Here is a 110806-nt window from a genome sequence, read left to right as displayed (position 1 = left end):
GAGTCAAAGTGAGTGGCTGAAGATTCTATTGAGCTTGGTGGAAAGAACATGGAATTTTTTGAAGAGAACAAATGTGTATATTTTAACAAATTGTCTCTGTTAGCTTGTAGTTTTGCTTCCATGGTACTGTAGTACAAGAAGGCCATGATAAATACACCCGGGGCTGGTGTGGTGTAGACCTGCAGCCCTCCCATATGTGTCTCTTGCATCTTTTTCTCTATCTTTCCTATAATCATCCTCACTGCCCCCTCAGAGGACTGTTTGACTTCGTGCTGGCCAGGCTGGAACATATAAGAAATCATTTTGAACAATCCATGGGAAGCAACTGAGTACAAAGCACTCCCCTGTGGTTCCTGCTTCAATTCCTGCCTCCAGGTTCCTGCCTTTGGCTCCTGCCTGGACCTCCCTCAATGAAGGACCATAACTTGTAAACTGAAATAAGCCCCTTCCTCTCCTGGCAGTTTCTGGTTTGTGTTTTATCCCTGTAACAGAAAGCAACCTAGAATAGAAGGCAAGCCACACATCTTGATCAGCGTGGGGTTCCATATTTAAACACACACACCCCTGTAGTGTGAGAACACATTTATAACCTCTTACTTTCCTCTGCCCCCATTTTTTTTGGGGGGGTGCTATTTACTTCTCGTTAGAGCATTATCTAAGATCTCCATTCCTAGTAAGCATCAACTGCCAGTAGCTTCTTAGCTTCTTGGTTGGGAACGGAGCTTCATGAGCCCCTCTTCCAGACACACCGGGATGTACAGGCGACAAGAGCTGCCGTGAGTTCGTGGGTACAGCAGCCTTGCCATGCCCAGAAGGCAGCGTTGCGCAGCACGTCCTCTGGCTCACACATTCTGGTCCCATCTTCCTGAGCTCGGAGAGGAGTGGGATGTTGGTGTAAATGTCCCATTGTGACAGGACACGCAACAGTCACTTATTCTCAGCCCTCTGCCTGTCCTGAGTCTGCATTGTTATCCACTGCAAAAAAAAAGGGGGGGGGGGCTTCTCCAATCACAGTTGAGAGCGGCACTAACCCAGGGGTATAGAGGTGAGTGTTGTGAAGGCCGTCTGACAGCTTGTCTGGTTAACAAAACATCATGAGTAGGTTCTGTTGCAGTAGGTGGTGGCCCACATTCCTCTCTACCTGCTCCAATGGTCTGGACTCCCGAATGAAAGACCCACACATGCAGCCCTTTATTTAATATGCCTTAATCAGCCCCTCCTAAACTTCCACGGTGCTAACGCCTCCCTTCCGGTCCTCCTGAGTTGTTACTTACTAAAATCTATATTTCATCTTTGCTACTCTAGACCCAGTTTGGGAGGACACTCTTCCCCGGCTATTACATGATTGGTTCCCCCTCTCTCTCCCTCCCTCCGTCCCTAACCCTCCCTCCCTCGCCCTCCTCTCCTGCAGCTCTCAAGCCTGAATTTGCTCTTTCGCAGGCTATCTTTTCTTCTCTCAGTCTCCTTGCCTGTGATCCTAAAGTCCCGCCTCTGTCTCCCTGCACAGCCATTGGCCGCCGGCAACTTTAGTTACTAGTCACAACTAACTGGGGGCAGGGACCTTCAGCATCTTACCTATGTGCAAGTTTGGGAACCCAAATAACATGATGTAAGTGTTAGATCACGTCCACATTTCCCCCTTTTTGGCCATTAAAAACGCCCCTTTTCTCAGACACAACGAGCTTAGTTGTAATGGTTATGTAACCTGTAAGGGATAATATGCACCGATAACGTCCAGTCTATCAATTTTGTCAATTCAGGTACATTATTCTAACACCCGTCCTAACTTAAGGAACTTACAATTCTATACCTGATTTATGTTTTGATTTTAACTTGTATTATCATCTGAAAACTATCCTTTTAAATCTACATCATCTTCTTCAGTGTTAAATAACTTAAGTTTGTTTATTAGATGAGAACTAGTCTTTAAACCCATCAGAGATATGAATTAAATATTCCTGAATATATAGAAAGCACAGAAACATAGCTTCCAAAACACTCCCTGCCCAGCCATTGGCCACTGGAAACTTTATTTACCAATCATAAGCAACTGGCAGCAGGGACCCTCTTCATCTTGCATATGGATTCTTGTGCAGTTTTGGGAACCCAAATAACATAATGCAAGCATTAGACCAAATCCACAGCAGGTCCCCTGGGGTCTATAACCTCCTGACTGTTTTTGTTTGTTAGAAACAAGGTCTCAGTGTGGACCAGGCTAGCCTTGACTTCTTGATTGGTCTGCCTCTACCTCTGCTGACATCACATGTATATACCATCCCATGTGTATACCATCCCATGTGTATACCATCCCATGTATATACCGTCCCATGTATATACCATCCCATGTATATACCATCCCATGTGTATACCATCCCATGTGTATACCATCCCATGTGTATACCATCCCATGTGTATACCATCCCATGTATATACCATCCCATGTATATACCATCCCATGTGTATACCATCCCATGTGTATACCATCCCATGTATATACTATCCCATGTATATACCATCCCATGTGTATAACATCCCATGTGTATACCATCCCATGTGTATACCATCTCATGTGTATACCATCCCATGTGTATACCATCCCATGTGTATAACATCCCATGTGTATACCATCCCATGTGTATACCATCCCATGTGTATACCATCCTATGTGTATACCATCCCATGTGTATAGCATCTCTGTGTATACCATCCTATGTGTATACCATCCCATGTGTATACCATCACATGTGTATAACATGCCATGTGTATACCATCCCATGTGTATACCATCCCATGTGTATACCGTCCCATGTGTATACCATCCCATGTGTATACCATCCCATGTGTATACCATCCCATGTGTATACCATCTCATGTGTATACCAACTCATGTGTATACCATCTCATGTGTATACCAACCCATGTGTATACCATCCCATGTGTATACCATCCCATGTGTATACCATCACATGTGTATAACATGCCATGTGTATACCATCTCATGTGTATACCATCCCATGTGTATACCATCCCATGTGTATACCATCACATGTGTATACCATCACATGTGTATAACAACACAGAGGTTCTGAGCTGAGGTCTGGCATACTCATGAGGCTAGAACTGTGAGTATGAAGCAAGGACAGCTTAACCAAGGACATTCCTCCCAGCTGTTCAGTCACTACGAAGGTGACTGATGAAGGATTCTCTGGTTCTGGTGATGTTAAAAACAAAACAAAACAAAACAAAACAAGGTTTTTGGGGGCTCTGAGACTTTTTAAAACATCCCATTCTTAGAATGTGAGATCCTAAAGATACAGAAATGGTTAAAGTCAGACTCAGAGACTTTCCAGTCATCCCAAGGCTATGAGATCCTGCCTGTGTCTGACAAATATAAACAATGGGCCAGAGCAAGTCTCAGAAAATACACAGAATATACTGACTGATAGCCACCTGGCCTCTAGAAAGCCCTAGATAGGGTCCTGGCACATGTCATAATTAGCTCATGCTCTAATCACCCAATTCTGAGAAACAAAACAAGGCAAAACCCTTCAAAGTTTTGAAGCATATGAACAAGGTTCTGAAAATGTAAAAACAAAGTTTTAGTGGACAGGTCAAGCTATACTGATCAAGCTGAGTTAAGACAAAACAAAAATGACTGCTTTAGGAACAGCTCCCCTACCCCTCCCTGTACTGAATTCCAAGGAGAATGCAAATTGTCAACAACCTCACTGCCAAAGTTTCTACCCCCTTCCCTACCCACTTCCTCTCCTCTGTCTGAAAATTATACTGCTGACCAATGGTAACTTCTCTTCCAGAGGTCCTGAGTTCAATTCCCAGCAACCACATTGTGGCTCACAGTCATCTATAGTGGGATTTGATGCCCTCTTCTGGTGCATCTGAAGACAGCTACAGTATATTCATATAAATAAAATAAACAAATCTTTCTTTACAAGCCAGATATATTGAGAGAAAATCATAGCTCAGAATCTGTACTGGTGTATGGCTTTAGTCCCAGGGTACTGACTGAGGCAGGAGGATCATGAGCTTGAGGTCAGTCTGGAGTACATAGCAAGTCTCTGTCTCAGAACCCCTGCCTCCCCCTAAAAATTCCCAAATGACAAATAACTCAATTAGACCAGGTATGCAGATGACTGATTTATTCAGCTCTATTGACCAAAACTTTTGTCTGGCTTCCTGAAATGAGTATTTCATGATTGTTTTTATTTGTTAGTTAGAATCTATAGATAAGGATTTCTTATGACTCAAACATTTCCTTCATTCTGATGTATTTGTTTTTCTCTTTTTTTCTTTCTTTTTAAATATTTATTTAAAGTTATATGAGTATACTGTCACTGTCTTCAGACACACCAGAAGAGGGCATCAGATCTCATTACAGATGGTTGTGAGACACCATGTGGTTGCTGGGAATTGAACTCAGGACTTCTAGAAGAGCAGTCAGTGCTCTTAACCGCTGAGCCATTTCTCCAGCTCCTCTTTCTTTCCTTCTTTCTCTCTCTCTCTCTCTCTCTCTCTCTCTCTCTCTCTCTCTCTCTCTCTCTCTCTCTCTCTCTCTCTCTCTTTTTCTTTCTTTCTTTCTTTTTGAACGGGGTCTTTCTGGCTTTTTCCAGAACTACATAGACCAGGCTGGCCCCAAACACACATAGAGACCTGCTGGCCTCTGCTTTCTGAGTGCTGAGATTGAGGTGTGCACTCCCTTCCTTTCTTTTTTCTTTTAAAAATATTCATGTATTTAACACTGTCCTTGTCTTCAGACACACCAGAAGAGGGCATCAGATCCCATTACAGATGGTTGTGAGTCACTATGTGGTTGCTGGGAATTGAACTCAGAACCTCTAGGAAGAGCAGCCAGTGCTCCTGATTGCTGAGACACTGCTCCAGTCCCTTTATTTCTTAAAACCTGATTGTAGGGATGAGAATAGTGCTTAGTAACTGCAAAGACTTGGGTCCAGTGCCCCACACCACATAAAACTAGTCCTGGCATTGCACACTTACAGTCTACACACTAAAGAGATGGAGGCAGGAGGATCAGGAATTTGAGGCAATTCTTGCTACATCTTGGGCTATGTGAGACCCTTCCTCAAAAATCCAAGGTAATCCTCAGCTACTTAGCAAGTTCCTGGTCAGCCTGGGCTACATAGTGTTGTAGCTGAGTGGTCAGCCTGGGCTACACAGTGCCGTATCTGAATGGTGTATAGCAATGAGCCTTCCTGGGCCCAGAGTGTGAATTCCAAATGATTTTTCCTACTCAAAAGGACTACTGGAGCCATGACTGATGGCAGGCCACAGGCTGGAAAATAAAATGTACAGTAGGAATTTTCTGAGCACTCTGCACAGAGAGGAACATGTATGAGAATATTGTCACAGATGTGATGCCTACATCCAGGGTTTGGCAGTCAGGAGACTTTATGACTTTATACATACCTGCTGTCCAGAGTCTGGGTTATGCTTGCTGCCCTGACCTTTACTCTATAAACTGTCATATTGTGTTGTGGGACAAAACTTTTCCTGGGGAGACACACATATTTCTTTACTCACCTCAGGCAGTCCATGGCAGGCCAAACTACAGATACCACCAAAGTTAAGTTTGGTGAACCAAGAGGTTTCTTGGGAATGTGGGCAAGGAATATGGAGCAGAAGTGATTCAAAGACAGCTGTATCACCAAAGGCCACCGCACCATGGGTGACAGCTCACAAATCTGGGAATCTGGAACACACTGCACAGCCTATGGTCAGCTCAACAGGTTGGAGAGTGTCCCTCCAAGGTGGCTCAGTTGGTCTAAACCTCTTCAAGGCAGCTCAGTTGCCTTCTGCTTCTTTGAGGTAGCTGATCTGGTCTCAGAGTCTTTTTCATTGCTTGGCTTTGGAGCTGGGCCTAATTGAATCTGATCAGTTTCAGGGACTTCCTGGGGCTTCTTTAGTTTACCTTCTTTCTTAAGAAGCTTCCCTGCAGGATAGAATGCTTCTACTCCAGAGGAAACTATTACACAACATGTGCTCACACTATTCAACAGAGACCCTCTCACCTACCAGGTGGAAAAGTGAAGTTTCATTCACTCTTTCTCTTTCACAGCCCCATCCTTCATTTCTCCCTCACCCCCACCTTCACTAAATACTTTCAGTAAAGAATATTTAACAGATGTTTTAGTTTTAAAAATTACATTAATTGGGTCTGGAGAGACGGCTTAGCAGTTAAGAGCACTTGTTGCTCTTGAAGAGGGTCTGGAGGTGTTCCGTGTGCCCATTTGGTGTTTCCTGGGAAGTGGGTGCTGGGAGGGTGCTTTCAACTGGCTTAATGGGCAGAAGGCTTTCCCAAAAGGCTGCCAGTAAAGGTGGTGACTGCAGCAAGATCCGCACAGGAAGCTGTTGACAGGGTTCACTTCTTTACAGTGTGTGGTCTCAGAAGCCTTTGATCCCAGCTGCTTGGGGCACTGAGGCAGAAGGATTGGAAACTCAAGGGCTTGGCTATACTAGAGAGGAAGTTCGAGATCAACCTGGGCAACTTCTTGAGCCTTGTCTGAAGACCAAAAGTGAGGGAAGGGCTGGGGACACCTCAATGGTAGAGCACTTGCAGGGCATGTGGCCAGCCCTGGACATGGAAAAACCAAAGGAAAAACGCTTTTGACACCGTGGCTCAAGCCTGGCCTAGTACTCCAGGAGGTTAAGGCAGGAGGGTGGGAAAGTGAGGCCATCTTAGACTACACACAGAGAGACCCTAGTCTTGAACAGACAAAACCAGAAAAGGTTCTGCTGCCATGTCCTTTGGGGTTCAGGCGAATCAGATGAAAGGCTTTGTGTGCACTCGTGTGGAAGTCTCCTGAGGGCCTGAAGGCCAAGACTAAATAAGTTCATGGCTTTTAAGGACCAGACTAGTTGGGACCGAGGTCCATCTCGGAGGGCACTCAGCCACGACCGGCCTGCACCTGCAGAGGGCGCCGCAGACACACTGAAGCAAGTGAGCTTCCAGCCGGGTGTGAGACCAAGGCCAGCAAAGCTTGGGGAAAGGTTTCTCCTCTAAAGAACTCCAGAGCTTCAGTCAGGAGGGGATGAAAGTTAATGGAGAGAACAGAAAAGAAAAAGCCAATTTAAAAGTGTGTGTGTGTGTGTGTGTGTGTGTGTGTGTGTGTGTGTGTGTGTGTGTGTGTGTGTATGTGTGTGTGTGAGAGAGAGAGAGAGAGAGAGAGGTGGAGTGGGGATGGGAGTGGGAGTGGGGGAGCGGGAGGAGGGGGCGGTCAGAAAGCGCTCTTACAGGATTCCAGGACAACTTAGATTCAAACTCCAATTGCCACCCGCCCTCTTTGCTCCTCCCCAGTCTGAGCATCTCCGCACAGAGCAGCCTCCTGCTCAGAGTAGCGGATGTGAGCAACGCAGCAGCCTTGCGTCCGGACTCCGCGAGGCACTGGCACGAGGGGGCTAACCTAGGACACTGGGCCAGAGCCCCATCGAACCCCATTCTCCTTTCCCCTACCAATCTCTGCCCCAAGCTCCGCGTCGCCGGCCGTCACCTGGGCGCTCTGGGGACGCGGGCCCAGCGGGCGGGGCGCGGGGCGGGGATGGGGGTGGGGGCCGGCGCCCCGTGGGAGGAGGCTGGGCACGTGACTCTCGAGGCTCGGCTGGGCTGCCTGGCGGGGAGCGCAGCTACTGCCCAGGAGGAGGCGGCGGGCGCGCAGCCCGAGCTGCGCGGGACTGGCCGTCGGGGTCCCGGGACGGCGGACCCCGGGGAGCGCCCATGCCATGGAGAAGCTGGCGGCCGGGCTGGCCGGGCTGCGCTGGAGCATGGGCGCTTTTCCGCTGGACCTCATCGTCAGCCGCTGTCGCTTGCCCACGCTCGCCTGTCTCGGGCCAGGTACCGGGGTGTCCAGAGGGGAGACGGGGGCGGAGGACGCGGACAGTCCGGGTCTCGCTCCGTTGGAGCTGGCGGAACTGCTCGGCGCATTCGGTCCCTACTCTCCCTGTCCCAGCGATAGGGGCCTTGCTTGTCTTCTGGAGCTGCTCCTGGGACAACCGGAGCCCCTAAGTCCCGGGACCGCTTCCTGGGCCCCACCGACCCCGCACAGGGTTAGAAACTGGCCGCAGGGTTATGATAAAGTTTTCAGTCCCCTCTGGAGCCAGTAGCGCTGCTGGGTCTGTGGGTCGCTCTGTCGGTGCACCCCGCTATCCCAGCGCCCATCGGTTCCTGCCCCGGCCGCACCCCCTTGATCCCTTTGTCTCCAGCCTCTCACCTTCATCCTACTGCATTCCTTGGACCACGATAGGTCTTTCCTTACCATTCCTACTAGTCCCTTTTTGGGACCTTTCCTAAACCGTCCTTTGACATCCTGAGGTCCTTTGGCAACGGGCAGACTACCCTCTGGAGAGGCCTGAGTGAGCGGGCCCGGCCACCAGGCACCCCCACCCCCATCTCAGCACAGGACCCCGGCCCTCCCCCACTTCTCGACCTATTTCTCCCTCAGGCCCCCTGTGTTCTGATGATGGGACCGTGTATGGGAGACCCTGAAGACTGCACAGAGCAAGAGGACTGTAGTGTTGGGGAAAGGGGAGCTGCTTGACTGGGGGAGGGGCGGGAGCTGGGGCTGGCAGCCAGGCTGGGGGTTTTGTGTGTGAGAAGAATAGGGGTTTGGCCCGCGTTGGCACACTCGCTTCCCTGAATGCTAATGGGACTCCTGTGCTGTCTTCTTGGACTGGCAGCCCCTCCTCAGACCTGCAACAGCAAGAACTGGGCACAGGGAGCACCAGGCGGGCTGAAGCAGGCTCTGTGGGACGTCGGTGTCCGGGTTCTTTAGGCGGAATACCTGGAGTCCAACTCTGGTGGGACCTCACCCACCGCTCAGCGTGCGATCCCAGGACTGCGCCTGCAGCTGGACGGTGTCTGCCTGTGAATAGGAAATTCTGCCCTAGGTTCTTCCTGCTCACTTCCCACGCATCTCTTTGACACCCCTTTCTTTGAGTTCTTTTCTGAGCGCTTTTGTATGGCTAGGCCTTCTCTGTGCTTCCCTGACACCTGTGCGTCCCATTCCACTGGGCTGCAGGCTTTTGGGGAGGGTCAGAGAGTATGGACATCCATTCATTAAGTGAATGAATGAATGAGCAATAGTGTAGGATGGCTAGTGTGGTTATGACAGTGGTCACCGTTAGATTATGAATGTATGCTTGAAATGGTGTGCCCTTAGAAGCCCCCCCCCCCCCGTGGCTGTGCATTGAAAGGGGGGATTACTTGGTAGGATCTTGAGCCTGAGTTGTGCTGTTTGGATGATGAGCATCTGTCTTGTTGGGCTCCATTGAATTATTGGTGAAAGTGAACTCTTGACTGTTGGTACATATACCTGTGTGTGGCTTTAGCCCGTGTTCCTATGGAATAGTGGTGGGTGGGGCTTATTAGGTTAGCCCTAGAAAGAGCTTGTGGAGCTGGAGAGAGCAGAGCTTCCTCTCCTCCAGGAGCTTGAAGGAGGAAGGCTCAGACAAACCTCCCCTGTGCATGCTTGCACTTTAGTGCACACACATCCTCACACCCAAAATGGGAGATCCTCCTCTGAAGAGCCCAAATACCCTACCCATTGTACACACAACATGGACATGCTTTATGAAGTCTCTGCTGTTAGAGTGAACCATTTCCCATTCATTGAGCTGGTAGAAAAATTGTAAGGGGTGTGAGTGTGTGTGTGTGTGTGTGTGTGTGTGTCTATGTGTGTCTATGTGTATGTGTGTGTGTGTGTGAGTGTGAGGGGGCTGGGAAGGAGACATCCCTACCCCCACTGTGCCCACCAGCTGCATCCAGGATACGCCCCATCAGTCTCCTGGAAGCTGGGCTGCCCCTTCTGCTCCCCTGGAAACCGTTGCTGGGGATGGAGCCTCCTGGGCCCAGACCCCTCCCAACTCCAGCACCTCTGCCCCTGGGCTGCTTTCCTTAGCTTAGGCTCCCTCCCCCTCCCCCACTCTGGTGTCCTAAATCCAATGCATGTGCAACCCCAACTTTAAGAAATAGCTTCTTTGGGGCAGGGCTCCAGTGTCAGGGTGGGGTTCCCTCCCTTATTTGAGGTCCTGTGAATGTGAGATTCTATGACCCTGCCATTGAACTGACAGTGACTTTGAGAGCCTCCAGGATGCCCAGGGACAGAGACCCCTTCTAGTCCTTTCCTTTGCCACAGCAGGGCCTTCCTTGCCTGGGCTTGACACTGACTTGGCAGAATCTCATTGGTGTGAATTTGATTGGTTCTCAAGCCTGACCCTGACCCCAGCCTGGTGTTCCACTCCTCCATGTCCCTACATGCCCTCAGCTCTGTGCCTTCAACGTGCTTCCTCCACGTTTCCTGAGGCCTGAGCAAGCCTGGAGGGCAGAAGCTGAGTGGCCCAGACTCAGCCAGGACACCAGGCTCTCCGGTGGCATGATGGATGGGAGGCTGTGGATGCTGTAGTTGCTGAGTCCCATAGGGAGTCAGAGCTTTGAGGCTCAGGCCAGACTCACAACACAGCTGACAGCCCACTGGCTCCCCTGTGTTGCTGACCAGTACTGGGATCACAGGACACAATCCCCAGGCTTGCTGAGGATGGGGGGGTATCACCCAGTCTTTTTTCTTTTTTTCTTCCTCTCTTGACTTTCTCTCTCTATTCCTTCCTCCCATGTGTTCCTTTCTCTCCCAGGGGAGTATGCTGAGGGTGTCAGTGAACGAGATATCCTGCTGATCCATTCCTGCCGCCAGTGGACTACAGTGACTGCCCACACCCTGGAGGAGGGCCACTATGTCATTGGACCCAAGATTGACATCCCCCTGCAGTACCCAGGTTTGCCCAGATAGGGCCAGATGGCTTAAGATCTCTGGGCATGGGGAAGCAGGAGCAACTGGGACCAAGGGTGCAGGGGGTTAGGAAGAGCCACTGATGACCACCTTTCCTAGGAGCCTCAGGGATGAACTCAGGCATGCTTGAGGGCAGGTGGCCAGAGGATGTGGTTAGAGTTAGGGCTTAGCGGTTTCTGAAGAGGTGGCACTCAGGTTTTTGATTCTTATTTTTTATTTTAGAGACAGGTTCTTGTCATACAGCAAGGCTGGCTTTGAACTTGGGTTTAGCCTTTTGTCTCAGCCTCCCGAATACTGTGGCTTTAAGCACGAGTCACTATGCTAGATACACTTTATTTTTAAATGTATTTTGAAGTGATGATGAAAAATACCCACTGTTTAGAAAAAGACTGGGGTCTCATTGTATAGCTCAGGCTGGGACCGAAATTCACCGAGCTCTGTCTGCCTCCCAAGCGTTAGAACTTGAGGTGAGTACCAGCACAGCTGGCAAAATATACCTATATCTTTAAGCAACCAGAAATCAGACTTTATCCCTCACTGGAGAGTTTTGGGGTCCTGGCCAAGGAATGCCAAGGCCAACCTGTGTTGCTGTCAGCACTCAGTACCCTCTTTCTCCAGGTTTGTGCTAAACTGTCTTCCTGGGTTGGCTTTACAAACAATGCCAAAGTGTTCAATTTCTAGAGTGCGCTAACTGCTTTTATGTGCTTTGTATTATTATTATTATTTTATTTACTTATAGTGTTGAGGTTAAGACTAAGGCCTCATTCCTGCTAGACAGGTGCTCTACCTCTAAAGTATGTCCCGGTTCCTTCTCTACCTTTTCATTTATTTTTTTTATTAGATTTTTATTCATTTTTGTGCACACATACATTCACACACACACACACACACACACACACACACACACACACACACACACATGTATGAAAGTCAGAGAACTTGCAGATTTTTGCTTTCTACCACGTGGACAAGGAACCAAACCCAGGTCTCCCGGCTTGGCGTACCTTCATGAGCCACCTCAGCCCCTTTATTTTGAGGCATGGTCTTGATAAGTTGTCTAGGTTTGCTCTGTAGCCCTAGCAGGTCTTGAACTTGTGTTCCTTCTGTCTCAGCCTCTTGGGTGGCTGCAGTTACAGATCTGCACCAAGCCACCAGGCTTGGCTCTTCATGTTTTCTGTAAGGCTTTGTTTGAAAAAAACAGTCTATGGCCCCCCTGAACCCCCACGCCACACCCCCCGAAAGAATGTATAGCACTTTCTCTGGTTAAAAAAAAAAAAAAACCAAGGGCCCCGAGAGGGTCTTGTGGGTCACACACAGGGTTGTGAAGCCTAGGCAAGGGCCAGAGCCCAGGTATCATAACCACTGGATTCTGTTCTTGCACTATGCCAGCACTACAGACAGTTGTCCCCAAGGTACAAGTCCAGTGCCATACCAGAAATGTCTTCATGCAAGCCCAGGGCAGCTACCATTCCAGACCCTGGGTTGGGGGCAGGCCGTTATCAATTTTTTTTTTCTTCAGTAATCAGCTCCCTTTAACTGGAGAGTGAGGCTCAAATCTGTGCTTTCCACTACTGTACAGCTCTCTGCCCGGTCTGCAACAAGGGCTGCAGCCCTTGGAGCCTGGAAGGCCACAGTCTTTCCCTGGCCTTACCACTGTTCTCTCTGGCCTGGGCCTCTTTTGAGTCAAGGCTTAAACCTTGACCCAGGTTTGAGCTCTTTATAACGCACTTGCACTTCGTAGGGCTGGCCTCTGAACTTCCAATACTCCAGGGAGGAGCCCCCACCATCTGGCTTACTTGAGACTTCTGTCCTAGCCTGCAAGCTAGAAATTCCACTACCTGAGGATCTAGCATTGGTTCAGGTAGAAATCTTTACCTTCTTACACTAAAACCCTCCAGCGGTTCCTGAAGGCCTTCCTAGTGACCAGTTTGGCTGTATCTTTACAACCAAAGTCATGGAGTTCCCAGAACACTATGAATGGAGGAGGGAGGTCCCCAATCCTTTACCCCCTCCGTTTGATGCCTCCTTAGTGAGCGTCAGAGGTGGGGACAGGACAGTGGGGTGGCAGCTGGCCGGCAGAGCCTACGGCCCCTGCTCCCTCTTCCGCTGGGGGCCTCACTTCGTGGGAGTAGAGAGGGGGGCTGGGCCTCCGAAGAGGCTCAGAGTGCAGGCTCCATGCTGAGCCCTCCCAATGAATTAATAATGGCACTGGCCCGGCCGGCTGTGGCCAGCGGGGGAGGGGCGGGACTGGGGGCGCTGCCACGGCTGCTGCCTGCGGTCTCCAGGCTGCGGGAGTCAGGGTGATTTGAGAAATCTGGGCCAGTGCTGCCTGAGCGTCCAAACACCTTCCCCAACCACCGGGTATTTCCAGAGCCTTGGCCTTGGGCCGTGCAGAGCCCTTGTCAGGTGCGCCCCTCTGCTCTGCTCCAATGTGAACCACTTAACATGGATCCATTTTACATATGGGAAACCAGGAAGTCCAGAGAGCAAAAGATTCCACGAGCTGCTTAGTGGCAGAACTGGTCTCAGCCACATCTATGCTCCTTCCCACCTAACTGCTGTGATACACAACCGAACGAGGTTTTGTGCAAACGAGACAGTAGCAACTGAGTCACTACGCTGTTGTTCACTGAGAGCTTGCCTGAGAGAGGCCAGGTTTTGAGAGGCAGCTGCAGGGTAGGGTGCTTCGGGCCGGAAAGGAAGATCCGCACAGTGCACGTGTGCGACAGTCCTTGGATCCTTTAGCACGCCGACGTTGGGGGAGGCAGGAGAGGAAGCTGCAGGGCAGAGAAGGCTTCTAAAGGCCAACGCACGACTCCCGGGAGGTCTCCCTTCCTTCCTCTCCGAAGAAATGACCCGGCTGGGCGGCTGAGGGGGACGGGGCTGGATACCATGGTTACATCGATCTTCCCTGCCACATCCTCCCAGGATCCAACCTTTACTGGACTCCAAATCTTGCCACAGGGGGCAGCAGGCATTTCTCCACGTCTGGCAGCTCGAGGTTGAGGGGTGGGGGTTCACATGCGGATATGGAGAAGGAGGAGACTGAAGCGGGTTAGAGTGTCTGCGTCCTCGGGACTCTGGCCTCCTCCCTTCCCCCTGATGCCTTGGGCTGTGGCCCTTCTTCTCTCTAGCGTCTGGGAGTTTGGGGGCTTGGGCTCTCTCACTCCGGATTGCTCCAGGGCACCTCCACTGTCCTCTCTTCTCTTAATTCCCATTCTGTCCTTGGTGCTGGATGCTGGTGGTTCAGGCCCTGCCCTTGGTCAGGGGTTCCTCAGATCAGGCACCAGGGGTTTCTTAGTCTCCACTGCCTCTGGTTGGATTTTGGGAGGGGCAGGAGCCCTCTTCACTGTGTGTTTATACTATGAGCAATGTGGGCTTTTGGGGGGGGGTCATGGGTTCCCAAAGGGTTAAGACCCTCTTTTCCAGTTCCTTAATGTACCTGCCTCACCGCTGCACTGGTGCTTCAGTCTGTTGCTCTTTCAAGTGCCACACTTACAAGTGGCACTACCCTATGCACCAACAATCGGCACTGCCCTGTGAGTCTTTGTTGGTCTTCTAAGACCGGCCTCCGCCATGTTCCTCTTGGTTCCCAGTGTGGAACAGTCGGCCAGCCTCTGTGTCCAGTAGGCTGTGTGTCACCTTCAGTCCTGTCCTTCTTGGCTTCCTTCCTTGTGTCACTAAGGTCTGAGGGGTCTTCCTTCTGAGTGTCCCGTGTCTGCGCACTGCCTGCTGTTCCCTGGCTCTTCTCCAGGATTTGTTACTGGATTGCTTGCCTGAGTCTTGCCAGAGCTCAGCTTCCATCACTGTGTTTTCTTGTTCAAACTCCTCCAGAGGGCTTCATCCACTTCCTCTCCTGGTTTTATTGTTTGTGTGTGCACACACGGCATGGGTATGTGATGTTCTTGCAAGTATGTGTGTCAAAATGTGTGTGGGCATGTGTGTGTGCATGCACACTTTGTGAAGAGCCCCAAGATTGATATCAGGTGCCTTCCTTGGTTGCACCCCACTTTGTATACTGAGGCAGAGTCTTCCAGAGCCTGCAGTTCCTTCCTTCTGTGGGTCTGGCTAGTCTGCTTGCTCTGAGGATTTTCTATATTTACTTCCTTTGAGCTGGATTATGGACATTTGCCCATGCCCACCTATCTTTCCATATGGGCACTGGAGAACTCTGGTCCTCATATTTGCACAAGAAATACTTTGCCCACTGAGCTATATCCTTAGCTCCCTCCCATTTCTCATAGAATAAAAAGCCCTGTAAAGTCCCTTTCATTTGCAAGGTGCAGCTTCACAACCCCCACACACTGCGCCAGGCAGCCTCTTCTTTTGGAGCTCTTTTCTCACAGGTGTGCCCTAGAATTTGTCACCTACTGTCTTCAGACACACCAGAAGAGGGCATCAGATCCCATTACAGATGGTTGTGAGCCACCATGTGGTTGCTGGGAATTGAACTCAGGACCTCTGGAAGAGCAGTCAGTGCTCCTAACCACTCAGCCATCTCTCCAGCTGGCCTGAATTTCTTGAGTGCAGACTGTTTACAGAATTGTCTGATCTGTAGTGACTGATCCAACGGTGGGTAGACCATGAGCGTGAGTGAACTAGGGAGGGGGAATGCAGGAGAACTAGGGAAACCATGTTTCTCCATCATCCTCTGCCAGTCCTCACACATTCTCAGCTTTCCCATCTATGTGAAGGCAGAGTGGTTCTTAGCCCATCTTTAAGCTCATCACAAAAGAGGACATGGTTGTCATGGTGAGACAGACACTCTACATGATGTTTACATTATACTTTAGTATACGTGCCTTGTGCCCATCTGAATTCCAGAGGGACTTGATGAGTTTGGGCTAGCAATTAGTCAGGGGCCTGCTGTTTCTAGAATTCAGACCTGGCCCCTAGCAGGCAGGGCCCTCCCCCAGCAGCCTGTATATTCCCTGTGCAGGCAAATTCAAGCTTCTGGAGCAGGCTCGGGATGTGCGGGAGCCGGTAAGATACTTCAGCAGTGTGGAGGAGGTGGCCAGTGTCTTCCCTGACCGAATCTTTGTGATGGAAGCCATCACCTTCAGTGTCAAGGTTAGTCCTTCTGGCACAGGGTACCTTCTCAAACTCCCCTTTCCCTAGGATAGAGTGTAGCTCATAGGATCCAGGAGGGAGAGTGGCTTCTGAGCACCCTTTGGTACAATCAGGTCATGCCAGAGAGCCAGCTCACTAGTGGACTAGAGCATTTCCTAGGAAATGTGGTGAAGTGGGAATGGAGGGGTGCTGTGGAGGGCTAGTCTTGGGTTAGCGAGGTATTGTTATCTCGAAAATGGCCAACAGGGCTTAATAAACTCTGCCGTGCTTGAGCACATTCAAAGTACATCTCTACTCCTAATATGAGGTAACTAAAGACCTAAGGAAAATGTTAAAGTCGCAGATTCCCTCCTGTCCCAGTCCAGTGCTCTTGCTTTGATGTCAGCTGAAGAGGAAGGGACTGAAGAGCTCGAGGAGCTTGGAGCTGGAGTGTGACTTTACTTGACCCTCTAGGGCTTCATCTTGTCTCTGGGATTCCCCAGGTGGTGTCAGGAGAGTTCAGCGAGGACAGCGAGGTGTACAACTTCACACTGCACGCAGGCGACGAGCTTACTCTCATGGGCCAGGCCGAGATTCTGTGCGCCAAGACTACCAAGGAGCGCTCGCGCTTTACCACGCTCCTGCGCAAGCTGGGCCGTGCAGGAGCCTTGGCGGGAATCGGCAGCCCTGGAAGCATGGGGGCCACAGGGGGTGGCGGCGGGGCCGCTAGGCCCGTCAAAGGCAAGATGCCCTGTCTCATCTGCATGAACCACCGTACCAACGAGAGCCTGAGCCTGCCCTTCCAGTGCCAGGGCCGCTTCAGCACGCGCAGCCCGTTGGAGCTGCAGATGCAGGAGGGCGAGCATACTGTGCGCGCTATCATCGAGCGCGTGCGGCTGCCGGTGAACGTGCTGGTGCCCAGCCGGCCGCCGCGCAACCCCTACGACCTACACCCAGTGCGGGAGGGCCACTGCTACAAGCTGGTCAGCATCATCTCCAAGACGGTGGTGCTGGGGCTGGCGCTGCGCCGTGAGGGCCCGGCGCCGCTGCACTTCCTGCTGCTTACCGACACTCCGCGCTTCACTCTGCCGCAGGGTCTGCTGGCCGGGGATCCGCGCGTCGAGCGCCTGGTGCGCGACAGCGCCTCCTACTGCCGCGAGCGCTTCGATCCGGACGAGTACTCCACTGCTGTTCGCGAGGCGCCCGCGGAGCTCGCGGACGATTGCGCCAGCCCACGTCGTGCGCGCCTCTGCCTGCCGGCGCCGCGCGCCCCCGGGCCTGTCCGCGCGCTTGGACCGTCCGGTCGGCTGGGTCCTGCCCTGCCCGCGCCGGGCGACAGCGACCAGGAGTACGTGAGCCCCGATTGGGCGGGTGCGCCCGAGCCCGCGGCCGCGTGCACCGAAATCCCCTACGAGGAGCTGTGGGTGCACCAAGGCCCCGAGAGCCTCGCCGATGCTCGTGCACGGTCGCTGGCGGGGCCAGATCTCATCTCTTTCGGGACCGTGGGGCCCCCACGGCATGAACCAGAGGCACCACCGCCTCCAGTCCCCCCCAAATCCGAGGCGGTGAGTGAGCTCTGCTCAGTGCTTGAAAGAACTTAGGCAGCTTTTAGAGGACATGGAGGCTTCAAGCTCCCGGGGAGTGACAGGATGGCCAGAGCCAAGGGGGAAGGAGAGGGGGAAAAGAACAGGGTATAAACGCAAGGCACAGAGAGTTGAGGGTAAGCTGGAAACAGGAATACCCACAAGCTCCACAAAGTCCTCTGTGATGGAAAAGTTCCGAGGTGCAGTAAATGAAGGAAATGCGAGTGATTTCCAGCAACCCCCGGAATCCTGGCGAGTTACAGGCTCTGATATGTTCTGTACTTATATTTAACAATTCCCCATTTATTTGTCCACAGGACATTTCCCCCACCAATCACACCTTTTAACAAACTCTTTGGGGGAACTTAATTTGTAAGGACGGGATCCAGATAGTAGATCCTGTCCCTCCTTTCGGTCCCTTTTGTCATACCCTTTCCTCCCCTGCCCCCCCAAAGAAGGAATATCTCTATTGCACCCCCATCCCGGTCTCCCCAATCTACTAACCTTCACAATGAATTTATGATGGATTAGGAGACTGTTGTGGACCGAGTCTGGCAGCCTCCATTCTGCGTGGGACAAGGTCTCAGGCCCAGGCCCACCAGCTTGAGAGGCGAGGTAAGGAAGGCCAGCTGCACAGTGAGGCAGTCATGGTCTTCTGTCCGCAGGTGAAGGAAGAGTGCCGCCTGCTTCACATCCCTCCTGTGCCTCCTAGGGGTGGCGGCAGCTGCAGCAGGCTCGCGGGCAGCCCTCCAGTGCCGCCCCGCTTTCCCAAGCTGCAGCCTGTCCATTCGCCCAGCTCCAGTCTCTCCTACTATTCCTCTGGCCTGCAGGAGGGGTGAGTAGCTACCTTGGTCCCTGGCACCATCCTGGGTTCATGGGATGGTGGCCGGTGGTCACCCCTGCACTGGGACTCTGCTGCAGGGAATATCTTTTCCTTTTTTAAGGTTTATTGATTTTATTTTATGTGTATGAATGATTTGTCTGCATGTATGTTTGGAGGTCCAAAGAGGTCTTCAGATCTCCTGGAACTGGAGTTATGAATGGTTATGGGCTACTATTTAGGTGTTGGGAACATAACCAAGGTCCCCAGGAAAAGCAGCAAGTGCACTTAACCACTGAGCCCTATCTTTAGTCTTGAGGTTCCCATTTTCCAATTTGTACTTTCTCAGTTTAAGTTCTCCTGCATGTTCTGACGTGACTTGTACACTTAGGGGAATCCACAAGGGTCTCAAGCAGCACACCAGAGGGGTGGCTCTGGGGTCCTGTGAGTATCACTTCCTGCTCTCTCTGCCTTATGTATACATCCTGTGTGTCTGTCTCTGCTTCTAGGGCAGGGTCCCGCAGTGGCAGCGGCTCCCCGTCACCGGATGCATACTCTCTCTATTGCTACCCTTGCACCTGGGGAGACTGTAAAGCCAGCGAGTCCTCTAGTCGCCCACCACCAGGACCCCTGCCTTCTACCACCACCCAGCCCAGCCAGGCCTCAAGAGCCCTCGCAGAGCCCCTGAGTGGTCGAACCACCTCCCTCTTGGGAGTTGACACCCCAGTGGTTAAGAACTACCAGAGCTGCCCACCTCTGTTCAAGCCCTCTCGTCCCCAGAAGTCCTTTGCTCCCTTTGGTGCACTCAACCCCTTCTCTGGGCCTGCCCACCCTTCAGGTGCTCCAGCGGCCTCCTCGTCTGGGTCCACATCCACCTCGGGTGCCCTGGCTACCTCCAGCCCCACACATTCCCCAGGCCCAGGTCCAGGTCCACAGGGCCAAGGTTACTCAGCTGCTCTCTCCTCCTTGTCTTCTGAGTGGCAGGAGCCAGCACTGCAGCCCCTGGACCCATTTGAGCTGGGGCAGGCCAGTCCTCCTGAGCTGGAGCTGCTGTGCTGTCAGGAGCCCAGAGCTTCGGGGGCTCCTGGGTCTGGACCTTGCCTTTCCCCACTTGGTCCACCCAAGACCTTTGAGCCCGAAGGTTTGGTGCTGAGGCAGGTCCCTGCCTCACTGTCACCAGCTGCCTTGCAGGGGCCCGAGGCAGGAGGAACCCTACTCTTTCTCACCCAGGGGTGCCTGGAAGGGTCTCCTGGCAGCCCCCGCGAGGGAGCCACGGGTGCTGGAGTCCGGGATCCTTCCTCCTGGCAGCCGCCAGCAGACTTGTCAGCACTCTCCCTGGAAGAGGTCTCACGTAGTCTGCGCTTCATTGGACTCTCAGAAGACGTGGTGAGCTTCTTTGCCCGAGAACGCATTGACGGAAGCATCTTTGTGCAGCTCAGTGAAGACATCTTGGCTGATGACTTTCATCTCACCAAGCTTCAGGTCAAGAAGATCATGCAGTTCATCAAAGGTTGGAGACCCAAGATCTGAACTGTCTGGCCAGCTGCTGCACAGCCTGAACTTTGGGGAGCAGAGGACCTAGGGGTTAACCTAGATCTGCCAGGAACAGCACTCCCAGAGGCAGGTCCTTCTTGCAGGGAAAATCTGGGCCAAGATGGAGGTTGCTCTGGAACGCTGAGTGTTCCAGGGGAGATACATTGGGAATGGTGGCCCTTTGGGGTCAGACCCTGCAGGAGCATGCCTTGCCATTGAGGAGGAGGCACTGCTCACTCCTGGTGAGGCTTTTAGAGCCATTCCCACCGCAGGGTCAAGGTGGTGTGTGTGTATGTCATTGTGTTGGTAGAATGCCTTTCTCTGCCCTGCTGCAGCCTTTCACAACCACACACTTCTCAGCCCTGTATGTTCAGATTAGAGACAAGGGAAAATGGCTCATTTTAAGCACAGTGTTCCCAAAGTGCCCTCTCTTTCACGCTCTGTGGGCTTTGGCCGGCAGCTGTTCCAGAGTTTAGGGATGTGATTTCTGTCTGTGATCTACCCCTTGCCCTGGTGAATCAGTTACAGGCCTATGTCCAGCACCAGAGTCCCTGTTCTGACGTCATCACAAGTAGCCTGTTGGTTTCCACAGGGCAGTTTGAGGACCTCGTTCTGAGTGAGAGGAGCCAGATGTAGGCCAGCTACCTCCACCCTACCTGCCATCAGCTTTGGCTTTGCTGGACTCTTGGTGTCCTCCTTCGTATGTCACTGGTACAGGACAGTGTGGCTGATAAAAGGGCTTGCTCCTGAGCCCAGCTATGGACTTACTCACATGGTTCCCTTCAGTCTCAAGGATGGTGACCTGTTTGACACATGGAGGCCTGGCTAACGTTCAGGCCTCACACTCCCTCTCCAGCACCTCTAACGAGAACCACGCTCGTCCTCTGGTGTCAGGGCCCTAGAGGTAGCAGTTTTCTTGTCTGCCCTCCCTGGCCTATTTAGATATTTATTTCTTGTGTTTTATGAATAGTTAAGCCCAGCCCACATCTGTGCCTTTCAGAAGGAAACACGGAACCTTATGCTGTGTTGTCTGTCTTCTCAGTTGTTTAACGAAACCTCAAGGAATAAGGAAATAAAGGCTAGATCCCAGAGTAGTCAAAAGAGTAGGACTGTGGGTGGTGGCTGATTCCTTCTGTGGAAGGCCATGGGGACCAAGGGCGTGTCTCTAAGCAGGGAAGACTGAAATGGTATGTGTCACCTACTTTTCACCCCTGGATACACATGGCAACAGTCCTCACGGTGGCCTGTAAAACCTCTCCTGCAAGAATTGTTTTCCTTTTTTTGAGACAGGGTTTGAACTCAAGATCCACCTGCCTCCATCTCTGCGCTGGGATTAAAGGTGTCCACCACCACTAGGCTGCTCAAGTAATTTTTATCAGAGCCCACACCCTCCTGCTTGCAGGGAAGACCCAGAAGTCAAAGCTCAATGCCACTGGGGTCTGGTGCCCTGAGACACCCTCAGTTGCACAGTGGACACTGGGGCTTGGCCTCTGTGCACGCAGTCAGTTCTTGGCCTTCTGGCGATATGAAAATGCACTTGTGGTGACCAACTTCAGAGTTGGTCTTCCTAACAAGGAACTGCAAGTGTTGCCAGAGGTGAGCTCCCTGTCTGCCAGCCCCAGTGGGACAAAGCAGGAGTCAGCACAGTGTTAGAAGGCAAAGTGGGATGGGACCTGAATTAGGTTCCAAACCCACTCAGTGGGACCCAATTAGGAGCTGTGCATGGTTTATATAGCTAGGCCCTGCTCCTCCCAGAGTGTTGAGAACTCTGCCACTGAGGGACAGGGGTGGGACAAACTGAGGCTACAGAAGTGAGGTGAGCTGATCTGTGGGCATCCATCTTCCTCAGTTTTGTAGGATTCCAAAACAGCAGGCCAGTGTTCCATCCTTTGCGTAACTCCCCCACAGGCATCCTCAGAAGCCAGGGCTGAGGCATGCCAAGAAGAATGTGTACAACGGCACAGTGAGGACATGGTCTGGGGAGAGAAGTGTCTTTCGCATCCTGGTACACCAAGCCCCTACTGTTCCCACTCTTGCTGCCCAGGGCTGCAACTGTGCCGTAGGCCGCCTAGCCAAGGCACTTAGCTGTCAAGTGCTAGGCATGGGCACAGAAAGTCTGTTTTCTGACATTACAATCCCTGTCTAAAGCAGCTGCCTCAACTTCTCCCAACACATTTATGCTCCACAGCACAGGGCTTTATTACTGATGGGGGTGCTCAAACACAAGGGCAGACAGAAGAAAACAGACCAGGCTGGCAGAGGCTGACAGTTCGGATTTTATTGTTATCCTGTTTGCCTTGGTGCAAAAATGCCCTCACCACCGCCAGGCCCCACTGGTCTCCCAGAAGGCACGGGCAGCAGGTGTTCTGGGTTACCCTTAGTTGCTGCTCTGAGTCTCAGGCAGGGCTTGCAAAAGAAGCACAGTGGGGCTCACCCTCCAACATGAAGTACAATCACTTAATTCAGTCAGACTTCACCAGGAGGAAGAGTGGGCCAGGGTTGAAGGCACTATGATGGAGGAGCAAAAATCAAGGCTAGCCTCGGTCTTTCTCCTGCTTCCTGATGATTTAGACAGCACGGCTGAGAAGCAGCACTGCCGGGGCTGGGTTAGTGCATGGAGGGGCAGGAGAGGGCCAGCTCACTGGTAGAACTTCTTGCTAGAGCTGTTAGCATGGTCGAGGAGCAGCTGGCATGGGGTAAACTGTGTTCCATAGGCAGACTCGTACTTCCGGAGCCGGTCCACGACCTTCTGAGCACCATACAGGTCCACAAAGCGGAAGGGCCCTGAGCAGAGACAAGACTTTAGTGAAAGATACAGTAGCATGCACAAGGATAAAAGAAGGCAACTTCCCAGCAGGCACACTAACCTCCGAGACAAGGGGGAAAGCCAAGCCCAAAGACTGCTCCGATGTCTCCCTCTGCAGGTGTGGCTAGGATCCCTTCCTGTAGGCACAGGACTGCCTCATTCACGAACCTTGTTATCACACGGTATTGGATGTCTTCATCAGAGGAGCTAAGGAAGAGAAGGGAGGAGGAAGGATAATTTAGCTAGAGAAAGGGAGAAGTTGGGGTACAGCATGTGGGGTGTGGGTAAGGCCAGTGGCCAGGGTAAACCATACCATCCTGAAAGATAAAGGTCCTTTCTCTTGATTACGGGGTGCTACTTTCCCTAACGGATGTGAACTGAGCATCCAAAATGGTGCCTGGCTCAGGGGAGAGGACTACCACTGCTGAAGGGTCAGTAAGAGCAGCACATCCTCAAAGGTGACAAACAGTAAAGAGGGTGCAGGCGCCTCCACAATCCACCTCTCACCTTCGCAGGGAAGGCTGGGGCAGGCAGGGTGTCCCCAGGCTTGGCCCACTGTCACCTGGATACTGACCCTGGGGTTATGTGCAGGGAGTTTAGCTGTACAGTGCTTTCCCAGCTTTGGGTCATAGAATAGAAAAGGGGCTGAGGAGCTCTGAGCAAAGAGAAACGTTTTTGGGCAAAGAGTCACTCAGATCAACTTACACCTCGGGCTTGGCAGGCAGCCTCAGGTTTGCCAAGATACTATCCATTTCAGAATTCAAACTCTTATTCTTTGAGCCCCCTTGATAGATGTAAAAGCCCTTTCCAGACTTGCGACCTGAGAGAATAAAGAGACTGCATTAGTCATTGCCCATCCCTGGCTGAGAACCCTGCCTCTGCTTCTAGCAGTCTGCTGCACTCCTAAGCTCCCAGCCAGTGGAGCCATTTCATCCTTGTTGATGACTGGCAGAGGAGTGAGGAAGCTGAGTCTGCACGAGAAAGGCTATCCCACGCGCACCCCTGAATTTTACTGTAGAAACAGAAGGTCTAGGTCCTAAAGGTGATTTCACTGCAGCCTCAATTTTATATCCTGAAAGGAAGGTCGAACTTCTCCCCACAGGCAACCAGACCTCAGGGCCAGGCCTGGATACAGAACTTGTTCCTGGTCTGAGACCTTGACAGGAGAAATATGCTGGTCTCTCTGGCTTCCATGGCAGTCCTAAAAGCCTTGACTCTGCCTTTCCCCAGCCCATGAGAGTCCCTATGTCCAGGAATCTGTGCTGGGAAGCTTTCTCCTCTACCCTCTGTATTCTCAGGCACCTGCTCAGAGCTCTGTACCCAGCAGCTAACTCCTGTGTCCTGGGGTCACTCACCCAGGAAGCCCTTGGAGACCATCTGTTTCAGCAGTTCCACGCTGCCACCTCCAAATCGCTCCCCAAAGGCTTTGCCTAGATCTTCTGCGACATGCTGTGCTACATCCACGCCCACTTCATCTGCCAGGGTGGCAGCGCCCACAGGGAAGCCGAAGCCTGTGGTCAAGGCATCCAGCTTCTTAGGGTCAACTCCTTCCTGAACAGGGGGTAAAGCAAGGGCCTCAGAGCACAGCCATCCCAGGTCCCCCACAGAAGGGCTGCCTGTCATAACATGCAGGCATAGCCTTGTGCAGAGCCCACTTCTTTTCTTGGACATCACTTGGCCAGGCCCAGAACCAGCACTCATCTAGGAAGCACAGTGGAATCCCTGCAGCTATCCCACGGGAATACAGATCACTCAGTTCCTTCCTTCTAGCTTGTGACCCTGAATCTCGGGACTAAGTAGATGCTCTGGCTACCAGGACTGAAAGGCCGAGTGTTGCCATTCTGAATTAGGAAGTACCCAGTGAAGAGGATCATCCTTGCCATGGAATGATCTGGGAGGATATTGTGTGTGTGTGTGTGTGTGTGTGTGTGTGTGTGTGTGTGTGTGTAGCAGATACAATGGTGGCTCTGGTCTGAAAGGTCCTCTCCCCAGGGATGCAGAGGCAGTGTGTCTGCCTGAGCATTCTGGGAGGCTTTCAGTGTGACAGGGAGATACAACAGGGCCTCTAGGGAAAAGCAGTAGTACATTCTGTGAGAGCTTATCCCTCATCTGGTCATCCTTAGCCTGGAGGGCAGAGAAAAAGATCTGACGAGGCCTCAGACATCCCACAGGCTAGTACCCACCTGGAGGATTCGAATGACTTCAGACATCATGGGAGCAAGACACCTGGTGGTGTAGAAGCCAGGTCCATCCTGTCAAGGGAAGGAAGGGAACTCACGGCTTTGCTTTGCTGCCCGCGACCACACCCAGTCTCCCTTTCCCAGACATCATTCACACTCAGCTGACTTAAGCTCTCATCAGAGAGCTCCATGTTACGCTGGAGGAAGCCAACTGGAACAGTCTAGGTTTCATGTCACCTCTGAGGTCTGGAGTCACCCGTGAGGACCTGCTAGAGTCGACATTGCTGCACCTACATCAGTGGCACAGTCAGTGCTACCGTCCACTTCCGAGACACCTAATGGACCGTGTTTTAGAGGCTGGTTTCCTCCCAACCCCGAAGAGTTATAACAAACCTGGAGGCTCAAGAAATCTTGTTAGACCTTCCATAACCTGCCACTGCTTCTGGCCTCACCTTGACCACAATGATGACCTTCCCCTGCCTGAGACCCACGGCTACGGCAGAGGCCGTAGTGTCCTTGGAGGTTTTGTCGGTTGTGATGATTTCTAGCAGCTGCATCTTGTCCACAGGAGAGAAGTAGTGCATGCCGATCACCTGGGGAGGAGCCAGAGCCAACAGATTACCAGTAGCCGGAGAACCTGACCTCTCCCTGGCTCTCTAGGGAAAGGCTGGAGAGAAAGGTCTGTGGGCAGAACATTGCTGATCTATCTAGCAGAGCTCTGGGTCAGTGCTCTCCTGCCATCCCTGGGCTGGCTTCCACACCTGGACTAGTGTGCTAGGAAGGGCAGACTGTTCTGCAGCCACACTGTGTGAAGGAGAGCAGACTCAGTGTCAGCAACTTTAGCTGTTTAGAAATTAATTTTTTTGTTATTTCCAGTTTCTCTGGCTACTCAGTTGAAGCAACTGATATTCTCCAGAGAAGTGAGGCTCCCCACCCCTTTGAGTGACTGCATTCTTCCTGAATCTGCTTAAGCAAAGATAACCTTCTAGGCAGTACCCCAAATACTGAGTTAAAGTACTTCTAAATTTAGTACTTTCATATCCTGGGTGGAAAGTTCACGGTGAGGCTGTGGGTCCCCAGACCTGATCCTCCATTCCTAGGTCTGGAGCTGGAGTCTTAGCCAGCCTCTGAAGCTACCTCACTGTGCTATAGCTGAACAGCACATTGCTTCTTGGCAAAGGGCCTAGCCTTTAATACCTGACTCTAAGGCAAGTAACTTTAATAGTCTACACTTGAAAAACAGCTGCCAGGAGGAATGCACACCAGCCACCAAAGTGTTTTTAGCTACAATCTACCCATTCGTACACCTGTAGAGCCAGGCATTCAGTCTTCTGTGACCATTTTGGGGGAAGCACCCCATCCATTTCATAATCTACACTGGTCTTTTCTCGGTTCAGATTCTAAAATTTCAGCCAGTGAGTCTGAAGCAATCCACCACTTGAGGGCTTTCAGTCTGGTTTACCTTCTCAGGCCTTTTGCTGACAGCAGCAATTTGATTGATTGGGAGAGCAGATGTGTTGCTGGCAAAGATACAATGTTCCGGAGTCACCTGCAGGGGGAAAAGCATGTAAGGATCCATCAGATGGTCCTAGAGATGACAGTCACAGCACAGCGGAGTGATGCTCTGGCCCCTCCACAGAGAGAACTCACCCAGACACTGTGAATCACCTAAAAGCTTAACTGAGTCGTCTCTCCTGATGGTCTGTCCTGCCCTGGAGACCACATCTCAGCCTTGGATAAACATGTCTTACATAAATGCCAGGAAGATGGGCTGAACTAGGTCTCAGTCTCGGTGGGGCATGGGTGGCGACCCCTCTTGGTATGTGGATGTGCTCTCAAGTCTGGAAGATTACACCATTTCCCCACTCACCTTTCCTAAGCCATACAGTGTATACGTCCTTCATCCTAACAGAGTCACCGATGGGCAGTGACCACAGTAATTATGCAGCACACAAATACTATCCAGGTTAGCCTTAGTCACCTGTCTCTGCATTGTCCCTAATGCAGGATGCAGCTCAGCTTTCTGGCTCTGATCTCAACTTATTCAAGTTTTCTGACGCCCAAGTTTTGACTTGGGTGAAACATATGGACTGTACCTCTGTTAAACTTACACAAATCGAACACAAACAGAATGCAAATACAAGATTAGAATCAAGGTCGAAGACAAACTTAACACACTGAAAAGTTGAGTACAAAATTATGACAGATAATTATATAATTAATTATGACAGATAAAGATGAGCTGTCTGGGCCTTTGATGGACAAGGCCTGGCTTGTGATGAGGACCCTATGATTTTAACCAACCAGAGTAGACTGAGCTGGCAGTGTGGCGTGACTGTGAGATTGAGCACACTCTCTTAGCTGTCCGTGTGGTATCAAGGGTCCTCTTGGGGCCTGAGATGTAGCTGAGTAGGTAGAGAGCTTGCCTCACTTGCCAAAGCCCTCGGCTGGATCCCCAGGACCACATACACTGGGTACAGTGCTGCATGCTAGTAAACCTAGCACTTGGAAGAGGATCTGAAATTCAAGGTCATCCTTGGCTACATAGGGAGTTCAAGGCCAGCCTAGGAGGTATATATTTATCTTCTACTCTAGGAAGAGCAAATCCTTATCTCCCAAGATGGCTGCCAACATTCTTGCTGCTCCTTGGCCATGAATGCTTTTCTTCCTATGATGGAGTCTATTTCCCATGCTATAAATCTGGACTGGCTATGACTTGGTTTTACCAACAGAAGTGTGGCTGGTGGTCTCGGGCCTTGTAGTTCTGTAGCTACCACTTTTGCTCTTGGAAGACCTTGCTATGGAGACGTTCTGGCCATGGGAGGAGGCCCTGAAAACACTGGTGTTTAGGGTACTGGCCGCAGAACCTGTCCTCACTGCAGAACTGTGAAAAGGGGAGGTATTCAAGAGATGCTTCTCAACAATGTGTACATGAGGTGGGAGAAAATGACCGAGACTGGAGGACAGGGTAGCATCTAGAAACTGTCTTGTGAAGAATGTCAGAATGGTTTGTTTAGTTCTGTAGTGGGTAAGAAGCGACTACTTTAAACTGACTCAGCTTGGAAATTTTCTTAAAACCAGCAACAGGCTTGGTGAGAGGATGGGCAGATGCTGTGCTGGAGGTCTTTCTCCTCGGGCTTTGGACTTCCCCTTCTCTTTCTTCTTTTTAAAGATGTATTTACGGATGTACGAGTGATCAGATTGCATGTACACTGGCTCACCAGAAGAGGGCATCAGATCCCACTATGGATGGTCGTGAGCCACCACTCAGGTGGCTTTAGTGATACTGCTTCACCGTAGCCTCAGCCACAGATCCTGCCAGCTCAGACCATGTCACTAGTCTGGTCTGGCCTGTGGTCTTTCTCATGTTTGGATTACAGCCACTTCTCCTTTTATAGACCTTTCTTTCTATCACCCACATGAGGTACACATTTTGTTCATATCATCCCATCTTAAGAATGGGCTTTTAGGACACTTGGGCAGGACCTAGGAGCGCCAGCCACCACAGACTAACATCCGAAACAGCCTGGAGAAAACGTTCTTGGTTCCCTTTGCTACCTAGCCATGAAGACGCCTGACTACAGCTCCCAGCCAACAATGACAACCCCAAGACACCTGTGTGTACTCCATGAGGCTATTTGGGTATCTGGTAACCACCCCATTTCCACGTTAATACCTGCGCTTAGGAGCATAAAGTACTTAATTGCCTTCCCTTAGGATTCAGACTTGAGCTTTCTGACATACACAGCATGTGTGGACTCACACACAAACTTACCTCTGAGCCACAGACTACTCAGTGGGTAAAGGTACTTGCTGCCAAGCCTGACAACCTGAATTTGATCCCTGGGACCCACATGGTAGGAGAGAAATGAGTCCTGCAAGTTACCCTCTGGCCGCTACACATGTTCTATGGCAACGTGTCTACCTCCCAATAAGAGCCCTCAGCTCAGTGTCCTCTGGGATTCAAGTACAACAAGCCCTTACTTACTCCTTCCACTTCCTTTAACACTTTGTGCTTAACACCGAGGTCCTCAAAAACAGCTTCGATCACCATGTCGGCCTTCTCAAAACCCTTGTAATCGAGCTGCCCAATCAAGTTGCTGAAGATGGAATCCCTTTCGAACGACGTGAGAGCTTTCTTCTTCACTTTGTCGTTCAGTCTAGAAAGAACACACTCTTAGAGCAGAATAGCAGGGGACTAGAGGCCAGGACACTGCTGTGTGGCTTCAGCCACCCTGTGAGGGTGTGCCATTAATCCCATTTTGAAGAGGTCGACAATGAGTTCAGGGGAATTGGGGTTACGTGGCTAGTCGGGGAAAGGATTAGCACTTGAAGTCAAGTTGGACCCCAGGCACATGGGCTTTCTACCACAAAATGACTCTACACAGCCTTATTCCTCATCAATTGGGACTGCCAGCAAGAGGAGGGTGAGTAAATCAATCTTGATGAGACTGGCAAGAAGAAGGGTGGCTCTTGTCCCCATGCCCAGACCAGCGGTGTTAACACCTCTGTACCCTTTGCACTGTTCTCTAATAGTCTAGAGGATCTATGGTCCCCCTCTTCCCACCGCTCCACAACCCCAGCACAGGGGATTGAATCCAGGGCCTTCGAGTGCACTCTCACACTGAGCTACAGCTCCAGACCAGGGCTGTTTTTCAGGCTGCCAGCCCACTTTCTCTCAGCATACAAGTTGCAAACCAAACTTGTCTTTTCCCAGGGAGAACCACAAAGGATTCTTGTTACTCAGTTACTGAATCTTTTTATTGCCAAGGAATAAGAGAGTTGTTTTAGGTTCCTCTTAACCATACTTTTCAGAATAAATAAGAGAATTTTCCTCTGAATGAACTGAAAACCCATTCACTAACTCCCTTAAGTAAAAGAAAAACTAAGTCAAAGCTAAGTTCACAGACGTGTCCAATAAGGGGTTGGGGAGATGGCTGAGAAACTGAGAGAACTGGTTGCTCTCCCAAAGAACTTCAACTCCCAGCACCCACTTGGAAGCTCACAACTGTCTGTAACTCCAGTTCCAGAGAATCTAACACTCACACATACACACAGGGAAAATACTAATGCATACAACATTTCTCTTTTTGTCCAATAAAGGCCTTAAAAGCATGGGCTGGCTTCTTAGAGTCAGCCACAGCAGGCTGTCTTAAGTGCTAACAGCCGTGACCGACTCAAATGCTGAGTGAAACTGTTTCTGGGAAGGGAAAGAAAACATGTCCCAAGTCAGCAGTATGGCGAGTGACACGCACTAGGACTAAAACGCAAAAGGAAGTAAGTAGAGGACGAGGCCTAGGTGAGTGTTGCTGTATACACTGCCCCTCCTTTTTAGTTTACATTGTAATCTGGCAGCATCTCTGGCCTGCCAGGTCCTGGCCAGCACTGTGGTAGCAGCGCACAGGCTCCTCCACAGATGAGGGAGGACAGTATGCTTAAGCTACAAATCCACTTAGGAAACATGCCGTCACAGCAAAAAGTCCCAAGCAGGATGGTCTAGTGCAGCCAGCTAACCCACCATGTCTGTGCAGAACACTGGGCTGAAAACAGTCTCGATCTGGCCGAGCTGACATTATTTCCTCTCAGCAAAACTGGTGGCATCCATGTGAGACGGGACTGGGTGGGGTGAAAAACAGCCTTCGTTTTTACCCTAAAACGTTTGTTTCACCTTTACTTATGCTGCTTGTATGTGGGTGTCTAGTTGGAGATGGTCTGCAGGCCTTGGGCATCTGGCTCACTGGCAAGGGCTCAGCTGTGCCTTCACCTTCTGTGCTCAGCACATGCCCTCGCACTCCCTCCCTGAGCCCTGTCTGAAGACAGCTGTGCAGGTCCCATAATCCATTCCACCGGGGCGGCTACAGCAAGCCTTAGCCAAACACACCCGACCAAGAACTCCTAGTTCCATACCAAAGGATAAAATCAAATGGCATTTAAAATATCTACTAATAAGGAAACATTAAAAGGCTAACAACCTATGATATTATCAAGAAAAAGAGTTGAAAGAACAATTAGTATTTCTTAAAAAAAATTGGTGAAACTATAAAGTATGGTGCTTTTATGTTCAGGCAAAAGGACCCTGTATAAAAAACAAGACAGAATCAAACCCATCACCTCCTGGTACAAACAGGCCACTTACCCTTTGAACACCTGCTGCTGTCCCCGGCCCAGCCCAGTCACTGTGGTGTCTTTAAGAAGAGTTTTCAGTCCCTTATCCACAGAGACCTGGGCAATGCCGGCCCCCATCAGCCCTGCGCCAAGGATGGCTAGCTGCCTGGAGGAACAGGATCAAATGGTTCTGGTGAACATCTGTTAGCTGGGAAACACTACCCAAGCTGTGAGCCAATAAACCTACCACACCATCCTCAAGTGTAAGAGCTTTTGAAAATTTCTATCTATAATACGTTTTTGATTTTTAAAGATAATGTAAAATTCACTGGGTCCAAAAACTTGGTCTTTCCATGAAGGCAGAACTAAACCAACTCTCAGCTGCCCAAAGCATGGAAAACCATGTCTAATCTAAACCAAGGTATGTCTGAAGACTGGTCTGTTTGATAACTTCACAGTGATTTTAACCTTTTCCTGTCATTCTTTTTTCTCCCATCATTTACCGCCCTAGCCAGGGCACTTCAGTCTCCTTACTAGTAGCTTCTGGGTTTTCTTCGTTTTTTTTGAGACAGGTCTTAAGTAGCTGAGGCTGACCTTGAACTCACCATGAAGAGGATGACTTTGAACTCCTCACCCTCACATGTGCAGGGCTAAGAGACTTGCATCACCATACCTGGTTTGTGAATTCAGAGCTCCTGTATGTCAGGCAAGTATTTACCAGCAGAGCCGAATTACAGCTCCCGCAGAGTGTGCCTTTGGTCTGAAATGTGAGACCTAAACCAGACTGCCAAGGAATCATCATGAGATGAGAAAGCTCTATAAGGCTGCTAGAAGGGCCTTGAGAAAACTCGGAGGATCTGAAAACAAGAATGTACTTGGAATAAAGGCTTGGCTGACCAGGGCAGAAGAGGCTGAGGGCTAATCTAGTTCTGCAGATCTTAAACACCTACATGCTTGCTGCAAAGCAAATTCTCAGGCTTTCTAAGCAGGGCAGCTTACTGAACATTCTTCTGTGGTGCTCCAAATTTATTTTTCTTGCACAAGACCTGGCCGTTATAAAGCCCCATCAGGGCCTTTGATTCTTTGGTCAATGCAAGCTCTCCAAATTTCTGAAAGGTAAAAAGAAAAAAGGAAAGATGGAAGTCTGGGATCCTGGTGATGGAATTCCTCCGTCCCTTGCTCTGCACAGCAGAGGGAACGCCCAGCGCCTTAGTTCCACAGGTGCGGCAGCTGTCCTCCTCACTGTCCTCTGGAGCATATCACCACTGCTTTCAGGGAGGGTTAGTTTTTTGTTTTATTTAACTAATTAATTTTAAAATTAATTAAAAAACGAATATACAAACAAACAAAAAACGGTTTCTCTGTGTAGCCCTGGCTGTCCTGGAACTTACTCTGTAGACCAGGCTGACCTTGAACTCAGAGATTGACTTGCTTCTGCTACCACACCTGGCCTTGAAGGAGGTTTTGATGTGACAGCTCTCAGACTCTAACAGCCGAGGTCGATAACCTTTGCCAGTGGTTGAGATTCTTATGCCCAGATGGATTTTACCATTCCAGGTCCAGATGTTAGGGCCATGCTGCCTAAGGCAGAACTTGAACAGAGTCCTAGGGACTTGAGTTTTCGTTCCAGTGCAGTAGGCGGTCAGCACCATTCCCATTGCTACTTTCAAAGTGTCTCAGCATTAAGGATGAGTCCCAGTTTAGTGTCTTCCAGCATAAAAGCTGGAATCTCAGTTTGACACAGTTGGGTTTGCCCCCGGTCTTGCCTTTTCCTTCTGTCAAGCTTTCTTCACTATTTAAATGGGAAAATAGGTGCCTAGTTCACAGTCCTGTTGTGAGGATTAATAAACACTAGCAAAACAACTGGACTCTCCATTATTATACAGATGCATATTGTTAACGCTGCTAGCACACACTGGCATAGTTATGGGGTTTCAAATAGTACTGCAAAGAAATAACAAATATCACTCTGAAAACATTACTTATACACACTAACAACATGAAATAATGGCCCACAGACTATACTTCATTGGGAAATAGCATGTTCTATTTGGATATCCTATGGATTCAAATTATGAGCAAAGATCTATCAAGTCATGAATTCAATAGGTTTTGATAAGTGGTTTTATATAAAAAGTATGTATATGCATTTATGTATGTGTATACACAAACACACGAATGCACACACACATAAAATGTCGAGTACAAGCCACTCCTTGGAATCCATGCAAACACTGGTTTTAGGACCTTAGGAGAGATACAATGCACAAATTCTCAAGTTCTTCACATAAAATGATACAATATGTGCACATTTCAGGTTGACTTAAGATTAAGTATAATACCCAATACAAGGCAAATATTATGTACACTTAGTTGCTAACAACAAAAGTTTATATGTTCAGGAGAATGTAATTTTACATTTTATATGCATATGATAAATACATTACTCATATGTACCCAATGCCCTTCCACTCTCTCTCGACCCAAGACATCCACCCTCCTGAATGTGTTTGTTCAGTAGTTGGATGCAGGACTGTAGACGTGGGAGGACATTACTGATTTGTGAGCCATGTGCTTCTATTTTTCTGTATATACCTATGCGTATGTATTCCTCATTATGATCTTTAAAGTATGAGGAAAGCATGAGCAATCCATGAGGAACCAGAGTGTCAATGAATAAAACTTAAATTACCCATTCCACTCCCTTAAATCTGCTACGCCACTGACATTTGAGAGCTGTGAAAGGGTAAGACTAGTCAGCACATGCTTCTTTGTCTGTTTCTGATTGCATGGCAGTCTTTTTCTAATTCATCAAAAATGTTGCATCTGTAAGCCTTAGTAAACATGTATACATGTAAATCAGTGTTTGCTTTCCTGTTTTCTCTGGTAGGGGTTGGACCTAGGACCTTGCACATACTATAAGCAGTCGCTCTACACTGGCCTATATCCTCACTGACTGACCTACATCCTCAGTTCTCAATCTATGCATTTCATAACAACAAAATCATTCCACATGCAGACTAAAGGTGTTCACACGAATGGGTCAGAAAGGGGTGGCTGCTCCTGTTCCCACTCCACCTCAGTACTGAGCCGTTTCAAGCATTGCAGACACTGTTCCACTCTCAAACCACTCGGTCATAGAGAAGAATGACCGCCAGAAGTAAAACAACTCACAGACCATATGAAATCCAAGGAGGAAGACCACACCAAAGTGTGGATGCTATAGTCCTACTCAGAAGGGGGAAGAAAATAATCTCAGGAAGTAGAGGGAGCAAGGGACCTGGGAGGAGAGAGGAGGAGGGAAAAGAGGGGGTCAGTTCAGATATGGGAGGAGATGGGGCAGAAGTACAGAGGGTCAGGAATTTAAAAGTAGGTGTGTAGCAGTAGTGGAGGGGAACTGGGGGTAGCCACTAGAAAGTCCCAGATGTCAGAGACCCAAGAGGTTCCCAGGATCCAACAGGGAGGACTTTAGCTGAAATACCCAACAAAGGGGATAGAACCCTTAGAGACCATATCCAGTGGACAGGCACTGCCCCAGTTGAGGAATTGGGCCACCCACCCACCTCAAAAATATTTATCCAGAATTCCTCCTGTCAAAAGGAAATGCAGGGACAAAGTGGAACAGAGACTAAAGAAAAGACCATCCAGAGACTGCCCCACCTAGGGATCTATTCCATCTGCTGACACCAAATCCAGACACTATTGCTGATGCCAACAAGTGCTCGCTGACAGGAGCTTGGTATAGCTGTTTCCAGAGAGGCTCTGCCAGAGCCAGACCAATACAGATACAGATGCACATAGCCAAACATTGGACTGAACCCCAATAGAGAAGTTAGGGCAAAGACTGAAGGCACTGAAGGGGTTTGCAACCCCATAGGATGAACAATAATATCAACCAACCAGACCTCTCAATGCTCCCAGGGACTAAACCACCAACCAAAAAGTACATATGGAGGGACCCATGGTTCCAGCTACATATGTAGCAGAGGATGGCCTTATGTGGTATCAATGGGAGGGGAACCCCTTGGCTCTGTGAAGGTTCAATGCCCCATTGTAGGGGAATGCTAGGGTAGTAAGGTGGGAGTGGGTGCATCATCATAGAGACAGGGGGAGGGGAAAAGGAACAGGGAATTTGTGGAGGGGAAACTGAGAAGGGGGATAACATTTGAAATGTAAATAAATAAAATAATAAAATTTTAAAAAAATACTAAAAAATAAAATTTCAAAAAGAAAAACATGTACTAGGTTTCACATACAGGGTGCTTTAATATAGTATAAACATTTTCGGCTTTAAATGAAGCTTTGGGTCTTTAGTGTTTTACAAATAAATTGGAGAAAAATAATTTACCTGTGATTCAGCGAGATAACCAGCGTCATTTCCTTGCTCAAGTCCAGCCTTCACAGCCTAAAAGCCACAAATGTGCGTGTTCAGTGTTGCAACAGAATGGCTAGAGGTAAAGTGATGCAGAGTAAAAGTACCAGTCTTATCAGGCTGTGTGCAAGGGCAGGCCCTGGGTGAACTGTCTCTCCGCTGCTCTCGAACCCAGCAGGAAAGGAAGCTGTTCTTGCAGCGTCTCTCTAAGGCCAGCACTTTCTGCTTGCTTCTCTGTGCATGATTGTGTTAGTCACATTAGCTAGGAACTCTATGCACCTTGACTTGACATCTGGAGTAGGCGCTGTACCATATAAGGTGGTAAATAGAAAAGACAAAGGAATGACCCCAAGCCTGACCACCATAATTTATACATATGACAGGAAATAAAACAAACCCCATGTTCTGTAAAAACTAAATGATCTACATTTCTCACCCCGTCTTCCTGTAATATCTAAACTCTTCACTTTTGCTTGGCAGACCTCTCGGGGCAAACTTCTCAGGCAGTACTGTTTTTATTCAAGTCTATTCATCAATCTTCTACTATCAAGACAGCTGGCTGATAGATCTATTGTATTTCTCTTAGTCCTTTTTGACCCACTACCATGAAAATACTAAAGTATAGGACAAAGTGAATTGGGTTAGTTCATTACTGTTAACCTTTTAAAACTACCTTTAGCCTGTCTTGCTATATAGACTGAGACCTCACTGCTCACCTTTGGAAGCGGGTCTCAGGAAATGCTCCCTGAATACGCTCATGTTTCCAGATTCCCTAACTTTGCCCATCCTGATGGCCTAGGTTTCCCTTCAGGTCAGAGCCTGGGAGCCTCTACCTCATCTTACTGACTGCTTCCTCTGAGCACTGATAACCTGGTATTGATTTTTTGCTGCTTTATATCCTGTATAGCTATCTGTTTTAAGTGTGAATACAGATGTGTATGACATGTTTCCTATAATTCTTTTTTTACAATGCTGGGGACTGAATCTAGAGGTTTATACAAGCCAGACAAAGGTTCTGCCAAAGCTATATCCCCAGCCAATATTTTGTAATGAATTTATTCCCCAGTCTTCTGTTTGAGACAGAATCTAGGTAGCTCTGGCTGTCCTATAATCCTCTACGTAGAGCAGGCTTGACTAGAATGCTGCCTCCCTCTGCCTCCCAGACTGTGAGGATTACCACACCTGGCTTTTTCTTTTCTTTTCTTTTCTTTTTTTTAAGACAGGGTCTCTATAAAGACCTGCCTTCTCCAGTTTTGATTATAAGTTCTTGAATCTCTCAGTCTGAAAAGTTCTAAGTTTTAAAGTATTTTAAATTTTAATTAAGAGTTTTAAATTATCTTCCTTCGTCTTTTCATACTGCCTCTACATCATTAGGTCTTCTTAAGAATTATAGCAATGGAAATGTCTTGGGAGTAGTGGTGCAGGTCTTTAGTCTCAGCACCCAGGATGCAGAGGAGTTCTAGGCCAGCCTGGTCTACAGAGTGAGTTGAAGGCCAGAGCTATACAAAGACTCTTTTTCCAAAGCAGGCAAGCAAGTGAGTGAGTAAGCGAGCAGTGAGGAGCAGTGAGCAGTGAGGAGCAGTGAGGATCAGTGAGCAGTGAGGAGCAGTGAGGATCAGTGAGCAGTGAGGAGCAGTGAGGAGCAGTGAGGAGCAGTGAGCAGTGAGGAGCAGTGAGGAGCAGTGAAAAGCAGTGGGGAGCAGTGAGGAGCAGTGGGGAGCAGTGAGGAGCAGTGAGGAGCAGTGAGGAGCAGTGAGGAGCAGTGAGGAGCAGTGAGCAAGCAGTGAGCAGTGAGGAGCAGTGAGGAGCAGTGAGGAGCAGTGGGGAGCAGTGAGGAGCAGTGAGGAGCAGTGGGGAGCAGTGAGGAGCAGTGGGGAGCAGTGAGGAGCAGTGAGCAAGCAGTGAGCAGTGAGGAGCAGTGGGGAGCAGTGAGGAGCAGTGAGGAGCAGTGAGGAGCAGTGAGGAGCAGTGGGGAGCAGTGAGGAGCAGTGAGGAGCAGTGAGGAGCAGTGAGGAGCAGTGGGGAGCAGTGAGGAGCAGTGAGGAGCAGTGAGGAGCAGTGAGGAGCAGTGAGCGAGTGTGCAGAGCTGACACACACTGCTCAGCATCACAACAGCGAGCACTGCTTCCAGTAAGAGGAAGAACTCGGGGTAAGGTGGGCGCACAGGGTGACTCACATCAATTATTTTCAAAGGTGCAGGATAAAGGCCTTTGGTCTGCTTCTTGACTCTCTCTTCCACTGTTTTGTAAATCTGTTGTCTGACAAATGGGATAGTCATGGCATATGATGTCAGCCCTGTAAGGTAAAATGTGGTTAGACATTACTGAGATGATCCAGGCTCCCTTGTCCATTTGTTCTGCAGACTCCCCAGCACTACAGTAAATTTAGCCATCTGAAGGAACACAATGGAACTGTTGTCCTCTGCGCTGTGTGGCCTCAACATGCTCTAACTCCTTTGTATGTGTTAAGGTTTAGTCTGGGGACTTGCAGCCATATTACACTATTATAATCTACTCTTGTATCAATGTTTAAAACTTTCCAATAACAGGCCTTTAAACAATGGCTTTAGCTGTTAGTTTAAAGCTGAGGATTTGTACACGAGACAGAGTTGTGCCCTTTAAGGCTTATTCACAAAGCACAAATTTCTCCCCTACCCCTCCCTCCTGGTTTTCCAAGACAGAATTTCTCTGTGTAGCCTTCGCTGTCCTGGATCTTGCTCTGTAAACCAGGCTGGCCTCAGATTTACAGAGATCCTCCTGCCTCTGCCTCCCGAGTGCTGGGACTAAAGGCTTGTGCCAACACCACCCAGCATCTTTCTCTTTTTTTGTTTTTAAAGTAGGGTCTCAAGCAGCTCAGGGGCAGGCAGGGGCACTGCTGTGTGCTGTGAACAAGGACACTTACTCTCCATCAGGCCTTTGCTTTGCTTTGCAGAGATCTTCCGGTCAGCCAGGCCTTTGGCAAAATTAACTGCAACTTCTTCTAGGTATTCAATTGTTCTTTCCTCTGGAGATTTTATTCCTGGTCCTGTAAAAACAAAATACAACACCAACAACAAAATGATTGCAAAGACTGAAATGTAAATCAAGCTTGAACCAGTCCTGGGCAGATAAAACCTGTAGCAGGAAGGTTCCCACACTTCCTTCAATGATGAACAGTGATGTGGAAGCATACACCAGATAAAGCCTTTCCTCCCCAACTTGCTTTGGTCACAGTGTTTCATCACAGCAGTAGCAATCCTAACTAAAACAGCAACTAACTTCCCATTTATGGCTCCTGCCAGCTTGTGAGCCTGTTGGAAGCAGGAATTAGATTATGTCTGTAGCTCAGTGGTACATCTGATGGGCAGTGTAGACTGACACGGCCAGGCTGTCTGAGGCCCTGGAGTATAGAAAGCCACCTACACACTTCAAGTACTTTGGAAACAAAGTCTCCAGAGGGAGGAGCTTACTGCAAATACATAACTCCGGTAAGTGATTTCTCTTGTTTTGAATCAGAGTGCAGAAGAATTAGAAGTAAACCTTTAAACCAAAGCTCAGAGAGTTCACGAAGGTCAACTGCCTCCTTATCCTGAACACAGCCAAGGCCCAGGGACTCTAAGCAGAAGCTCCACAACAGGCTTACCTAGAAGGGCTTCTTGGCTAGCCCTGCTCAGCATATTCACGAAAGAGAACTTTCTAAGGCCAAGGAAGACCAGAGAAGCAGGAAAACAACACCGGCACAGGGCTGCAAGTGGTATACCTTTTAGGGTGAAGGTCATCCTACTAGGCCAAGAACCATGACTAACTGAGGCACTTACTCCTGAGGGCTATGGACATGGCACTGGGAATATGACACAGGAGATATTGCCTTCCCTATACCACACTTGGAGTGTGGCCAGTCCTCACTTCACACCACAGTCCTTAGGGGAGGCACAGGCAAGGTCACAAGTCATAGGCTGGCTATGTTCTCACTCCTATTTCTATTCTGGGGCCAGATTCCTTTCCTCCCAGTCTCTTTACCTCAGAACATCAGCTGACACCTTCTTACTGAGAAAATGAGAATCTTAAAGATACCTTGTCCTACTACAGAGCCATTTTTTTTTTCCTGCCAGGCTTCATAAAGCCTGTTTGTTTAAGGATTCCTTAGCAGTGAGACACCTCACAAGCCCCTGTAACTCTGGATTCATGGGAGTCAAAGGCATATGCACATACATAGGGGCACACTCATACTCAGATACACATATGAACATAAATAAAACTATAAAAAACAAACAAACCGAAAACCCCAAACCATCTAAGCCAGAAAGAAAAACATAAGAAAAAAGAAAAAAGAAAAAAAACCCAAAAGCAAGAACCCTCCTATTGCGTTAAATAATAAAAAAAATGTAAAAATGCACCATGATACACTAGTGCTGATTACTCTTTGTCCCCAGCAGTCTCTCAGCCTCCACAGCAGCACCATGCAGTGACCACCTACCTCACCGCCCTGCTCAGTCATAATTCCCAGTAACCCAGTAAAATCAAAATTCTTGAGGCTTATAATTTATCAGTCAGATTTATGCCAGTAAATTCCCACCCTACAAAACATCCACACAATAAACCCAGAGACAACTGATATTGATATAAACTGCCCACCTAGATAAGACAAATTGTCCTGTAATAATCCATCCCTTATAAGCTATTCAAAGCTACTTGTGGCTATTTAAAGTCACAGAGATCTGGGTCATCCTTCTCTTCCTCCATATTCCTCCTTCTCCTGAAGACTGCCATCTAACTGGGGGTCTCTAGTTCATTACATCTTTCACTCCCAAAAATTTCTCAGTCCCCAAGTCCCTTTTCTTCTCTCCTCTTTTCTCCTCCAACTTGGAAGCCCGGCCTACTCCTCGCCCAGTGATTGGTCCCTAAGATTTTTATTCATTAGAAGCACCATCAGGTACGTACAGATTTGCTGAACTAGGTGTGAACTTGGGAGGAGGAAGGATGTCACTGGGTAAACAGGCAGTAAGGTCCTATGGTCAAGCTCCACCCAATGCAGAAAAGACCTTCTTCCTAGCTACCAGCAGAAGTCTCTTTCTGAAGGATCAAGATGTAGAACTCTAGGCTCTTTCATCACCATATCTGCCTACATGTTGTCATGCTTCCTGCCATGGTGACAATGGACTGAACCTCTGAAACTGTAAGCCAACCCCAATTAAATGTTTGCCCTTACAAGAGTTGCCTTGGTTATGGTGTTTCTTCACAGCAATGGAAACCCTAACTAAGACAATATTCTAATCAAAATTCTAGCAAGAATTATTATTTCTATAATCTTTGTAGGTATGATGATCTTGATTACAGAATCTATATTCAAATGCAAAGCAACTATTATAGAAAAAATAATTTTGAATGAATAGATCATAGTTGGAGGAATATAATATCTGATAAATCAATATTCAAGACCACATTGTGTTTGACAAAAGGCTAATTAACTGGAAATAGTATAGTTGACTTTTGACAAGGTCCCTGTAGTTCACTGGAGAAAAAAATAATACCCCTTCTCCACTTTTTAAAAAAATTGAGCCAGGGTCTCTCAAAGTAGTTCTGCCCGTCCTGGAACATTCCACATAGAATGGAGGCACCCTAAGGTCTTTTACAGTCCCACACCCTCCTTACAGCTTCCCCCTCCCACTGATGGTCTTACAGCTTCCCTCTCCCACTAAGGGCTTTCGCTGACTCGCACCCTCCAAAGAGTGCTTCAACCTTATCTGGGCAACCCATGGAACGTAGGGGAAGAACCTTAATGTATGACCCAGGCAGGCACCAAGCAGTACTCCTTCCTGGGGAGAAGTGTCTTATCTGGGCAGCCATGGAATGTAGGACATAGGTCCTGAGATGTAACCCACGTTGGCAGCAGCCAATTGATTTAAAAAACTCACCAATGCTTGCATGCCTGGTCACCATCACTGTTAGCCACCCATTACTAAGTGTATAAAAACTATACTGATGGAGGGTTCAGGGTTGCCTCTCCTCTGGATGTAGGCCACCCTGGTGCACTGGACTAATAAATCTCTTGCTTTTGTATCGATCCCCGCTCTCGTCTCATTCATGGAAACCTCAAATAGATAGGACTCAATTTAGGTCTTACAGAACAAGGTGGTCTTGAAATCACAGAGATCTACTTGCCTATGCTCTGATTAATGATATATACCATTATGCCCAACTAGAATAATTTTCTTAAAAAATGGTGCAGAACATTGGTATTTGTATGCAAAAGCGTAAAGATACTCATGTAAACCTAAAATGGACCACAGACCAATGTTCAGCAGCCAAAACAAGAATAGTTTCAGAAGAAAGCAAAGGAGAAAAATGTTTGTGCTTTTTAAATCAGAAAGGAGTTTTTAGATACCAAGTCAACAGCACGATCTACAAAAATCCTCCAAATACCAAAACGGGGAAAAAACAAATAAACAAACACCTTCGAGGTGCACAAAGAGATGGCCCAGTGGTAAAAACTTTTGCCACACAAGCCTGCTGACCTGAATTTGACCCCCAGAAACCATGTAATGATTAAAGGAGAGAATGAAATCCATAAAATTGTCTTTTCATCTCCACATGAGTGTAATGTCATGTATGTGCATGTGCGTACATGAGTACACACACATACAAGCTCATGATGATAACAATAATAATGGACAACTTAACACACTGGACTTCATAAAATTAAAATATTCAACCTTAGAAAGTGAAAAGAGAAGCTGCTGACAGGGAGAAAATATCCTCAAGTTACATATTTGACAGTTGTATCCTGATATAGTAAGAACTCTGAAAACAAACAAAATGAACTGAGCATATATAGGAAGTGGTTGGGGTAATCATTGTTCACACTGTGTGAGGGAGAGTCTCCGTTTTTTTCTGTACCAGCAGAGACCAAGTGAGGGCAGCATTTTGGTACTATCATTTCTATGGCCCATCACTGGGTTTTTTTGTTTTGTAAAGGATGAATGTCCACACCAGTTTAGAGACAATTGAGAAATGTATCAGAGGTTGTCTCTCTGCTGACCTCGGGCAGAAGGAAGAGGGTGGAACTTCTGGGCAGAGGAGTGACACAGGGAGGAGAGAAAGAATCAAGAGGGAACAGACACAGACTGCAGCAGCACAGAGAAAGGCAGAGCGCTAGCCCTGAGGGATCTAGGCTAGACAGGCGGATTAAGTTAGATAAGCTAGGCAGCAGATTAACCCAGCAAAAGGCTTAAGCTTTAAACTGTAATAAAGTCTTATGTTAGGCTGGAGAATGGCACTCCTCTTCCAGAGTTCTTGATTTCAATTCCCAGCACCAGCTCACAACTCTATCCTGGAATCTGTTGCCCTCTTCTGGCATGCAGGTGTACATACAGATAAAGCACTCAGTCTCATGCTGATAGAATAAAAACTGGTAATTACTTTGGGGAATAGGTAGATGGTCTCTTAGGAGATGAACACACAAATAGCTCACAGACAGACTATCAATTCACTCTTCAGTGTCACTCAACAGAAAGGAAAACTATGTCCACATAAAGGCTTTTAGACCAATGCTCACAGAAGCTTCATTCAGAACAGTCTCCAATTAGAAACACAAAGTTCATCATTTGGTGGATGGATAAACAGACTATATCATACATAAAATAAAACAGTCCTCAATAGGAAGATCGACCTGGGCAGATGGATGACTCAGCAGATAAAGGCACATCGCCACCAAGTCTGAGGCTTGAGATTAATCCCAGAAGCCACAAAGTGCAGGAAGAGAACCAACTCCAAGACCCCTTGACATGCATGCTGTGGTGTATGCAATATATACACATATAACCCATGGGAGAAGTAAATGTAATCATTTTTAGAAAGAAACAAATTATATATATAAAATAACGTAATGTAGTTCAAAAGCATGCTCAATGAAAGAAGGAACAAAAAGCTACACATTAGAAATGTTAACTGTTGTAGTACTTACATAACTATATTTGTTAAAACTCAAATTGTTCATTGAAAACTGGAAAATTACATTTAAAAAAACTACCTTGAAACTGGATGTACAAACTTTTTTGTCTGCACGTGTGTGCATGCAGGTGTGTATATTCAGGCCGCAGTGAGTGTGCAGAGGCTACAGGATAACTAGTAGAAGTCAGTTCTTTTCTTCCACTATGTGGATTTTGGAGAACAAACTCAGGCCTCTGGCTTGGTGGCAGGTGCCTTAACCCACTGAGTCATCTCAATAGCTCCTGTCTGTTTCTCTGAGGCAGGGTCTCACTATGCAGCCCTGGAACTTTCTACACTGTAGCTCAAGGTAGCTTACAGTCCATTTGTCTCAATGTTCTAAGTGCCGGGATTACAGGCATGTGCGACCACACTGAGCCTTCAGTAATTGCTTAATGCTGATATTTAAGAAGCACCAGGAGGTGATGAGTGTACATTTTAGAGGTTTCTATTGCCACCAGAAATTGCAGGAAAATAGCACGTAGGTAGATCTCTTCTGCTAACATTCTGAGGTTGGCTGTTTCATGTATTTATTGTATCATTAAAAAACAGGGAGGTATGCAGCTCATTGATGGAATACTCACCCAGCGTGCAGAAGACCCTAGTTTAATCCCACACACTCCAAACAAAAATTAAAACAAAACAAAGACCCACTCACCAGAGACTGAAGGCTTACACACAGATAGGAACACAGGTGACTTACGGCAGTGCTGATGACTGAACTGATTCTTGTATCTAAATGATCAATAAAGTAACTAGAAACCAGTGTGGGGGTGAAAATAATTATTAGCTCTTAGAAAACATCATTCCTTGTTGGTTGGTGGTGATGCATGCCTTAATCCCAGCACTTGGGAGGCAGAGGTAGGTGGATTACTGAGTTTGAAGTTTGAAGCCAACCTGGTTTGGAGAGGAAATTCCAGGATGGCCAGGGATACACAGAGAATCCCTGTCTCACCCTATTTCCCCCAAAAAGTAAAAAAGAAAATGTGACTTCTCAAAAATAGTTACTTCTTTCTTACAAGCTTTGAGTTTCATCCTAAGTAATATTCAAGAGGACCAGAAAATAAAGCAAGTCTAAAGGAACTATACTTCGTCATGTTAGTACTTACCCAGTGGTTCCACCAACTGGTCAACCAGTCCCATTTTCTTTGCTCTGTCTGCACGAATGTTTCTACCAGTCAGCATCATGTCAAATGCAGCAGGCACACCCACCTAACATGCAAGCAAGAGACAGTACAGGGGGAATGAGGGTGGTTGTTAGTTACAAATCATCAAGTGAACAGACTTCAGAGGAAAAGTGGGGCTGGTGAGATGCTCAGTGGGTAAAGGTGCTTCCGTCAAGCCTGCAGCTCATGGTATTGGGGGAATCTTAAACTCACCATTTTGGGCAGTCTCTGGGTACCTCCAGCTCCTGGTAAGATCCCCAGCAACACTTCAGGGACACCTAATACTGTTTTTCTGTCTTTTGTCGCTATTCTGTATTGGCATGCTATGGCGAGCTTCAAACAAATCAAAGAAAATTAGAATGTTAGAAAATTTAACTGGAACATTCTGACACTAGGTTGACAGTTCTAAAGATTATTTATAAGCAGAAATGTAACACAAAATACGGCATGATTCCTTAGGCTGACACTTGGCACTCTACAATTTACCTTTTCTATCTGTTTTCATAATTTATTAGCCCCCCTTTAGGTTGCTATTCTCTTTAAAAATATTGATGGCAATGGAATTTACCAATAAAAAAACTCGAGCCAGAAGTGTACTACCACAGTTCTGGTTACACAAGAGTCTGAGGCAGGAGGATTGTCTGAGCCTATGAGTTTGAGACCAGCCTCATCAACATAACAAGACACTTGTCTTAAAAGCAAAAGCAGTAATAACAAACAATTCTCCTCAAATCTTGGTAACAATGACCCACGATGGTAGACCCAGCTGCCTGTGCGGCTGAGGCAAGATTAATGGGACGATTCCTTCTAGTTAATCAGGTATACTTGCAGTTTCCTAACAGGCCTTGCTTATTGTTGCTTTTTAATACAACTACACTGTATATAGAATACTTCTGAAACAATTTTCTTGTTAATCACATTCTTTTGGGAATCAGGCCCAGGTTTCTTTCATTAATTATATAAAAACCCTGCATACAGTCCAGTATGTGACAAATGATCACTAATGTTTCCTTTTTCTCTTTTTAAAACACAGCACTGGGCTGGAGCGATGGCTCAGTTGTTAAGAGCATCGACTGCTCTTCCAGAGGTTCTGAGTTCAAATCCGAGCAACCACATGGTGGTTCACAACCATTTGTAATGAGATCTGATGCCCTCTTCTGAAGACAGCTATAATAAGTAAGTAAGTAAATAAATAAATAAATAAATAAATCTTTTTTTCTTTCCTGGAGCAGCAGGAATATTCTTTTTCTTTAATTAATTTACTTTATAAATATTATTGTAGCTCACAAAATTTGTTACATAATAATATATGATGAATACATGATTTCTTTTTTTCTTTTTTTTTTCTCTAAGAAGGACTGAGGCTTCCACATTTTGGCCTTCCTTCTTTTTGAGCTTCATAAGGTCTGAGTTGTTTCTTGGGAAATAAATAAATCTAAAAAAGCACAGCACAATCTGGTAAGAATCTCTTTCTTAGCTGGTCATGGCACAAGCCTTCAACCTCAGCACTTGGGAGGCAGAGGCAGGCAGGTCTCTGTGAGTCTCAAGATCCTGTCTCAAAAAAGAAAGACACTTTGACCTTATTTTGAAGAGTTTTACAGATTGAAAACTTTTCAATCTTATATTTACTACTCACAAGAAACCGTATGTCGTGTCACAACACACACACACACACACACACACACACACACACACACACACTTTGTAAGTAAGCCCTGTGAACCTGAAGCAGGCACTCAGAGGTGAGAAAGCCTTCACAGGTGCGGCTCCTCCCCTGATGTAAATGGAAACAGTATTCTTTGGCTCACTGTTGGCTGTCACTTGCCATTTCTCATGAATTAAGAATTAAAACCATTCAGGCATGTGACAGCTGAAAATAAAACCGCTTCTACTCAGAAAACTGTTGTTTTACTGTTTATAGGTGAAACAGTAGCCTAAAGGAATTCTTCTATACCTCAAGTCCTCCTCCCAAGCAGGATCCACTGATGGCGGCCACAACAGGCTTTGGGGACTTTTCAAGTTTTTCAAACATTTTCTGTCCTTCCTGTGATATTCGTGTTGCTTCTTGGGGTGTTGTACAAGAGGCTAGCATGCTGAGATATGGACAGAAAAGAACAACACAAAAGGAGAGATCAAACTGTGACCTACTCTGTATAACACTTCACCCACTATACACTTACCACAGTGTCTATCGATATTTGGCAGTGAGTCTTCAAACACAGAATGGAACATGTTACACAATTTACTTTGCTCTATAACAAACGACTGACTACAAAGTTCTAACAAGAATACCACCTGGCAAATATTTTCACTATCAGATCAGACAGTTTTAAGGTTATAGTCTGGATCTAGTTAACCTCTTTAAGCTATGTAGTCTTTACCCGCCAGACATGCCTGTTTCCTACTGACTTGTAGCTTGTTTCAAATGCTTCCTTATTTGTGTGTACATAGGCCCGATAGTTCTTCTACACTGGTCCTTATGAATAGAATAGGGTTTCTTTAGCATATACACCTGGGGGGAGGGTGTGGCTGGAACGTATATATTGCCCCCACATCTTGTGTTTGTGCATTGCACGTGTGCTCACCTGTGCAGGCACATGTGGAAGACAACATCAGGTGTCTTCTTCATGTCATACTTTTGGAGACAAAGTGATCAATCAGACTCACCATGCCCAGCTTTTCCCATGGATGCTGGGACTCACGTTCAGATCCTCGGCTGAGCAACAGGATTTTACCCACCGAGCCATCTCCCTAGCCCCTGACTTTCAATTTTGCTAAGGACTGCCAAATTGCACCCTAAATGTTTGCTGGTCTGATGGATGAAAACTAGGCCTTCATTCTTGGTTAACTTAAGAAAAAGCTGCATTTAGTCATCTATGATTTAAGCAACACATCCTCTTATTTCATGAGCTTCATCATACCCTGGGAAATAACTTTCAAAACCAACCTGTTGGAGAATTTACTTCTATCTTATTTTAGAGAAGGTACTACTTAGCAGTACATAAGCAAGCATGACAGACTTACTTGATGTCAGCACCTGCGACAAAGCAGCCGGGCTTCGATGAAATGAGGACTGCACTCCTGATATGGTCGTTGGCCCAGATTTCATTCATTACCTCTCCAAATTCTGACTGTACTTCTTTGTTCAATGTATTTACCTACACAAGAAAGAGCTACATCTAAGGGCTGGAAATTTCACATACATACAGACCATCATAGTCAAGTCTGTTTATGCAGCAGACACATATTGCTAGAAGAAAACAAAACCATAACACAAACAGACCAAAACCCCCTAAAACCTAACAGCTTCCTGTTCAAGCAGCTTTAGTGACTATTAGTACCCCTCCCTTTAACAATGGGTCTCACTAGCGGGAGAGATGCTCGGTGGTTAACTGGCTTGTCATTGTAAGCCCAACAACCTGAGCTTGAGCCTTAAATCCCATGCGAAGGTGGGAGAAGAGACTTAGCTTCCCCCCCCACCAAATCATACCCACAATACAAACAAAAGTGGGATGGTCTTAAACAGGGATGGCTAGCATAGTGGTTGGCCTTACTTCTGATCCTAGTACTTAAGAGGGCAGGGGAAGGAGGACTGTTGTTAAACCTATGGCTTGCCTGGTGTACACAGAAAATTCCCAGCCAGCCAGCCAGGGCACACAGGGAGCCCCGTCATATGCAGGGTACTAGTAAGTCTACAAATATTTATTGGTGGTTGTGGGGAACCTATCCAATATTTTTAAAAACGGGAGGGATCAAAATTAGATATAGTATGAACTTCAGAATATTAGGTAAAAACAAATCAAACGTGAATCATTGGTTAGTCAGTATAAGACTAACTCCAGTGAAGGGACAGGCTCCAATTATTGTTAATTTGTGGTAGCTGTTCGGTGTTTCCTGTACAGGTCCTCCTCTTTCTTTCTCTTTCTTTCTTTTCTTTCTTTCTTTCTTTCTTTCTTCCTTCCTTTCTTTCTTTCTTTCTTTCTTTCTTTCTTTCCCCCCTCTCTTTCTTTCTTCCCTTCCTTCCTTTCTTTTTTTTCATAGTCCACAGAACTTTTATTTATGCGTTACATTAAAAAAATAATCCCAGGATGTTCCCTCCTGTATGTTTTCATCTTGCCTCTTTGTGGTCCATGAGGCCAGCGGAGGTTGTCAGCACAAGGAAACCAAACCGCCGTGATGAGAGCAGGTTGTTCTGCCATTTTTCTATGTCTTTGAGTTGAACATCAAACCTAGGACTTATAACTCCACACTTGTTCAACCTTCTTGTGAAGTTTACAACGGTCTTCCCAGCTCTGTGATCACCAGTGATCTCAAATTCACCAATGTGCCCCGTGCTTCATCATCACAGTTAAGAACTGAATAACCTTAGAACACGGCTTGAGGAGGACCTGGCGCTTGCCTCTCTTCTAAGTGTTGTTGATGCTCCTGAGAGCATCTGCCAGAACATTCATTCGCACCATGGTGACTGGGGTAAGGTGATGGAGCAGATATGGGACGGATGAACACGGAGCTTTACAAACACTCCAATCCTCCTATTTCTTACAAGGTTTTATATATAGTCCAGGCTAGCTTTGAACTCTGTAGCTGAGGATGACCTAGACTTCTATTTGTGTCTCTCAGGTGCTGTGAGCCACTATGCTTGGCTTAAAATCTCCTATTTGTATAGGCCTCTGCCTATAGGACTTTTTTATACTTGAAATGGGGGAGAGAATGAATTCCTGCAATAATCTGTTCTTGGCTAAAGTTTGGGGTATTGCTGCCTACACTGTTGAATTCGCCAAGATCTAGCTTCTATTTTCATGTAACCTGATTTCTAGCATGTGGACTAGAAAGTGGTCATTCAAATCCTCAGGAGGCTCAAAAACCAAGTATACACATTCACCCCAGACAGCCTACAATGAACAATGACTGTTAGTGTCCATATTTATTTACCCCAGCCAACCTGTTGTGATGAACGACTCTGTTAGGCAGTAATGAGGTGGAGGAAGTCTTATCAGCAACATGTTCTATCATCCTCACTCTAAGCAATCACAGAAGGCTAGTTTTATTAATCTTGATATTAATTTGACACGAAGAGGCAACAAGAAGAAATTGGTTTTCTGTGCCTGTCTGTTACTGAGATAGGGTCTCACTAAGGAGCTCTGGCTGTCTGGAAGCCAGAGAGATCCACCTGCCTCTGCTTCCCCAACCAAACACCATCAACACCATCAGGAAGGAATCTCTTTTCTTTCTTTTTTTTTGGGGGGGTGGGACAGGGTTTCACTATGAAGTTCTAGCTGACCTTGAACTTGCTCTGTAGAGCAGGCTAGCCTGGAATTCCCAGAGATCTGCCTGCCTCTGTCTCCAAGTGCTGGGATTAAAAGTGTGCACTACCACCCATGGCCCCAAGGAGTTCTCTTTCAAGGACATCCATATAACATCCAAAATTTAAAAATCATGAGACAGGTCCACTTCAAGACAGGCAGATTTAATTTCTATGTAGGATAGGATTCATAACTGTGGTTGGTAGAAATTAACTAAAGGAAGTTCAGGTACCTTTGAATTGGGTGAGTTAATCCGAATAACTGCCACATCCCCTTTGATTCCATAATTAATATGGGTTCTGCCTAAAAAAGAGAAGACAACAACATGCTTATTGTAAAACACATCTACAAAGTCATGTTAAAATCATACACATACAAGTACCTTTATATGGAATGGGCAGTTATATTTAGGGCCATACACACATATATATTTAGGACTACACCACACACACCATTTACTTTTCTCCAACCCCTCCTATACACTCCCTTTGTTCTCTCAAATTCATGACCTCTTTTTCTTTGTTATATGTGTGTGTGTGTGTATGTATGTATATATATGTGTGTGTGTCATATGTGTGTGTATATGTATACATACACACAACATATGTATATAACACATACATATAGTTAGGGATACATATATATTGGGATGTATATGTGTATACACACACAATGAGACTGGAGAGGTGGCTCAGTGGTTAAGAGCACTGACTGCTCTTCCAGAGGTCCTGAGTTCAAATCCCAGCAACCACATGGTGGCTCGCAACCATCTGTAATGAGATCTGATGCCCTCTTCTGGTATGCAGGTGTACATATAGATAGAACACTTTTATATGTAAAATAAAGAAATCTTAAAAAAAAAAAAAAAAAGGCCATGAATTTAAAAGAACTAGAGGAGTGTATGGGAGTGGATGGAGGGAGGAAAGTGAATGGGAAATATGATGAAGTCATGTTATCATTTAAAAGAACAAAAGGATTATAAAAAGCAATGTTAAGTACATAAACAGGAAAGTAAACTTACTCAGCAAAGCAGAAGACGTTGTAAAGCTGCGGCAAATGCAGCCTGCAAGAAAAGAATGTTTCAAAATTACTTCCTGAAACAGAATTTCTTTAATATTTGTCAAATCAGAAAAATTGGAATTCACACCAATAAACCCCCAAATCAGAACAATGTATTCTAGGTCATTATTCTGGCGAACCCATTACCTTTCTCCTTTAATTATCAGGTCAAATAATTATCCACATAGTGAGTAAGGCAGGGAGAAGATGCTCTCCCCTTGAAAAAAAAGGAGGGTGCATATCTACAAGGTGAGTGTATGAAGGGCTCTGGCTGAAGTGGAATTAAGATCGTTCTGAATATGGGAGAAGTATCATGGATTACCTAAATGGACTTAGTGTGATCACAGTGAAAATCAGAGACATGTGACTGTGACCCACCGGCGCAAGGTTGCTAAAGGAAGGAGATGAGCACAAGCAGAGACCACAGGTTGTCTCTAGAAATAGACAATGCAAAGCAACGGGTTTCCCTCGGGGGCTTCAGAAAGCCCTGTTAACACTATGTGAGCCTAGTGAGACCCATTTTGCTGGCATCCGTGTTAGTTCCCTGTCCCCTTGGGATCAAACCCAGGCCTACTGTATGCTAGGCAAACACTATACCTCTAAGATGTACATCCTCAGCACAAGTCCTGCTAAGGACCTCCGACCTCTATAACTACACTGGGGAGGCAGAGGCAAGTGGACCTCTGTGATTTCCAGGCCAGCAAGTGAAAGAAAGCATGTGCCCAGCACCCACACTGGCAGAAAGGTTGATAATGGCCCAGCTCCAGAGGATCTCATGCCTTCTTCTGGCCTCCATAGGTACCCACACATGTGGTATACACTGATATGCACATTGACATATCAATAAAAATAAACTTTAAAAACAAACTAAAGAAGCCACAGGCATGGTAGCGCAAAAATTGAATCCTAGCACTAAGGAGACAGAGGTAGGAAGATGTGAGTCTGATGCCAGCCTATTTCACACTAAATTCCAGTCATCCACAGCTGGCCTAGAAGAACTTGTTATGCAGATGAGGTTGGCCTTGAACTCAAAGATATTTATGGGTCTGTGGTCATTAAGGGTGTGCCTCATCAAGCTTAGTGCTGAGGATTACTGAGCCCAGAGATGCACGCTAGACAAGTACTCTGCCACTGAATTGTGTCTAGTCCCCAAGACCACCTCTCAACTGACACTAGTATTCCAAAATAGTTTTTGAGGAAGACCAGCTGTTTTCTGGTTGGCTGTGAGCAACTCTGGCTTAGTATATAATTTCCATCCTCCTGCCTCAGAGTGTGAGAAGTCCTCTTGTCTTGCTGCTAAAGATTATCCTGTTCAGAGTTCTTATTAAACTGTACTTTGAGGAATCTTATACCTCTTTCTCACGTCAGTCACCTCAGACTCATGACCCCTCCCACCTGCAGCAGTCAGTTCCCATGATCAGGACTAGGCCTTTCTCTAACAATGACAATGATGATCTTCTACAAGCCAGCACACAAGAGGTCTTTCCAGCTAGATTCTAGGTAGAAGATAGGGAATCTAAGGGGAATCTTGGACAAACATTAAATTTGTTCTATGGCCCCTCCATCATAAAGGCTTGCTTCTACCCTGTTCTAAGCAAGCTTTAGGTGGTGAGCAGCTTTTAGGGTTCTTCAGAACACCATATTTTTCTCCTTCATCTTTACTCATGTTCACATCAAACCATATCTTCTATGCTTCTCTCTAATTCTTCACTCCCTTCTCCTGACCACAGAGTCCCAAACTTGCCTGATTATCCTAGGAAAGTGGTCCTTTCCTCAGTTCAAACAAACAAACAAACACACACACACACACACCCCTCACCTTCTTGACTGGGTGTTAACACAGGCAAACATCTGTACTCAGCAAATGCAAATGCCTTAAAGCACTGGTTCTCAACCTGTGGGTCTCGACCTCCTTTGGGGTCACATATCATCTGTGCTGTATAGCAGGTATTTACATTATGATTCCTAACAATAGCAAAATTAATTATAAAGTAGCAACAAAATAATTTTATAACTGGGGGTCACCACGACATGAAGAACTGTTTTAAAGGTTCGCAGCATTAGGAAGGTTGAAGACTACTGCCTTAAGAGTAATATCAACTACTAGTTACTTATTTCTTAATATTAAAACTTCAGTTCTGATCATCAGCAAAATGTACATGGCTCTAACTTTCCCCACAGAACTTCACTTTCAGATTTCAATTGTACGATACTCCTCTTCCCTGTCTGTATTTTGGTCTTAATTATTTACTGATTTGTGTTTATTCCTGCATTTGCAAACAGTTATAATTTATGTCTTCCAATATAATTTCAGTCATTTCTCAACAAACTTTTTTTACAGCAACCTGATGAGTTGTGAAACCTTCTAGGGCACTGGGGTAACAAGTAAAAGTAATGTCTCTTTCTTGGTGGAGCTGGCATTCCAGGGCATCTGAGGATATGGTACCAAATCAATTCCTATTCGGGGGACACAGACGAGAATATGAAAACAGCTCAGTGGCAGACTGCCCAGCATGCACAAGGACCTAGGTTCAATACCCAGTTCTGAAAAACAAACTGTAAAGTACAAATTCTAGTAAGAAAGAGGCACAGGATAGGTAATCTAACTGGAAAAGAGTAAAGTATTCTGGGAGAGGAGCAGACTGACAGGGAGCACAAGCAGGGAGGGGTGAGGCAGGAAGACAGACAGAAACCTAGAAAAGTAAGATGCAAAGTGGGGTGTGGGAGCACACCTCAGAGGGTGGAGGAAGGCAGACAACCAGGCAGTCCAGGCCAGCCAGATTTAGTAAGATCTAGTCTCAACAAACAAACAAACAAACAAACAATAGTAATAAAAAGAGTTTGTGCTCATTAGCCTATTGTTAAATCATTTTAATCCCTGCCGACTAACCTTTCTTTGGGGTAAACACACTCCCACACACGTACACAAAACCTCTTCTAAACCAACAGCGACAAAAAGCAAAGAGAAAGAGAGCAGTAAATGCACAAACATTAAAAAAAGAAAAAACTTAACCACAGTCAATTTAATCAAGCCAAAGTACAAGGTAACTTTGCTACTGGAATCCGGCCTTACCAGCTGCCTGATAGCTATACCGACGCTGTGAACTTTAGCCTACATTTTCAGTGCCAGCAAAAGCAAAACCTTTGCCCTACTTTTTAATCATCGTCATATGTGACTCCAGAAAGTATCTACAAGGTCATTAAAAGCACAACTTTGAAAACTGAAAATGTTACTTTAGTTTACAGCAATTTACAGCTTTTCCAAAATTCAACCGTGGGACAAGGGATGGAATTAAAGGAATGAGAGTCAGATTTAAAAATAGCTCACACCCATTTTCTGCTGTTCATTTTCTGTAAGATTCCTTTAACACCTACTCAAGATTTAGGAAAAGTAGGAATTAACGGATATTAAGGTCAGTTTGTGATTTTTTTTTTTTTTTTTTTTTTTTTTTTTTTTGGATAGTCATGTTAGAACAACAGTACTGTATAGGAACACTTTTTCTAGTGAATGCCCTAGTTCATTAAGCATTTGGCAATGCCTGTCTGCACACACTCTCGGGGTCAAGGACTGACCTGTTGAGTCTAGACTCTAAATGGTAAGTCAGGTGTGCAGCTCTAATTTTAAGTAGATGTCCCTGTATATTTTTTTTCAAAGCACATAAGCTGCCATTAAAATAAGCTGTAGCTATAATAGACTACATGTTCTTAATGAAAGCATGACCTGTGTTTCTATGTAGAAGTCAGGACAATTTAGCTGTTAGATTTTTACTGCCTATGGAAAATTGATTACTTTAGAAGTTCTCAGTTATATACAGCCACTGCTTCTAAGGGCTAAAAAACTAATAACACTTACTGAGAATGTATCCCTAGGTTTTATACCTAATATAACTTCTTTAGACTTAACATATGATTGGCTATATTTTACCAACGAGAAAAAGATATATTGAAATTAATTCCCAAGGTCACTAGAAGGTAAAAGAAAGACTCAAGCCAGATGGCAGAGTCCAAATTTAATGTTTTTAATTGCTCCATTATACTATGTCTCCTGCCAAAGGGCAAGACATCTCTCATTCATTTTACAGATGAGAAAAGAAAGGCCACTTAGCTCAAAGCACTTGAGCAAAGTCAACAGCTACATAGTGACGAGAGAACATGTGACTGACCAATACCCCAGTGTCACTGTGACTGACCAATACCCCAGTGTCACACTGGCTGCCAATCCATAAAAGTACCTTACAGCAAATACAGCTCCATATGGGATTTCCTCCCTAAAACTGTTATGACTGTAGAGAAGGAAAAAGATAAGTTGCAAGGAAACACAACCAAGTGCAAACGGAAGAGATAAAGATGTTAAAGATAATTAAAGCTTTTTTTTTATTTCTTCCCCAAATCTAACATATTTTCTTCCTTTCTTTCTTCCTTTTCTTTTTTTAAAGACAGGGTCTCACTGTATAGCCCTGACTGGCCTGGAATTTACTATGTAGACAAGACAGGCTATGAACTCAAAGATCCATCTAATATTAAAGGCAAACAATACCACACCCAGCCCCCAGCCCATTTCACTTTTTTTTGGGGGGGTAATGTGGCTAATTTTGGCTGTTTACTCATAATCGATCTGGAAAAAGATTCAATCACTTAACTAAATGCCAGGGAAGGGGCAAGAAAAGTAAATTCTATGTGCATCCTTTTTTTGTGAGTAAAATTAAAGTGAATTCATATTACAAAATAATATACACTAAAGTTATAATTTGCCCTTGCAGTTTTGGGATGTGTGGGAAAAGGCTGTTTTCTACCAACACCCCTTTAACCCTTTCATTGCCAGTTTTAAGAGGAATGTATGAGCTGGGAAGAGCCTGATTCAGAACCAGCAGAAACAAGATTAGAAATAGTTTTTTTAAATGATCAAACATTTTACTCCTCATCAAAATGTCTTGAGATTTGGAGTGGCCATGTTTGCAGAGCCATCACCATGCCTTTGGCTAGAGATCTGTTACTCCCTTCCTTGGAAGAGGAAAAGAAAAGAACATAAGAAACAGCTGGTTTTAGAGCCCAAATTCTTACTTCATGGATGTGAAATGTCCAGGTTGCTACAAGATTACTACAGTTTTCAGGCATGCTCAGACAGTGGTTCTTTGTGTGGGTTGTTCAACTGTGTTGTGCCAGCCCACAGGAGAAAAAGCCAGGCTCACAGAAGGTTGTTCATTTAGAAGAAAGCAACACTAAACATCTATACAAGTTTCTGAATTCGTGTTTTTCACAGAAAGCCTTATCAACTTCGGTTACTCTACCAAGACAAAGTAATTATTGTTTGATTTTATGAAGTCTACAACAATGATCTCCTATTTTTTGTGTCAGTTTTTCAATAAAGTTTTAATTATGGGGGAAAGAATCTCTTTGCCTAAGTTGGAGAGCCTCTGGTTTCAGCCTTCTATACACTCACAGCAAGATTATTGGAAGTAGGAGAGCCGAGCTCTATGCTTAAAAAAAAAAAAAAAAAAGCTTTTGACGGTAAAGATCAAGGAGTGGAAGTGATCTATTTGTAAGCTAATAGTCAATGTCACCAAGAAGACTGATAGCTATCTCTTATGGCGACTAACATGTTGTAGAGCCTCAAAAAGTGACAGATCTTAGTCCTCCCCGACCTAGCAGTGTCAGGGCCAAGAGAAACGTTAAGAGAAGAGGGGCGTGAGCGCAGGGCTACAGTGGAGACCTGCGCAAACTGCCAGGCTGAATGGAAACGACTCAGGAAAGTTAGGGGAGAGCCTGACACCGCCGGAGCAGGGCGAGAGGGAGTGACGATCCCTTTGCAAGGACTCAGGAAATAGGGTCTCGTAACAGTAACGCCGATTCCCTAGGTCACGGGAAAGGGGTGGGCAGGGGACAGTGAGGGGCAAACGCTGCTCTCCGCTGCCCTAGTTCCTGCAGGCACTCCGAGACTCTCCCGAGCCCTCATTCAGGCTCACCTCTGGAGCGTAGGATCCTGAAGGCAGAGAAGCCACTGAGACTGCCAATTGCCCGGGACGCCACCATCTTGAGCAGAAGAGGACGAAAGCAGAAAGCTCTTCTAGTCGGGGGCAATGGAGCCGAGGGCTTTTCTTTTTCTCAGCCTGTTCCGCGGGGCGCCCTATGTGCCGCCTTACTAAAACGCAGGCACTGAACTGTCACCGGTCTTTTCACCCTCCCTCTTGCTCTCAACGAAGCGAGCCGAAAGGACGATTTCTCCGAAGAGAAGACTAAGAACCTCCGAGGAGGGGGCGGAGCGTCTGACTTTCTGGTCAGGCGCTCAGTGGGCAGCCCACAAGTTCCGCGGTGACCGCGGGCGGGGCGAGAGGGGGCCTTGCGGAGCCGAAGCTGTCCCTCGGCGAGGGCAGGCGTTTGTCAGTCTGGACTTGACCTTGTTGGCAGCGGCAGTTTCCGCGGACTCTAAGGTGCGGCAGTGCGCTTTTCGGTTTTCTTCTGACTTCTCCGCACGCAGGTGCCACTTTGCTCCTGACTCTTCCGGTCGGTGCCCGCGGCCGTTGCCCTTTGCTGTGAGGGTCGAGCGTGACAGGCTGGTCCAGGCCGCCAGTGCGAGCCAACTCCGGACCGGCGGTGGTCGCTTTCTCGCGTAGCTCGCTGAAGCGCTGTCTTCTGTTTGCATGTATCACTTCAGGTTGACGACCGGTTTGCGTGTATGTGAAACGCTGGGCTGTGTCAGAGCGGTGTCCTTTCCCTGTCTTACCTGTCTGGGCAGTACGGCGGCTGTAGAGATTGAGAAGGCGTCATTAAGTGCGGGCCTCGGGTGGTGAAGCAGCCAAAACCTGCTTGGGGATCCGGGGTTCATGAGTATTTTCTAACCCAGGAGGAGACACGGCGAACATCTGGGCATCCCCACCACTCCTCACTCTTATCAGTGAAGTAGCCGTAGCTGGTGAATCAGAGTGGTAGCCACAGGTGGTAGAACTAGTGTAGAACCTACGTCTACTTTTAATTGAGAGCTCAGCTCTTCCGGGGACCAGGTGTGGGTTGTTTGTTTTGGTGTTGGAAAGATGAGTCCTGAAATAAATGATTGTTTTCAAAAGAAAGTCAAGTCAGCTTCCGGTGCGTGCACCATTTTGTTTAACACCCACAAAGCGCACGTTTCAATCATTTGCGCTTTGGTGTCTTCACAGACACTTGCATAAAACTCCTTCTTTGTGGTAAGTGCAGGATTCAAACAGAAGCAGTACTTGCTAGTATCCTGCCAGTCAGGAAGGATAGAAGAAATGGCTGAAATGATTCTAGAAAGAAAGGAGCGTTCTGTTTTAAACTCCAGTCAAACCGAGTCTTCCACCCCCAGGAACAGTTGAAGCTGACACTAAACGACCACTTCGGAGTAAACTGCATAAAAGGAATCCTTTTTTTCCCCATACAACGCCCTCCACTTAATTTTATATACTTTTTTTTTTTTTTGTAAAGGGCCACACAGAAATTAGTTTGTTTTGTGTTGCTTGCAGCTCTTCATATTTTTTCCTAAACTAGAAATGGGACTCACAAAAACCAGAACCATTCTCTCTCTCTCTCTCTCTCTCTCTCTCTCTCTCTCTCTCTCTCTCTCTCTCTCTCTCTCTCTCTCTCTTCTCGCTTTTGCAACTCTTTGAAAGTGTGAAAACTGGAGCTGATAGAGAGCTTGCTCAGTATGGGTCCAGCCTTCATTGTTAGTGCTTTAAAAGGGGCAAAAAAAAAAAAAAAAAAAGAAATCCTGTGAAAGAAAAACCCTTTTATTGAAGATTTTGGGTTATGTTTTGCTAATGCTTGATTTAAAGCGCCTTTTTTCCTCTTTGGTTCCCTGCATTCTCAGTGAAATTATTAGTTCTATCAGGCGCAATGGTTTTGTTGTTGTTTGATCATTAGCACTTGAGTGCGAAAGCTTGGAGAACTAAGTATAGTTATTGCATTGCCCACTAATAATAGAAAACACATAAATAAACCTTACTAGATATCAGGCAACATGTACCTGTATCTAGGTGAGCATTTAACTATCTCAACAACTCTAAAATTGTGTACATTTTATTGAAGGACCTTAAGTTAAGAACTTTCTGCAGGTCCTACAATGGGGTGCAGCTAGGGTTTGTATTTGGAGTCTGTTCTTTGATGTTGTAGTAACTGTCACCCTATCTTGCTTTTATATCCTTTACCTACTCTGTGCTACCTAAGCTTAAAATACCCAAATGTTGACTTGTTATGGATACTTTTTTGTTAAAATTTTTGTATTTTTGAAGCTTTGTAAATGACAACAAAGGCCAACTTTCCAATACAAGAATATAGTTTTTGTTTGTTTTGGCTTTTTAAAGACAGGTTCTCTCTATTACGTAGCTCTGCTTGTCCTGGAACTGGCTAATTCAGGCTGGCCTCACACTTACAGAGATCTCCCTGCCTCTACCTCTTAAGTGCTTAGATTAAAGGCATGTACCATCAAGGCATGCACTGCCTGGTGTGTATCAACTTGTGTATAGTCTTGTAGTAAGCCTTTAGTTTTTGCACTTTTATTTAATATGTATTATGGATATTAGTATAAACTTGTATATCTTGTTTCATTTTTCTCCCAAGCTGCTGAATATTCAAGATATATTTATGATACAGTTCAACTATTTCTATTGATCTGCATGTATGTTAGTTCCAACTATAAATAGTTCTGTAATGAGCATTTTAAGTATTCCTATAGAAACCAATTAGAGGAATTATTAGACTCAGAATTCACAATCTGGAGCCAGGTAATAAAGTGCATGTCTGTAATCCTAGCATGCAGGATGATAGACCATAGGTTCAAGGCTATCCAGGGTTAAATAGTAAGTACCAGCCCAACCAAGGTTGAAACACTTAAACCCTTTCTAAAAATAAGAAAAATAGTTGACCATCTGTTTTTTGACAGATAGCACATGCATCTAGAAGACTGACTAATTCAGGAAGATTGTGAGTGTTAGGCCAGTCCAGGATTCCGAGTCAGACCTTGCCTCAAAATAACATGTAAATAAAAGTGTTTAAAGATGTTTTTGTTAGTGTGGATATTTTAGTTTGATTGATTCGGGGATATGATAGGAGGATGCTCTGCCACTGAGCTGTACTCTAAGCCCCGCCATTTTAATTTCTTAGGTGAACTGCTTTTTTGTTCATTTTTGTTTCTGATCTGAATATCAGGCAGGAACCTGTTCAGTTGCAAATAATAGAAAATTCAAGTAAATTTGGGATCTACTAACCTCCAGACTTTCAGTGGGTGGGTGTCAGATAGAATCTGACTAGGGCCACTGTTTTTGTTTTTTCATAACATTTCAGTCGTGCTTTCTTTAAGTGTCAGCTTTGTTATTAGGTAGTATTGTTAATGTTTGTGAAGTAATAGCCATGACAGAAGGAAAGATTCATGTTTTAGAACTGCAGAACTCTAAACCTTGAATATTGGACTGATCACATCATCCTTACATCCGTATCCACGGTCAAGACAAGGCTGTTGTAGGCCTTGGTCACTTGGACCTTTAATCTCTGCAGCAGTTAAGATTACTCTGACTGGTTAAATGCTGAATTGGCCTGGATTTACTCCATGTAAACCTCCACTGACAACTACATAGTAGAGAAATGCTAGAGCAAAATAAGAGAGTCCATTACAGATTTTTCCCTTTTAATTTGAAACAAGCTATTTATGGATTGTATTAACTACTTTTTTGTTTTATATGTTACAGGTATTTTTCTCTAAATGTATTTTTGTTTGGCTGGTTTTCAAGACAGGATTTCTCTGTGTATCCCTGGCTGTTCTGTAGTCTTAGGTTGACCTTGTACTCACAGAGATCCACCTGTCTCTGCCTCCTGAGTGCTGGGACTAAAGGTGTGCGCCACCATTACTAGGCACCTCTAAACAAATTCTTTGCTTTTGAACTCAATTTTAGTATTTTTTGTTGTGTGTATGTTAAAAATGTTTTAGTCGTCAGTTGTTAACTCCTAGTTTATGGCTTCTAGATTTTTCTTATTTAGCTAAGTTCATAAAGAGATATTCTCTGGTGTTGGGTAGTAGCTTAGTAGGTAAAGTGTCTGCTGTGCAAGTATGAAATCTGAGTCCCCCGAGCTGGGTTAAAAAGAGTTGGATGTATAGGTTTTGGGTTTGTAATCCCAGCACAAGTAGAAAGAAGAGAATACAGGATTTCTATTCAGCCAGACACTAATTCCAGGTTTAATGAGAGACCTCATCTCAAAAAATAAGGTGTAGAGGTGATTGACCTTTAATCTCTACTTCCTTGTACACATATGCTCACACACACAGACATACAAAGATGATTTCTGGTATTTGTTTGTTTTGAGACAGTCTCACTGTGGCTCTGGCTGTCTTAGAACTTAATGTATAGATCAGACTGATCTCAAAATCGTAGAGAGCTGCCTGGCTCTGCATCCCACTACTGTGATTAAAGGCATGTGCCATCTTGGTCCACTCTGGTATTTTTATATTTTTTGACGTTTTTAAGGTCTTTTATTTACATGGCATTGTTTTAGACTTATGGTATGAACTATGAACCTTATTTTTTCCAAGTGATTAGTCATTTCCCAGAAGATTTATTGATCAAGCCATCTTTCCTCCATTTAAATACTTTATTTACATATTATATTATAAATTCTAATATCTTAAGTATGCTTGTCATAGGATGTCATACACTTTCTGGGGGTCAAGAACTTGGGACTACTTGGCTGGGTTGTTCTGACTGGAGTTTCTTAGGGGGTTGTCATCAGCATGTAGGATGTAGTCATCTGAAGGTTTCCTATGCTAGAGGATGAGCTTCTGAGCTCACTCACATGGCCATTGGCAGGAAGCGTCAGTATACAGACCTCCAGAAAGGCCTCTCTTCTTGCCAGTTGGCTTCCCTTACAGTGATCTGAGAGACTAAGATAGAAGCTGCAATATTATTTTTCTTAGCTTGATTTCCAAAGCAGTGCCGCCACTTCTGACATAGAGCAGTAAGGTGTGGGAGGCAATCACGCCAGTACAAAAACCAAGAGAGATACTGAGGTCAGCGTGGAGCTAGCCACTACAGCCATTTGTAAATTGTAAAGCCTAAGTTTTTTTTACTTACGTTTTAAGTAAAAAATATGTTTAAAAATTAAGAAATTGGGTCATGAGGTAGCTGCATTGGTAAGAATGCCTACCACCAAGCCAGAGGACCTGACTTTGAATCATTGAACCACTTGGTAGAAGGAGAACTCTAACTTCCACAGATTGGCCAATAGCCTCTACATGTGTGCTGTGGTACATGCTCACCACTTCCTAGCTAACAGTTATTATTTCTTTATTAACAATTATTTGGGAGGAAGGCCCATGTCACTCGTGGAGATCAGAAGATGTCTTGTAGGAGTTTGCTGTGGTCCTGGAACCTATTTGCAACTTGTGACTTGGAACCCTGTCTAGGGGCAGTGTGGGAATGAAGAAGGGACAAACACTGAAGAAATGACAGATGTGTACACAAAGACTGTACGTGCACACTCTGAGCACTGAGGTGACATCTGCTGCCACTAGAACTTGGAATCTCACTGTGTCTATTCTATACAGTAGGGGGTGGGGGTGGTTAGCTTGTCAGAGTAGTAGGTATCTATCGTTAGGTAAACACTCTTAGGATAAAAACATCCAGGAGGAGGGGAACCTGTGGCTGCTAGTTTTGTACACACTAGTTACTCTGTTAGATAACCCCTAACCCAAGAAAAACATTGTCATTCCTCTCAGCTTTCCCCAGCTTTGCCACTCTTACAGAGCCTTGGCATGGCTATGTCCATGTCTAGAATATACATTCATTTTAGGACTTTACTCACTCAGAGCTTCCTCTGCTCCCTGTAGGAGTTGGTTCTCTCCTACAATTACCAATCCTGAGGCTCAGACTCAGGTCCGTATGCTTGGTGGCAAGTACCTTTAGCCACTGAGCCATCTCATTAGCCCATAACATATTTTAAAGATGAGCCACACACACACATACACACACATACATATAGAGAGACAGACAGACAGAGCAAAAGCGAGAGAGTGGACATGCACTGGATGACTTGGAACTCACTTTGTAGACCAGAGTGCCCTTACAAAAACATATCTCTGCCTCCGGAGTGCCAGGATTGAAGACATGTGCCGCCACCAAGCCCTGTCTAACAGTTTTTAAGATTGTGCTCCTAGGGATATTTTATTGTGATTCAAGGAAATATACACATTTCCCCCTCTTTTAATGGATGATAGTATGCAACACACACACACACACACACACACACACACACACACTTATTTTTATGCATATGGATATTTTGCCTGCATGTTTGTCTATTCAAGACTATGTGCCTGGTCCCTGCAGAGGACAGAAGAGAGTGTTAGATGTCCTGGAATGAACTGGAATTACAGACAGTTGTGAGCTGCCATGTGAGTGTTGGGAATCAAACCCAGGTTCTCTGGAAAAGCAGCAAGTGTTCTTAACCTTTGAACCATCTCTCCAGCTCCTATTTTCTTATCATTTATGGCTATACAATATAGTATTTCACTGGTTGTATAGCATGACTTAACCAATTCCCTATTTGCCATTCTTCTAATCTTTTTCTATTAGAGTGACAATACAGATCATGTGCATAATGTTTGTCATAGAAGTTCATGGAAGTGGAATTGTTAGATCAAAAGTTAGGTGAACATATAGTGTTGAAAGATAATTCCAAATTGCCAGGCATAGAGTTTGCATCAGGTCACACATGTTGAAGTGAGTATTTGTACATGACTGCCCATGCAGTATAGAACAAATCTTTGAGGTTTTGCTAATTTAACAAATAACTGTATCTTTATATCTCTATGTTTTTAATCTGAATCCTCTTATGATTGGAGTTGAAGAAAGCCTCCACCTGTGTGTCTATGTTTAGGAGTGTTCTGTGGTATGTCTGTGTTCGTGGCATTGTGTACATGTGTTGACGTCGGATGTCATTCCTCTATTTCCACCTTTACTTTTTGAGAGAGGGTCTCTGAACATGAACTTTATTGATTAGGCCAGCATGCTTCAGGGAACCTCTGGTCTCTGCCTTGCTCCAAGGATTAGGCTTTTAGGAGTATGCCCATTTTTTGTGGCTTTTTATATGGATTCTGGAGATCTGAACTAAATTCCTTGTGTGGTAGGTGCTTTGCTGACTTTTCTTATATTTATAAGAGCCTTTGTATTTCCTTTATTGTAAGCCATCTGTTCTTTTTTTTTTTTTTGCTGTTTTCTTCATACTCATTTATAAGAATTCACTGTTAGGATTTTAATCTTTCCCCCTAAGTTGCTGTTATTAATTTGAAATATACAAATTTCTAATTTAAAAGGTAATTCTGATAAAATATTATGTTGAAAAATTTTCTAGGAGACTAAGAGAAATGGCTCAGGGTCAAGAGCGTTGCCTGGGGCTGGAGAGATGGTTAAGAGCACTGACTGCTCTTCCAGAGGTCCTGAGTTCAATTCCCAGCAACCACATGGTGGCTCCCAACCATCTGTAATGGGATCTGATGCCCTCTTCTGGTGTGTCTAAGGACAGCTACAGTGTGTGTATATATATATATATATATATATATATATATATATATATATACATAAAATCTTTAAAAAAAAAAGCATTGCCTGTTCTTCAAGAAGTTCATTGTGAGGTATAGCTTAGAATAGTGTTTGCACAGTGGAAAGCTGTACCAATATAGTTATTATAATATTACTAGAAAAGAATAGTTGATAATGGTGGCTGTGGATGAATTCAACAGAGCTCATAGACATTGCTGAGGTAACCCAAAATATACTTGTTCTGTTCTTTATAGATTTCAGAATGACTACCATCTTGACTTCCACTTTTAGAAACGTTTCTACTACATCAAAATGGGCCCTCAGATTTTGTAAGTTCAACTTTTTCTCATTTATTTTAAAGATTAGATTTGTAAGCATTGTGTATAGATATTAAGTGATATACTGTTTGTTTTTCAGCTATAAGACCTCTGAGCTGTTCTCCACAACTACAGTCTGCTCCAGGTACAGTAACTTTAAAATAAATATTTCTACACTAAGTGTTAGAATTCTGTATTTGTAAGTGCTCAGTAAAAAGCCAACCTAATTTGTTAATTCTTCCTTGTTTGTGGTCAACATGAGTATCATTATTTCCCTAAAATAAAAAAAAAATGTTTGTATTCAGTCAATAATATTACTTAGGGCTTAAGATGTTAAGAGATAGCTTCTTCCTGGGTTTTAGGGCTTATAGAGTATTCATAAAGGTCTCATAAACTTTACTGGGTCAGTTTATGTAGCCCCTGACTGTCAGTCCTGCAAAAATTAGCTTACAGACTATCTAGAAACTATTGTGGAGCCTAAGTTAACTTTCACAATGTGAAACTAGTGGTAAGCTTCTCTATTAGATATCTTATTATCTCATATACATGAGGACCTGTTTCTGAAATAGAGCTGAGTGGGGAACTAGTAAGTAAAGGAAGATTAGGCCATCATGAAATGAAAGAATAGGGAAATCATTCATTTGATGGGGTTATGTGGGGCCTCAGTAAACCCAATGAATTAGACTTCTTTAAAAACAAGTTTTTTTACATATGTATCTTCACTGGTGCAAAATTCCTGGGCTTTATAGTGACCTGTGTCTGATTTTGGATTTATTGTATATGTTCTTATGTGTAATATAACATATAGATATATAATTATATGACATATAACTTGTACAATGGCTTCATCTTTATGAGGACCTGTACTCTGTTTCAGCTCTGCATCTTTTTGGCAGTAGGACCTTGAAATTACCTCTTTATGTTTTAGCTTCCTTCTCTAAAAGAAATAAATATGATTGCTAGCCTTAATAGGTGTGACCATATCTCTAAGTTCTTTAAGCACTGGGAATGTAATATTCAGTAATGTGATGTGCTGTAGTAGAGCTCCTACCTAACATGTTCAAGGCCCTGGGCCAATCCCCACCCTGTACTAGGAAAAAGAAGAACAAAAATCACAACAAATTTGGGGTGGAGATAGAGACAGTCATAGAGCACTTGCCTGGCACAATGTGTTCAACCCACCATCACTACAGCAGCAACAACAGCATCAACCAAAAAGCTCTTAGTAAGCTAAAGTCAGTATGTTCATGGTGGTATTATTTTCCTATAGTATTCTTAGAGATCTGTTTCCTAATCTCAACTAGAGAAATAGGTTTCCCATATAGCCTCTAAAAATTTCTATTGTTTCTACAAAGAATAATAAAGAATAATTCCTTTCTGACTTCTATCACCTTTCCCCTAATTTAAAAGTTCACTCAGGCTTTTGCTTTGCACAGTCACACACGTAGACCTGACCCTTGCCAAGTAGCAGAAGGTCATTCTGGTGGCAACAGAGGACATTTTTCAGGCATGTAGACAAATCTCTGTTGTTCATAGCCATTTTTTGGTGGCCTTTTTCTCCCTAACTATGTTGTAAGCTTGGAAAGTCATGAGACTGAAGACTTTTTTGTGTCTCCAATGTCAAACAGTATTCTATAAGCAGTTTGTGTTAATGTTGCTGATAATAATGGCACAAAAAGACACTGATAAGCAAGGCCTGTGGCCCGCTGATTTAGGGTAGGGGAGGTGCTATAACTATATAATTCCTCTTGACTCATTAAGTATTACTGCTTGACATGGCTGTTTGAAGAAATGTGGGCAAATGATTACAGGATTTATAGGGGGTTCTGTCTTCTCATGAACTGTGTCTGGTAGAAAGTTTGACTGATTTGATCTTTGTTTCTTTGTCCACATACCTTTCTTCTGCACACAATTAACAGTTATGTAAAGTATAACACATCTTTTAATCTTTGAATTATATATAGAGTATAGAGTACATATTAGTTAATACTTGAATCCTAGATTTTCAAGTTATATAGTCTAGCTGCACATTTGCAAATAAGTTTTTGTTGATCAGGAATGTTAACCATAGTATTTTTATTCTCAGTTGAGATTCGTAGACTTCATTGATATTGTTTACCCTTAGCCCTCGTATATATTTGGAATATATATAAAGGAGCTGTATTATTTGTGTTTGAGAAGTCTTTGATGTGGCTGGGAGCCAGTGCACATATGAGACAGTGAGAGTCCTTTCAGTGACTGTTACACAATGCAGCAGCAGTGCTGTTTTTCAAAATGGGCTTTATACAATTAATTTAATTGCTTTTTAATGAGCTAAATTGTTTGGCATGATGATTTTTACCCTAGAAGTTGCTATGGAAGTTCAAAGGTAGAACTGGAGGTAACTACTTATTAGAGAAAGCTTTGTTAGGATAGAATATGAGTAAACCCAAGACACATGAAAGAACTGAATGAAATGGGACTGTGCAAATGAGAGAATACCTGAATTAAGGCAAGGGGGTTGAAGTGAGCAAGGCCCTGGGGCCTTGCTCAACTTGTCCACTTAGAACAGAGGTAGATAATCCTTTCGGATCACTAAAGAGAACCAAGTAGAGCAGAGCAGCAATTAACTATGGGACATGATCCCTTAGGACTTGAACGACTCTTTCACAGGGGTCACCTAAGGCTATCAGAAAGAACAGATGTTTACATTATAGGTCACAACTATAGCAAAATTACAGTAGCAATAATTTTTATGGTTGGGGGTAGGTCACCACAACATGAGGAACTATGTTAAAGGGTCGCAGCATTGGGTGGCTTGAGAACCACAGAAATAGAGCAAGAAATTAATTAGAGAAATAAGAGTTTTAACATTTTTGAAGATACATAAAAGAAACAAGCTCATTTTTAAATAATCACCATAACATAGTAATGTACCATCCAACTTTTCCTCAAAATACTTATTTCTAAGGTCAGTCATAAGTAATCCACAGATTTGGTAGGCTGTTTTCATTTATCATTTTCTTTGAAGATGGAATGTCTTCCTATAATCAATACCTCTGGCCTGTCCCCCACCCTCTTGCTTCATCATATTCTTTTGGTTCTTGTACTGACTCCTAAGCTTAGCTTCTCTCTCAGCCTTCTTTGCCTTCCCTAAGTAGGAGGTTAAAAGGCTGTCTGGTTGTTGTGGGTAATGGATCCTCAGGTTTGAGATGATTTATGGGTACTAAAGTTAGGAAGGTGCCAGGAAGTGCACACACAGCTCATGGCCAGCTGTTCCTTTCACGAACTCTGTGATGTGCCCTCTCCCTGCCCTTCCATCTCGTCTCTGTATCTTTCATCTCGTCTTTGTATGCCTTTTTTTGCTCTTGTGTTCTTTTCTTTGCTCTCAGGATTTATGCTATCCTATAACTAGCTTTTGGGTAACTTCAGATTACTGTTGCCCTGGTTCTTTTTATGGCATCTTTTCAGCCTCTGCTAATGGGTATTTTTTTTTAAGCATGTTTCTTTTCTTGGATTCCTACCAAAAGGATCTTGCCTGGCACAGTATCACTTGTTTGAGATGACATAAGTAACCGACTACTATGGTTTGTGAAGTCTGAGTGTATACCCCAAAAGACATGATCAAGAAATGTAGTTCTTGCTGTGATAATACTGGGAGGTGGAAGAGCCTTTAAAGACAGTGCCTAAGCTAGATGTGGTAGGGTATACCTATAATCCCAGCTCTGGGGAGGCTTGAGTAATAGTAGTAGTATTGTGAGTTTGACATGTAGTAGCATCCTGTGCTTAAAAAGGAGGAGAAGGAGTAAACCCTAAATGGAAGTATTAGGGTGTTGATGTGAGGCATCAACTCTTGAGTGATTGTTTTAAAATGAGACCACCTCATATGCTTATCCTTTTCTGCACTTAGCCATTTTTTTCTGCTTCTTAGCTGTTTAGCTTTGTTATAACATAGCCAGGTGGACCATTACTAGGCCCTCAGTCTGCACCATGTAGTTAGTTTAGATTCCTTAGAGTGTTTGGCCTCCAGTACTTTGTTGCAGAAAAAACAAAAAAACAAAAACAAAAAAAAAAAAAAAAAACAATGCTAATATACACTGGTCAACTACTTTGTTGATTTGTTGGTGGGCTTGGAACACCACCTCTGAATCTGGTCAGCTTATGCCTTAGACTTAGACCCTGTATGACTGCCTCATTGGCAGGGACTATAAACGGGACAACTCTTATTAGAGGAGACTGAGAGCAAGCATAGAAAATGTATCTAGGCAAGTGCTCCATTCTTTGAGCTACCTCCCTATCCCTGATTTTATATATTTTAATTAATAGTTCTTTGAACTTTATCTTAAAGCTGTCCAGACCAAGTCAAAGAAGACTTTAGCAAAACCCAATATGAAGAACATTGTGGTGGTGGAAGGTGTCCGCATTCCATTTCTGCTGTCAGGCACCTCGTAAGTATAAAATGATCGTGCTAGTTGTTTGTTTCTCTTCCAGTACATTTGAAGTAGTCTTTGTAGGGAATAATGTAACTAGTGGGAAGCCATATGGAGAGCACCTGTGTAAAAACAGTATAGAACAAGTCAAATCTGTGCTGGTATATTATGGCAAGATGTTCTGTTCCTTCAATAAGCCATGGCATTAGCCTGAAATAGCCCTAGTTGAGAGTCCAGATATCATCTTTCCAATAGGACTATCCTCTTCTCTTCTCTTCTCTTCTCTTCTCTTCTCTTCTCTTCTCTTCTCTTCTCTTCTGGAACATGGATTCTGTAGACACAATTTGAGAGCTGAGGATGGGCTCATTCTGAAGTACTGAGAATGATACTGCTTTGGTCGTCTGAAAATCATGAGACTTGGAGTTGGCACAGCCAGTCCAAATGCCTGTCATAGCTCAACCCCAAGTATTTTGTACAGTACATTTGAAGTAGTCTTTGTAGGGAATAATGTAACTAGTGGGAAGCCATATGGAGAGCACCTGTGTAAAAACAGTATAGAACAAGTCAAATCTGTGCTGGTATATTATGGCAAGATGTTCTGTTCCTTCAATAAGCCATGGCATTAGCCTGAAATAGCCCTAGTTGAGAGTCCAGATATCATCTTTCCAATAGGACTATCCTCTTCTCTTCTCTTCTCTTCTCTTCTCTTCTCTTCTCTTCTCTTCTCTTCTGGAACATGGATTCTGTAGACACAATTTGAGAGCTGAGGATGGGCTCATTCTGAAGTACTGAGAATGATACTGCTTTGGTCGTCTGAAAATCATGAGACTTGGAGTTGGCACAGCCAGTCCAAATGCCTGTCATAGCTCAACCCCAAGTATTTTGGACTACACTGGAAATCTCTCAGAAACAAACAAGCATGTTCAGCTAGAATGTCTATTTTGTCAGACACTCAGCAAGTTCTGTAGGGGTTTAGGGCTTGTCAGATTTTCTAAGATGACAGCAGAGTCGCACCATTTCTTCATTTGGACTGATGGACTGACTTGGGTAGTAAGAGTAGCTGCATTGTCAGCAGCATATGTTATACAATTTATATGCATTAACTTTTAAAAATTATATTGAAACTCTAGGCTTTTGATTTAAATTATTTGTTTCTTTCCCCAGGTATAAAGACCTAATGCCACATGACTTGGCTAGAGCTGCACTTTCGTAAGTTTCCTGTTCTTTCATTTAAAATAGTTTTTATAGCTTTTGCACTTGAAATAACATGTTATGTAGAATTTTTATATCTAGGATATGTTAAACTTTATATGGAAAGATGTAATAATAACTTGTTCTTAGCAAGGTTTTTTGAGACAGGGTTTCACTGTGTAATTCTGACTAACCAAAAACTGACCTTAGCCCAGGGAATTCACCTCCCAGTTGCCAGGATTAAAGGTGTATGTCATAAGATTAAATTTTATTTTAACTGTATATGTTAAACTTTACTAGCTTTGAATGAAAAGCATCTTTAGTTTGCAAGTTTAGCTCATAGCATGTTGACATGACTATTTTTTGGTGGTGGCATGGATGGTGTTTATTATGGTATTCTCAGGCTGGCCTGGAACTCAATATTTAGGCCAAAATGTCTTCAAATGCACTGCAGTGTCTGCTTGTCTACATGTACATGGTGGCAAATACTCAGACACATGAAATAAAAATTAAGAAAAAACCTTGAAGGTTCCTATGCAAACCAAGCAAATTTAGATGAGATGAAATGATGCTGAGATGGATGAATAACTGGTGTGGTTGTAACTTTACGGCAGGGCTTCTTTTTGACGTTCTCTCTGCATTCCAAAGATGTCTTTTGTTGGTGTTTTCAAGCATCCAAAGTCTCTTCCCAGTTAGAAAATGCCTTCATTTTCCTTTGTGCTCACTGTAGTCAGTCAGTTTTCTCATCCTGCCAGACTTTAAGAGTAAGCAGAGGCAGCACTGTTCCTCTGGATGTAATGTTTACTCTCCTAGTTACATAGTAGTCATTTCTCTCCCCAAATCTCTATGTAGTTCTGTTTGGAAGTGCCTCTTTAGGGACTTAGTGATCATAAACACAACATTCTTTTCTAGGGCCTCTTTGTGCTCTACACTGCACACTGTGCTTGGCCCGTCTTCCTTTGAGTTACTGTATTGCCGCTTCTGATTTTGTTCCATCTTTGCTTCTTTATTCTGCTTCCTTCTCTTCCCTCTCTCCTTTCCTTTCTTCCTCCTCCTTCTCTTTATTTCAGTGGTGTGGGTGTTAACCCAAAGGCCTTGAGTACAGGAGGCAGTTGTTCTGCTGTGAACTACATCTCTGACTCCATTCAGATGCTATATAACTCACTTTTGAGTTTTGACAAATGTGTACTCATGTCCTATTTTTGATGCAACTCCTTAAACTCTTATCTCTATAATGGAAAATGGTATTTATTGTATTGAATGTTTTGAGACAGAGTTTTGCTATACATTACCACCTATCCTCAAGCTTACAGCAGTCCTCTTTCCTCAGCATCCTGAGTGCTGGGATCATGGGCATATGTCAGTATGCCTGTTCCAAGGCACTGGCAACTAAATACCAAGTTAGCACCTACAAAATGTTCATTCCTACTTGAGAGTTACTGCTTCTTGTTTTTATAGTGGTCTGGATAAAATATATGTATATTATTTAAATATGATTTTATATTAATATTTAAAATTTAGCATTTTCATGTTTCTCTTTGTACCGATTTCTGGTGATATTAGCTAACATTGTTATTTCAAATTTTTTTTTATTTTTTATTTTACTATTTGTGGATGTTTTTGCTTGCTCAGGCAGGCATATGCCATAGTATGCATGTAGAAGTCAGGACAGGGTCTTTTTTACCCACTGAGCCTTCTGAGTGGCCCCAAGATTTTTATTTGTTTGTTTGTCTGTTTCTTTATTGAGGCCAGACCTTGATACATATCTGTAGCTGGGCAGGATTGATTTGTAAACCAGAATGACCTTGTACTCATAGAGACCTGCCTTCTGCCTCCTGAGTTACAGGACTGAAGACATGTATTACCATGCCTGGCTTCCTAAATTATCCCACCACTACCTCCAACCCCAGCCAGAGCTGAGGACTGAACCCAGGGTTTTTGCTTCCTGTGCAAGTGTTCTATCACTGAGCTAACTCCACCTACCCAAGTTACTTTTGATTATTTCCTTCTAATGGCTCATTACCAAGTGGCCATCAAATATTGACTCTTCCCATTACTCTCCACTCATTTCCTCATTGATAAGTTGTTGAATGTTTGTGTCTGGCTTTTAAAAGAAAGATTTGTCTTTGTGTTTTTGTGGAGATTAGGATTGGACTGAGGGCCTTGTATGTACTAAGTGAGCACCTCCAGTGCATGGCTCCCTGTTTAAAATGAATAGATAGTGTTTCCTGTGATGTTCTCTGGCATACTTTCATGTATAAAATGTTTCTTTTCTTTGGATTTCTGCTTTTAGGGGTTTGTTGCATCGGACCAATATTCCAAAGGATGTTGTTGATTATATCATCTTTGGAACAGTTATTCAGGAAGTAAAAACAAGCAATGTGGCTAGAGAAGTAAGTAAAGCAAAATTTATACTGTTTAAAGAGATTAATAAAGCTGGATATAGTGGCTGGTGCTTGTAATGTATTCTTGGAAAGCTGAGGCAGGAGTATTGCCATGGAGTCCAAGGCCTATCTGGGCTATGTAGTAAATTCTAGATTAGCCTGGGCTATAGTGGGGCCTATTCTCCAAAACAGTAGCAACAGAGCTGGGCTTGGTTGCACATACCTTTAATACTAGCACTCAGAAGGCAGAGACAAGCAGATTAGTAAGTTTCAGGCCATCCAGAGCTACATAGTGAGATCCTGTCTCCTACAATCATACCCTTTCCCCAAATTAGCAAAAAGTTTATTTGAATTTGAATTAATATTTAATAACTTATTTCTTTTGTATGTGCATGTGTTGATAGAGATCAGACCCAGGTGTTCTACCACTAAGATACATGCCCAGCCTAGAATTTACTATTTTAAAGTCATTAAACTCTTAAGATCTATTAGCTAAACATGTATTTCACTTAAAATCAGATAACATATACTATTATTTATCCACATTTTGCTATAGGTCAGATAAATTGTTTGAGTGGATTTAAGAAATCTTAGTTTGTCTTTTGTGTTAGAGAGACAGTATAGCAGTGTGGCCGATGCTACTCTTTTAATGTTAGCCGTCATGGTTTCTAATTAAACTGTAACAGTGTGGCCTATTTTATAACTTGGTTTTTGTAGTAGGAGGAAGCCTTGCCTATGATTTTCTGTCTTTGACTAGATGACTCGTAGCAGGGTTGGGTTTTTTATGTAGCTGTTTCCTAGGAGCTCACCTTTGCCCTAGTTGGCAGGCATCCAGTGTTTGTTGGGCAATGGAGATAATGACAGCCTTGAACTAGTGTGAGTGTCACACAGGCATTTGACAATGACTAGTTAAAACCTGCCTTCTGGGCCTTGTTTCAATTATTTGGATAAAGTTGGCTTTCACTTATTCATCTTATTTCTTGTCTGTGCATCTCTGTACGTTATAGTTGTAAAGATAAAGAAGGGCAAATGTGCAGATGAAAACCATTTGTCCTCTCACACAGTTCCCACACTGCGAATATTAACTCAGCTGAAGCTCCAGCACTGCCCAAGCTCACAGTGAGCAGCAAGTGCTTTGAGGGCAGAGGAGAGCTGAGAGCAGGGAGAGTCTGTCTCTCCTCCTGGGCATTGGCTTTTCCTCTGCATCTTCACATTTTGAACACACCTAATAAAAGTTTCAGTGGGTTATTAAAGAAAAGACAAAAAGTTTGTAGGATAAAATATACAGGTGAATCTCAGAAGCACTACTTATCTTGTTCAACTATAGAATGGTTGAATAAATTATAATTGAACAGGAAGATGGAATATTATTAGTCCATTAAAAGCTATGTTACAAAATTTATTTTAAAAAGTTCTATGAGTACATAAAGCCATCAAGTTTCTTACAGTGTTTGTAAGCTCTGTGTCATGGAAATGACTTTGAAAAGCCTGAAAAAGTAAATGTTAAATCTGTCTACATTTTCTACATTCTTCTTTTCGAAAACCAAACCCATAATGTTTTTCTGTGGCTTTTTTTTTTTTTTTTAAGTTTTACATCTATATGCACATCCCAGCTATTGATTGACAGGGTCTCACTTATAAAGCCGTGGATAGCCTGGAACTTACTATGTAGACTAGGGTGTCCCCAAGCTTACAGAGATGCATCTGCCTCTGCCTCCAGAGTGCTGAGGGTAAAGACATGAGCCAGCACACCTAACTCTCCGGTCATTTTAGTAGCTTAGGAGAAGGTGGAGGCGACGGACACTTAGGAAAATAAGTAGTAGAACTTAAAATCTAACTAAACCTAGCTAAAGAATTTCATTAGGATCTGTGCTAATATTTTTAAAGATTTATTTCTTTATTATGTATACAGTATTCTGCTTGCATGTGTGGGTGCATGCCAGAAGAGAGCACTGGATCCCATTATAGATGGTGTAAGCACATGTGCCATCATGTGCTTACTGGGAATTGAACTCAGGACTTCTGGAAGTGCAGCCAGTACTTTTTCTCCTCCTCCTCCTCCTCTTCTCCTTTTAAAATTAATTAACTTGTTTATTCACTTTACATCCCAATGTCAGTCCCCTCACCCCCCCAGCTCTTACCAAAGCTAGTACTGTTAACCTCTTAGCCATTTTTTTCAGCTGACAAGGACCTGTCCTAATATTAATATGAAATCCTAAAAGGCTCTGTGCTCCTAGCAAACCTGACTTTACTGAAACACCTCAATGTATTTCTCCTTCAACTCAATTTCTTCCTTTCTCCTTGACGTCTTGAAAGTGATTCAATCTTTAAATGGAAGAATGTGGACAAGGGTCACCAGCTACCAGTTCTATTTAAAGCTTTGTCAGTCCTGTGTGTCAGCTGGAGCCAAGGGCAGCACGCTGCAGTGCCCTCGTGAGGATCAAGCTGTTACCACCTGAGTGCCCTTACCCTTGTCCCACTGTGGAGCCTTTTCTTTTGCTCCCAACACCTGCTTCCGGTTTCCTTCCCAACTGGTTCAGGTTGAGAAGTTGACATGCAGATAGATATCAGGAAGTAGTTTTTAGTACAGTTGTGCACTTATATCAGGTCTCCCTAGAGACACCAGAATAAAGTCATACTGGTGTATACAAAAGTAACAGCTCCTACAGATGGCAAGGAGTTGCAAGCACAGTGTATGTATGTTGGCAAAGGTCAGCTAAAAGACATGGAACTTTTTAAATCTGTAATTTACAACATTCATTCACTAGACTGTAGGACAGTTCTGATGATAATTAAGTAGTTTCAAAACAGGACTCCTAAATATGGTTCCTTGTAAAGGAACACCTTATAATAAGGGTTCATAATAAAAAGGGTTTATTATTTCATAATAAAAAACTTCTTCCCCACTAAAGTAAACCTTTAGTGTTAAAAAGATTTTTCTCCCAAGTGTACCTACATTCCTTCCATTAATTAGCAAAAACGGAATGTTTTGGCAACATAAATTTTCTCAACAAATCATGTAAAACAAATATAGATGTATTAATTTCATGTTTGATTTGATTGTGTCATGAAATTAGAGGTCACTTTTATTAGATTAGTTAGGAGGTCCTCAGATTTTCTCAGAACTTCTAAAGCTACATTGATTGGAGTCATTTTATGTGTCATTGTTCTAGACAGTTTCTCTGATAGTCATGAACTGGCCTGACCCTTACTCATCAGAGGGTTTCTTGTGAGTCAGGCAGTTCTCTAAAGTTTCTTTTATTGAACTGAACATCTCTATTTTGGCAAGTTTTCAAATTTTACTTTGCCTTTATGTCACTTGTGGGGTTGTCGAAGAGAGCGGAGTGTAAAGCAGCCAGGGACCTGGGTGGGATCTCTGTAGAAGTGGTTAGGACTTTCTTTCCATCTCCTGGTCATCGTGAAAGCATCTCATGCTTTTGCTCTGCTGCCAGACTTACAGCTTCAGGGACCCATGAGCCCACTGTGCTGCGGTTTTGTCGCTCTTTCAAGTGTATGTTAATTTTATGTAAGATAAAATTCTGTGGTGTCTTTGAAGGCTTGAAGCAAAGCATTGCTAATAGTTAGACAAGGCTGAAGAAGAGTGTGGCCTTTGTATCACTTGAGAATGGCTACCAAGCCACTGGACTTAGTGGTCCCCAGACTGCACACCTGAGTACTGGGGAGGCCCAGGCAGGAGGAATATAAGTCCATGGCCTGCCTGGGCTACAGAAGGAATTCAAGGCCACTCTGTGAAATCCTGTTTCAAAATAAAAAGTAAAAAGTGCTAGGCTATATCTCAGTGGTAAAAGGGCTTGCTGAGCATAGGTGAAGCTTAAGGTTCAATCCCCAGTACTATAGAAAGAAAAAAAAGGAAAAACAAAAAGTGGGCTGGTAAGATGACTTGGCTGTAAGGGCTGTGCTGACAAGCCTGATGGCCTGAGTTCAAGCCCTTGAACCAATTACCACCATGACCTCTAACCTCCACATGTATGTACTGATACACATGTGCCTCACACATAAAAATTAAAAAAAAAAAATTTGTTACCAGAATTTTGCAGTATCTTTCAGTGTCTAGAAGAAAAGCAAAAAGCCATTTTGTGATGGGCTTAATATTTTTTAAGCATTGCTTTGTAAAATATTGAAATAAACTTTTTTACAATTCACTAGCCAGAGTAATGCTCAGTCTAACTCACGTGTGTTTTCTCTTCCTCACTATTCCTTGAAGGCTGCCCTGGGAGCTGGCTTCTCTGACAAGACTCCGGCTCACACTGTCACCATGGCTTGTATCTCTTCAAATCAGGCCATGACCACAGGTATGTGTATATGGAATCCAAAGGTTCTTGTGATTTTACTCCTTTTAATTAATCTTTAGGGAGTAAGTGTTCAGCACAGCACAGGGCTCTTAATTTGTGTTTTTATAAAGATAAATTATATAAAAGTTAAGGATTTTCCAGAGTAGTTTTCATGCCCTGTGTGGACAGTTGAATTCATTCTTAGTCCTAGGCTGGCTGTTACTGGACTGTCAGTGGGAGGAGGTGCATAGTTTATCCTGCTCAGATGCCCCCAAGGACAGAGTCCTGCCTCAAGCCTCGCCACCATAGTTATCAAGTCCTACTCTAGATGGTCTAGTCTTGGTGTGGGAAGATGTTCATTGCAAACCACTCACTGAGTAAACATGAGGACCAGAGTCTACATGGATAACTGTCCCAGAATTCAGAAGGCAGAGAAAAGATCCCCAAAGCAAGTTGGCTGGCTAGATGATGCATATTGGTGAGATGTGTTCAAGTGAGAGAATTTGTCTCATTGTACAGATGGGGCACAGTTAAAGACAGATACCAAATTCTGGCCTGTACATACACATACACATTTGCCCATGTGTCCCCTAACACATGATAGCACATATTCACACATGCAGAACTGCTTTTATTTTTAATTCACTGTTTACTCACATCCTTGGTGATCTATGTGGCATTTCACCTAAAGCTGTGAGACACTAAATGGCTTTTGCTACTTAATGAAAAGATAGGAAGCTTGAATGTTTAGTGCTCAATGGTATTATAATAATATCAACACCAGATTGGGCATTTGAGTTCCCGAGTGGGAGGAATGAAACCAGAGGCAGTGGTTGGGGGCTTCTCTGTGGAGTGGCGTGTGACTGGCTCCTAGTTAAAGCAACAGAATCACATGCCAGTTGCCATAAAGGGAAACCCACATCTAAGAAGTCATTTAGCAGGAATTAGTATTCTCTATGTGGGGGGTGAGAAGGAAACCTTCCAGAAAACTTAATCGTAGAGCATATAAAATATAGAAAATGTTTAGGTTTTGAATATTATTTGAATTGGGCTGGAGAAGTGGCTCAGCACTTGGCTGATCTTCCAGAGGACCTGGGTGTTGTTTCCAGCACATGATAATTCATAATTACTAACTCCATTTCTAGGAGATCTGATGCCCTTTTAGCCTCTAGGCACTAGGCACAAATGTGTTGTTCATATGTAAATGCAAGTAAAACACTAACATACAGAAAATAAAATAAGTTAAATACAATATCACTTGAGTTGATTTAGAAGTTAATGTTCTTGTGTCTTGGATGAAACTTCTCTCAGGTGTGTTGAGTGTGGTTTTAGACATTTAAAATATTTTCTTATACATGCCTATTTGTGTGCCAAACCTTGGGTTTAATCTCCAGAAATGCAAAAATTATAAGGTAATAGTCCCATTGTAAAGTTTAAAACTAGCTGGGTATAGTGGTGAACATTTTTAATCCCAGCACTCAGGATCTCTGTCAGTTTGACGCCAGCCTGCTCTATACATCTAGTTCTAGGACAGCCAGAGCTATACAGTGAGACCCTGTAGTTAGAAACTGATTGCTGTTGCAGTAAATATTAAAAAATAAAAGCGGTTTAATCTCTTTTCCGGCCCTGAGGTCTGACCCTGATACGGAGCCCCACACACCTCTGGAGCCCAGTCTGAGCTGCCAACATGGCCCAGCTTGTCTGCGCAAATTCCTTCCCTTGGCGGTTCTCTACTGCCTGTTCTCTGCTTCTGTTCCGGGGTGTTTCTGTAACCCCAAAATTCCACACAAACACAACTCTACAGCCCGATAGCTTTTCATACAGGTTTATATATTCAACTCTCAATCCACAAATCCTCTACACAACAAAATTACATCAAATAGACAAAGATACAAACTGCCCTTCTATATGAGATATTAGACCTATAAAAATCCTTAATGTTCATAGCTGTTTAACACCAATCAATAGCACCTGGGTCTAGCTGGTCCTTGGGAAGCTCCACGTTGCCACGATCTCTAACCTCTGTCCTTCCTCCTCAGAACTCTCTGACCTCTCTACTTCCCTCACCGCCCCCCCCCCCCCTTGGGAAGGTTCAGTAGCCAGCCCTATCTTGGGGAAGTGGAGTTAACATTAAAATACAAACAGCTTCAGGACAATCTACAGATTGCTGTTATACAAAACTGATAACTGTTTCAGAGATTTTTTTTTTATGTATTTATTTTGTATGCAGACATGTTATGGTGCATTGTGCATGTCAAAGGATAACTTGTGGAGATTGGTTTGCTCCTTCTACCACATATGCTGCTCTAGGGATGGAGCTGAGGGCTTCTGGCTTGGCTGCAAGTGCCTTTCAATGGCTTGTTATTCCTGCAAAGTTGTTCACGCACCTATTTTGTACCCTGTAGCTGTTGGTTTGATAGCTTCTGGCCAGTGTGATATCGTCGTGGCTGGTGGTGTTGAGTTAATGTCTGACGTCCCTATTCGTCATTCAAGAAATATGAGGAAAATGATGCTTGATCTCAATAAAGCCAAGACTCTGGGCCAGCGCCTGTCCTTACTCACTAAATTCAGACTGAGTTTTCTGTCCCCTGAGGTAAGACTTGTAAATTTAATATAAATAAAGATCCAGAGCATCCTGAGGCTAGATTACAGTTAGATGTAACACGTTTTCTAATAATTATATATTCTTTTGATTATAGGGCAGGGTCAAAAAAGGAAGGAAAAAGAGAGAGGGAAAAAGAAACAATCTTTTTAAAGGATTTATTTATTATATGTATAAGTACACTGTATCTGTCTTCAGACACACCAGAAGAGGGCATCGAATTCCATTACAGATGGTTGTGAGCCACCATGTGGTTGCTGAGATTTGAACTCAGGACCTCTGGAAGAGCAGTCAGTACTCTTAATCACTGAGCCATCTCTCCAGCCCCAAAATCAAATATTTGCTTACAAGGAGCTTTTGTGTTTCCTTTATTTCTTTTTTGGTGTTTTGTTTTGTTTTGTTTTTTGAGCTAAGGACTTGCTAGGCTGTCCTCAAATTTAAAATCCCCCTGTCTCAACTTCTGGAGTGCTAGGGTTAAAGGCATTGTGTCTCTATATCCAGTCAATAAATAGATTTCTAGCACTGAGCAATCCTATGCATTATCTCACTCCTCTGAAGATTAGAGCTGTTCTCTGTGTCTCCTTTGCTAGCTCCCTGCAGTGGCTGAGTTCTCCACTAATGAGACCATGGGCCACTCTGCAGACCGACTGGCTGCAGCCTTTGCTGTTTCTCGAATGGAACAAGATGAATATGCACTGCGTTCTCACAGTCTGGCCAAGAAGGCACAGGATGAAGGGCATCTTTCTGATATTGTACCCTTCAAAGTACCAGGTAAGTGGTGATACTGGGATGTTCTGAATTGTTTCAGTTGCTCCAAAAACTCAAAAATTTGTTTTTAAAAAGGATTCATTTATTTTTGTTGTATTTTTTTGTGTGTGCTGGCCTGTACATGTGTATGTCATGTGCATGCAGATGTCCACAGAGGCCATGAGAGGGCATTGGAGCCCCTGGAACAGAGGTGACAAGTGCTTGTCAGTCAGCTGATATAAGTGCTAGGATCCAAATCTGAATCCTCTGAAAGAGCAAGCAGCAAGTGCTCTTAACAATTGAGCCACCTCTTCAGTCCTACAATTAAAAACATTAAGTGATAATTTTTTAAAAATAGGTTCTACCATGTAGCTCTGGCTGGCCTAGCCTTTGCTTCCCTGCTGCTATGATTGTTTCCAAAATAATCAGCTTTATAAAAAATTATTATGAGTACACTACAGCTGTCTTCAGACACACCAGAAGAGGGCATCAGATCTCATTACAAATAGTTGTGAGCCATCATGTGGTTGCTGGAATTTGAACTCATGACCTCTGGAAGAGCAGTTAGTGCTCTTAACCACTGAGCCATCTCTCCAGCCTCAAAATAGTCAGCTTTGATTTCCTTTCTTTTTTCTTTTGCTGTTGTTTTTTGGTTTTTCTACACAGGGTTTCTCTGTGTAGCCCTGGCTGTCCTGGAACTTTCTCTGTAGATCCACCTGCTTCGGCCTCTTGAGTGCTGTAATTAAAGGCATGCCCTGATACCACTCCATTCAGCTTTTATTCTTTTTATTTTATTTGTTTGTTTGTTTGTTTGTTTAATATGAGTGCACTGTAGCTGTCTTCAGACACACCAGAAGAGGAATCAGATCTCATTACAAATGGCTGTGAGCCACCATGTGGTTGCTGAGAATTGAACTTAGGACCTCTGGAAGAGCAGTCAGTGCTCTTAACCTCTGAGCTATCTCTCCAGCCCCTCAACTTTTATTCTTAAACATGGACTCAAGTTTAGATTTATTTTGTAACACTGGTAAACTTAAAAAGGGGGTTTTGTTTTTTAAAACAAGGTCTCATATAGACCTGGTTGGCCTCATATTATATAGCTGAGGCTGGCCTAGCACTCAGTCCTCTGCCTCTCCTCCCAAGTAGGATTTCATGCATGTGCTATCATGCCTAACTTTAAGGTTTTCTTTCATTAATTATTTTATTTATTCACTTCATATCCCAATTACAGCCTTTTCCCCTTCCCTTCTTCCAGTCCCCTTTTCACTCTCCTACCCCTGTGTGTGTTCATAGTTCATCAGTGAAGGTCAGAGGATAATTTAAGAATCAGTTTTCCTCCCTCTGTGGGTCGTGGAGATAAAATAGGTCATCAGTCCCTGTGACAAGTTCCTTCACCTGCTGAGCCATCTCACTGGTCTTGTTTGGTTTGTAGGATGTTTGTCTGTAGCTTTAACTTGCCTCTTACTTGTAGCAGTTCTTTTGCCTAAACCTCCCAAGTGCTTGGATTACAGGCGTGAGTCACAATGCCTGGGTCCAGCCAATTTAAAATTCCTGATTTATTTGAGGTTTTAAGAAAATATGATGTTGGGGTTTTGTTTGTTTTGTCTTTTTTTTTTTTTTTTTGAGACAGGATTTTACTATGCAGTCCTGGCTGGCCATGGTCTGTAGGATGTCCTCAAACTCACAACAGTCTTCCTGCCTCAGACTCCAAAGTACTAGATATGCCTGGCATGGTATCCTTTTGTACTTCTGTGTACATCTGTGACTAAATTTGATTATGTCTTAACTGTAAAAGGCTCTCTTTTAGAGATGGGATTATGTACAACTCAGTGGTAGAGTGCTTGCTCAGACAGTCAAGGACCTGTGGCAGTGGTGGCAGTGGGAGGGGGTGTTGGTCCCCAGCCCTGGAAAGACTAAAAAGGCTTTCTTTATAGTTGACAGATAAGATTTACATTTTCTTTGTTCTTAAAAGTGTATGTGTATGGATGTATGCACACACATGTAGGTTCTTTAGAGACCAGAAGAGGGCATTGGTTTCCCTGGAACTGGAGTTACAAGCAGTTGTGAGTTGCCCAGTGTTGCTGTTGGGCACTGAGCTTGGGTTTCCAGAAAGAACATCAAGTGTTAAACTCTGAGCCATCTTTTCAACCTCCATTCTTATAATTTTGAGCCATTTTTCCAGCCCCTTTTCTTAGAATTTTTAAAGCATGTTGCTATAGAGGAACTATATAATGCTTACAGTTTCTTAGAGTTAAAATTTTCATATTCTTACAGGAAAGGACACAGTTACCAAAGATAACGGGATCCGTCCTTCCTCACTGGAACAAATGGCCAAACTAAAACCTGCATTCATCAAACCCTATGGCACAGTGACAGCTGCAAATTCTTCTTTCCTGGTAATTGTCATTGCAATTTGTATTTAATAGTGGTTTTTCCATAGATCCAATAGAAGACCCTGCAGCAAGTTTGCTTGTGTGTGGTTGGAGGCTTAAAATAAAGTCATTCACTGTAGAGAAGATGTTAAAGGACAATTATTTAAACAACAAACACAAACTGGGTCTGATAACATATCCCTGTAAGCCCAGCATTCAGGATGTAGAGTCTGGAGGATTAAGAGTTATCAGGCAGCCTACCTGTCTCAGAAATCCAATACTTAAGTTTTACTGTCAGATAGATTTCCTTATGTATGCTAGACAAACTTAAAGTTATAACCCTCTGCCTCAGCCTTCTTAGTGCTGGAATTACAAGCATGAACCATGTTTAAACACCAAGTTTAAAATCGTAGTTTTAAGGTCTTAGATGTCTCACCATGCTAATACAAACGCTGTTCTTATGAACTTGTGTTGCTTATGGTAAGCATTGGAAGTGGGAAGGGCAATTCTGATATACTGTGGTGGCTGTAGATTAGCCACTGAGGATATCAGAGAGGCTTCTCAAAAGAGGTAGCAAGTGAATCTTTATTTTATTTGTTTTGTTTTTTTTTTTTTTAATTTGATGTGTATGGGTATTTTGTCTGAATGTGTGTCTGTGCATCCTGCACTTGGAGTGCCCATTCAGGCCAGAAGAGTCATTGGCTCTTCTGGATCTATAGTTACAGATTGTTCTTAGCTACCATGTGGGTACTGGAAACTGAGCCCCGGTCTCTGGATGAACACGTGCGCTAAGCCACTGAGCCATTTCTCCTGCTTTCAATGTTTCTTTACAGTATAACTGATCAATTTCTATCACCACATGCAGCAGTGAGCATACTATAATGTAGCATCCAAAAACCATTTTCATGTTTAGTCACCTGTGTTCCCAGACTTTCTGGCCAACTTATTGGTGGCTATGTGCTTTTTTCAGTATTGCTGAGGTTTTTTGGTTTTATATATTTGTTTATTGGTTTTATTTGTTTACACTTAAGCTGTTATCCCCCTTCCCAGTTTCCCCTCTGCAAATCCCCTATCTACCCCCCCTTCTATGAGGATGCTCCCCCCACCCACCCATTCCCCTACACTGAGGCATCTAGCCTTCCCAGGACCAAGGGCCTCTCCTCCCATTGATGTCCAACAAGGCCATCCTCTGCTACATATGTAAAATAAAGATGTGTAATAAAATGTAAAAGAACGTGTTTTGATTTTTGCATACTGTTTTTCTTTGGAATTGTAGAGGATATTCTTTTATTTTTGAAGTAATGGTAAAGGACTTTTAAAAAACAAAACCTCAGAGGTGCATCCTTGTTCTGAAATTTCTATGATATGTGTTCAAAGTGTTGTAAAACCATGATTTTGATGGTCTCTTATTATCTTGATACATTATAATACCTTATGAACAGTCCATGATACTTCAGTCCTCCCAGAGTGGCTCAGGGTATATTCTTGATTGTGACTTAATAGTGGATATAGTAAAATGAATTTTTGCATAGACTCTATATTGATGTATTAGTGGACTCATGGAGGCAGATGCTGGGAGACTTCCAGATGACATCATGTTGTGTCATTTCAGACTGATGGTGCTTCTGCGATGCTCATCATGTCAGAGGACAGAGCTCTGGCCATGGGTTATAAGCCAAAGGCATATTTGAGGTAAAGTTAACATTCTGTTAAATTGCTTATGACCTCTTTATTTTATTACTAGAGGTAACCTCTCTGTTTTTGCCTAGGGATTTTATATATGTATCCCAGGATCCGAAAGATCAGCTTTTACTTGGGTAAGTAGCAGTATATATTTCTAAATTTCAATGAAAAAATATTTGAATTTTTGATTATAGTTATTTAGGGGGGAGGTTAGAAGATAATTTACAGCATTTGATTTTCTCTTTCTACCATGTGGGTTCTAGGAATCAATTGCTCACATTTTACACAGGTTTGAGAGTATGTTAAACCCTAAGTTGGCATTTTATTTTTATATTGCTACCAATTGTGTTATATACTCAATCAGACACACATTCTGCACTTTGTGTGTGTGTGTGTATGCATCTGTGTGCAGGCATCTGTGTCTGTGTGCTTGCACCATTTATGCTAGGCAAGCACTGCCAACACTGAGCCTCATCCCTGTAGATTGTCCTGAACCTGTTTGTATTTTAATGTTAATTCCACTTCCCCAAGAAGGGCTGTCTGGTCACGTGACTCCAACTGAACCTTCCCATTTTAATTAGTAAAATAAAGTGACTGGGTGGGGTGAGGGAGGTTGAGAGGGCTGAGAGGTCCGAGGATGGAGAGGGAAGGTTGTGTCGACATGGAGCTTCCCAAGGATCAGCTAGACCCAGGTGGGATTGATTGGTGTTAAAAGGCTATGAATATTAAGGATTTTACAGGTCTAATATCTCATATAGAAGGGCAGTTTGTATCTTTGTCTATTTGACGCAATCTTGTTGTGTAGAGGATTTGTGTTGAGTATATAAACCTGTATGAAAAGCTATCGGGCTGTAGAGTTGTATTTGTGGGATTTTGGGGTACAGAAACACCCCGGGGAAGAGGCAGAGAACAGGCAGTAGTAAACCGCCAAGGGAAGGGAGTTACATGGACAAGTTGGGCCGTGGTGGCGATCAGACCAGCCTGGCCAGAGGTGTGCATGGCTCCGTATCAGGGTGGGGCCTGAGGAGTTGAGACCTCAGGGCCAGTAAAGACATAAACTAATAATTTTTAGTATTTACTGCAGCACATCCCCAACCTACAGGACTTTTCATAAATGCTTTCATTATCTGACCTTTCTCCGCTGGCTTTCATTATAAGCTTGAGACTAGCCAAGCTCTTATCCTGCCTTGACCCTTTGAATTCTGTTCCTTTTTGGTTTTAACTTACCCTATCCTGCTTACCTGTTTATTATCTGTTTTTCCAGGTCTACAATATGGTGAGGATGAAGGGCACGTCTTTTTGTGTCCCCAACACTAAATATTTGTATAGTAGAACAATGAATAAATATAAAACTCAATTTGGAGTATAATAAGAAATGCTTAATTTGAAAAGGGAAATTTTAAGCTACTATTTTTGTTTGTCTTCTTTTTCAGACCAACATATGCTACTCCAAAAGTTCTAGAAAAGGCAGGATTAACCATGAACGATATTGATGCTTTTGAGTTTCATGAAGCCTTCTCAGTAAGTTGTACATAAGTCTTTAAAAGTGAAGGGAATGCCTGGGGAGGGAGGCTGTGTACTTCAAACTGGGTTTCTTTGTAGGGAAGGCAAGGGCAGTGAGTCAGGGTCACACTTGTGGTGTTGAAAATACACCTTTGGAGGCTGTTTCTTAAAGGCTCGTTAAGAAGTGTTAAATTATTTCCTTATGACATTTTCACTGAAAACTGATGTAAAGATTTGCTTAAAGTTACACAAGTCTATGTCTTACATAAAACCCAGAAGAAGAGCATTAGTAAGTAATAAAGTCTTGAATTATTTTCCCTCCTAGGGTCAGATTTTGGCTAACTTTAAAGCCATGGATTCTGATTGGTTTGCACAAAATTACATGGGTAGGAAAACCAAGGTAAGTTTCTGATAAATAATATGCTTGAATTTCCCAGCATGTTAATATTTTGAATTTACCATCTAATAATATAAAGGGGAGCTGGCCATGGTGGTGCATGCTTTTAGCCCCAGTACTTGGGAGAATGAAGCTGACAGATCTCTGTGTTGACCAACCTGGTCTATAAGGGAGGTTCCAGGACAATTAGAGATATACAGGAAAATCCTGTTTCTGAATGAAGAACAAACAGGAGAGGGAAAAGCTTATTTTCTCTTTTTTGGCAGTACTGGGGTTGAACCATGCATGCAGACCAAGTACTCTTCCACTGAGCTATAGTCCCAGTTTATTTCCTAATTTAAAAACAAGTCATGGAGATTGATAGCCTGTATGTTGTCTTCTGTTGGTTTCCTTCAGGAGCCATGCACTGATTTGTTAGGTAGTCAGCATTAGTTACTCCTCTCTGTGTTGCTTGCTTCCTCTTAGAAAGAGCCTGACTTGACTGGTCTTAAGTAAAATCACCAAATTGCTCTTTGTTTTTGTGGGAGCCAGGTTGGATCCCCTCCTCTGGAGAAGTTTAATATCTGGGGCGGATCACTGTCTCTGGGACACCCTTTTGGAGCCACTGGCTGTCGGTTGGTCATGGCAGCTGCCAACAGACTGAGGAAGGATGGAGGCCAGTATGCTTTAGTGGCTGCCTGCGCAGCTGGAGGCCAGGTACGTCACAGCAGTGCCATCAGGACTCTCATGCCTGAGAATGTTTTGTTTGAAGCATTTATGAAATGTTGTTTCTGATGACAGACAACAGAAAACAACAGTATTCTTTCGTGAGGAGAGAAGGCTATTGGTTTTAATTCTGATATTTCATTGAAAGGAAAATGTTCTTTAAATCCAAGCTGTTTTTCTTTTTAAAATATTTATACTTTTTGTTTACAATATGTTTAATATATGCTCACTATGGAAGCTATATAAATATATATATAAGTATACATATATATAAATATAAATATATTGAAAAAATAATTTATAACTTTGTGAAGCACTAGGATTAGAAGGATCTCAATGTATTTTTTTCTTAATAATAAATTTTTATTCATTTACCTAGTAGTCATGACACCTTATCTATAAAGTCTAAGGTCTCTGTGGCTATTAACTCAGTGATCAAGTAAGTAAGTGCCTGTCTTGAATGTTTGAAGTCCTGGGTCCTTAACACCACCACAAAACCATCTCTCGATAACTGACTTACTCCGTAGAAGAGCTAACTTCTCCGTGATATGTAGCTGCTGTTCAGCCAGGAATTCATTAGTCTGATAGATGTTTTCCTGTCTACCGCTCTTATGTTATAGACTCAGCATGCTCCACACTATAACATTTCACTGGGAGCAAAATCATAAAGGAAAATTAGCCGTAGGCTTTTTGGTGTTTTTTTTTTTTTTTTTTTTTTTTTTTTTTTTTTTAAGATTTACTTACTTATTTCATGTTTGTGAGTACACTGTCGCTGTCTTCAGACACACCAGAAGAAGGCATCAGATCTCATTACAGATGGTTGTGAGCCACCATGTGGTTGCTGGGAATTGAACTCAGGACCTCTGGAAGAGCAGTCAGTGCTCTTAACCACTGAGCCATCTCTCCAGCTCCTTTTTTGGTTTTCTTAAAACAGAGTTTTTCTGTGTAGCCCCGGCTGTCCTGCAACGGTTACTTCGTTGACCATGTTGGCCTCTAGAGATCTCCTGCCTCTGAGTGCTGCAAGTAAAGTTCACCACATGCACTGACACAGTCTTTTTTAAAAATTCTGATATAGACAGATTTTTGTTTTCTTGCATGTTTTAGACACCATTGCTAAGCAAGACAAACAGGCATAAGCTTAAAAGATGAGGTAGACTTTCTTTAGAGAGTTTGAAGAAAGAAAGATAATTTATAAGTTGAAACATTGTTGCTTCATGGTCTGAAACGTTTTAATTGTACTAGGATTAAACAGAGGGCTCCACACAGCCCTGGGGATACAGTCCCCTAACTCAGAACTGTCTTATCCTTTGTGTGACTCTCCTGTTGAAATCTTGCATATTTGGATAAGAACCTGCTTCTTATCTCTGCTTGCTCCCTCCAGGGAGATGACTCTGTGTAGCATGCAGTCTGTTCAGATTCCCTTCCATTCAGGTGCAATTGTTATCTCTGTTGTACAGAGTGTACAAAACATTAGATGATTTTGTGGATGGATGGAGATATTCAGTGTCTTCTAGAAGTTTTAAGCTTTCCACTTGTTTAATTGAGCCAGTTGAGTGACAGCAACATAATTAGGAAATTAGGGCAAAACTTCATTATGGTGGATCCAGAGCAGTGTGTTTCTTTTATATAGCTTATTTTTATTTTATGTGCATTGATGTTTTGCCTGCATTTCTGTGTGAGGGTGTCAGAAACCCTGGGACTGGAGTTACAGACAGCTGTGAGCTGCCGTGTGGGGGCTGAGACATCTTAGCTGCTGAGACATCTCTCTAGCCCAAGAGCAGTATATTCATCTTTGGCATTGCTAATATTTTGGACCAATTAATTCTTTGGGCTGTGTACTATAGGATGTCTTAACACAGCTTCCACCCATGGAATTCTAATAGCAACATACTCTTTCCCAGCTCTGCCCTTGCCCCATACATGTATGCGCACACACACACACACACACAGTTGAAACTAGGAGAAATGAATACCTGCCAGATGATTTCTGAACAGAGTGGGAAACTCTTCCCCCAGGAACCACTGATCATGTTGAAACATGAAAATAGTGCATTAGAAGTAAAGTTAGAAGAGTGTTCTGTGGGTCAGTCAAACCTTCCCATCCCTCTCTGTCAGTCTGTCTGTCTGTTTGTATTATCAATGTTAACTGATTATTTTGAACACATAATATATGTGTTAAATTCCAGATGAGGATCTTGGTATATGAACTTTAAACTTACATAGTATTAAACTTAATGCTTTATAAATAATAGTGTTTTTAATACGTATTTGTTGGAATTGAATTGAGCCTAGAAGCTGAGCATTTCATTAGGCTGTCTACAGGTTTTATGGCAGTCCAGCAGTTAGACTGACTGTTAAGCAGATAGGATTTAGACCCAGGAAATCCTAAATGTTTATGTAAGGCTTAAACTTGGGTCATAACTAGTACCCAAAGCTGTGCTGAGTGTTACAGAAAGGACGTTGTTTGTCTTCTGGCCTTATGAACACCAGTTCACCTTTTTTAAAAAAAATTGTAGCTCTAGATTTTTCTTTTGTTTTTGTTTTTCTGATATATTACATCTGGACTGCAGTTTCCCCTCCCTGCCTCCATCTCTTCCCTACCCTACTTTGTGTCTTCCCTAGATCCACTCTCCTTTCCCCTCCCCTCAAAAAAACACAGGATTCCCAGGGGCATCAACCAAACACATCCTAACAAGCTACAACAGGACCAACAAGTCGTCATGTTCAGTTCATCTTAACCGGATAATGGCGAAGAGCCAAGCCTGGGCTTTAGAATCAGAATCCTTATACCTTTTCCCAAATCTCATCTTTCTTCACAATAGCTTTGTGATTTGACTGAGTCACTTAGCCTTTCAAATCCTGTTTGGGTGGGCCAGCGGTAGAGTGCTTGCCTACCGTGTCTGCAGCCCTGAGTTCTTTCCCCAGCACCACAGAAACTAAAATAAAAGCAACCATTTATTGCATTTACTAGGACTCCCACTTCATTAGACTGAGTCTGGTATATGTGTATGTGGGGGCATGTGAATGGCCTGTATACATGGATGCCTATATAATGTGTTCTGACTTTTTATAAAATCTTTCTAAACTAGTCACCATGAACTCTATTTTATAGAAGTTGGGCCTCCAAGTAATCACTTCCCTGTGATCATGAACATCAGTGGTGTTCCTGCTGTTGGCTTGCCTGTGTACTGGCTGGACTCCCCACCTTCACTGCTACCTTAGACTGACTGAATGCTCTTCTTCACAGGGCCATGCCATGATTGTGGAAGCTTACCCCAAATGACTGCCCTAGAAGGAGGCGACTGATCTCCGCAGCACTCACACTGGGCAATGCCACTTCAATGCACTACCGAGTGATACCTGCAGTTCCTAGCTCCTCATAGGAAACCGCACTGTGGCCTTCTCTTAAATATTTTGCGATCAAGCCTTGCGGGTGTTCGAGCTTTTTGATAATCACAGCTTCTGCTAAGTTCCAGACTATCTCATAAGTGTATACAGTTTTTGTTATCTCTTGTCACAGAGACTAATGAGTGCTAGCCACTTGGAGAGAGGTTAGCTGAGGTTTAGAATCATCTTTGTAATGTTTGCAGATTCTCCTTGTTCCTGTCTGTGTCATAGAGGTAATTATTTTTTTCTAAAATACAAACCGATGTGCCTAAATTAACTTACTAAGAAAAAAATTTAGACATCTCTAAAAACTGTAATGCTTAGACACATAGATACCATGTTGGTTGACCTTAATAAAGTAGCCGTGTATTAGAGGACTGTTTGTAGTCTCTTTATCAGTGGGAAAATGGCAGTTTGTAACCATTACAGGCGTTGTGAAACTTCCAGCACTGTAAGTAAAGTCCTGCTGATAATAGTGTGTCTCCCCATTTCTTAACTGAAGCAATTTGGTTTTATTGGAGATGCTCCTGTTTGTCAAGGTTGATGTAATGTATAAGAACATATTTTATTTTGGCTATTATAAACTCTCTCAAATTCTTGACAACTGTGCTACACAATCACATTTATGCTATTCTGGAAAAGTTGTAGCTTCAGTTATAGACATTTGTTTGAATGTTGCTCAAATATATGGAAATGGCTATCAGAATCACCCTGGGTGATTCGAGCACTTTTAGGCAAGAAAACTTGAGAGTCCCATTGACATTTCCCCATAGTTTTCCTGGTAAATTAAGATATTTGTGTGTGTGTGTGTGTGTGTGTGTGTGTGTGTGTGTGTGTGTGTGTGTGTGTATGGGATATTTGTGTGGTGCTGGGAATTAAAGTCGGGTCCTAATGAATACGAGGGAAGTGTTCTACTGTGAAGATGAGCTTCATCTCCAGCCTATCATGTGAGGGGTATGTGTTTGTTTTCTAAGGCTCTTCTGAGTCCAAACTTACTTTTAGATGTTCAATTTAAATTTTCTCAGTTACATTTCGTGTTTTAATATTTAGTGAGTGAACTTTTCCCCAAAAGGTGATGTTTTAAGTTCATTTGCAGAAATGATAGAATCATCTGCCTGCCTCTGGGCAACAAGGAACAAAAACAATCTAGCTGAGAGATGGTGGCGTTCGCCATTAATCCCAGCATTTAGGAGGCAGAGGCAGGCGGATCTGTGAGTTCTCAGCCAGACTAGCTTACAGAGAAAGTCCCAGGACAACCAGGGCTGCAGAGTAATTCTGTCTTGAAACCTTGCTGGAAATAAGTAATTTCACAAGCGGTTAGCTGATGTGATGCTGCATTCATCTGTTTTGTTTGTGTTTATCTTTTACATTATACAGTAGAAACAAACTTTGAGGATGATGAGCCTGTCATAGGGAAAAGATACCAGGACTTACACAGTGGTCTCCAGGAATGCTTTAGGGAATCCTAGAATCAAGGAAGCAATGGCAGCAACGCTAACCAAACTTCAGAAACACTTAGTTTCCCAGAGTTATTTAAATATAAGTTTACAAGTGAAGATTAACTTTGTAAGTTACAAAGATTGACTTTGTGGGTTGGGGAAAATGGCATTAATCAAATGCCATTGGGCTGTCCACTGGCTCAGCAGGTAAAGGTGCTGCCACTATGCCTGACAATCTGAGTTTGATCTCTGGGCCCCACGTGGTGGAAAGAGAAAACGTAAGTTGTCCTTTGACCTCTACACATGAGTTATGGAACGTATGCATGTATGAGCACACCCTCACACAGAATAAACAAGTAAAATAGTAAGACAGCAGTTTTAATAAAAAACCCATCAACAGAAATAAAACAAGGCATTTTTATAGGCATGTCATGTATAAAAAGGCTAATTATATAACACATCTCCCTTTTCCACAGTCTCCCTAGCACTGGAATTAAAGGCATGTTTTTGGCACGTGTGTACCCTCAGCCTGTTATATACACACAACAACAACAAAGTCAACTACAAATTAAGTTAAATATATGGGGTAATTTTTTCCTTAAAATTTAGGAAAATATGTCACTGAGATCTTAGATTGAAGGGAGAGGGGGATTTATTGGAGAAGACATTTAAAATATTAACCATTGAAGTTCTATAAATTTGCCAGTGTTGGGCTGGCAAGATAGCTCACTGGGTAAAGGTACCTACCACTGAGCTTGCTGACCTGGGATTGTATCTCCAGAACCCACATGGTAGACTGAGAAAGCCAGCCTTACATATTGTCTGCTGACCACCTCGTGTGCGTCATCCACCCACACAAAATCTAGCTAAAAATTAAATTTTGTTTTTGTTTTCTATGTGCTTAGCATGCGTAGAAATATAGTGGGCACACTTTTCAAAAATCCTAGGCTTTATAAAGAATTGCTACAGAGCTAGAAGATAGAAAATATGTTTTAAAAATGACAAAAGAATCAGACTTTTTTCTAATTATATACAAATGATAAATATGAAACTAGGGTTCAGAAAACAAACAAAACCCCTAAGACCATGAGACTAGACTTTATACCTACCAGGTTGGCAAAATCAACCAGAGAATACCAAGTATTGGTAAAGATGTAAAACAACTTCTTTGTTTTGTTTTGTGGTTTTGGCTGGTTGGTTGGTTTGTTGGGATTTTTTGTTGTTTTTGGTTTGTTGTTTGTTTGTTTTGTTTTGAGGCAGGGTCTCCCTATGTAGGTCTGGTGTCCTGAAACTGACCACATAGATGAGGCTGGCTTTAAACTCTAGAAATCTGACTGCCTCTGTGTCCCGAGCTCTGAGATTAAAGGTGTGTGCCACCAGATGTGCTTTTAAGATTTTTAGTTGTGTGTACATGTGCATTCTGACATGGTTATGTGCATGTGGGTGCTCTGGCTCATGAAGACAAGAGATGTAATATTATAGAGGTAGACTTTAGAAGGTCATGAGCCACCCTGTGAGTACTAGAACTGAACCAGGGTCCTCTGCAAGTCCATTGCAGACTGGGAGGACACAAATTGATAGTCATTTTGGGAAAAGACTGACATTGTCTTGAGCATTTGAATATGGCACAATAATCCAACACTTGTCTTAGGAGCCTTCCCTGAAGAACACACTCATGAATCCAGAGGGCAGGTACCCGTCACAGCAGCATTGCTCTTCAGATAAAGAGCTCTTGTTAACTGATAGGTTCGTTTATAAGTAGAACTGATTTCTAAAGATGTCTACAAGCGAGTTAAAAGGTAATTTATAAAACAAGGAAAAGATAGTTTTCTTACAGAAAAGTAAAAAATCATACTTGTAGTCCAGAAGTTGGAACTAGCCCCTCCCCCCACACTGGGCTGGACTTTGTGACCACTGGGGACAACAAGCATATGGTGGGTAAAGGGCAAACACCAGCAGAATCCAAGACAACTTCAGACACTCAGAATTGTTGAAGCACAAGAAAATGTCAGGCAAACTAAAGTGAAGGGAAATTCTCAGAGTACTTGACTGGTATGTAAGAACTGTAAAGGTCATGAGAGACAGTTGTGGAGGTTACCAAAGAGACATAAGTAGATTGGGTTCTGGACAGACAACGGGAGAGGCAGTAATGCAAAAACTGGTGAAGTCTAGAGTTAATCTTAGCACTGAGAAGTCAGACATAAGTAGAGTTGTGTGAGTTCAAGGCCAGCCTGGTCTCTGTACAGAGTTTCAGACTATCCATAGACTCTGTCTTTTAAAAATAAAAAGTCCAGGTCTGGGGTACAGTTCACTGGGAGAGTGCATGTCTGTCGCACGCCTAACGTCTCGCTAGCAAGAACGACTCGCGGCAACAGGATTCTTCTGTGAACAACCTTTATTGTACAGTACTCTTGAGCAGGAGACCATGTGGAAGAAAGTGCACTGCTTATATATGCCCAGGAGACTCGTGTTGCTACCTGATTGGTGCGCCCTCCAGTATCTCATTAGCATGCCGGGAGAGCGGGCTGTGACGTGCGTGGTACATGCGCACTATGTCCCTCGGGCTGGACAACAGCTCTGTTTGCTGAATCATCGGCAGGAAGCCGGCGCCATCTTTCGGTGCGGCACAAATGGCTACCAACACAAACGGCATAAGGACCTGGTTAGATCCTCAGCTAGACCAGGAAAGGGGAAGCAAAATAAAACCTGCACAGATGGCGTTGGATTTGGTGACCATTTCCTGGATACGACACTGAAGTATGAACCAGAAAACAATATAATTAGATTCCTCTGCATCAAAGACACAATCAAGAGTAAAAGGAAGCCAGATAGGGGTGGTACTCGCCTTTAGTCCCAGCACTTGGGAGGCTGAGGCAGGTGGATCTCTGTAAGTTAGAGACCAACCTGGTCTACACGGGGAAACCCTGTCTCAACAAACAACACAAAATCCTGCAGTTCAAAACCAGAGAAACAGTCTAAGTGAGAATGGGCAAATAATTTGAATATTTCTCCAAAGGAGTTAGGTGAATGTCACAAAAACAAACTTAATACCATCAGGTATAGTGGTACATAACTTTAATTACAGCACCTGGGAGGCAGAGATGGGGAATCTCAAGAGAATTCAAGGATTCAAGACTAGCCTGGTCTACAAAATGGATTCTAGACCCTGTAAAAGAAGAAGAGGAGGAGAAAACCCCAAATGTCACTGGAAATGCAAATCACAGCCACAACACACACACACACACACACACACACACACACACACACACACACACACGGGCACTGTACAGAAAACTTTGCTTTTCTCTGTCCCATTTGGAAATGGAAACTTCTCTCTTCTGTCTTCTCATTCAGATATAATCTTTCAGTCTGTTTTCTTCTGACCATCTCTGATTCTAAGTAGTAGCTCACACTCTCCTTGTGGTCTATATAGTTCATCCATCCAACAACTACTCACTCTCTGCTAGATGCTGGGCAGTCTAGAGTGCTGTGCCTAATAGGCGAAAATTCCTGTCTTCCTTACTGTCAATGAAAAGAATTCTAATTCTTCTCAGCCATTCTCCTCCTAGCCTTTCCTTAGTTTTATACTTTCTTTCTCTGAGACAGTTTTATTATGTAGCCCAGGCTGTCCTCAAACTCCTGAGTACTGGTGTCACAAGGACACACCCCCTCACTTGTTCTTTCTCAAATTCTTCAAGAACAGGGTTCTCAGTGAATTTACTAACCAACATCAATAATAGTATTAATAATAGGTATGTATATTTGATTTTTAATTTCCTCTATTTGAATTTTGTAGTTAACATTGTTACATGTATGTAGTTTGCAACATTTTTTAAAAAAAGATTTATTTACTTATGTGAATGAATATACTGTTACTGTCTTCAGACACACCTGAAGAGGCATTGCATCCCCTAACAGATTGTTGTGAATCATGTGGTTGCTGGGATTTGAACTCAGGACCTCTGGAAGAGCAGTCAGTGCTCTTAACCGCTGAGCCATCTCCAGCCTCTGCAACATGTTTTGATGAGGATGTGTATATGTGTTAAAATGATTACTAATCAAGCAAATTTATCTGTCATTTTACAGAGCTGGAGTGTGTGTATGCATGTGTGTGTGTGTAACAGTCCCTCAAAGCTGTTCTCTTAGCAAATTTTCAGCACACAAAATTTATAACTATAATTCTTATATCAGCTCTCTGGACTTACTCTTTCAGCAGAACTAAAATCTGTCTTTATATTAGAAATGATCACTTTGGAAAAATTCTGAGTCTTTTGCAGACAAGTATATAAACAGAACAAATAAGGAAGTGTGGCTTTTGAGGAATTCTAGGGACTGTGTAGCTCAGTGTGGCCTGGGACTCACTATGTTGCCTAGGGTGGCCTAGATCTTGTGTTCTTCCTGCCTTGTCATTCTGAGTACTAAGCTGGCAGCTAAGGAAGCTTGAAGTTGTTTAGAGTTCTGCTTTAGTAATCAGCTGTTTGATCTGACAGTCCTCTATACGAAAGGAAAAGAAACTTGGAGTTCACTGCAGCTCCACACGTTGCCAACACGTCTATGAGCCTCTTCCCTTTCACAACAATTCAATCCCTCTAAGGTCAGCACTACTGCTAGTGTTCCTGCCATCCCAACATGTTCTCAGTCCCTCCAACCTCTTCATCATAAAGTCCTTAGCCACGCAGTGACAGCATACACTTTTAACCCCAGCATTTGGGAGACAGAGACAGGCAGATCTCTGAGTTCAAGGACAGCCAAAACTACTCAGAGAAACCCTGGCTTGAAACCTGCCCCCACAAAGAAAGAAAGGTCTCAAATAAACTAGTGACAGATTACATAATGAGTTCCAGGTCAGCCAAAGCTACATAATGAGTCCCTGTTTCAAAACAACAACAATGAAAGTGGCAGTACCTTGGAGCCATCATTAACACTTTGATCCCTCTCCTTTTTAGAACACATTTGTATAATCCAAAATCACACAGTAGGATGCTGCCTGTAAGCTCTATTATAGGCTTAGCTCTGTAGCTTAAGGAAGTTCCCCACATGACAGAGCACATAGCATCCCTGCATGTAGATGTATCCTAACTGTTCTAACCAGATAGATGCCTCTTTGAGGAGTTCTGTGTACTAGACACGGGTGCACACAGCCTTTGGACTTACCTGCTCACTTGCCCACTTACTTTTTAAGCCAACTTAAAGGAAATGGAGTTGCTTTGAAATGTGTTTTACTGTCTCTGAGGACTTCTCTTATAGCCCCCCCCCCTTTTTTTTTAATGATGAGAGCCAAGTGAAGGCTTGATGTTGTTTCATGCACTGGTTCTAATGTGTGGTTGTTACCAGCACAGCACGCATTGGATATGCTTTATTATTTGGGAAGGAAAAGGAAATCCCATCTGCCAGAGCACAGAAGGGAGTCTCCTCTGCATCTATAGGGAATTTTATTGATGTCTGTATTTTTGTTGCATTTATGCGATTGTGTGGGTGTGAGGGGAGTGAGCACATGCATGCCATGGCACTCAACAGAGGTCAGAGGGCAACTCTGAGGAGTCAGGTTTTTCCTTCCACCATTTGTGGGTTCTGATGATCAAACTCAGGCTGACAGGCTCACACTTTGCTGAGCCATCTCACCGGCCCTCCAGTTTTATCTTAACAGCAAACGTTTCCATCCCGTTTTATAAGAATACCCATAGATCTTGTAAATTAGAAATATTGACTTACCAGAGACTTTTCATTGACTTTATGTAACATTTTCTCTAAAGCCTGCCACTCCCTGGGAGTTCTATTAATTGGCCAGATGTCTGACTGTCCTCTTCTTCTTCTTCTGTCCTGCCTCAGCTTAATCCTGTCACTTTCAGGTGTCATTCAAATGTGCCTCTTTGTTTCCATACATATTTCTCTGATATGTATGTTCTATAATGATCTTCTTTTAAGTTAGAGAAGGAAGGTCTTCACTTTTTCCTAAACCTTAAAAAGATACAAACAAGGGGCTGGAGTAGATACTCATCGATCAAGAGCCCTGTCTGCTCCTCCAGGAAACTGGGATTGAGTCCCAGCCCTTTTGTGGTGGCTCAAACCATTGATAACTCCAGTTCAGGTGATCTGACTCCCTCTTCTGGCCTCTTAGGTACTGGACATATGGGTGCACAGACATACATGTAGGCAGAACTTCTATAAACACAGAAAATGAAAAAAAGAACAAGGAAAAGAAGATAACAAAACATTGTTTTTGCTTGTTTGGTTGGTTTGGTTTTCTTGAGACAGGGTTTTTCTGTGTAGCCTTGGCTGTCCAGGAACTTGTTCTGTAGACCAGGCTGGCCTCAGGCCTGGCTATTACAGAACACTGTATATATCGTAAAAGCAACATGTAAAGATTGGTATAAACTCATAGTTGCTTCAGAGACATTTTGCCACTCACAAATCTTGGATAAGATCACAAGAAAACCGTTCATATTCTCTTAAGTGGAAGTTCTAAAGTTGCCACCAGCTTTACTGTTCTTCTATGAAACACACAGGCTCATGTGTGGTAAGCTTTTTATTGTGGTTATATAACTAGATGTAAAGTTGGGAGTTTATTGTAAAGCACTTCCCCAAATCTGACATTACCTTTTTACAATAGTATTCTTTATCGTCAATAATACAAAATGATCAGGTTTCTTCCTTGTCAGCCTGAACAAATGTATTTTTATTTCCTACCTGTCAAAAGATTTACTGTTGCTGAATTTCCAGTCACCTGTTTTAATAGTTGGATTCACTGTGGATTTTTTTTTCTATGCCATATATGTGCCACTTCATAGATTAGTAAATGGCCTCTTTTGCTGTATTTTAGAAGCAGTTTAGATTAGAACTTTGTAACTAAATACTGCCCCCAAAGAGACAGAATTCCACCCTTCATCTTCAGTGTCTGGAAGGTCACAGGCTCCTGTTAATCAGTCACCCTTTCTTCATAACTACAAAAAAAAAAAAAAAAAAAAAAAAAAAAAAAAAAAAAAAAGCCAATAAATTACTCAGGAGTGACATTAAAAACATTTCCTTATGTCTGTCACATGCACTGTTGGGTACAAAATACACTGTTAATTACAACTTTTTGCCTTGTAGTTCTTTGGAATGTTGTTTTTGTTTTGGTTTTTCCAGCCCAAGCTTTCTCATCTGGTCACTCAGTAGCTCTAGGTACCTTTTTCATGCATTTTTCTTGGATGCTTCAGGGGCTATGGACGGCCAAGGTACAAGAGGAATGCCTGTGGCTGGTGGAAATAAAAACCTGCCTTTCTTGAGTAGGAGCTCTGGGTGGGAAAAGTGCCTTATTGCCCAGAACTCATCTGGTAGAGTCCTGCATACTCTCACCTCCCTTTTGAGAAACATGAATTCATGTGTGGTTCTTCTAGTGTCTGTCTTTCCTATTTGACAAGGTGACCCTGAAGCTTGGAGCTGGGGGATATGATACTTTGCCTTACCTGCATAAACAGCTCTCCTTTTTGGATTTTGGATATCAGACCCCAAAGACAAGTCATTTAAGGCAGGATTGGTTGGTTGGTTTAACACACACACACACACACACACACACACACACACACACACACACACACACTGTATGATATACAGTGTCATTGTTTGGTCAGGCTCTCACTTTGTAGTCTCCTAGACTGGGCTTGAACTCTTGATCCTCCTGCCTGAGATTCTCAAGACCTGGGCTTATGACACACCACACCTGGCTGAGGTGAGGGTCTTTCCAGATAAGTTAAAAGTTGGTGTCGTGGAAAGGGAATCTCTGGAGCGAACTGAATCCTGGTTTGTTGGTGCTTTGCCTCTGCACTGCTGCTCACCCAGAGATGGCCATACCCGTGAGGGAAGGCTTTGCTGAGGAGCTGCGTGGCAAGAAGTTGGCCAGAGCTAGGTATGGTGTTGCATGTCTGTAATCCAAGCACTTGGGAGGCTGAGGTAGGGAGATCACAGGTTCATGGCATGTTGCTTAGGGTGAGTTCAAGGCTAGTCCTGGTAACTTAGCCAGAGACCCTCTCTCAAAATGAAAAGTTAAGGTTTTGGTAACTTAGCAAGAGATTCTTTTTCAAAAGGAAAACTGAAGATCTGGGGTATGAGAATGTAACTTAGCTGTCCAGGTTCTGGATTTAGGCTGAAGCACTGCTGGGGAGGGGAAGACTTGCTTTGGAGGCCCTTGCTCCAGCCTCTTTTACCTCCATTCCTCCCTCTGCTTCCGAGAAAGCCGGTTCTCACCTGGCATGCTCACTTCTTTCTCTGCTGTGTTCTGAGGTGCAGGTTTCATTTGTGACCTAGGGAAAGGTGGAGAGGCCCAGTTGGGGTGGTCATTACTACAGCCCACCACCTGTGAGGAGGGTGTATCCATTTTGACATTGCCTTTCCGGGAACTTTGGTATCAGCTAAATAGGTCTCACGGGGTCCCTACTCTGTCTTCTCCTTTCAAATGTTAACGTAGACAAAGTTAATTAATGTTAAATTAATTAACATTAATTTCAAATGTTAATTAGACGAAGGAGACTTTGGAGAAGAATGTCACTGGGCATCCAGATGGTCATCAGGAACCCCAAATTCCTTGGCTGGAGAAACTGAACCTGAAAGCTGCTTGCTGTAAAAAGAACCCCCAGTTCTCTCCTAGCCATCTTTCCCAGGAGGCTGCAGAGTGGCTGGGTCAAATCTCACAACCAGCCAGCAGAGGCCTAGAGCAACTCACCATGGAGATGGCAGAGTTGGAGGTCCAGCTGCCTCGAAAACGTTTGCGCAAGGCCTCCAGTACCTGAAGGAACGGTAAATACCTGCTTATGCTGATCACATTTAAGCCTCTGGGCAGACATGTGGGGAGCTAGCAGGGCACTCACCTTCTTGTCTGTGAGGCAGCCAAACACTAAGATGAAGACACCCTGAGGAGAGGTGGGGGAGCTGGTTAGGGGATGGGGAGGCTCTCTTCTGGCTCCCTCTCCTCATCTTCTACTCTCAGACATTTCCTCTAATCCATGTCCTAAGTCACGTCCTCAGTCTCTGTGCACATTGGCACCATTTGGCATTGTGTGTGCATGTGCGTGTGTACATGCACACTATATATGTGGAGATCAGAGGACAGTGTGAGGGAGCCAGCTCTTTCCTTCCACCACTTGGGGTCCAGGGATAAAGCTCAGACTTGGCAGCAGGCACCGTTACCTGCTGAACCTGACTCTCAAGTGCCTTTCTTAGATTGGGTTAAGACTGGGTCCAGTGAGGCGGTGAAGGAACTGGGATCTATATTTAATCCTTCTAAGATCTGAGAGTCCAGTGATTGGGAGTGATGAGACACCAATCGCATAGCCGCTCCACCCTTGCCACCTACCTGGAGGCTGTTGAGAATGGTAAAGATGTAGTGAGAGCCTATGGAGCCATCAGTCAGAGTGGCCACGCCCAGTCCCCACGTGAGGCCAAAGATGGGCGTGAGAATAAGCAGGGCTTTAAGCACCCCCACAAGAGCTTTGCGCTTCTCCACTGTGGGCCCCTCTGACAGTGATGGTCTCAGCAGCTTCAGCACAGCAATGACAAGGACCAGCCCATTGACGCCAACGATGGCCAGCACTGGCTCACTGAAGGTGTGCAGCATGACTCCTTCTTCGCTCAACAAGCATTTCCCCTCCCACAGGTATTTCCTTTGAGGCAAGTAGAGGCCCACAGCGATGCCTGCAAACCCCAGTGGGCACAGGTAGCCAAGTATCACCATCAGTGAGAAGACTACGTGTTTGGACAACTGGTGGAAGACAAAAAGCAGCTGGTGGGCCAGCACCAGGGCCTGGGCCAGCATCCAGAAAAAGGTAGCCAGGTAGAAAAAGTGACACAGGAAAGCAGTGACCAGACAGACCAGATTGTGGTACCCTGAAGGAAGGAGTGGGTTTCCCAGGAAGCACGTGTCTGCAACCAGCAAGCAGATCACCATGTTAAACAGGGCGGTGTGGCGGAAGAAGGCGACTTTGTTCCGGACCACCACTTTCCACACCAGCCCGTAAATGACCAGGCAGACGAGCAGAGCCAGGATGGAAGCCCCAATACCCACCTGGCTCAGCAGGTCCAGAATGGGATTTTCTGGGACGGTGTGTTGGGACATGAGGATGGAAAAGGCTGTGAGATGCTGGCAAATGCACTGAGTTGTGCTTGCGTTGGCTTCACGTACCTCACACCCATCATCTGACCAACCTCCCTCACCCTGGAAGACATTGTGGTCCCAGAAGACACAGTGCAGGGTTCCATTCATGTCTTCAAAGTCCATTATAACCTCTGCCTGCGTGAAGGCCTGGCCATCTGCTGTGATGGAGACCACAAGGATCAGCCCAGGAGTCGTATATGCAGTGTTCCACGGCCTTGGTGCGTAGTTTGAGGGCAGATGGAAGTCCAGTTTTTTCAGTACTAGGCTAGTAATACTGACATTAGCTCCCTTATGGAACAATGGGGCCAGTGAATGTTGTGGAATCCACGCCTGCAGGAGGGGCCAGGCGGAGACAGACATTCGGTAGCCAGGAGGAGAGGTGTGTCTGAGGAGCTGGCTCTGCAGTAACACATTAGGTGAGCTGAAGAAGAAAGGATGCCTTTGCGGGCTCATACTGTGGACCAGGGTCTCCACAGCCTTCAGGAAATCTGAGCCCATCGAGGACTCCTGGGCCTGGGCCAGCGTCCACAGAGAGCTGATGTTCACATCTAGAATCTTGTCTGTGGTTATCAGGAGGTCCTGCGGTGACCAACAGTAGGAGGAGTGTGACTTGCTAGAGTCTACAGGAGCATTAGGACCTACAGACCCTACCCTTCCTTCCATGCAAGATCCAGAGTGGCAAGAAAAAGTGACAGGACAGGTCTGAGGGGAGGGCTTCTAGACTGAAGAATGGAACTGCTCAGCTGCTACAGGGGCCTCAGGTTCAGGGTCTCCAAATCTACACCCGGATCCTCTGCCTGGTGCCTCTTCTCCCACTTGCATCCCTTGAGACCTCTGGGGGTCCTACAAAGGCCCTTCTTCAATTCTGTCACTTGTCCAGTTCTGCAAAGCTAGGAGTGGTGGCTAGTGGCAGGGAGCACGCCAAGTTGAGAGCCATATGAGGTCTGAGTGGCCATCTCTGCAGTTTAGAGGCTGGCAGGAGAGGGGTGCAGTCTTGTTCTCTCTAGTTATTCTTGATCTGTGTGGGTACAGCAATACCAAGTGTGTCTGAGTGTCTCTGTGGGTACTGAGTTATCGTGTATGGTGTGTTTGTGTGTGCGTGTGTGTGTGAGTGTGTGTGTGATGTTTTCATGCAGTGTACCCACGTGTGTCTCTGAAACTCATGCCTCCCACCCCCTCATGACCCCCAGCATCAGACTTTATTCTTTTTTGGAGACTGATGTTTATCAGAACAGCGAAAGCAGAAACCCGGGTTCTAAAAAGGTCCCCGTTGAGCTGCCCACATGATGACAGAGGGCAGAAGTGTTCAAAATGAAAGAGCTTCCACCTGCTTACTGCCCAGCGGGCTTCCACTATGGCTCCGAGACCTTACCTTCAGAGCACTGTCTGTAAGCTCCGTGCTTGTCTCTGCTACCACCTTGGCCAGTAAGGTCACAGTGTGCAACACTTCCCGCAAGTCAGATGGGGTGCTGGCTACCCCCACCTGCCTTTGCAGCTCACTCAAGATCTGTGGCACCTCCTCATTTGGCTTTCCCTGGCCTTCCAGCAGCAACTGACAGAAAGGACAGAGGGAAACAGGTGGCATGAAAATCCTCACCAGGAAGAGACCACGTCCTCCCCTGATGCAGCTCCTTGCCCCTCTACTCTGCACCCCTCAGAGGAGCAGGAAGAAGAGAGAGTACTTGGGCAGGCATTAGGGACGGATACTGAAGAGGACAGATATTACTTGGTAGGACTGTGGTTTGAGACAAATGCCCCCCACACCCATTATCCTTAGAAGACTTGCTCTTTCTTTCTAGGTTTGCAAGGGGTTCAGGTAAGAGAGGCTAAATAACATGTAAGCTGACATCAGAATCTGAATTCTGAGGGAAGGAGATGGAAAGGAATGGAGGGAGGGAGTAAATGCAGGTAGGCAGGCAGGCAGGTAGACAGGCAGACAGACAAGCAGGCAGGCAGACAGGCAGGCAGGCAGGCAGGCAGACAGGCAGGCAGGCAGACAGGTAGACAGGCAGACAGACAGGCAGACAGACAAACAGGCAGGCAGGCAGGCAGACAGACAGGCAGGCAGGCAGACAGACAGACAGGTAGATGGGTAGGTATGCAGTCAGGCAGGTGTAGTTTGTGGGAGAGTCATGGAGGTAAGTAGCGCTTTACCTTGGCTTTAAGACACAAGGCTAGGATCTTTGCTTCTGTGCAGTTGTTCTGGACTGGCCCCCAGATGCCATCAGACCCACAGAGCCTCTTTATCACACCCCTTTTATTCACAGGACATGGGGCCTGTGCCACGAAGCCAGTCTTGGTGACATTCCAGGCAACCACTGAGAGGTCCTCAGGGCAGGTAGTGTCTCCATCTGAAGAAAACTCAGTGAGAGCTCAGCAGCCATGATATAGCTAGAGCTTTTGTTTTAGCTGGGAACTATGTAGGCCTTGACACCTGACTCAGTGGCTCAAGGCACAGGGACAACAAAGAGGAGGCCCTGTGTTTCAAGGACAAGCCCACGGGACCCTGTGCCACATACCCTGGATGATGGTGATGGAGACAGGAGCCGTGAGAGGAGGCAGGTTCTGACTCTGAAGGGTACAGGTGTATGTGGCATTGGCTGCTGGGCACTGATGAACAGTTAGCACAGAGCACTGGGAATCCGACACGTTTTGCAAGGAGGCTGAGGGCAGGGGAGAGGAGAAAAGTGAACCATCCCTGGCTGAAGCAGGTAAGGGCTAAGCAGGCCCTAACACACCACTTCAGAGTGATCGTCAAGGATGAAGCAATGAGGGCAAAGTGGATGGTATGTGAGCATCCAACTACTGGTTCAGAATTTGGGTTTTGCCGAAGTGCATCCTACTGGGACTTTAGCCCGAGACTCAGTTTCAACATAATTTAAAGTATTTCTTCCTTGCTATTCATATGGCATTTAAGAAAGATTCACTCTCATTTTAATTATGTGCATATTTACGTATCCTCATGCAGATATGTACATGTGAGTACAGGTGAGCTCGGAAGCGAGCTCCAGATCCCCTGGGCTGGAGTTACTGATGGTGAGTCACGTGGCATGGGTGCTGGGAACTGAACTCAGGTCCTCTGGAAGAGCAGCTAGTGTTTTTGTCCACTGAGCCGTCTCTCCAGACCCCCACCCTGGTTTCCTCCTTTTCAGAAACAGGATATTATTAAACTAACCTCATGGAGTTGACTGCAGGGTTGAGTGGGAGTGTGTGATAGAAAGGTTCTATCAACAGAGCTCTGGTGAACATGACTGCCCAACGCCCATCCAGAACGGTAGCCGGTGCTGCCTGGAGGGACCACCACCCACTTCTGACAGTCTCCTACCTTGGCTGTCCTCCCCGGGACTCCAGGTAGCAGTGTAGGCCAAGTTTGTAAGTGGGGTGCAGCAGCTCAGCTGGAAGCCAGTGGAGGCAGCACAGGAGATGGACAGCTCATCTGGAAGTCTAACCACTTCTTTCTCCTCCAAGGGCATCTTCACCACCTGCCGTAGCTTCCATCTGAATCCTTGGGCCTCGAATATGCTTTCATACTCGCCTGCAGAGATATGCCCCCTGGCTGCTCACCCAGGTCTGCCTGTAGGCCAGCTCTCCACTGCTTTCTCAGTCATAGCCCAGCAGGCCCTCCCTGTGCCAGGACCTTACTCCCACCTGGACGGTCCCAGGATGGCCCTTTTGGAAAGCACTCCCTTGCCCCTAGGAGAAAGATCTATTGAAGTGGTTCCTGGCTTGTCCATCTTAGCCAGTGCTGTTGGATTCTAAAGAGAGCCCCTTCCCCACAATGCTACCTAGTCATTCAGTGTCTACACCAATGCTTCTCAACCTGTGGGTTGTGACTCCTTTGGGGTCGAATGAGCCTTTCACATGGGATTACCTAAAATCATTGGAAAACACAGATATTTACATTATGGTTCATAATAGTAGCAAAATTACTGTTATGAAGCAGCAGTAAAAATAATTTTATGACTGGGGGCCACCACCACACGAGTAACCGAATTAAACGGTCACAGCATCAGGAAAGTTGAGAACCACTGCTCAAGACAAGTCTTTTTTCAGCAGAAACTGAGGGGTCTCAGTTTTTAACATCCCCTATATGACAAATTTTTTTTAGCTGGAATATTTTGTTCTGAAGAGAAATAGCAATCAACAGATTGACATTTTCGCACTTGTGTTTGTGTGTCTGTGTGTATGTTCAGGCATACACATGCACAAGCATATCTGCTGTGTAGGTGGGCATGTGCCACATGTGTGGGGGTCAGAGGACAGTCTCAGGTGTGGGTGTTCATTTTCCACCTCTTTTGAGGCAGGATCTCTTTGTTTGATACCATATCTTCTGGGCTCTTTTTCCCTTCATGTTTTGGTTAGCAGGTTTCGTGTAGCTGCTAGTAGAGAGCGTGACCATGAGTGTCTCATCCCTTCTGCCTCCCCCTCCCAAACGCTGAGATTATAGGTGTGCACCACCTGCCTGATTTCTCAGGTGGCAGGAATTGAACCCATTGCCTCATGCTGGCTGGGCAAGCACTTTATGAACCAGAGCTCTGGAGCTGCCAACCAGTGCAGCCTAGGCACAGTCACGTTGACATAGGAAAGCAAGTCAGCTGTTCTGCATTTGCTCCCTGTAGCTTCTTAAAGCAGCACTAGATGTCACCATCCATTCTTGAGACAGAGAGAGAGAGCCAAGAGACATCACCCTCCTTTGTGTGTGTTTGTGTGCGTGTGTCCGTGTGTGTGTGTGTTTCCATCGTCATGTATCAGGACAACATTGAATGTAAGTATGTGTGCGTGTGTGTATTTTTGTGTGTGTGTTTCCATCATCATGTATCAGGACATTGAATGTGTATGTGCATGCATGTGTATTTGTGTGTGTGTGTGTGTTTCCATCATCATGCATCAGGACAACACTGAGTTTCTGTAAAGCTCTGTAAAAGTTTTAGGAACCCCAGATTACAGTGCAGACAGCTGGCTGTTGTACAGGATTCTCCACACTATACTGAGTCTCTCTGCTTTCGCTTTCCCAGCAAATAGGAAGATGGAAAAGGCTAGAAAGGGGTGAATGGAGGGAGAAAAGGAAGAAAGGGAAAGTGTGAGAGAGAGGTGAAGAGAAGCAGAGAAAGAAGTGGGTAGTTAATGCCTGTAACCTCAGAACTTGATGAGCCGAGGCAGGAGGATTGCTGTGAGGTTGAGGCCAGCCTGGGCTACAAAGAGAGATGACTCTGTCTCAGGAAACCTGTGGGAGAGAAGAAGAGAAGAAACAGTTGAGGGCTACCTGTCCAGTGACGGGACATGTGGGTGACTTGAAGACCAGCCTGGCCCTCACTGGACATCTGGAACACCACATTGGTCCCTGGCCATAGGAAAATGGATTTGTGGTTCTCTGAGGGTCTCAAGAACCATCTCAGGTTTGTGGCCTTTTCTGTGTTGAGGAGAATGAGGTTCAGGGTGCTCCCATGCATTTGCAGCTGTGAGTCTAGTATCAGGTTCGCAGGAACTACGGGGAGGGGAAGAGACGAGAGATGAGAGAAGGCATTAGCTAGCAACTCCTCTTCCCCACCCTCTGAGGCCTGACTCTCCACTCGCCTCCTTGAAGAAGTTCCTTTTCGGCCATGCTCAGCTATCTGACTGTGGCTACTACACCCCAACCTGCTGAGAACTAAAGTAGTGAGCTCTCTGGCTTATGACTTCCACTTTCCAGGGACTTGGGGCTGTGAAAGCTGCTTCAGGGAAGGTCCCCTTGCCCACATGTCTCCAGGGCTGCTTTCATTAATCTCATTTTTCCAAGTCCCAATTCCAGGTCCAGGGTTTTGCTGAATAGTTGGCTTTTTCCCCAGCCAGAAGAACTGCTGGGCTTGCAACAGCTGCCAGAAACACAGGTCCAAAGTAAAGGCAAAAAACTAAACAAACACGCACCCTAACAATCCAGAAAGTGTTTCTTTTCACTGGGGGATACTAGTCCAAGTCCCTAACCCTCCTTACCAGGTGGTAGCAACTGGCAATAGCCAGGAACAGGACCGTGGAAGCTGCGACATGTACAGGAATCTTTTTCTGACCTGCGGCCACGGCAGTTTGGCTGAAGAGAGCAAAGTGTGGCGTTCCATTTGTAGCCAGAGTGGCAAGTGCAGAAGCTAGTTCCGTTGTGGTCAACATGGCACTCTGTGACCGAGAAAGGCCGACAGGCTGAGAAAATGAGGTCCTAGGAGATGAGGTCTGCCCACCCAAGGGGACTTCCTTTGCGAGCTGGACACACTCTGCCTACCCTGTGTTCTCTGCTCAAATTAGAACATGGGACATGAACAGGAAGGGATGGGTCAGTTGGGTGAGGAGATGAGGAAGGTCATGGGTCAGGGACAATGAAGTAGGGAATAGGAGAGCCTGCTGCATCTTGGGCAAGCTGCCTAGCTAGAGATTTGAGAAGCTGTGTGCTGTTCACAGGGAGCCCCATGCAACCGCTACCTGTTGTAAGGACAAGGCCGGTCAGCATTCTTTGGGAAAGGAACGCCAAGGAAGTAGGAAAGGTAAAGTTCTTAGAGATCTCCTGTAGCCTGGCTCTGTCTGAAAATTCCAGATGTACATAGCTGGAGACCAGCACTGATTCTATAGAAGCAAAGGGAACATCAGAGGAGAGGCGGTGAGGCCCCAAGCTAGTCCCCTTTTGCCTTAACATACGCAGGTGACCATTTCCGGGGTGGGGGGGGGGACAAGTAAATGTCATCTCCCGTAGCCTGCCTAGGTGCACAGAGGGTGCAAAACAACTCCCACCTTATTGGGGATGCACTCTGGTCTGTGGCTCCAAGTTGTCATTGCAAAGTGCCTGTGTCTTTCTAGGCCTTACAGCTGAAGAGCTGGAGTAGGCCTTCCCAGAGCCTGTCCTCTCTGCCCACTTACCTGCACCCCCTCCCAGTTCTTCCTTTCCCCTTCCTTGATACCCCTGCCCCCCAGTTCCTCCACTCACCCCCTACTCCACTGTACTGGCTCAGCTGCTGCCCAGATTTCCCTCCAGATGGACTGAGTTCCTGGAAAGAGACAGAGAAGAGACCTCTGAGGAGAGAGGCTGGTTCCAAGTTCCTCCCAGGGTAGCTCAGGGGCAGCCTGGTTACTCTGGTGTAACTTGGTCTCTTGGAAGCTCTTTTTTAGGTCAGAGGTCAAATGTAAGTATCTGAAGGGGATAAAATGGCATTCAGAAACGGGGGACAGGGGCACAACTCCAGGGGCCCTGCCAGGACCAGCAGTCTCACCTGAAGCCAGGAACCAGGCACACCCTGGGAGTCAACATGCTTTGCCTAGCTCCTTCCTGAATTTACCCGTCCCTGGGCCTCTAGGCTAATTGAAATGGCTGAATCCAGAGCTCCAACAAGGAGGCAAGGGTCCTGCAAATTAACTCTTTCCTCTCAAAATCCCATGTGCGCGTGCATCTAAAGCAAGGTGGTCGTCCACACTTGCAATCCCAGCACCCAGGAGACTGAAGCAGGAAGACTATAGCAAGTTTAAAGTCTGCCTTGGCTATAGAGTGAACCTTTATTTAAAAAACTAACAACAATCACCCCCAAAATATAAGTAATAAAATCAGAAGGAAGCCAGGCATGGTGGTTTATGCCTGTAATCCAGCCCTTAAGATAACAAGGTAGGAGTATCACTTACTTAAACACAGGAGTTCAAGAGCAGTCTAGACAACACAGCAGATCCACACAGAAAATAAAAACAAGAAAGGACATAAAAACTAGGAGGGCCCCTAGATACAGATATAACATAAACACACACACTGGAAACGATATTGCCACTTCCTGGGAGAAAATCGATTATAAAATGCAAGCCTAGGCTCGACTGCTTCTCCTCAGACGCTTTCCCATTCTCTATGCCAAAAAGCTTCCAGATCTGCAAAGGTTTTCTTCTCATTTCATTTTAAATCGCTAGCACAACCAGAAGAGCCTTTATCGAAAGAGCAGCAGGTGCCACAGGACATCATGGGGACTCCTATAAAGCCATGCAAGTGTCCCCTCACTCTGGGCAGGAAGACTGCCTTCTTGGGAGTCTTGCAAGCTGGTCCCTTCCACCTATCCTTTTTTCCCACACCTTGTGAGCCTTCACAACCTGAGGCTCTGACTGTGGTCTCCACAGGTCTCCCCAGGGTCCTCTCCCCGGTACTTACTGACTGGGCTGTGGGGACAAATGTTGACTCCAACTCCAGCAGGGGAAGAGTTATGGCCAGGAGCAGCTGGGAAAAAGCTAGAGAGGACATGACTTGGTGCAGCAGTCCCTAAAAGCCCTGCAGCTGCTCCATGATGCAAATTTCCTCAGTCAGAGGGAGCCAGGCTGAATTTACAGTGCCACAGCCTTCTTCCAGCTCACTGGGGCCACCTGGACCCCATGTGATTTTGTGAGAGGAGTGTGTTCACAGAGCCAGGTTCAGGCATAGTTCTCAGGGTCTAGGAAACTTGGATGGTTTGGAATGCCTCGAGGAAGCTGGATCTTCGAAACTAAAGCCAAGGTTTAAAAAAAAAAAAAAAAAAAAAAAAAAAAAAGACTATAAGGGGGGCAGCCAAATGGCTCAGAGGGTAAAGGAGCTCGCAGTCAAGCTCAGTAATCTGAACTGGTTCCTGGACCTACATGGTAGAAGGAGAAAACCAACTCTTATTCCATCAAACACCTTGCCTCGGCCCCCTGTGCCGGTACATCAGAATACCTCAGGCTGGATATATTTTGTTGGTTTTATAAGATAGGGTTTCTTTGTGTAGACGTTGATATCCTGAAACTCACTCTGTAGATCAGGCTAGCTTCAAGCTCGGAGATCCGCCTGCTTCTGCCTCCCACCTGCTGGAACTAAAGGTGTGCAGCTGGTACACACAACAGGCAGGCTGGGTTTTGGAACAAATAGAAGTTTGTCTGGCTTACTGTTTTGGGTCTTGAGGGGTTGTATCTTTTGAGGGTCTTCTCACGTGGCAGGAACATGAAATAAGAGGGCATCCTGAGAGGCC

The 110806-nt window shown here is 44.7% G+C and overlaps 4 protein-coding genes and 2 pseudogenes across 8 annotated transcripts; 3 read left to right on the top strand and 3 right to left on the bottom strand.

The window, feature by feature from the left end:
• Nucleotides 1-7752: 7752 nt before the first annotated feature.
• On the top strand, nt 7753-19793 carry GAREM2 (GRB2 associated regulator of MAPK1 subtype 2; the record flags this gene model as incomplete). Its single annotated transcript, XM_080923596.1, has 6 exons — nt 7753-7864; nt 10657-10797; nt 15751-15881; nt 16364-17425; nt 18109-18278; nt 18773-19793. 6 exons carry the CDS (start codon nt 7753-7755, stop codon nt 19791-19793), a joined length of 2637 nt encoding a protein of 878 aa, XP_080779722.1.
• A 2261-nt stretch (nt 19794-22054) lies between these two features.
• HADHA (hydroxyacyl-CoA dehydrogenase trifunctional multienzyme complex subunit alpha) lies at nt 22055-56970 on the bottom strand. The gene is made up of 20 exons (XM_080935597.1): nt 56715-56970; nt 50714-50755; nt 49925-49995; nt 47414-47547; nt 46344-46482; nt 44603-44722; nt 44333-44435; nt 38161-38283; nt 37436-37554; nt 35236-35292; nt 31887-31996; nt 30919-31053; nt 28771-28942; nt 26245-26331; nt 25235-25375; nt 24786-24854; nt 23958-24153; nt 23308-23422; nt 22664-22809; nt 22055-22580 (listed from the first exon to the last, which is right to left on the bottom strand). Exons 1-20 carry the CDS (start codon nt 56779-56781, stop codon nt 22435-22437), a joined length of 2292 nt encoding a protein of 763 aa, XP_080791723.1. The 5' UTR covers nt 56782-56970; the 3' UTR covers nt 22055-22434.
• On the bottom strand, nt 48459-48849 carry LOC308419732 (small ribosomal subunit protein uS8-like; annotated as a pseudogene). Its single transcript has one exon. The product of its transcript is annotated as a small ribosomal subunit protein uS8-like (transcript).
• LOC308430031 (small ribosomal subunit protein eS27-like) lies at nt 55721-55974 on the top strand (annotated as a pseudogene). Its single transcript has one exon. The product of its transcript is annotated as a small ribosomal subunit protein eS27-like (transcript).
• A 107-nt stretch (nt 56971-57077) lies between the features above and the next one.
• Nucleotides 57078-90649, top strand: HADHB (hydroxyacyl-CoA dehydrogenase trifunctional multienzyme complex subunit beta). Of its 3 annotated transcripts, none has more exons than XM_080920737.1 (16): nt 57078-57179; nt 64541-64615; nt 64704-64748; nt 68931-69030; nt 70177-70221; nt 72497-72596; nt 76813-76900; nt 79285-79472; nt 80072-80252; nt 82503-82624; nt 84213-84292; nt 84370-84417; nt 85717-85804; nt 86112-86186; nt 86715-86879; nt 90136-90649. In XM_080920737.1, the coding sequence occupies exons 2-16, from the start codon at nt 64549-64551 to the stop codon at nt 90169-90171; spliced, it is 1428 nt and encodes a 475-aa protein (XP_080776863.1). In that variant the 5' UTR covers nt 57078-57179; nt 64541-64548; the 3' UTR covers nt 90172-90649. The 3 variants fall into 3 exon arrangements, with proteins under 3 accessions (XP_080776863.1, XP_080776864.1, XP_080776865.1); XM_080920738.1 differs by lacking the exon at nt 57078-57179 and adding an exon at nt 57208-57226; XM_080920739.1 differs by lacking the exon at nt 57078-57179 and adding an exon at nt 57404-57422.
• Nucleotides 90650-99933: 9284 nt separating this feature from the next.
• On the bottom strand, nt 99934-110070 carry ADGRF3 (adhesion G protein-coupled receptor F3; the record flags this gene model as incomplete). The annotated part of the gene is made up of 13 exons (XM_080911577.1): nt 99934-99993; nt 100413-100475; nt 100558-100599; nt 101043-102419; nt 103213-103389; nt 103995-104191; nt 104360-104503; nt 105166-105375; nt 107104-107325; nt 107811-107987; nt 108288-108428; nt 108787-108847; nt 109981-110070. 13 exons carry the CDS (start codon nt 110068-110070, stop codon nt 99934-99936), a joined length of 2961 nt encoding a protein of 986 aa, XP_080767703.1.
• Nucleotides 110071-110806: the final 736 nt, after the last annotated feature.

This window comes from Micromys minutus (genome assembly GCF_963924665.1).
Source record: "Micromys minutus genome assembly, chromosome: 1".
Taxonomy (NCBI): domain Eukaryota; kingdom Metazoa; phylum Chordata; class Mammalia; order Rodentia; family Muridae; genus Micromys; species Micromys minutus.
Note: the sequence above shows the minus strand (reverse complement) of the source record. Positions and strands in the feature narration are given on the sequence as shown.

Coding starts and splice junctions, on each gene's coding strand:
- HADHB (XM_080920737.1), top strand. CDS start 64,549: ATGACTACCATCTTGACTTCCACTTTTAGAAACGTTTCTACTACATCA. Junction 76,901..79,284: donor AAATCAGGCCATGACCACAG/GTATGTGTATAT, acceptor TGTACCCTGTAG/CTGTTGGTTTGATAGCTTCT. Junction 79,473..80,071: donor TGAGTTTTCTGTCCCCTGAG/GTAAGACTTGTA, acceptor CTCCTTTGCTAG/CTCCCTGCAGTGGCTGAGTT.
- HADHA (XM_080935597.1), bottom strand. CDS start 56,781: ATGGTGGCGTCCCGGGCAATTGGCAGTCTCAGTGGCTTCTCTGCCTTC. Junction 38,284..44,332: donor CCAGTTGGTGGAACCACTGG/GTAAGTACTAAC, acceptor TTGTTTTTACAG/GACCAGGAATAAAATCTCCA. Junction 31,054..31,886: donor GCACCACAGAAGAATGTTCA/GTAAGCTGCCCT, acceptor CTGTTCCTCCAG/GCAGCTAGCCATCCTTGGCG.